The sequence below is a fragment of the Jaculus jaculus genome, chromosome 1, assembly GCF_020740685.1.
Source record: "Jaculus jaculus isolate mJacJac1 chromosome 1, mJacJac1.mat.Y.cur, whole genome shotgun sequence".
NCBI lineage: Eukaryota > Metazoa > Chordata > Mammalia > Rodentia > Dipodidae > Jaculus > Jaculus jaculus.
The window spans coordinates 178,128,518-178,243,095 of record NC_059102.1 but is presented as its reverse complement, the minus strand read 5'-3'; the positions used below and the strand labels follow the sequence as shown (position 1 = coordinate 178,243,095).

The following is a 114,578-nucleotide window of genomic DNA, read 5'->3' as shown; positions in this document are numbered from 1 at the left end:
TTATTTCAGGTTTTTAAAATGTTTAAAACCAGACATGGTGGCATATGCCTTTAATCCCAGCACTTAGAGGAGGCTGAGGTGGTAGGATCAGCATGAATTTGAGGCCATCCTAAATCTACAGAATGAGTTCTAGGTCATCCTAGGCTACAGTGACACCCTATCTCAAAAAAAAAAAAAGAGCCAGGCGTTGTGGCACATGCCTTTAATCCCAGCACTCAGGAGGCGGTGGTTAGAGGATTTTATTTTTTCCCCTCGAGGTAGGGTCTCACTGTGGTCCAGGCTGGCCTGGAATTAACTATGTAGTCTCAGGGTGGCCTTGAACTCTCAACAATCCTCCTACCTCTGCCTCCCAAGGGCTGGGATTAAAGGCATGTACCACCATGGTGGGAGGACTGTTGTGAATTCAAGGTCAACCTGAGACTACAGTGTGAATTCCAGGTCAGCCTGAGCTAGAGTGGGACCCTACCCCGAAAAAACTAAACCACAAAAAAACCCCCCCAAAAAAAACAAGATGCGTGGTGGCGCACACCTTTAATCCCAGCACTTGGGAGGCAGAGGTAGGTAGATTGCTGTGAGTTCAAGGACACCCTGAAACTACATAATGAGTTCCATGTCAGCCTGGACTAGAGTGAGACCCTATCTCGAAAAACCAAAAATAAATAAATAAATAAAAATAAAACAGTCTATGTAGGCTTTTTTTTTGTTGTTGTTGTTATTTTTCTATGTAGTTCTTCAGCACTAATATAAATGAGATAGCTTACAAGTAGAACTGAGAAAATGTTCAACCTTACCATATGCGTGAGGCCTCTGGTCAAGTGTGGACACATGAGTTAAGTGTGACCAGCTATCTGCCATTCTTTGAATAAGATAATATTGTTAAAATGAAGAAAGCAAAACTGAACAATTGTAGGATGATGATTCTAATTTTTTTTCTTACAATGCTGTGTCTTCTAAATAAAACATTTTTTGTAACTGTGTGGGGGAAAAAAAGAGCTATACTGCATGCACTCCTATGGGAGAGAGGTTATCAGGTACAATAGTGGCATGTCTGTTATGGAGGAAACCAAATGCTCACTAATTGCACTGGAAGCCTGCTCCATGGGAGGGACTACATGCCTGACACTGAAAACCTATGACTAGGGAGGTCATAAGCCAGAGGGGTATAGTATGCCTGCTGGTGTCTGGTTAAATGTACATGCTAGGCTTGCCAAACTGCTTAGTAAACACTTCTCTTAATGTTCACACTTATATTAATGCTATACTCCCTTTTGTATTAGAGAAGCTTCTCTTTTCAGAGAGTGCTCAGCACTAAAACATCTCTGTCACACCTTCCAAGGCTCAGGGTCCAATGCAGAAGATGTGGAGGAAAGAATGTAAAAGCCAAAGGATAGGACTGCTTAAAATGCAGTCTTCTAGACACAAAACAGCCTGACACTACCTATACAAGACCAATCAGGCCGGGCGTGGTGGCACACGCCTTTAATCCCAGCACTCGGGAGGCAGAGGTAGGCAGATTGCCATGAGTTTGAGGCCATCCTGAGACTACATAGTGAATTCCAGGTCAGCCTGGGCTAGAGTGAGACCCTATCTCGAAAAACAAAAAAAAACAAAAAAAGAAAAAAAAAAAAAGACCAATCATAATAGGAAGAAAAGACGATGACATAAAAATAAAAGACAGAGCCGGGCATGGTGGTGCATTCCTTTAATCCCAGCACTTGGAAGGCAGAGATAGGAGGATCACTGTGAGTTTGAGGCCAACCTGAGATTATGTAATGAACCACGGGCTACCTCAAAGAAATAAAGCACAAGAGTCTAATTGAGAGGGGGAAGGGATATGATGAAGAGTGAATTTGTGAAGGGGAAACTGAGAGAGGATTTATTGTGTATAATTATATAAGTTGTCAATAACAAAAATTACAAAAAACCTTGGGCCGGAGAGATGGCTTAGCAGTTAAGTGCTTGCCTGTGAAGCCTAAGGACCCCAGTTCAAGGCTCGATTCCCCAGGACCCATATTAGCCAGATGCACAAGGGGGCGCACGTCTGGGGTTCATCTGCAGTGGCAGGAGGCCCTGGTGCACCCATTCTTTCTCTGTCTGTCTTCCTCTCTCTGTAGCTCTCAAATAAATAAATAAATAAAAGTAAACAAAAAATGCATTAAGGGCTGGAGAGATGGCTTAGCGGTTAAGCGCTTGCCTGTGAAGCCTAAGGACCCCGGTTCGAGGCTCGGTTCCCCAGGTCCCATGTTAGCCAGATGCACAAGGGGGCGCACGCGTCTGGAGTTCGTTTGCAGAGGCTGGAAGCCCTGGCACGCCCATTCTCTCTCTCTCCCTCTGTCTTTCTCTCTGTGTCTGTCACTCTCAAATAAATAAATAAATAAATAAATTAAAAAAATTAAAAACTGCATTAAAAATTACCAAAAAAACCCTCATGGTGATCCTCCTACCTCAGCTGGCCCTAATACAATTATCTTTACAATTTATTTCATTTTTTTAAAAAAGAGCTCTATTTATTTTGCCAGTGTGTCAGGGCCTTTTGGCACTGCAGATGTTAATCTTGAGCTACCTGTTTTGGGGGGTTCAGCTTTTCATGGTTGGCTGGGTAATGGAATCCATGCCAGAAAGCACCTTTAACCACTGAGTCACTTTCCCAGTCCCCTGTGCACAACTGTATGTCTATGTGTGGCACGTTTGTGGGCACTGAGGCCAGAGGCTGATGCTGGAGTCTTCCCAGGGATGTCCTTGCCCCTGGGATCACAGCTGTGCACCACTGGGCCAGGCTTTTGCGACGATCCTAACCATCTGCCCTCGGGTTCTCATGCTTGTGCAGCAAGCACTGACTGACGTAATATAACCAGTTCACCTTCAAAAATCTACTAGACTTTGTCTTCTGGAGAGGGTCTCAGGAAGCCCATCGCTGGCCTTGCTGTGTGGCTGAGGATGACTTTGAACTCCAGATTCTCTAGCCTTTACCACCTTCCAGGTGCAGGGAGTACAGGGGCACACCACCACACCTAGCTCTTTTGGTAGCAGGTTTGGCTGTGTAGCTCAGGCTCACTTTGTTAGCTGTATGCCCAGGCTGACTTTGTAAGCTGTATGCTGACCAAGAAAATCATCGCAACAAGTAAAAGGAATGCAGCAAAAAGTGAGTGTAGAGCCATATATAAAAAGATACTGGGCATGGTAGCACATGACTTTAATCCCAGCACTTGATTTGGGAGGCAGACGTAGGAGGATGGCCATGAGTTCGAGGCCACCCTGAGACTCCATAATGAATCCCAGGTCAGCCTGGGCTAGAAAGAGACCCTACCTCGAAAAACCAAAAAGGAAAACAAAAACAAAAACAAAAAACACAAAGTGAATTCCAGGTCAGCCTGTACTAGACCAAGACATTACTGTGAAAAACCAATAAATAAATAAATAAATAAATAAATAAATAAAAATTGCCGGGCATGGTGGCGCACGCCTTTAATCCTAGCACTCAGGAGGCAGAGGTAGGAGGATCACTGTGAGTTCGAGGCCACCCTGAGACTACATACATAGTTAATTCCAGGTCAGCCTGAGCCAGAGTAAGACCCTACCTCAGAAAACCAAAAAAAAAAAAAAAAAAAAAAAAAAAAAAAAATAAATAAATACGGTATGGTGGTGCACACCTTTATTCCCAGCACTCAGGAGGCAGGGCTAAGAGGTAAGAGGATTGCTGACAGGGCCATCCTGGGACTAGAGAGTGAGTTCCAGTTCAGCCTGGACCAGAGTGAAATCCTACCTTGAAAAAACAAACAAAAAATTAAAGATGGTTAACAGTAAATTTTGTTGTATGAATTTTGCCACAATATAAAAAACTAACAAAAATGAACGTTAGACCGGGCATGGGGGGTATACACCTTGAATCCCAGCAGAGGTAGGAGGATTGATGAGAGTCCACGGCCAGCTGCACAGTGAGATAGGGCTAAAACAAGAGCCTCTGTTGTAAAAACAAAAAACAAAACAAAAAGGAAACATTAGATAAACCAGAGAAGGGCAGACACCAAAACTAGCAGAGAAGTACCCCAGAAGGATCCTGGTTGCATGTAGGTGGTGGCACCTTACAGGAACACAGTGACCACTGAGACCCTCTAGCAACCCAAACATTCATTCAAAAGAGATAGTTACCACCCAGAGATGAGGGATAGGTACAAGACCTACAGAGTTCTTAAGTTTACCCTCCCTAGAGCTCCGAGGACTGCAATTATCTGTGAGGAGAAACACCATTATTTGCTTTTGAGTCATCTCTACCTGGTACTTGAGGAAGGACTCCAGAGATGGGTGACCCAGTTTAATTCCGAGTATACATCATTTTCTGGTAGGCAACCTAGTTTCTGAAACTGATTTGTTCATTTGTAAATTGGGGAGGGGAACAATAGCCAATGCTTGGGAATGATGTAAAGATTGAAATATATGGGCTGGTGAGATGGCTCAGCGGTTAAAGGCACTTGCTTGCAAAGCCTGAGCCTGGGTTTAATTAATTCCCCAGTGCTCATATAAAGTCAAATGCACAAAGTGACACATGCATCTGCAGTTCATTTACAGCAGCAAGAGGCCCTGCAGTGCCCATACTTTCTTTAAATAAATAAATTAGTAATTTGAAGACTGGAATATATAATGAGCATCATGTATTTTTCCTATTATCTGATTGTGGTATAGTCAACTAACATTAGTTAAGATAACTACTTGCAAATTATTATTAGAAGTCCTGGATTTAGCTGGGCATGGTGGCACACACCTTTAATCACAGCACTTGGGAGGCAGAGGTAGGAGAACTGCCATGAGTTCAAGGCCACCCTGAGACTACATAGTGAATTCCAGGTGAGCCTGGGCTAGAGTGTTTCAAACCCTAACTCAACCAAAAAAAAAAAAAAAGTCCTGGATTTGGGGGCTGGAGAGACAGCTTAGTGGTTAAGGCACTGGCATGCCACACTTAAAGGCCCAGGTTCAACTCCTAAGAGCCCAAATAAAGCCTGATGTACAAAGTGGCACACGTGTCTGGAGTTTGTCTGCAGCGGTAAGATGTCCTGGTATTCATTACCCTACTGATTGCAAATGTAATTTTTTTAAACATAATGTTGACTTGAATAACAGCAATTAAAGGAATGATTTCATTGACAAGGTCTATTTTATTGTTGTTTTGTTGAGATAGGGTCTTGCTCTATCCCAGGCTGACCTGGAATTCACTATGTAGTCTCAGGGTGGCCTTGAACTCACAGTGATCCTCCTACCTCTGTCTCCCCAGTGCTGGGATTAAAGGAGAGTGCTACCATGCCCTGCTGACAAGATCTTTTGAATCCCACGACTGCTGCTTTTCTGGGGGAGCAAGTGGACAATAAGCCTTGCAGATGCTGGGTTAAACCAAGTCTGTGAAGCTTCTTTCTTGCCTGATTTTTTTAAATGTATTTTTAAATTTTTATTTATTTATTTGGGAGATAGAAATAGACAAAATGGGTGCTCCAGAGCCTTCAGTGACTGCAAACGAACTTCAGACACACACATGCACCACTTGTGCATCTGGCTTATATGGGGGGGGGGGGGGAGGAGGGAGGAATCAAACCTGGGTCCTTTGGTTTTGCAGGCACATGCCTTAACCACTAAGTAATTCCTTCAGCCCTTTTGCCTGATATTTTTTTCTTTCCCCTGAGGTAGAGTCTCATTCTAGTCCAGGCTGACTTAGAATTTACTACGTAGTCTCGGAGTGACCTTGAAATCACAGCAATCCTTCTACCTCCGCCTCCTGAATGCTGGGATTAAAGGTGTGCATCACAACGCCAGGATATGTTGCCTGATTTTAAAAAAAAATTTTGTTTATTTACTTGAGAGAGAGGGACTGAGAGACAAAGGGGGGGAGAGGGAGAGAGAGAGGGGAGGAGGGAGGGAGAGAATGGGCGCGCCAGGGCCTCCAGCCACTGCAAACGAACTCCAGACGTATGTGGCCCCTTGTGCATCTGGCTAACGTGGGTCCTGGGGAATTGAGCCTCTAACTCAGGTCCTTAGGCTTCACAGGCAAGCATGTAACTGCTAAGCCATCTCCCCAGCCCTTGCCTGATTTTTAAAAATTTTATTTGCAGGGGAGAGGAGAGAAAGAAATACGAATGGGTGCCAGGGCCTCTTGCCACTATAAACTAACTCCAGATACATGCAGCACCACTTGCATCTGGCTTTATGTAGTACTGGGGAATCAAACCCAGGTTGTTAAGCTTTGCAGGCAAGTGCCTCAGCCACTAAGCCATCTCTCCAGACCCCTGATTTATTTTTATTTATTAGAGGGGGTGTGCTGCTGCCAATGAACTCCAGATGCATGTGCTACTTCATGCACCCAGCTTTACGTGGGTACTGGGGAATTGAACTGGGTTAATTAGGATTTGCAAGTGCCTTTAACCATCAACATCTCTAGCCCTTCTGCCCCATTTCTCAGAGTATGCCACTAGGCCCTGGGAGGTAGCTAACATTCCCCAGTATCAGTGTTCAGAACCCTTGTTTCACAGACTATCATGGGCTACTACTCAATGTAATACTGTATGGGAAATCCAAACAGGAGACACTAATAAGAGGGTCAAGGCCTGGCACACCAACAGACCATGTGCTAATTGTAGCCTCCAGAGAGGCTCCAGCTTCATAACGGCTGGCCTCCCCAGGATGGCACTAACAGTGAAGACCTGGGTAGGGTCAGAAGGCTTATTCTTTATTTTATTTTATTATTTGTTTTGTTTTTTTTCAAGATAGGGTCTCACTCTAGCCCAGGCTGACCTGGAGTTCACTATGTAGTCTCAGGGTGGCCTGGAACTCACCATGATCCTCCTACCTCTGCCTCCCAAGTGCTGGGATTAAAGTTGTGCATCACCACGCCTGGTGAGAAGGCTTATTCATTAGCTCAAGCACTGGAGCCTCTCTTGGTTCAGTGGCAAGTCACAATTTCCCAGAAGTCAGAGCAGCTATAGGTGTGGGCCCTCCTTAGAGAATGATCTGGCATCACTGAGTTAACTCAAGGTATCTGAAAAGCACAGCTACTTTGGGTTGGAGCCTCAGAGGCCTAAAGAAGACGACTTCCCTGGTCTGGTATTCATGCTGGCCGCTCTGCAGCAACAGAGGAGGAACTTCAGCAGTAACTTGTCTGGACCAGTTTTGTAATGGGACAACCACCACTGATAACAGAGAAGCACACAAAATTAAGGCTGCCTACATGTTTTAAGGTGATCTTGCCACATGCAAGGAGAGTCTGCAGGCAGTGTTTAGAGAAGTAACATTTTAGTTCAGGAGCCCTGGGTAGCAGCTCAGCTGTACCACCATCAGGTATGTCAAGGTGAAGCTTGGCCAACCCCCTTCCACTGCTTTAGAAACCCCACTAATCCAGCCTTGAGGGACCCTTGCCCACCCTCAGCAATTAACAACTCTGAAGACAACATCAGTTCTTCTCAAACAGTTTAATAGCAAATAAACAAAGGAAGGTACCACACTTGGCAGATACAAAATGACTTTTTGTCCGTGTGTCTGTGCAATTAAAACAGATTTAGGTTTCATTGGGACAAAAGGAAAACACACAAAAGGGAAGGAGAGTCCCTTTAAACACATACTCCCTTGCTTCAAACTTTGCAACAACTTTTTTTTTTCTTTTTTTTTAATCCACTACACAAACTGTGATTAGGTAAGAAAAGCTACAAGGGCCCTTCTTGCCTTTTTTTAAAAAACCATTAAAGCAAAAATCCATAATTTTCTACAGAGTACAACACAAGTTCACACAAAAAGACATTTTCTTTTGCAAATCAAAACAGGAAAAAAGGAAAGCTCAAACAAGGTCAAGGAAAAGCATTTCTACGGCTGAATCACGACTGAGTTGATTGAATCCCGTTGTGGCTGCAGAACAGACTGTGCGTTTGGTCATAGTGGCAATTTTTTTCTCTTCACATTGTGAAATCACTTTACATTGTTTTCTAGTAGAAAAGGCAAAAAACTGTACAAAACCCCTAGTGTTAAATACAACGTTTGTACCAATAAAAAACTCACACAGGTTTGTCTCCAAAATGTAAAGTTTCTTTTTTTTTTCTTTTTAAATTATTCACAAAAAGCAGCTGGAAATCAGAAAGGCAGCTGCCGCTCCAGGGTCTCAAATCCATTAAAACCACTACAGAACAATTAAAACAATCAGTGAGTAAAGGAAAAGGAAACAACATCCAACGTTTGGCATTTGGTTTTATCCACAGGTTTTCCCAGAGCTCCTCTTGGAATTGAAAGCAAAATATATTGGCAAACACAGCTTCTCAATACATAGGAAGGGAAGCCTAAGCGCCCCCTCCAAGAGGGGCCCTGTGCAGTCAGACTGTGGGGCACACAGCAGGCCTTCAGGCTGTGGCTTCTGGCCTCTTTCCATCCAATTACCACCCCTTCCGGGACATTAAGCAGCCTACTGTACACGGGGTCTCTACTTGACTGCCCTTTCTTCCAAGGTGGCCTCAAGCATACTACTGGGCAACCTGCAGGATCCCAAAGCAGAAATTCTGCTGGAATCCCTTCTGCCACCAGCCCCAGTATGGCTGACGCCAGACACTGCTTCTACCCGCCTCCCACCCCACGTCCCCTGCTGCAACTCACCACCCTTCCCTGGACAATCTTGCTTCCCAGTTCTCCCTCCCACCAGCACTTGGGCCTGGGTGGGATCTGCTGCCTCTTCTTCCAAAGATCCATCTCTGTTCACTCATCTCCCTAGCCTCCTCCCCTCTATTCACATTCTCCCTCAATTCCCTGAGGCTGGATGGTGCTATGAGAGAAGAGGGTGTAAGTTCCCCTTTGGAAACCAAAGAACTGGCTGGCTAGGCACCCAGGGGACAGTAGCTATTTGGCTCTTCACCCAATTAAAAAAACAAATCCCTGCCCCTACCCCCATCCCACTAGCTAAGCAAGAGCAGAGCCATGGCAAAGAGCCAGGGTGGGTGAATGGTGCCCAGGGCTGTAAACAGTGTGAAGACTGTAGTTTTGTGCTTGTCACCTAGGAAAAGCGCTGGCAGGTAGACTGCCGCTTAGTCGCAGACGGCCTTCTCTGGGTGTTTAGGAGCATTCTCCCTCCTCCGGGTGCAAGCCTTGATGTGCTAAGCCTTTTGTCCACCCACAGCCACCTTTGGTTCTAGCTCTCTGCCTCTCAACCCCTGTAGCCTTTGGGGCAGAGTAGCCAGCCTCCTGGATGCCCCACTGAGACCTAGAGGCCACACAAGGCAACAGTCTAAGTGCACAGGCAGACACACTAAGGGCAATAGAGGAGAAAGTTGCTATTTCAAAATAAAACAGTACAATCTTGAAATAAAGAAAATCAACCCCACAACAATTTAAAACAGCTTCTTTGAAACCCCTTTAAATCAGTCAGTTTTTGCACAAACTATAGAAAACATAGAGGTGAAGGTGATATATACGAAGGTGTGAAGAAACAGCAGGAAACATGCAAAACTTTTTTTCTGGGCGTAATTTTAGTAGGAAAGGAAAAAAAAATCAAACAAAAACACAAAAACAAAAAAATTTCAAAGCATCACATTTTGCCGTGGAGACTGTAGGAATAAGCATGGAGGTGAGCTGACAGGAAGGAGCAAGAGACCCTAAGGTTTCCCCAGACGCTCCAGGGAAGAACTACCAAAGAAAAGAAAGAGGCTGGCTTGGGCCCAAACTGCAGCCTTCGGTCAAAAAGGGAGGGGGATTCAGGTGTTTTCTGCAATTGAAAACTCAAGAAAAACAAAAAATTAACACATGCAGTCTCCTCAAGCCCCACAAACTATATCAGCAAAATGTGCTCAGGAGCCTCAAAGGTTTGAGTGACATCTTTTATTTCATTTTTTCTTCAAGGTTGTCTTAAAACTAAGCACACAGAGAAACAAAGCCTAGAGACGGACTGGCCGTGTGTTCACAGAAGTACAAACACCACGCGGTATGTGCTAGTAGGGCTGCTCTGAAGACAATTACAAAGAATTGGAATCACAAAATCAAGTGGTTATCTTATGAAGTTCTAGAAAAATAGATTTTTTTTATATTCAAATGCAAGTTTAAATATTTTTCCCTTCAGCAGTCGTTCTAGCAAAACCAATTTTGGCAGCACAAAAGGGAAAAAAAAGAAAGAAAAAGAAAAAACAAAGAAAGAAACAAACATAATAAAAATACACATCAGCATCAAAGGTCAACACAAGGTCAAAGGTGAGAGTTCAAGCATCAGAGAAGCTGAAGAGACAGGGATTTGGACGATGTACTTGACGCCACATCGACATGCTTTAGGCACAACGATGAACAAACGGCAGGAATCTAGAAAAAAAAACAAACCAGAAAGAGGGAGACCCACTGAGTTACACAGAGCAATACATCCAAACAAAGAGAGAGAGAACAGGACACTCACTGTGTGTACAGCCCTGAAATGCGGAGGCGGGGCGGGGGGGGGGCAATGACAGGGAACTGTGCACATGCTAACAATGGACACGGGAAAAGTCAAAAAGGACATGGAGAACACCAAGAAAACATCCAATTGCCAGAGACGGGAAGGGAATCTAAGGCTTGGATTTCCTGCGAAGCACCCAACACATCAGAAAAGACAGCCTCTGGGGGAGCAGGGCCTAGAGCCTCTCCCTAGTTTAGACCTGAGGGGAGGGAGGGAGCAGAAGATGCTGGCTGGAGGAGGGAAGATTCTTTAGGGTGGAAGGCCAGGGTTTCCAGCTCAATCCTGTGGGGGATGGCCCTTTGTTCCCAGAAATCCAAGCCTTTAGCTTCCATGTAGGCCTGGCCACTCATGTGGAACCCAGGAGATAGTGGTCTGGCTGCTTTGAAGGCAAATCAATGGCATGATGTAATCCAAGTAAGAAACAAAACTACAGCAGAAAACACACTGTAAGTGAGACCTCCACACAACAGAAAAGGGTTGCTTAAGACTTGACTGGGAGCCTCCACTCTTGGAGCTGAGCCCTTTCACATCATGAGACTGCAGGGCAGCAGCTTCTTCGCAAAACCATCTTTGGCCCGCAGAGAAAACTGTGCTCAAGGGCAGTGCTACTGCTATGCTAATGCACTGGACTAGGGGAAGAGAGAGCAGAGGCTCTTACCGTTGGCGAGCTGCCTAAGCAGACCAGAGCAAGGACTCTGGGAATCACAAGCAGGCAAGAAGCTTGGAAAGGGTGGCTCATACCTCTGCCTCTCATGTCATGGTTTCATAAGGTCCTAGAGACCAGGATAAGTATGTGGAAAAACGGCGATACAAGGAAGGTGGAGGAGATGGGGAAGGGGGAAGGAGGAAGGGAGTGGAGTTCTGGCCAAGGAAGAAGACAGAACAGAAGGTTAGGGAGCATAGCACCGGTAGCACCCCATGGAGCACAGCTCTCTCCTCTGCCAATTCACAGCATTAATGTTAGCCTTCCCCTTGGGCAGGTTAGCTGGGCTGCAAACGGCCTCAGAAAGTCAGTAGTTCAATCATACACAGCACCCTGTGTGTACAACAATCACATTCTGGATTCTAAAAAATCCTGGCCTTTTCCAGAGATATAATTTAGGTAATAAATATTCTCCACCCCGGAGCTGTATAAAACTTCTATAAAAATAGAAATGACATTCTTGGTAGCTGGTTGGGATTCAGAACAGTGCCTGCCCAACCTAGCATTTTTTTCTTTTTTTTTTCTTTTTGTTCTTTTTTCTTTTTTATGTTTTTGCATTTATTTAAAAAAATCCCATCATGACCATGGAAGCCTTTAGAACAGTTTATCCTTTGAAACACAGGACATATTTCTCCCAGTGCGCAGAATTCAAGTGTACGTGGTTCATCTTAAAAGTATGTTTCTTAGAGGACAACAGACTCAAGTTATCACTATGAGACCAGCTGTCCCAGCTTCAATGGGATAATCCAAAACCACCAACAGGAAGATGGTCAATCCCTGTCTGTTACCCACAAGGACAGTACAAGGAGAGAGGCCCCATCTGACTTAAAAGCAAACCAACCCCAGTATTCTGATCTCTTGCTGCTAGGGGTCAGGTGAGGTTTACATTTCCAGAGACCCAGAAACCCAGTCCCTGAATGTGGCTAATAGTCATATCCTAACGGGGCTATCTCTGCCCAGTTGCACATTCCCAACAGCAGCATTTGAATCCTGGCTCTCTATTCCAAACAGCACTTCTTGGAGCAGATGGAGAGCCCAGGGGCTGCGTGGGACACAGGCTAGGGCTAGAGTGAGACCTGTAAGAGGCAGCAGGGAGCTAACTAAGCATGGTGACAAAATGAACACAGTAATACTGAGGTAAATGAACACTAAATCCATACGGAGGCTGTAAACGTCCAGTACTTTCTTCTGTCCTCAAGGGCAGAAGATGGAGCTAAGTGGCCAGAAGAGGGGCCTGCCAGATCTCTTTGGGAATACTACCTCTGGGACAACTTAATCAAGGAGACTGGCATGGATTTCTGCACCTTTTCAAGTACCACCTGCTCACTGATAACGCAGCATCTTTGCTTGAAGGGACCGTCTGATTCAGATCTGCCAAGAAGCAGAATTCTCTTCCCCCAACAAAATGGCTTTTGATCACTCTGTCTATGAGCAGTGCCCCTTTCAGCTAGAAGGTGCAAGAGCTTCTTAGATCTGGTCTACTCTAACGATAACATTGTGGTTTAGGATGGAGGTAATGCCTCTTGCTGTGGTGAACTATGAGGAATAAACCACACAATGTCTTCCATAAAGACTTTCTTAAAAGGAACTGTTGGAAACGGGCCATGGTCTAATTTGACAAAATAAACTAGAAACGACTTCTTTGGCTGCTTCTCCCAAACAGCCACCAGCCAGGCAGGGCAATGTAATACCAATGGTGGGCTGGAATGGCTAGTAATGGGCAATGTCTCCCTGTCATTTGCATGTGTCAGGCTAATTTAATGGGTACTTTATTTCCCGAGAATTGATGACTCTCTTTTAGGAAACAGGGACAGAAATCCAGGATAAGACTCAGAAACTCAGGTCTTTCCACAGGAGGCAGTGAGTTCTGGAGGAGGGTCCACCTCCACGGCCAGAGCATCAGGTGTCACATCACCCTTCCTTCCTTGCCCCTTGCTCTGCCTCTTACAGTAGTTCATCTCACCCGCCCTTGCACTCAGGAAGGGAGATTGGGTGGGAGGTCAACATTTTTCTACTCAATCCTCTCTCTTGTGATGGTTTGGGGCAAATTCTAATCATATTTTTTAACCAGTTCCCACTCCACCTGGGTGGTTTGGTGTTGGTCCTTCTCAACACACTGGTTATAAAACAGCAAACTTTTAAATAAAGGGGAAGGGAAGTTGGGGGAGAGACCAAAAAACAAAAACAAAAACAACAACAACAACAACAACAAAAAAAAAAATCTCAGGATATGGCACCTAAACTCCAAAGTAAAACACTGGAAACCAAAGCTCAAACTTGTCCTCTGTACGAAGCGAAACTCCCACAGAAGGCAGTAGCCGAGTCTTCAGGGCAAGCTGTGCCTGCGAGAGTGGCAGGGATCAGGGTCCAGGGCTGTCAACACACAGCCTTAGGGCTTTGAATCATTAAGGGTGCTCCTCCCCCACTTACCAGAAGACCCTCTCACTCCAGTCTCAGAGGGGAGCACGCTCAGTAGGGCTTGCTATCATTCTTTGAACGTTTGAGCTGCACCTTAAGCCGCTTCATGCCAATCTGAAAGCCATTCATGGACTGGATGGCAGCTTGAGCTGAGACAGGATTGTCGTAACTCACAAAACCTGTGTGTACAAGTAGAAACCTAGGTGAGGGACCTAACAAACCAAGGAGAGTCTCAAATCCCCATTATACAAGAGATGCTGTATGTGCTGAATCTCAAGTCCCAATTATTTTCAGCAGGACAAAAACTCTGGAAATGATATCATGTAAAATCAATTAATCAATTAGGTCCCTTAACAGTACCACCTGCCATTTATCAGTATTCCCATTTCCCAAGGCATTTTTATACATTATTTTCCATCTGGAGCAGTAACACAGGCAGACAACATCACCTCCAGTATAGACATGAGAAAAATGAGGCTAAAAAGAGGTCACAGGATCTGCCTAAGGCCATGTAGTATACAGGCCAAATTAAGCCCAGCTCTTTCTGTGGTCAGTCCCTGTTCTCTTTCTCAGGGACAAAATACTTAATCCCATTCTGACACTAGAAGAGAAATTAACATACCAAAACACTTGCTCAGGTTTGTCTGCTTGTCTATAAAAACCTTGGCAGACACGACATTCCCAAAGGGCATAAACATCTGCAGCAGGTCCTGGTCCCCAAACTCCTGGGGCAGGTGATAGATGAACAGGTTGGCTCCTTCTGGACCTTCAAAATACCCATTGATTGCAAGAAAATTAGTGTTTAGCGTGCTCATCACTCTCCATCAATGGTCTTTCATTCCCACTTATGTCAACCTGTCACAATCCTAACAAAGATATTCTCTGAGGAAACTAAATGGATTCTCCAAACACAAGGCAGGGAGCCTAAGTAAGGGCAAAGCCCTGAACAGATTCCTTCACTTAAGCTTAGCTATGTGCCATCTCATGGAAAGAGCTAGTCTTTACCCCTGCCAGTAGGGTGTGCAGAGATAAAGATCCTTGTGTAGAGCAGTAAAATGGGTCACAAAATGGTGTCTGGAAACTAAAGGGATGGCAAACAGACTGTTGATAGAGGCAAACATACAACCAGCAAATAACAATGGGGCATGAGAGAATTTCTCTGTGGGAGACAGAAATGTTTGACATTTAGTACAGTGGCTGTTTCACTGTAGATGCTCATAGAGGTAGACACCAAAGTGAGTAAATTTAACCATATCAAAATTCCAACTCAGTCAAAGAAATCACATTTTAGCCAGGCATGGTGGTGTCACACTCCTTTAATCCCAGCACTCAGGAGGCTAAGGTAAGAATCAGTGAGTTCCAGGTCACCCTGAGCTAGAGTGAGAAGAGGAGAGGGAACTATTACATTTAAAAAGATGTGTTTAGGCTGGCGACATGGCTTAGCAGTTAAGGCAGTTTCTTGCAAAGCCTGAGGATCTTGGTTCAATTCTCCAGAACCCACATAAGCCACACAAGGTGGCACATGCATCTGGAGTTCATTAGACCCTGGCGTGCCATTCTCTTTCTCTAAATTAAAAAAAAAAAAAAAAAAGGCCAGGCATGGTGGCACACGCCTTTAATCCCAGCAGGGAGGCAGAGGTAGGATTGCCATGAGTTTGAGGCCTCCCTGAGATTCCATAGTAAATTCCAGGGGGGGCGGGGGGGGGGGAGGCTGGAGAGATGGCTCAGCTGTTAAGGTGCTTGCCTGCAAAACCTAACAACCAGAGTTCGATTCCACAGTACCCATGTAAAGCCAGATGCACATGTATCTGGAATTTGCTTGCAGTGGCTAGAGGCCCTGGTATACCCATTCTCTCTCTACTTGAAAATAAATAATTTTTTTTAAAAAAAGAGCTGGCTGAACACCAACATTATGAACTGAATACAACTCCTGAAGCCATGCCCCAACATGAACTGTAACCTAGAACTGTAAGCTGAAATAAACTTAAATGAACTCCAGATGCGTGCACCCCCTTGTGCATCTGGCTAACGTGGGTCCTGGGGAATCGATCCTCAAACCAGGGTCCTTAGGCTTCACAGGCAAGCCCTTAACCTCTAAGCCATCTCTCCAACCCCATAATGAATTCTTGGTCAGCCTGAGCTAAAGTGAAACCCTGCCACGGAAGGAAAAAAACAAAACAAAACACCACCACCAGCAACAAAAAAGTTGTGTTTATGACTATAACACTGAACTTTTAAAAGAACATAAGCCTTATCCATCCAAACACATTCAATGCACTATTATTTAAGATTTTTGGCTGGGTCTGGTACACACCTTTAATCCCAGTATTCCAGAGGCCTAAGAAGGAGGATTTCTGTGTGTTCGAGACCACTCTTAGGCTACATATTGAATTCCAGGTCAGCCTAGGCTAGAGTGAGACCCTACCTCAAAATAACAAAAGTAAAATACACACACACACACACACACACACACACACACACACATATATATATATATATATTAGGAGCAAGTTTAATCCTAGTACCTGATCAGGAGGCAGAGGTATGATGATCACTGTGAGTTAAGAGACCAGCCTGGAACTACAGAGTTATAAGTAGTCCTGGGCTAGAGTGAGACCCTACCTCAAAAAAACAACAAAAATTTGTTTATTTTAAAGATAAAGTTGTTCTTAAACCGGGCGTGGTGGCACACGCCTTTAGTCCCAGCACTCAGGAGGCTAAGATAGGAGTTCATGAGACTACACAGTAAATTCTAGGTCAGCCTGGGCTAGAATGAGCCTCTACCTTGAAGAAAAAAAAAAAAAAGAATAGGTTCTCATGTAGCCCAGGCTGGTCCTGAACTCAAGAGAATGATCACAAAGTTCTAATCCTTCTGTCTCCATCTCTACAGCCCTAGAATTACAGGCATGCATCACCACTCTTGGCTTGTGCAGCGGTAGGGTCTGAAGCCAGGACTTTCAAGCAAGCTAGGCAAGCACTATTCCAACAGAACTACATCTCCAGACTCATTCAGTAATTTTTGTGGGGGGTGGGGGGGCGGGTGAGGATAGTGAGGGAGACAGAAAGACAGAAAGACAGAGTGAGAATGAACATGCCAGGACTTCTAGACACTCACTACACTGGGTAATAGAACTAGGGCCCTTAGGCTTTGCAGGCCAGTGGATTAACTGCTAAACCATCTCTCCAGCCAAACAGAACACCAAAAAAATTGCCCTGCATGGTGATACACACCTTGAATCCTATCATATGGAGGTCAATTGGTGGTGGTGGTGGGGGCAGGACAGAACACTGTGGCATCCTAGTTGTCACACATGTGGTAAAACAGTTGCCTCTGGGCCTGTGCACTTAACTATTTCTTTTTTTTTTTTTTTTTTGAGGTAGGGTCTCACTCTGACTCAGGCTGACCTGGAATTAACTCTGTAGTCTCAGGGTGGCCTCGAACTCACAGCGATCCTCCTACCTCTGCCTCCCGAGTGCTGGGATTAAAGGCGTGCGCCACCACGCCCGGCATACTTAACTATTTCTGTGTTTCCAGTTTCCATTATTTTTTCTTCAATATACACACTTGTCTTCCGCTTCCTCACTTAGTTGAGATCTCTTACTTCAATGTAAACTTAGAACTTTTCTTTCTCTGAGCACTTTGTATAAAATGCAGTGCCACTCACTGGTACTCATTCCCTTTCTTTCTATTACTTATTTGCAAGGAGGAGGGGGGAGAGAGAGAGAGAAAATATGTGGGTCTGTAAAACCAAGAGCTGCTGCAAACAAACTCCAGATGCATGTGCTACTTTGCACATCTGGCTTTATGTGGTACTAAAGAACTGAGCCCAGGCTGGCAGGCTTGGAAGCAAGAGCCTTTAACTGCTGAGCCATTTCCCCAGCCCTCTTTATTTTAACACACATTTATTTATTTATTACTTAGTTATTTGTGCGGAGGAAGTACGGGGAAGAGAATGGGTATGAGCATGGTCAGAGCCTCTTGCCACTGAACAAAAATTCCAGATGCACGTGTCACTTTGTACATCTGGCATTTCATAGGTAATGGGGTCTGAAACCCAAGCTGACAGACTTTGCAAGCAAATACTTTAATCACTGAACCATCTCCTCCCCAGCCCTTTTTTCTTTTCTTTTTTGTTTTCGAGGTAGGGTCTTGCTCTAGCCCAGGCTGACCTGGAATTCACTATGTAGTCTCAAAGTAGCCTCGAACTCATGGCAATCCTCCTACCTTTGCCTCTCTAGTACTGGAATTAAAGGCATGTACCACCACACCCAGCTGCACCACTTTTTGTGTCTAGATTTACATGGGCGCTAGGGAACTGAACCTGGGCTGACAAGCTTTGCAAGCATGAACCTTTAACCACAGAGCTATCTTCCCAGCCCATTTGCTTCTTTTTTTTTCTCTCCTTAATGTGCCTTCCCTCTAGTTTTTTTTTTTTAATTTTTTATTTTTTCAGAGAGGGAGGGAGGGAGGAAGGGAAGGAGGGAGGGAGGGAGAAAATGGGCACACCAGGACCTTCAGCCTGCTGCAAAGGAACCCCAGGCATGTGTGCCCCCTAGTGGTGCATGTGTGAAATTGCACACCTGTGTCACTGTGTCTGGCTATGTGGGACCTGGAGATTTGAACATGAGTTCTTAAGCTTTTCAGGCAAGTGCCTTAACCACGAAACCATTTCTCCAGCTTCCCAGTATTTCTTTATTGAGAACTGCAGTCCCATTTTAAGAGGATATGTAGAAGTTTTGATGTAAGCCACATCCAGAAGACATTACAAAAAGCACATTAGTCTTTCTCAAAACTCACTATTGGCCTTAGTTAGAAAATGGTTTAAGAGGCTCTCTTCTTAGCCTTTGCCTTGTCATTCAGTTCTAGTATGAGTGATCTGCCCACTTCTGGCCCCACTCTCCTTTGGCACTCACCTTCCTTCTGGCTTCCAGCAGCACCAATACTCTGCTGTGTCAATAAGTTCTGGTTATACAGAGTGGGGAGCGCTGCAGCAGCATATTGCTGGATACCAGAGTATGCTTGGGTGAGGGCCTCCATGGTGCTCCCAGTGCCGTTGGAAAGGCCACTGCTGCCCAGGCCACCATTTAAAGCAGCCATCCCTTGGTTGAAAGAATGGCAGGATTAACATACTGGAAAGATTAAACTGATGTTAAAGACATGTATACTTAAGAGATATCTAGGAGGAATAAATGCTAAACATTCGCTCTTTCACCTCCCTCTTACCTTTTCACTGACTGAGAATACTCATCTACCATCATATTTCTAGAAATTCATCAGGACCTGCTGGTAATATGGACTGTAAAAATTACCACACCAGGGCATGGCATTCTAGTTACAATTTTCTAGCATGTAGAAAAATGGTAACACTCACATGTGCCTGGCTTCATTTGTCTTTTTTGGTTATTCTACCACTTTATGAGGTGGAACTTATAAGGTAAATAAGGGTCTCAAGTGCATGTGATTTATAAGATGTTGCTAACACTATCAATAAAAAAGAAGCCAACATTTGCTGAGTATATTTTATGTGCCAGACAGTGAATTAAGCAATGTACCTATCAGTCCTTTAACTACATTATCATTTGCCTTAATAATTCTGGAAGGTATCTTATCTTTCCTACTTCACAGAGGAGAAAATGATGGTTGAAAGCAGGTCCAAGGTTATAGCTGGCTAAGAAATACGCTGGATTTAATTTAGGTCTGATTCAAAATCCCATGATTAGTTCTAAATTTCCTGGGCCAATCCAATTATTCTACTGGTACCGCAGGGTTAAGATGTGCCACTTGCAGGGTTAGGGAGATGCTCAATGGATAAAGCACTTGTCATGCAAGCATCCTTATCCTATGTTTGGAACCCAAGCACCCACATAACAGAGCAAGAGTCAGAGTCTGGAGAAAGCAGTTGGGAACAACATAAGACCTTGTCTCAAGGGAGGTAGAAGGTAAGCTCCACATGTGTGCTGAGGCATGCATGTACTTGCATGAGCACACATGTGCATGCCACCACACACAGATGGGCTGCTTACACAACTAATGGCCTGATGACAAATCAAGGGCTTCTACTTACCTGCCAAGGAGCTAACATTGAGGCCAGCAGTTGCTCCAGCTAATGTCTGCAGAGCTCCAAGTGAGGCTATGGGATTGACAGAGTTACTGCTGCTGGAGCTAGGTGAAGACCCTGCTATTAGAAATTCAGGAATTAAACTCAAGCCATCTATTGTCTTCTCTTGTCAAAAGGAACCAAAACATAAGATTATCATCCAACTTCTATGCTGTCATGTAGGACACAGACAAGTGGCAGTTTAAGAAAACAAAAATATGAGACTTCTCTCAGATCAGAAAATGATATTTGAGGGGCTGGAAGAGATGGCTTAGCCATTAAGATGCTTGCTTGTGAAGAGTAGGACTTAGGTTTGATTCCCCAGTGCCCACGTAAGTCAGATGCACAAGGTGGTGCATGCATCTAGAGTTCCTGGGCTAGAGGCCCTGGTGCACCTATTTTCTTTTTTCCTCTGCATCTTTCTCTCAAATGAATAAATAGTAAAAAAAAAAAAAAAAAAAAAAAAAAATTGAAAATGACATTTGAGTGTTGGAGAGATAGCTTAGTGGTTAAGGCACTTGCCTGCAAAGCCAAAGGACCTAAGTTTGATTCACCAGGACCCATATAAGCCAAATGCACAAAATAATGCATGCATCTGGAGTTCATCTGCAATGGCTAGAGGCCCTGGCATTTTTATTCTTTATCTGCCCCCCAACCTTTTCAAATAAATGAATTTTAAAAAAATTCTTTTTCAAGATGACATGTTTCTCTCCTTGGCCCTGAATTTGAACAGATGACATGCCCAAGGAACAAAATGGCAAAGTAGTCCCTATAACATGCTTACCTGAACTGGTGAGTACACTGAGGGGGCTGCTGGATGTAGTGAGAGCATTGGTACCACTTGGTGTGTTCTGAGCTGCACTCGCTGCAGCAGCCAGTGCAGCCAAGTTCTGTAACTGCATTGCATTTAATCCTGAAACATCCAAAATAAAAGATCAGCCAGTAGATAAAATGCCTTTCACTTATTCTAGTGATGACAGAAGACTAGTTCCAGAAAAGCCTTATAAATACCATGTGACATGGCTCCAAAACAGATTCAGATAGAATTCAGGAATAAACTAAATTGCTGGGAACATAACTCAGTGATGGAGGGCACACTTAGAATGTTTAAGTCCTTATGCTTAACCCTCAGCAGGAAGGGGAAGAGAGGATATCTGAAATCATTTCCTCAGACAAGAGTTAGCATAGCCCAGGTGAGCACTAATAAAGGGATGGGAGATTAGGAAGCTAAATGTGGAGCATGTGTGTGAGGTACCACGGGGCCAGGAGTCCAAAAGAACAATGTCAAAACCTATGGTACTAGACTACATCTAAATATAATGCACACTTCACAGGTGATTTGCTCTGTGCACCAGAAGGGAAAAAGCAGAAAACACAGCAGAAATCCAGGAAGGAATTATCAAGAAATAATAAGAACAATAACTGGAGAAGAAATAAAGAAAACATTGCCTCTTCAAAAGCAGAATCATCAAAAGAAGAAAAAAAAAACCACAAGGGAAAAGACTTGCAAGTAGAATCTACATACAGAAAAGGAAGGAATCTGAATTGTGCTACAGATGTTACAAATCATTTTACTAGATGACAAAGAGATTGGGGCCAAGAAGTAGAGAAAGAAAGTGACAAATAAAAACAATACAGATTACAATCTAGCAACTTTGCAAAAACAGAGCAAACTAAATCCCGTAAGGTGGGCTGGAGAGATGGCTTAGCAGTTAAGGCGTTTGCCTGCAAAGCCAAATGACCCGGGTTTGATTCCACAGGACCCACATAAGCCAGATGCACAAGGTAGCACATGTGTCTGGAGTTGGTTTGTAATGGCAGGATGCCCTGGCATATTCATTCCTTTTTCCTCTCTCTAAAATAATATAAAAACATTTTAAATCCCCTAAGGCATAGTGATCCACTATCAAAACTTCAAAGTGGTGCTCATTTCGGCAACACATATACTAAAATTGGAACAACACAAAGATTAGCATGACCCCTGTGCGAAGATGACATGCAAATTCATGAAGTGTTGCATGTATTTTTAAAAAGGAGACAAGAAAAAAAAAAACTTCAAACTGCAAAGTGTAGTCCACTGAAGACTCCCCTTTCTCAAATGCATGTGCTTATCCTTACCCCACTGCAAGAGATATAAACACAGGTAGCTATGGATCTGCTCCACTCTCTGCCTCCACTGACTTCTCTGATGGCCCTGGCACACATCTGTAAGAGCACCACTTTGTTACAAACCCATGTGTTTGTCATTTAAGTGTTTCGTATATGCCACCAGCAGGAATTCATCGCTGGTAAACTTCCTAGGTTGTGGGATCTTTAGGTTGTTGAAATTTTCTCATCTAAAGGTCCTAGATGGTCTCTGGGTCCACTCTGCCATGTACTTCCCTAGCAGGGACTGAGGAGTGAAGTACACCAGACAATTTCAGAACAATGTGGCATCAGTTCAAAATAGAATCATCTTATAGAAACAAGGCAGTTGAGTTCTGGAACATTCACCATATGAATGAGTTGAAAAAGGCTTTTTCACAAAAACTCTCAGACTTGGCAGCTGGGTCTGTCTGTTGGCCTGGTTCTGCTGCTCCTCTGCAGCAGTCAGACACTTACCTCCCATTGGGTGGAGGCTGCTCAGGGTGTTGAGGTTTCCAGAGGAGGCGGTCTGCTGAAGGAGCTGCAAATAAAGCTAGACATTACACCAAAAAACAGAACAAGAGTGAGAGTGAGGGCTGGTTCTGATCTGGGAGAACTCTACAGCACAGCAAAGCAAGAGTGCAGAGGCCCCCAGAGAGAAGAGAGTTGAAGACAGGATCCCAAGCCAACAGAAATATGCGGCTCATGACAGCACAGAACAAGAGCAACACAACTAAAGCCTCCGCCCAGAAAACAGTCTATTCACTGAGTACTGAGCTAGGCACAAGCACCTGAGTAGCAGAATGCAGCACAGCCGAAAACAAAAGTGGCACAGAGAAATAATCAACATCTAAGCATCAGGACAACTGAATGGATTAGTACCTGCACAAGAATGAATGCCATTTCTAGTTATCCTCTCTAGTTCTATCTTAGGCCAACATATCTTGTCAAACATATGGACTTCAAATTTCTCTCCACACAACTATTATTTTAAATGTCACATCTGGCCATTTCATGTGTGTTTTTAGTATTTTTTTCAGACAAGGTGTCATGAAGGCTGGCCTTGAACTCACAATTCACTGCTTCTCCCTTCTAAGTACTGGATTCACAGGTGTATACTAGCACTCCTGGATTTGTGGCATTTTGTTGAAGCTACTTCTTTGAGTTCACAATGAACCACTAATCAGATACTCCCAAGCTATAGATCTGTCTAGCCTTACTTAGCTTGTGCTCCCCAAATGCAGCTGATCATCTGATGGATCAATCCACACTAAGTTCTATATACTGTCCCAGAACAGAGAGAGAGGGCCTGTGAGCAGATGGAATGATGACATAACAACCTTCAAATCAAACTGCTGAAAACCTACCTCTATTCCATTTAAACCCAGTTAGCCATTCCTTATGTAAAACCAATATTCTTCTAGATACACTATCCAACCTGTTTCCCATTCCTATAAACATCTGATCTACTTCTTCAGCATCATGAAATCCAGAGTTCATGGATTTTTTTTTTTGGGGGGGGGGGTAAACAAGCTCCCAGAAAGAGACTTGGGGAAATGCAGATACATACAATTTCTCACCAAGAACCATTGCACTAGTCCCTGGGAACTCAGTTGATTCAAGTCCCTATGCTCCAGGAAGAAGCTCAAAATGACAATGTACTATCACTTTCACAGTCCATCACTTTTGTCTTCTTAAAGCAATATGCTCAGTCATAACTAGACTGCGCATACTGCATTTGTCACCTCTTATTTCCTCTCTAAACGAGAACAGCTCTTTTGGCAGGATGTCTAAGTGAAACTGAAAAGGAGGGCACCGCCCCTTAAAAGAGGCATTAAAAACTCTATAGAAAAGGTGTGTGTGTAGAGTTAAAAAGCTGTTGCACATTTATGATTTAATAAAGATTTTCCTTTAAAAACTCCACAAAAAGCTGGGTATGGTGGCTGTTAGTCTCAACACTCTTCAGGCAAAGGTAGGTGAATCACCGTGAGTCTGAGGCCACCCCAGACTACATAATGAATTCCAGGTCAGCCTAGGATAGAGTGAAACCTTATCTCAAAAAAAAAAAAAAAAAAAACCACAAACAAACAAACACTTTACAAAAAGCAAGTACACATCATGGAGATCATTTTCAAAGCATTATTCTGGCAGGAGACTAAAATCTCTATGAATTCTCTGAACAATTTAGTAACAAACGCACACATGTATGTGTGTGCATGTGTTTCAAGGTAAGGTCTCACTCTAGCCTAGGCTGACCTGGAACTCACTTCATAGCTCCATGTTGACCTTGAACTCACAGCAATGGTCTTATCTTAGCTTTGATGTTCCTACCCAAGCCTCTGGAATGTTGGGATTTAAAGGACTATGTCAACACACTCAGCTTTTTTTTTTTTTTTTTAAACCAAAACGATATACTAGCTAGGATAAACAGGGATTTCTTGCAGGTTTTATAAACATGGAAACCAGTAGGCAAATTAATGGCTGACAAAAATAATTTCCTCTGTTTTTAGACTTTATTTTATTATTTTTTAATCTGGCCTTGAACTCATGATCCTCCTGCCATGGCCTTCAAGATGCTAAGAGTATAGGCATGTGCTAACCATGCTCAACCAAAGATACCCTTTTCTTTGTAATTCATAAATGACAGTTATGCCAGGCACAGTGATGCATGCCTTAATCCCAGCACTTGGGAGGCAAAGGTAAGAGGATTGCCGTGAGTTCAAGGCCATCCTGAGACTACATAGTTAATTCCAAGTTTCAGCCTGGACCAGAGTGAGACTGAACTTCAAAAAAAAAAAAAAAAAAAGGACAGTGCTAAGTATCTTGCACCTGCTGCAATTCTTTATTAGACAGGGTGGCTGTTCAAGGTTGGACCTCACTCTAGCCCAAGCTGACCTGGAATTCACTCTATAGAGCCAGAGTTGCCTTGAATTAACAACAATCCTCTTACCTCTGCCTTCTGAGAACTGGGATTAAAGTCTTGCTCCACCATGGCACGTTGTTTTTTTGGTTTTTTTTTTAAGGTTTTTATTTTATTTTATTTATTTATTTGAGAAAAAGTGGGTAGGAGAGAAAGAATGGGCACACCACAGCCTCCAGCCACTGCAAATGAACTCCAAACATGTGCCATCTTGTGCATCTGGCTTATGTGAGTACTGGGACCTTTAACTTTGCAGGCAAGTGCCTTAACCACTACACCATGTCTCCAGTTCTTGCTACAATTCTTTCAGGGTTAAAATAATAATAATCCAGGGAGAGATGGCTCAATGCAGATCTCCTATACCCAGGCAAAACCAAATGGACAAAGTTGCACACACAGCTCAAGCCCAATTGCAGAGGCACGGGGCCTAGCACGGCCACACTTGTTCTTTCAAATACAATTAAAAAACAAACACAAAACCTACTGTAGCATATATCATATATTTATGATACTTGAACTGGAGCCAGACCTTCCTTTTTCACTGCATCACTTGTAAGTAATCTTTTTACAGAACATGTACCTATAATTCTCATTTAATAATATCCAAGTTAATCTTACGATCTTTCAGATTGCAGAAAGAGGCATTTATCATGACTTTTAGGGAAGACTCAATAAGGATGTTCTCCCTATTATATTCGTAGGTGTACCTTGAACTCACAGCAATCCTCCTACCTTGTCCGCCCAGTACTAGGATTCAAGGCATGTACCACCATGCCCAGCTCAATAAGTATTTTTTTAAAAAAGACTATTTATTTATTAGAGACAAAAAGAGGGAAAGGGAGAGGGAGACAGAGAAAGAAAGAAGGACAGAATGGACATGGCAGGAGCTCTAACTACTACAAATGAGCTCCAGACACATGTGCCATAATATGTGCATCTGGCTTATATGGGACCTGGAGAATTGACCCTGGGGCCTTAGGCTTTGCAGACATGTGCCTTAACTGCTAAGCCATCATTCAGCCCTCAATAAGGATTTTATTTTATTTTTTTTTGGTTTATTTTTATTTAGTATTTTAAGAGAAAGAGGAGGGATGGAGGGAAGGAGAGAGAGAATGGGCGCGCCAGGGCCTCCAGCCACTGCAAACTAACTCCAGATGCGTGCACCTCCTTGTGCATCTGGCTAACTTGAGTCCTGGGGAATTGAACCTTGAACCGGGGTCCTTAGACTTCACAGGCAAGTGCTTAACTGCCAAGCCATCTCTCTAGCCCTCAATAAAATTTTTTTTTAAATCCTTTGATTTTTATTTATTCATGTAAGAGACAGAGGGACAGAGAAATCGAATGGTGCCAGGGCTTCCAGCTACTACAAACTCCAGAGGCATGTACCACCTTGTGCATATGGCTTTCGTGGGTCCTGGGGGAATAGAACCTGGGTCCTGTGGCTTTGCAGGCAAGCACCTTAACTGCTAAGCCATCCCTCTAGCCCCCTCAATAAAATTTTAATGATACCTTCTACATCTTGTAGAAAGAGAAATGCTAGTAGTTAAGATTCTCTTAACTTTTTCTTTTAGAAGCCGAGAAAAAAGACATTTATAAATCTTAAATCATATACAGAGCCGGGCCTGGTAAAACATGCCTTTAATCCCAGCACTCGGGAGGCTGAGGTAGGAGGATCACCATGAGTTCGAGGCTACCCTGAGACTACATAGTAAATTCCAGGTCAGCCTTGGCTAGAGTGAGACCCTACCTCGAAAAACAAAACAAAACAAACAAACAAATAAATAAATAATCATATTTAGGATTTTACTTTAATTGCAGCAAAAGCGTCAAACCAAAACTAAAGATTCAGGAGCAAAGAACAACAAGAAAAGGAAATAGACTTGGGGGCTGGAGAGATGGCTTAGCAGTTAAGGTGCTTGCCTGTGAAGCCTAAAGATCCATATTCCCCAGTCCCCACATAAGCCAGATGTTCAAGATGGCACATGTGTCTGGATTTGTATGCTGTGGATTGGCATGCCTCTCCCCTCAAATAAATAAATAAATAAATAATTAAAAAAAAATAGAATATCGAGCTGGGCGTGATGGCGCATGCCTTTAATCCCAGCACTCGGGAGGCAGAGGTAGGAGGATTGCCATGAGTTCAAGGCCACTCTGAGATGACAGAGTTAATTGCAGGTCAGCCTGGACCAGAGTGAGACCCTACCTCGGAAAACCAAAAAAAAAAACACCAAAAATAAATAAATAAATAAATAAATAAATAGAATATCATTTGGGTTGGCATGGTGGTGCATACCGTTAATCACAGCACTTGGGAGGAAGAGGTAGGACAATTGCTGTAAGTTTAAGGCCACCTCCAGACTCCATAGTAAATTCTAGGTCAGCCTAGGCTAGAGTGAAACCCTACCTTGAAAAACCAGAGTTATCATTTGGAGCTAGAGATGGCTCAGTGTTTAAGGCACTTGCTTCTGACACCTGAGAACCTGGGTTTGAGTCCTCAGTACCCTTGTAAAGCCAGATACACATGTATGTGGAGTTTGCTTGCAGTGGCAAAAGGTCCTGGTGAGCTCAGACTCTGTTTCTCTCTTTCTTACTCTGTGTGCACTTAAGTTCTTTCTCTCTGCTGACAAATGAATGCATCAAAAGAGTACCTCTGGGCATGGTGGTGCACACCTTTAATCCCAACACTCAGAAGGCTGAGGTAGGAGGATCACTATGAGTTTGAAGTCACCCTGAGACTACATAATAAATTCGAGGTCAGCCTGCAGCAAGACCCTGCCTCAAAACTCCAGAGAGTATCATTTTGCCTGAGTTTTTATATAAAATCTCTACATGCCAAAAGCAGAAAAAAAAATCACGGTTAGCTAGGGACAGAAGCACAAGAAAGGGCTGGGAGCTTGCACAAACTGCAAAAAGCAAACCACAAAGACTCACTGCTAAATACTGGGGTCCAAGAGTATTCAGACCAGCAAGGTTTCCCCACACAGATGCTGCACTGATTTGTTGCATCTGCTGCTGGAGTTGCTGGGCCATTCTCTTCTGTTCTTTGTCCTTCTGAGTGTCAGCAAATTTGACCACCATAGGGGATGAACAACCCTATGAAAACACCAAAACCAAAGAGTAAAATTTCTGTTTCTCCCGAGTTGTTGGGCCTATAAGCATTTACAACCACATTTGGCTTCAAAATGCTAAAACTAAAGCAAGCATTGATTTTTCATTATAATATACATCAACTATTTACGTGTTAGGATGCTCTGCTGCTGTGCATGAGGCTTAACATTGATGGACAACTGTTCAGAACTGTCAGTAAAAGACATTTCCCTTTTCCACCTATCTGCTCCCTACCTCCATGGTTTGTGCTTGGTGCATTGCTTTGATAGCTGTCTGTGCCATGGCTCTTGCTGTAAAAGTCACAAATGCACAACCTGGTAAAAGAAGAATCAATAACTTATTCTCATTTGCTGACATAGTCATATGAACAGACATTCAATTTCATATTAGCAATACAAATGTGATCCTTATTTCTAGGGTTCATGAGCTGGTGTACATCATAGTAAACACAAAATGCTACAAAGAAAAAACAGGGAACCAGGGAACCACCAGTGGGAAAGAATGACTGAGGGAGAATGAAACACAACTTCTGGTTTGTGGAAAGGAGGGCTGGAAGGACGGCCACATGAATATGGAGTTTGTTTGCAGTGGCTGGAGAACATGGCATACCCATTCCCTGTCTGTCTCCTATCTCTTCCTGCTTTTAAATAAATACAGAAATAAAAATAGATTTTAAGTTGGGCATGGTTATGGTCTCCACCACTTGAGAGGCTGAGGTAGGAGGAAGGCCAGCCTGAGTCTAATTTCAGGTCAGCCTGGTCAAGAGAAAGACACTTCCTTGAAAAACAAAACAAATAAAATAAATGGAAGGGCTGGAGAGATGGCTTAGCGCTTAAGCGCTCGCCTGTGAAGCCTAAGGACCCCGGTTCGAGGCTCGGTTCCCCAGGTCCCACGTTAGCCAGATGCACAAGGGGGCGCACGTGTCTGGAGTTCATTTGCAGAGGCTGGAGGCCCTGGCACGCCCATTCTCTCTCTTCCTCTATCTGTCTTTCTCTCTGTGTCTGTCGCTCTCAAATAAATAAATAATTAAAAAAATAAAAATAAAAAAATAAATAAGTGGAAAAAGAAAAATGGGTCCATTTGGTGTATCTAGATTCTCAACAAGGGATTAACCATTGTTCTTCTGGAGCTTTGCCTTCTCTCCTTCTCTTAAACGTTGAATAAATTTTTGATTTGCTTTAAAAAACAAACAAACAAACAAAAAAACAGCTGCTCATGGCGGTCCATGCCTTCAACCCTGGCATTTGGAAGGAAGAAACAGGAGGATTGCTGTGACATCAAAGCCAGCCTAGGACTAGAGAGTGAACTCCAGGTTAGCCTGGGCTAGAGTAAGACCCTATCTTGAAAAAACAAAACAAAACAACAAAAAACAGGGCTGGAGAGAGATGACTTAGAAGTTAAGGTGCTTGCCTGCAAAGCCAGAGAAGCCAGGTTCGATTCCCCAGTACCCATGTAAGCCAGACACAGAAAAAACAATAAAAAGAAGCTGGGTGTGATAGTGCATGCCTTTAATCCCAACACTCAGGAGGCAAAGGTAGGAGAACTGCCATGAGTTTGAGGCCACCCTGAGACTACACAGTGAATTCCAGGTCAGCCTGGGCTAGAGCAAGACACTACCTTGAAAAACCAAGAAAGAAGGGAAAAGAAAAATTCTTGTCAATCACTAAAAGAGAGCACTTCCCCACCTCCAGGTAGGGTCTCATGGGGTCACACTGTAGCCCATGCTGATCCTAGAACTTACTCTGTATACAATCTCATGCTGGCCTCAAACTTACAGTGATTCTCTTACCTCTGCCTCCCATGTGCTGGAATTAAAGGCATGTGTCAGGCTGGAGAGATGGCTTAGTGGTTAAGGTACTTGCCTGGGAAGCCTAAGGACTTAGGTTTGACTCTCCAGGTACCACATAAACCAGACTCACAAAGAAACACAAGTGAGCAAGCTCGCACATGTGCACAAGGGGGTCATGCACCTGGAGTTTGACTGCAGTGGTAAGAGCCCCTGGTGCACCAATTTTCTCCCTCCCACCCTTGCATTAAAAAAAAAATGGCTTTTTTTTTTTTTTGAAGTAGGGTCTCACTCTAGTCCAGGCTGACCTGGAATTTACTATGTAGTTTCAGGGTAGCCTCGAACTCACAACAATCCTCCTACCTCTGCTCCCAAGTGCTAGGATTAAAGCTGTGTGCCACCACTTCCGACTAAGAAAGTGTTTTTAAAAAACATTTTATTTGAGAGATGGGGGTGTATATATACAGAGAATGGGCATGCCAGAGTCTCTAGCCACTGCAAACAAACTCCAGATACATGTGCCAATTTGTGCATCTGGCTTATTGGGTTCTAGGAATTAAACGTAGGTCCTTAGGCTTTGCGGCAAGTGCCTTAACTGCTAAACCATCTCTCCAGCCCCTAAGAGAACCTTGTGATATATGATAGTGAGAAGCAGAGTGAGTCTCCTTAGTGGGACTGGAAGAGTACAAAAGGAATCAATTGTAGGAAACATAAGAGCACAGCAATAAGCAGCAGGACTAACCTCTTCATCGATTTGGTGGGGGGGGGGGGTGCTAGAGATCTTCTTTCCACTGGTACAATTAAATAAAACACTGCAAATATTTAAGTATCTTTTTGTTTGTTTGTTTTTGAGGTAGGGTATCACTGGAGCTGAGGCTGACCTGGAATTCACACCAACCCTCCTACCTCTGCCTCCCGAGTGCTGGGATGAAAAGACATGTGCCACCACACCCAGCTACAAGGATCTTTAAAACATGTACAACTGCAGGGCTGGGGAGATAGCTCAGAGGTTAAAGGCACTTTTACTTTAACTTGCCGGCCTGGGGTCGATTTATCAGCCACCACGTAAACCTGGATGGGCATCTGTTTGCAGCACAGACCCTGTCCATACTCAATACACATAGACAAGGAAATAAATAAATAAAAATAAATTTTTCTTTAAGCTGTAAAAATGCACCACCTCGGCTCAAGCCATCAGGTCCCCGTAGTATCCGGCATTCTTCAATCTGTCCAAATGAAGAAAACATGACTCGGATGTCATTTTCAGTGCACTTCTTGGAAATCATACCAATAAAGAGCTTCCTGTCTTCCACTGCTAAAAGAGTAAAATACAAAAGGCTGATTGATCATTATCATTAGAGACAACATAGCACAAAACTGGTAGGCCAAGTCTCGAATCCTGGCTCTGTGCCTCATACCATATTTCACATATTCCAAGACACACACCCTACAGTTTTGTATCTCTTTTTACAACATAATTCCCACAAATTTCACTTGGAAAAGTGGAGTTTAAGCATTGTACAAAGTATATTAGTCATACCATAATACAAACATTTTGGTAAGATATAAGTTTTTTTACTCCTATTAAGTCACCTGTGTCTGATTAATAAAGATAATGAGGTTTGCTTCAAAGGTTTAGTATAGGTATTAAATGCAAAACTCTCAGCATCTTGTCTTGTATTTAATCGATTTGCATTCTCTAGCAATGATAGAAATAAAAGGGGCTGGAGAGACAGCTTAGTAGTTAATGTGCTTGCCTGTGAAGCCTAAGAACTCAGGTTCCACTTTCTATAACCCACATAAGCCAGATGAACAAAGTGATACATGCATTTGTAGTTCATTTGCAGTGGCTGGAGGTCCTGGTGTGCCCATTCTATCTGCCCCCCCTCCCTGCCTACCATAATTTTTTTAAAAAGAAATAAAAGGTTTTCCAGGGCTAGAGAGATGGCTCAGTGATTAAGGTGCTTGCCTGCAAAGCCTAAGAACCCAAGTTTGATCCTCAAGTACCTACATAAAGCCAGATGTACAAGGAGGCATATGCGTCTGAAGTTCACTTATACTGTTTAGAGGCCCTGGTATGCCCATTATCTATTTGCGGCCCCCAATAAGGAAATAAAAATAATAAAATATTGGTCTGGACAGATGGCTTAGTGGTTAAGCACTTGCCTGTGAAGCCTAAAGACCCTGGTTCGAGGCTCGATTTCCCAGGACCCATGTTAGCCAGATGTACAAGGGGAGCAAGCATCTGGAGTTCATTTGCAGTGGCTGGAGGCCCTTGCGTGCCTATTCTATCTGCCTCTTTCTGTGTCTGTCACTCTCAAATAAATAAAAATTATACTAACTGAGGTAACCCTCTCATATGTGGATCCTAGCTACAGATGATTGGGCTTCTGTGCGAGAATGAAAAAACTCAGTAGCAGAGGCCAATAAGCTAAAAAGGAGATATAAAGGGAAGAGAAAGGAAGGGAGGAGGGTACTTAATAGGCTGGTATTGTATATATGTAAATAGAATAGATTAATGGGGGTGAAAAGGCCCAAAGTGGGGTCAGGGGAAGAGACTGAGTAAAGGAAAGGTGGAGCAAGGGCTAATCAAAATCTAAGAGGATACAAATAAATCATATGGAATCCTCCTGTTTTGGACAATGGAACACTCAGGAGCCACAGATCATTACTAGAATATTTTCAGTGCCAGAGATGGGATACCTCCAGTGAGCTGTGTTGGCCAAGGAGGTCCCTGATGCCCCCAAAACATTATAGGCCATTGCCAAGGCCCTTCGTTTCCCACCAGGGATAGATGGTAAGACCCTATTGCTGAAGACTCCACATACTTGGGCTGCAAGACCACTGAGAAATTCTGCTGGAACTGAGCTGATAACCTCCTCCATCTACACCAGCTGACAGAAAGCTGGAAGAAGCCATTCTACATGTAGTCCAAAGGAAGAAAGAGACACCACCAGTGAAGATACTCAAAAGTGGACACCACAAGCCTTTAATTGGCCAGCCAGGCCAAATGAGCTAATGGGTGCAATAGTGGCACGTCTGTCATGGTGGAAGCCAACTGCCCTCCGATTGGATTGGAGGCCCGCTCTATGGGAGGGAATACATCCCTGATACTGAAAACTTAAAACAGGGATAGTCATGAGCCCTAGGGGTGTATCATCTGCTGATGTCTGGAAAAATGTATATACTATGCTTATCAAACTGCCCAGTAAGTACTTCTCTTAATATTTATACCTTTGAATTAATGCTACTCTCACTTTGGGTAGAGAATCTTCTCTTTTTAGATGGCAGTGATCTTGGGACGACTCAGAATGTATCATAGTGCTGGAAAGAAGTGACTGGAGTACTGAATAACATCTTGATCACACCTTCCAAGGCTCAGGGTCTAATGTGGAAGAGGTGGCAGAAAGAATATAAGAGCCAAAGGAAGGGTAGGACTCCTAACAATGTGCTCCCTCCAGACATAAAATGGCCTGGATATCCATGACCTCATAGTGCCTGACACTGCCTACACAAGACCATCATAAGAGAAGGAAAAGATCATGACATCAAAATAAAAAGAGAGACTGATTGAGATGGGGAGGAGATATGATGGAGAATGGAATTTCAAAGGGAAAAGTGGGGGGAGGGAGGGTATTACCATGGGATATTTTTTATAGTCATGGAAAATGTTAATAAAAATTGAGAAAAAAAACATATAAATTTAAAAAAATAAAATAAAATATAAAAAATAAATAGAGGGCTGGAGAGATGGCTTAGCGGTTAAGGTATCTGCATGCAAGCCAAGGGACTCAGGTTCAATTTCCCAGAACCCAGGAGGTGAAACAGATGCACAATGAGGCGCACGCATCTGGAATTTGTTTGCAGTAGCTGGAGCCCTGGTGTGCTCTCTGTCTCTCTCTCACACTCTCTCAAATACATAAAAATTTAAAAAAATAAATAGGGCTGGAGAGAAGGCTTAGCAGTTAAAGCGCTTGTCTTGAAGCCTGAGGATCCCTGTTTGACTCTCCAGGTCCCATGTAAACCAGACGAACAAGGTGATACCTACTTTTGGGATTCAATGACAGTGGCTGAAGGCCATAATGAACCAATTCTCTCCCCTCTCCATAAAGAAAAGGCCAGTCTGTAGGCTTTGCCTCAAAAAAAATAAAATAAACAAATGGAGGGCTGGAGAGATGGCTTAGAGGTTAGGATGCATGCTTGCCTGTGAAGCCTAAGGATATACATTTTGATTCCCCAGTAATATGTAAGCCAGATGCACAAGGTGACACATGTGTCTGGAGTTCATTTGGAATGGTCGGAGGCCCTGGCACACCCATCCCATTTTCTCTCATTTCTCTCTTATATACATATATATTTAATACATATTTTAAAAGAAAATGATTTTACAACTGATATAACAGAATGTACTTCATTGAGAACTCTCTACTTTCTTTTTCTGGCTTATTTTTTTTCTAAACTGTGAAGGACATTTTGGTCATTTTTGTTTCCAGCTCAAACTCTAAGACTTCAAAGTTAACATTCTACCCTGTAACCGTGTATTGGCACACCAAAAGCTTTTGGCATGATTCTGCTATACTTTGTCCAAATCTTTTCATAATGTGTTTGTATTGTTTTTTGAGGTTGGCTCTCTTGCTCTAGTCCAGGCTGACCTAGAATTCACTATGTAGTCTTAGATTGGCCTTGAGCTCACAGTGGGCCTCCTACCTTTGCTTCATGAGTGCTAGGATTAAAGGTATGCATCACCACCTAGTTTGTCCAAATCTTTATGAACCAGATCTATCCAGTTTCATGTGGATTCTACTGGAATCTACAATTTCACTTGGAGAGATGAAGTAGTCTTCAGGGATCACACCAAGCATGGCTGTCTTGGGACCCTTTGCTTATTTCACCCTCACCCCTCCCCAAGTTGGTTTAGGTCAAATTCCCCTCTGAGCAATAACATGACAGGCTTGCCACTGACTTTTATGTCCAAATCATAAAAAAGCCACACTTGTGCTTTCTGTGCTTTTCAGTTGTGGGATTGGAACAAAGACAATTAAAATTTCCTTGACTGCTAGGATATTCTGCTCCTTCAAGGCCTGAGAAAATCTCCAAGTTCCAGAATAACCTGGTAATACTTGAGGACCTAAACTCATGCAGCTTCTTGTAGGCTTCACAATCTTGGCATGGAGTGAACCATGGTCATGTCCATGCTGAATGACAGCTCAGGAAACTATTTTCTCAAGTACTATGCACTCCTTCCTGATATTTTCACCGCCCCCCCCCCCCACCATGCACCTTAATTCTATCCAAAGAAATTGTATTTATCAAAAAAAAAAAAAAAAGAAATTATATTTATCAAGGACATTCTAACTCAAGACAGAGTATAATAGCCCAGGTCATCCTCTCTAACTTGCTATACAGCCAAAGATGACTCTGAACTCCTGATCCTGCCGCTTCTATGTCCAGGGAGTGTGCAACCATTCCTGGCTAGTTCATCCTCAAGTGGTCTTTTAATGCTTCCCTGTTAACTCTTATCAGGCTTTGTGATAGTTAACTCTAGGGTGTCAACTTGACAGGATTCAGAATCACTATGGAAACAAATTTCTGTGCAGTTTGTGAGGAATTGCATTTATCTATCACTCTCTTCTCCATGACTGTGGACTGGGTTGTGACTAGCTGCTTAGTGCAAGAGAGAGGTTACAAGTGCTACAGGCAGCAGAACTGAAGGACAACGACTGCCTCAAGCTCTCTGCAGTCATAAGACCCCATCAACAGTCACAGATATGGAGCTTCAAGATTTGGAGTTTGCCCGGCTGCTTTGGTGTGATCTTTCCTTGCAATTCCCCCACCCATCTTTTATTCATTCATTTATTTATTTATTTATTTATTTATTTATTTATTTATTTATTTGAGAGCGACAGACACAGAGAGAAAGACAGAGGGAGAGAGAGAGAATGGGCGCGCCAGGGCTTCCAGCCTCTGCAAACTAACTCCAGACACGTGCGCCCCCTTGTGCATCTGGCTAATGTGGGACCTGGAGAACCGAGCCTCGAACCGGGGTCCTTAGGCTTCACAGGCAAGCACTTAACCACTAAGCCATCTCTCCAGCCCCCATCCATCTTTTTAAATTGGGAATGCTGGGCTGGGGAGATGGCTCAGCACTTAAAGACATTTGCTAGTGCAAAAGCCTGCTATCTCTGGTTCAATTTCCCATTACCCATATAAAGCTGGATGCATAAAATGGCACATGTACCCAGAGTTCATTTGCAGTGGCAAGAGGTCCTGGTGCACCAATACTCACTCATTCTGTCTCGTCCTCTCTCTGTTTGCAAATAAATACTAGAAATGATTACTCTTTGCCATTGTATATATTGTAAGCAGTAACTTGTTTTCTTGATGTGATAGGAGTTTAAGAGACAGACAGACAGACACAAACACACACACACACAGTAGTTACACTTGAACAAAGTTGAAACTATTTAAGACTATTGCTAAATTATTTTATTTCTTTATTTATTTTGGTTTTTTTTTGAGGTACGGTCTCACTCTAGCCAAGGTTGACCTGGAATTCACTATACACAGTCTATAGTCACAGACTATACATATTCTCTGGGTGGCCTCAAACTCACAGTGATCCTCCTACCTCTGCTGGGATTAAAGGCATGCGCCACCACGCCCAGCAACTACTACTGCTCAATTTGAAGTTGAACAGAATGCATTTTGATGGCCAAGAGCCTATGGGGACAAAGGGTAGAAGGATTATGGCTATGAAGTGGTATATTTTGAATATCAAGATGACCATGGTAAAACTTGTGATGGTTAATCTAGATTGTCAGGTATCCTGCCAAAGCAATGAGAAAGGTAACTAATATATTCACTTCTTTCCTTCTTCTTTTCTTTCTTTCTCTCTCTATTTTATTTTATTGTTTTGTTTTTGCTTTTTGAGGTAGGGTCCCACTTTAGCCCAGACTGACCTGGAATTCAATTTGTAGTCTCAGGGTAGCCTCGAATTCACAGTAACGCTCCTACCTCTGCCTCTAAAGTGCTGAAATTAAAGGCATGTACCACCACCCACAGCTGGCTGGCTGGCTTGCTTTGTTTCTTCTTCTTCTTTTTTTTTTTAAGGTAGGTTCTCACTCTAGCCCAGGCTGACCTGGAATTCAATAATCCACCTACTTCTACCTACCGAGTGCTGGGATTAAAGGCATGTACCAATACGCCTGGCTCATTTCTTTAAAAAAAAAAAAAAACATTCATTTTTTCTTTTCACAATTTTTATTAACATTTTACATGATTATAAAAAATATCCCATGGTAATTCCCTCCCTCCCCACCCACACGTTCCCCTTTGAAATTCCATTCATCATATTACCTCCCCATCTCAATCATTGTACTTACATATATACAATACCAACCTATTAAGTACCCTCCTCCCTTCTTTTCTCTTCCCTGTATATCTCCTTTTTAACTTACTGGCCTCTGCTACTAAGTACTTTCCTTCTCACGCAGAAGCCCAATCATCTGTAGCTAGGATCCACATATTAGAGAGAACATGTGGCGCTTGGATTTCTGGGCCTGGGTTACCTCACTTAATATAATACTTTCCAGATCCATCCATTTTTCTGCAAATTTCATAACTTCATTTTTCTTTACCGCTGAGTAGAACTCCATTGTATAAATGTGCCACATCTTCATTATCCACTCATCAGTTGAGGGACATTTAGGCTGGTTCCATTTCCCAGCTATTATAAATTGCTGGCTCATTTCTTTCTCCCTCCCCCCTTGTTTCTAAAGTTTATTAAAAAAAATCAAAGAACAAAAAACTTTATATAAAAATATGTCAGTTTTAGGGTCCATATTGTTGTCCATACACACACACAAAAAAAATCAAAATAATATGTAAGTACAATGATTGTGACGGGGAGGTAATATGATGGAGAATGGAATTTCAAAGGGGAAAGGGTGGGGGAGGGAGGGAGGGAATTACCATGGGATATTTTTTATAATCATGGAAAATACTAATAAAAATTAAAAAAAAAATCAAAATACAGTATCTTCCTGTTAAACCTGTAACGTGCAGCCACAGTGGTAGCCAGGCCAATTCATATGGTTCACCATAATGGGATGGATACAGTACTTGTGTCACACTCACTTCTTCTTCTTCTTTTTTTTAATAGCTAAGGATTTATTTTTATTTATTTATTTGAGACAGAGAGGGGGAGATAGAATGGACGAGCCAGGGCATCCAGTCACTGCAAACAAACTCTAGATGCAAGTGCCACCTGTGTATCTGGCTTATGTGGGTCCTGGGGAATCAAACCTGGGCCGTTTGACTTTATAGGCAGTGCTTTAATGGCTAAGCCATGTCTCCAGCCCTCACACTCATTTCTTAAAGTTAATTATTTGTGAACAGAGTGGGCAAGGAAGTATTTCCGTCACTAAAAACCAACTCTAGATGCAAGCGCCATTTTGTGCATCTTGCTTTACATGGGTATTAGGAAACTGAACCCAAACCAGCAGGCTTGGCAAGCAAGCCATCTCTCCCAGCCCCACTTATTCTTTTTTCCTTTTAATATTTTATATGAGAGAGTGACAGAGAAAAGGCAGACAGAGTGACAGATGGGTATGCCAGAGCTTCCTGCAACTGCAAATTAGCTCCAGACGCATGTGTCACCTTGGCTTATGGGGTAAGTGGGGAATCAAGCCTGGGTCCTTATGCTTCACAGGCAAGCTCCTTAACCACTAAGCCATCTCTCCAGTCCTCTTTTTGTTTCTTTGAGGCAGAGTCTCACTCAAGCCCAAGTTGAGTTAGAATTCACTCTATAGCTTGGATTTGCCTCAAACTTATGGTAATTCTCTCATCACAGCCTCCAATGTGCTGAGATAACAGGTCTAAACAACCATGTCCAGGGTAGACACACTTATTTTTAAAGGAAAAAAAATGTAGGATCTTATAGTACAATTAAATAAATACAAATATTATATTAACAGTAAACTGAGAAAAATCTTAAGTAAAAAAGACTTGATATACTTGCTTACCATTGTTCTTTTCACTGTCAGCAGGCTTCATCTGAATAGGATGATGCATCTAAAGAGGAAACCCCACAGGTATTATCTCCATATGGTGATGACATTCAAAAATAAAATGAAGTCTCAAAAAGACATACCAAAACTAGAGCCTTAAGAATTCTCTATAAATGTCATCATTCCCCACAAAATAGGAGGACAGAAAACGTGAGTCATGAAGTTGCAGAGAAATAGAGCAATTTTCAGCCTATCTTCTTTAAGATGCTCCCTTTACAAAATCCTTCTTTTGATAGTCTGTCCTTTAACCTACAGCAGATAACTTTCCACCGAAATGTCTCCCAGTATGTACCTTACACGTATAAACATATTCCATGTATAAAATAGGAACACTTGCTTACAAAGCCTGCTGCCCTAGGTTCAATTCACCTGCACCCACATAAATCCATGCACAAAAAGTAGTATGATGGCAAGAGACCCTGGCCTGAGTGTGTGCACACACAAATAAAACATTTTTGTTTATAGGAACTTTCTTACCCCTGGGAGGACCTTCATGTTGTGAAGAGCATTCTGAGCTTCTAATGCAGCTTTGCGGGTGTAAAACGTAACAAAACAGCACCCTGCAATAAAAAAGCTTACAAAATTACATTAGTGTCTGTATAACAGACAAGTCTTAGAGCATTTACACCCCTATAGTAAAGCACAACTCCAAAAGAGTTTATTAGAACTGAAAATGGGAGGAACAACTTGGGGAAAAGGTGTTACTTTTTTTGTCATTTTTTCAAGGTAGAGTTTCATTCTAGCCCAGGCAAAGATGGAATTTACTATGTAGTCTTAGGGTGGCCTTGAACTCTTGGCAATCCTCCTACCTCTGCCTCCCAAGTGCTAGGATTAAAGGTGCACACCACCATACCCGATGGTGTTACGTTTTAACTATTGTACTGTTTTAGTTCCCTGCAAGTTATTTATTCACATGTATATTTTAAGCATTTTTTTCGTTATTTTATACTCTTTGTCATTGATCTATATATGGACTGAACTCAGAGCTTTGAACAAGCCAGCTAGGCAAGTGCTTTATCTCTAAGCTATAGGCCCCCAGCTTCCTCCTGGTCAAATTAAAAGTGTTCTGGGCTGAAGAGTTGGTTCAGTAGTTAAAGTCACTTGCCTGCAAAGCATGAAGGCCTGGGTATGATTTCTCAGTATTCACACAAAGCCAGATGCAAAAAGTGGTCCATGCATATTGAGGTCACTTGCAGCGGCAGGAGACCATAGTGTAACCATTCTCATCCCCTCTCTTTGCTTGCAAATGAACAATTAATTTATTTTAAAAGGGTTCCTGTAACACATCTGAAAAAAGTGTTTCTTTTTCTTCTTTGAGAATGGGTCTCATATAGCCCAGGTTTATCTTAAACTTAGAATGAAGACAAAGCTGTCTTGGATCTCCTGCTCCTACTTACAGCAATCACCCAAAAATTGGGATTATAGGCATGAACCACCATACCCAGCTAAGGTACTTCTTATACAAAGGTTGGGTATCATTCTAAAGCCCAATCTATCAGAAACTGTAGATAATATGTTGGTCAACAAAACCTAGCAACAAACAAGATAGACAAGGTCTCTTATGCTGGAAACTTGCAGTTTTCCTGGGAACTCCTTTTCTCTCTGCTCTCTCATGACTAACTACTTATACATCATAGCCAGTTTCTACCATATGCTTCAAAGAGAATTACCACTTATTAAATAATAAAATGAGAAAAGAAAGAACTTAATATCTTTTTTTAAACTGTCAGTTCTCACGACATCTAATTTAAGCTTCTAACAGCAAGCACGTGGTGCTGACTGAAATGTGTAGATTATGTGTTTTTTGGATTTTTTTTGTTTCATTTTTTTTAATGGTTTTTTTTGAGGTAGGGTCTCACTCTAGCCCAGGCTGACCTGGAATCACTATGTAGTCTCAGGGTGGCCTCGAAATCACGGCGATCCTCTTACCTCTGCCTCCCAAGTGCTGGGATTGAAGACGTGCACCACCACGCCCAGCTTTGTTTCATTTTTTAAATTTTTTTTGGTTATTTTTATTTATTTACTTGAGACAGACAGAGAAAGAGGCAGTTGGGGGGGGGGGAGTTTGCAGGGCCTCCAGCCACTGCAAACTAACTCCAGACGCGTGCGCCCCCTTGTGCATCTGGCTAAGTGGGTCCTGGGGAATTGAGCCTCGAACCGGGGTCCTTAGGCTTCACAGGCAAGCACATAGCTGCTAAGCCATCTTCCCAGCCTTTTATTTTTATTTATTTATTTGAGAGTGACAGAAAGACAGATGGGGGGTTGGGGAGCAAATAGATAAGAGAATGGGCATGTCAGGGCCTCTAGCCACTGCAAACGAACTCCAGACGCATGCGCCACCTTGTGCATCTGGCTTACATGGGTCCTGAGGAATCGAGCCTCAAACCAGGGTCCTTAGGCTTCACAGGCAAGCTCTTAACCACTAAGCCATCTCTCCAGCCCTGTATATGTGTGTGTGTGGGGGGGGGGGGAGCAGAGTTGTTTGTATTAGGTAGGGTCTCATTCTAGCCCCAATGACCTGGAATTCATTTCATAGTCTCAGGGTGGCCTCAAATTCAGAATGATCCTACCTCTGCCTCTTGAGTACTAGGATTAAAGGCGTGTGCCACCACACCTGGCTGTAGTTAATGTTTTTCATTAATGTTATATGGGAAGACATAGTAAACAATTTTTAAAAAGTCCTTTTCCACTGATAAACCATCCTGTAAGGTCTTTGTAAGACCAACAAGATATCTATGAGTACACAGAGTAAGTATCTCTATTATTTATTTATTTATTTTATTTATTTATTTTTGGTTTTTCGACACATGGTTTCACTCTAGCCCAGGCTGACCTGCAATTCATTCTGTAGTCTCAAGGTGCCCTTGAACTCACGTCAATCCTCCTACCTTTGCCTCCTGAGAGCTGGGATTAAAGGTATGTGCCACCACCCCTGGCTTCTATGCTTTTTCATTCCATTTCAAGGCCAAATGAGACTCTGACATAGCTGCTTTAAATCTTGGAACTCTCACAAAGGATTGTTTAGGCTCATTTACAAATCATCCTCATAAGGTCACCTTAACATTTTATTTTGAAGCCACTATGACTGGATTCTGAGATACAGCAGTACATAAATATAAAAATTTCCTTTATATGGTCATAGGAGCATCTTGATAATGAGACAGAATGTATGTGGGAGAAATTAAATATAAAAACCTTGCTGGGCGTAGTGGTTCATGCCTTTAATCCCAGTGCTCAGGAGGCAGAGGTTAAGAGTATGGTTGTAAATTCAAGACCAGCCTGGGATTAGAGTGAGTTCCAGGTTATCCTGGGCTAGAGTGAAACCATATCTCAGGAATAAAAAGTCAAACCAAAAAAATAACAAACATAATTCTTTTTAAAATGTATCTTTGTTAAAAAAATAATTTTTATTTTTTTCCAGAGAGATAGAGAGAATATGAATGAATGGACACACAGGGGCCTTCAGATGCTGCAAACGAACTCCAGATGCATGAGCTACCTTTAGCATCTGACTTACGTGGCCCCTGGGGGAAATCAAACCTAGGTCCTTTGGCTTCACAGAAAAATACCTTACCTGCTAGGCCATCACTCCAGCACAAGAAACGTAAATTTTTTGTGCCATATAAAAACTCAAACCTTAGGTGGTGGGAGGGCTAATCAAAATCTAAGATACAAATAAATCATATGGAATCCTCCTGTTTTGGACAATGGAACACTCAAGAGCCATAGATCGTTGTTAGAATATTTTCAATGCCAGGGATGAGATACCTCCAGTGAGCTGTTGGCCAGGGAGGTCCCTGATGCCCCAAAACATTATAGGCCATTGCCGAGGCCCTTGGTTTCCCACCAGGAATAGATGGTAAGACCCTATTGCTGAAGACTCCACATACTTGGGCTGCAAGGACACTGAGAAATCCTGCTAGAACTGAGCTGATAACCTCCTCCATCTAGACCTGCTGACAGAAAGCTGGAAGAAGCCATTCTACATGTAGTTCAATGGGAGAAAGAGATACCACCAGTGAACATACTCAACAGTGGACACTGCAAGCCTTTAATTGGCCAGCCAGGCCAAATGAGCCAATGGGTGCAATAGTGGCACATCTGTCATTGTGGAAACCAACTACCCTCCAATTGGACTGGAAGCCCACTTCATGGGGAGAAATACATCCCTGATACTGAAAACTTAAAACAGGGGTAGTCATGAGCCCTAGGGGTATATCATCTGTATACATAGTATGTATATACTATGCTTACCAAACTGCCCAGTAAGCCCTTTTCTTAATATTTATACCCTTATATTTACACTACTCTCACTTTGGGTAGAGAATCTTCTCTTTTCAGATGGCAGTGACCTTGGGATGACTCAGAAGGTATCATAGTGCTGGAAAGAAGTGACTGGAATACTGAGTAACATCTCAACCACACCTTCCAAGGCTCAGGGTCTAATGTGGAAGAGGTGGCGGAAAGAATGTAAGAGCCAAAGGAAGGGTAGGACTCCTTACAACGTGCTCCCTCCAGACATAAAATGGCCTGGACATCCATGACCTCATAGTGCCTGACACTACCTACACAAGACCATCCTAAGAGGAGGAAAAGATCATGACATCAAAATAAGAGAGACTGATTGAGATGGGGAGGGGATATGATGGAGAATGGAATTTCAAAGGGGAAAGTGGGGGGGGGGGTATTACCATGGGATATTTTTTATAATCATGGAAAATGTTAATAAAAATTGAGGAAAAAAATCCCCTCAAACCTTCACCTTTGCTCTGAGGAGGGTTTTGGCTCCTGTCCCTTAGGACGTTGATTTCGTAGACAGCACCGTACTGCTCGAAAAGTTCTCTCAAGTCCTTCTCAGACCAGGTTCTTGGAACCTGGCCCACAAACATCTTGATAGCATCAAGATCTGGTTGATCGGGGTGGTCCAGGGTGCCGTTCATTTTCTTTGAGCTGTGGGAGATCAAATGAAATTTATATTGCTTACCAGCAGTAGTTCTTTTCTCTAAAGATTTTGAACTACTTTCTGAAAACAAAGGAGGAGAAATTCTACTTCATTCATTACTGCCAAGTAATTTACCTGAATTCCCTGTCCTGACCACTCTATCAATATGGAACTAAAGTCACCATTCTCCTGAGAACATTCTACGTTTTAACTAAGCAATTAATAATGTCACTTATTCCTTGTTTAGTATGAGAATTCTCAAAACTTACAATGTAAACTTCCCCAAACAACTCAAGTTTTAATAATATTTTTAAAATGTTAACAAAACCTTTGAAAATGCCCATGAAATAACAAAGGACAAGTGATTACAGGTAAGATTCAAGATTCTTCGAAGAGGCCAGGCATGGAGGTGCAGGCCTTTAATCCCAGCACTGGGCTGAGGTAGGAGGATTGCTGTGAGTTTGAAGCCACCCTGAGACTACAGAGTGAATTCCAGGTCAGCCTGAGCAGGAGTGAGACCCTATTTCAACAACCACTCCCCTACTCCCACAAAAAAAAATTCTTCTAAGTATATAATGCCAAGTACAACTTTACAATACCATGTAATTTCCAAAATCTAAGCTAAGAACTGTCCAGAATCCTGACCTCAGCAGGTGGCCTGTCATATATAATCCTGGTGCTCATAAATTAGTTGTACTTCTGAAATTTTCCACAATGATTGTGATGTGTGTTGCTGCTCTCAACCTAGTTCTTTACTAAAATTCTCTAATAGGCTGTGGGTTCAAGGCCATCCTGAGACTACACAGTGAATTCCAGATCACCTGGGCTAGATGGAGTGAGGACCTACCTTGTGGGGGAGGAGAGAGAGAAGCAAGCAAAGAAGGGAGAGAGAGAATGGGCATGTCAAGGCCTCTTGCAGCTGCAAATAAACCCATTGTGCATCTAGCTTTACATGGGCATTGAGGGTTGAAACCAGGGGCAACAGGCTTTGTAAGCCAGCACCTTTATCCACTGAGCCAGCTTCTGTGCTCCAGTCATACCTCAATACCATTTTAACACCCTTGCCAATGTAAGAACCTTGGGGAGGGGGGGAGGGATTCTTGTGCTATAAATGAGCACATGCAGAATGTACCATCCATTTTCAAAGTACTTTAAATTCCAGCACTCAGGAGGCAGCGGTAGATGGATTGCCATGAGTTCAAGGCCACCCTGAGCTACAGTGAGACCCTACCTTGGAAAACCAAAAAGAGTCCCTGCCCCAAATGGAGTAGACAAGGCAAGAGCCTCTAAAAAAGTTGTCCTCTTCCCTTTACCTATGCACAATGACACATGTGTACACCCGCACTTACGAACTCATCCACACACATTTGGTTTTTGTTTGTTTGTTTGTTTGTTTTTGTTTTTTGAGGTAAGGTTTCACTCTAGCCCAGGCTGAACTGGAGTCTCAGGGTAACCTCAAACTAATAGCAATCCTCCTACCTTTGCCTCCCGTAGTGCTGGGATTAAAAGTGTGCACCACATCCCGCCACATATAACTATTTTTTAAAATGACATACAGGGTTGAGGAGATGGTTCAGTGGTTAAAGCCATTTGCTTGCAAAGCCTGTAGGTCCTGGTTCAAATCCCCCATACTCATGTAAAGGCAGATGTACAAACTAGCACATTAGTCTACAATTTGTTTGCAGTGGCAGGAGACCCTAGCATATGCCCATTCACTCACTCTTTCAATCATTCATTCTCTCTCATCCAAATATATTAAATTGAAATAAAAAATGGCATATAGGAGCCAGACATGGTGTGCACATCTTTAATCCCCAGCACTTGGGAGGCAATGGTAGGAGGATTGCCCTAAGTTCAAGGACACTGTGAGACTACACAGTACATAGTGAATTCCAGGTCAGCCTGGGCTAGAGGGAAACCATACCTCAAGATAATAAATAAATAAATAAATGAATAAATAAAAACACATGCAGGGCTGCAGGGATGGTTTAATGGTTAAGGTGCTTGCCTGCACAGCCAAAGAACTCAGCTTTGATTCCCAAAGACCCTACATATAAGCCAGATGCTCATGGTGGTGCATGTGTCTGGAGTTCACTTGCAGTGGCTGAGGCCCTGCTGTGCCCCTTCTACCTGCCACTTCCTTTCTCTCTCTCCCCCTCTCTCAAATAAATAAATACATTTTTTTAAAAAATGACATGCAGACCAACACTTGTCCCTGTATTTATGAAGAGAGTTCTCCATATTTTTCCAAATTAACTAGTCAGGGACATCCAAGGACTCAAATTACTAAATTTCTACTTGTTTTATATATGTATGTGTTTGTATGCATGTGTATATAACCATATTAACATCAGCTGACTATATCCCTCTCTTCTAAGTACTCATAGTTCTTAAAGGCAGAGATGTTTTTATTTCTACTCATTAATTCATTTGTTCTTTCCCCTTCCCTTGGCAGTGCTGAGATAGAACCCAGAGTCTCAGCCATGTCAGGCAAGTACTTTACAACTCAACTATATCCACAGCCCTCCTGTTCATTCTTACAGCCAAACCTGCAATAACGTCTGGTTCAATGTTAGCACTCAGACTGGGTGTGGTGGCGCAAGCCTTTAGTCCTAACAGTTGCGAGGCAGAAGTGGGATCACTGTGAGTTTGAGGCTAGCCTGGCACTACAGAGTGAGACCCAACCTCAAAAAACAAACAAAAAAGTCCTATGACTAGTCGAAACAATGGAAGTCATTCCCCATAATCTGCCCCTATTAGCTTTCATTTTCAGTTGTGTTTTGTTTGTTTTTTGGTCTTTCTTTCCTTCTTTCTTTTCTTTGTTGTTGTCTCACTCTAGCGCAACCTGGCCTGAAATTCACTCTGCATTCTCAGGGTGGCCTCAAACTCACGGCGAGCCTCCTACTTCTTCCTCCAAGTGCTGGGACTAAAGGTGTGCATCACTGTGCCTGGCTGTTTTTTGTTTTTGTTCGAGGTAGGGTCTTGCTCTGGCTCAGGCTGACATGGAATTCACTATTTAGACTCAGGCTGGCCTCCAACTCACAATCTTCCTAACTCTGCCTCCCAAGTGTTGGGATTAAAGACATTTGCCAATACACCAGTCTTATTTTGTATTTTTCACTTATTTATAAAAGAGGGAGAAAGGGAGGGAGAGAATAGGCACTCTAGGACCTCTAGTCACTGAAAACAAATAATTCATGTGCCACCATGTGTACCTGGCTTATGTGGGCATGGGGGAATGAAACCTAGTCCTTAGGCTTCACATGCAAGTGCCTTAAATACAAACCATCTCTCCAACACTCATTTTCAGTTTCAATAGCATCTTACTAAAATGTTGCTAATATTTTATCATATTCCTATTCTACAGGATAATAATGGAAGCACAATGGTACACAGGATGTTTCAAAAATAAGTTGATGGCTATTTCTGAGGAAGTAGGGATATATCCATTTATATTACATTTTGAGGCAAACTGCTCCAGCTTGTTCATATCATCTGATTTACTAAAGAAAGAGCAGAAATGCATGCAAAACAGGCCTAGAAAAAGGGGTCAGAGTTACTTACCAGGTGTTCTCTAGTGAGAGTAAGAAAAACTCTATGCTGCAAGGAATTAATTTCCATTTAGATAAAGAAAGATGCCTTTGTCACTCAGTATTAGAAAAAGATATCAATACAGGCTTTGTTTTTTTTTTTTTGAGGTAGGCTCTCACTCTAGCCCAGGCTGACCTGGAATTCACTATGTATGTAGTCTCAGGGTAGCCTTGTAATCAAGGTGATCCTCATACCTCTGCTTTGTGAGTGCTGGGATTAAAGGTGTGTGTGACCATACCCAGCTTAAATAAAGGTTTTAAAGTCACTATCCAACAATAGCACAGCTAACCATCTGGTTTTGAAGTTTCCCAGTCTATTTAATTTTCTCAAACTTTAAAGAATAGAAGAAAAAAATTCCCAAGCTCTTCATATGGTGACAAATCAAACCGTATCACTGTGGGTACATAGCTTGATAGAAGGCAGAGCAAGGAGTTGGAGAGATGGCTTAGCAGTTAAGGTGCTTCCCTACAAAGCCAAAGGAACCAGGTTCAATATCCTAGGACCCACTTAAGCCAATGTACAAGGTGGCTCATGTGTCTGGAGTTTGTTTGCAGTGGCTGACGGCCCTGGCACACTCAATCTCTTTCTCTCTCACTCACAAATAAAAATTTATAAAGAAGGCAGAACAAGACCCACACTGGGGACACTGACCGTTAACAAGTAGGCTAGAACTAGAACACTCTGCAAATACTTAATTCTGTGAAAGATGTGGTTAATGTGGTTTTACTTTATTTGGAGATTTAAGTTGAATGAACTAGGCAACTGGGAAAAGTGCTGTATGGCATAGAAAGTGATGACAAAATGGTAAGGGCTGAGAAGACAGAGACGAGGAGAATGAGGTAACATTAAAAGGGGAGAAAATGGACTTTAAAAGAATGAAGAAGAGGGCTGAAGATATCTCAGTGGTTAAGGCGACCGCTTGCAATGCCTAATGACCCCAATACCCTCGTAAAGTCAGATGCACAAGGTGGCATATGTTTCTGGAGGTCGTTTGCAATGGCTGGGGGTCCCAGTGTGCCCTTTTTTCTTCCTTCCCTCCCTTCCTCCCCTACCTCTCCCCTCCCTTTCTTTCCTTCCCTCCCTCTCCTCTCCTCTCATTACAAATAAATAAATAAAAATATATTATTTTAAAAGCTCACAAAGCTAAAGACCCACATACACCAGATGCACATGAACTAACAGAGAGGATGATCCTGTTAGTTCAAGGCCAACCTGGGACTAAAAAGTGTGTGGGCTGGACAGGTGGTTCAGTGGTTAATGCACTTGCCTGCAGAGCCTAATGACCAGAATCTAACTCCGCAGTAAAGCCAGATACACACAGTGGCACATGCATCTGTACAGTGTCTTCAGGGACTGAAGGCCATGGTGCACGAATTCTCTTCTATCTCTCTTTGCTTGCAAATGAATAAATAAATTTAGCACACGCCTTTAATCCCAGCACTTGGGAGGCAGAGGTAGGAGGAGCACTATGAGCTCAAGGCCAGCCTGAGACTACATAATAAATTCCAGGTCAGCCTGGGCTAGAGTGAAACCCTACTTCTACCTTAAAAAAAGAAGAGAAAAAGAAAAAGAAAATGAAAGGGGGGGCACTGGATGGATGGCTCAGTGATTACAGTGTTTGCCTGCAAAGCCAAGGGACCCAGGCTCAATTTCCTAGGACCCACGTCAGCCAGATGCACAAGGATGTGCACGTGTTTGGATCTTGTCTGCAGTGGCTGGAGGCCCTGGAGTGCTCATTTCTCTCCCTCTCTCTGTCAAATAAATAAGTAAAATAAAATATCTAAAAAAGAAAAATGGTACATGCATCTGGTGTAGGGGCAAGAGAGCCTACCATGTCTACAGACAACACACAAAAGACACCTGCCAAAATTTGTTATGTGTACACCTGAAATGCCAGGATATAAGAGCATCTTGAGTTTCAAGCCAACCTGGGCTCCATAGGACCATATCTCAAAAAAAACAAACAACAACAAGAAAAAAAAACCTGGTAGTAAAAGTATGAAATAAAGGTGGGTTGAGACCTACTAGGGCATAAAAGAGTTTTTTACATAGGTTCTGGGAAACCTAGTTTTTATTTTTGGATTATTTTTTTCAAGGCAGGGTCTCACTCTAGCTCAGGCTGGTCTGGAATTCACTAGTCTCAGGCTGGCCTTGAACTTAATGGCTATCCTCCTAACTCTGCCTCCCAAGTGCTAGGATTAAAGGTGCATGCCACCACGCCCAGCTTGGGGAACCTATTTTGTTTTCAGGCCCTTCTAGGCATCTCCACAAACCTGAAAACTGCCATGTGTATGTGCATGTGTGTGTCTGTTTTTAGATGGATGTCCAATAGACCGCTTCTGGAATCCAGTCATGGAGTTCAGAAACTATAAGATATATAGATCTAAGAAGTAGAAAAGCACATAACCAAGTTTTATCTACGGGCGAGCAAAGGCATAAAACCTAAGACACAATTCTTGGAGACTATTATATGCTAACGTGAAACCAATGTACAATCAAGAACTCTGATGACAGACGAGAACATGAACTGGGGTGACCAGGATCCCTGGTGTGTCCAGAGCTCCTTGACTACATTTCTGAAGTAAAAAAAAAATTGAAAAGATTACTCATTACTAGATCATTCTTTTTTTTAATCTTGGTTTTTCTTTACTTTCTTTTTTTAATATTTTATTTATTTATTTGAGAGAGGGAGGGAAGGAGGGAGGGAGGGAGGGAGGGAGGGAGGGAGGGAGGATGGGCACATCAGGGCTTCCAGCCACTGCAAATGAACTCCAGACACATGTGTCCCCTTCCTTGTTCATCTGGTTTACTTGGGTCCTGGAGAATTAAACCAGGATCCTTTGGCTTTGCAAGTAAATGCCTTAACTGCTAAACAATCTCTCCAGCCCTAGATCACTTTAGTGACCCACCACTGATTTAGCCTCCTGATTTCAGTAATACTTCATGAGGTCTTGAAACTACTTCAGTTTTCATCCCCAGCACCCACATAAAAAGATGGGGTGGCCACTTGCATGGTGGTGCATGCCTTTAATCCCAGCACTTGGGAGGCTAAGGTAGGAGGGTCGCTGTGAGTTCAAGCCCATCCTGAGACTAAGTAGTGAATTCCACGTCAGACTGGGCTATTCTGAAACCCTACTTGGAAAACCAAAACAAACAAAAAAAGATGATGTGGCAATGCACATCTGTAACCCGTCTGTGAGGTATACAACGGGAGAATCACTGGGCTTGCTGTTGAGGTAGATGCTTTATGCATAGGAATGATAGAAGGTATCCAACTCTGAGGGAACAGACACATGTATACAACATACATAACATTACCTACCACATATTCTACACCCTCCACGTGTGTGCGTGCGCGCGCGCACACATAACATCACATACCACACATTCTACACCCCCCACATGTGTGCTCACACATGCACACAACACACATAACATCACATACCACACATTCTATACCCCCACATGCGCATGTACAGATGCACACATAACATCACATATCTCACATTCTACATCCCCACATGTGCACACACACATGCACATATAACATGCCACACATTCTACACCCCCCACATGTGCACACACACATACATGCACACAACACACACATAAAATCACATGCCACAATTCTACACCCCCCATATGCACGCATGCACACACCCACACCCACATAACATCACATACCACACGTTCTACACCCCCACATGCATACATGCACAGCACACACATAACATCACATAGCACACATTCTACACCCCCCACATGCATGCATGTGCACACACACACAAATAAAATCACAAACCACACATTTCCACAACACCATATGCACACGCGTGCATGCACATACACAGTGTAGAAGTAATGCTTCAGGAAAGACTAAAAGGTGCTAAGAATCCAAGTTGTGGCAAGCATACCTATTTTCAAAAACATTCTCTAGGGTTGGGAATGTGGCTCAGTGGTAGAAGCTTGTCTAGTGTGGACCAAGAAAGGTCCTGAAAAGTCAGGCATGGTGGTGAAGGCCTTTAATCCCAGCACTCGAGAGGCAGAGATATGAAGGTTGCAGTGAGTTCGAGGCTAGTCTGACACTAAAGAGTGAATTCCAGGTCAGCCCAGGCTACAATGAGACCCTAACTCGGTAAAGAAAATGAAAAAAAAGGAAGGAAGGTCGTTGGGCCCTGGGTTCTGCCACCATTACCCCTCGCCACAAAACTTTTTCCTTTTCAGGTCCATCCTGTGTTTGTAGTCTTTTGGTGTACTCTCCTTTTTCTTTTTCCTTTTTTTAAAATTATTTATTTGCAAGGAGAGTGGGAAGGGAAAGGAGTGCACAAGAGCAAGCTCTCCAGGGCCTCTAGATGTTGCAAACAAACTCCAAATACATGTGCCACTTTGTGCATCTGGGCTTATGTGGGTATTGGGGAATAGAAGCTTGGTCATTAGAGTTTCCTGGCAAGCATATTAAGCATCAAGCCATTTCTCCAGCCCTAATGTATCGTTCTTATGAATGTGGACCCGAGGACTTACAAGTAGGAAGTGCACTTGCATGCAAAGCCTGACAGCCCAGGTTTGATTCTCCAGTACTGATGTAAGGCATATGTACAAAGTGGTGTATGCATCTGGAGTTTGTTTGCAGTGGCAACATGCCTAGGTGTGTACATTCTTACTCTACTTGCCAATAAAAAAAAAATTTTTTTTTTTCAATTTATCGGGCTGGAGAGATGGCTTAGCAGTTAAGACACTTGTCTGCGCAGCCTAAGGACCCATGTTCAACTCTACAGGTCCCATGTAAGCCAGATGCAAGCATGTAAGCTCGCTCATATATCTGGACTTTGATTGCAGTGGCTGGAGGCCCTGGCACACCAATTCTCATTCTCTCTCTCTCATTAAATAAGTAAGAATTATCTGGTGCTGGGGAGATTGCTTATTGGTTAAGGTGTTCACCTGCAATGCCTAACAACCCAAGTTTGATTTCCCAGTGCCCACGTAAAGCCAGATCCCCAAGGTGGCACATGCATTTGGAGTTCATTTACAGTTGCTAGAGGCTCTGGTGCTTCCATTCTGTCTCGCTCTCTGTTTACAAATAAGTAAATAATTTTAGAAGTGTTCAAAATAGAATTATCTGAACTTTAAAATTTTTTTAAATGGTCCAGACTTCATGAAACACTGATTAATTCAGCCTCTTAAAAGATAAGGAAACTAGGCTGTGGAACATAGCTCAGTTGGTAGAATGTTTGCCTAACGTGTACAAAGCCCTGGATTTAATCCTCAACACTGCATAAACTAAAGCCACAACTCTTTGGTGCTAGTACTCAGAAAATACGGTCAGGAGAGCACAACTTCAAGGTCAGCCTTGCAAACATATGTAGATGGAGGCAGAATGTTTGCCTAGTAGGCAGAAGTCCCTAAGTCCAATCCCTAGTATGGGAGAAGAGGGAAGGAAAAAGGAGGAAAAAAAATCTAAAAGAGGCTAGAAAAATAATGTATCCAAAGGTTTAAATTCCTGGCAGTGGCAAAGAATAAAAAACTGCTACACAGTCTGGAGAGATGGCTTAGTGGTTAAGGCACTTGCCTGTGAAGCATAAGGACCCAGGTTCGATTCCCAGTACCCAGATGTAAGCCAGATGCACAGAGTGGTGCATGCATCTGGAGTTTGTTTGCAATGGTTAGAGGCCCTTGTGCACCCATTCTCTCTAAGTAAATGAGGGAGGAAAAAAAAAGCTTCAGGAGCCAAGGTGGTGGTGCATGCCTTTAATCCCAACAGAGGTAGAGAGAGGATCATGATGAGTTTGAGGCCACGGTTAAACTAGGTAATGAATTCCAGGTCATCCTGAGCTCTAGTAGGACCCTACCTTGGAGAAAGAAAGAAAGAAAAAACACAGGGCTAGAAAGATGGCTTAACGGTTAAGACACCTGACTGTGAAGCCTAAGGACCCAGGTTCGATTCTCCAGGTCCCACATAAGCCAGATGCACAAGGTGGCACATACATCTGGAGTTAGTTTACAGTGGCTGTAGGCCTTGGCGTGCCCATTCTCTCTCATCCTCTCTCTCTCTTTCTTTCTGTCTCTAGTAAATAAAATAAATAAATATTTACAAATCAACAACAACAAAAAAAACCCTGCTACAATGTAAAGATAATTTGAACCACAAATTCCTATTCCTAATCATACAATCCTGGGACAAAGGCATACTTTTATTTTTGTACTGGGTCTTGATAGCAGTATTTATTGTAAATTCATCTGTTAACCACTGTTACAACAGAATTTTGGTAGTAAAAAACTGTAATACAGACCAGGATACATTGCAACAGAACAAGAGTGCTAACCTGCAGACCCTCAAACTATTCCACAAATTGTCTGTGATTATTCACATCTATCCAGGGGAGACTGATTTGCACATAGAAGGCAGACCTCAAAAAGGCTTGAACTAACACCTATTCTCCAGGGCATAGTCTATGATTTGCCACTATTTTTGCTTTTTTCAAGACACGGTCTCATTCTAGCTCAGGCTGACCTGGAATTCACTCTACATAGTATACAGTCATAGACTATACATAGTTTCAGGGTGGCCTAGAACTCACAGTGATCCTCCTACCTCTGCCTCCCATATGCTGAGATTAAAGGCGTGCGCCACCACGGCCGGCCTTGATTTATTCTTAAGCTTTCAATAACTTAAAGCTCGTTTGCTTGAGATCCCAAGATCTGTATAAGCCTGGTTAAAGTGAGCAAAATCAAGATCTGGAAATGGATCCAGATTTCAAGTTCCCTGAAGTCCTAACTCAGGGCCATGCTAACATTTCAGCTGTGTACCATTCAGTTTCTGTGCAGTATTACAAGCTAATAAGGTTTCTCGTTCCTGCACTCACAATTTAGTTAAGCAAATTGCCAATTAAGATTCATCTAATTTTAGTGCATTTAGTGATTCAGTGGTAGAATTCTTGCCTCCCAAGACACATCTAATTTTGTTTTTTTTTTAGGGGAAGACAATCTGATGTTCCCAAAATGTTATGTTCAGCCCCGTTTTCATTTAGACAGGGTGGGGGATGCTGTGCATGGCAAGAGAAAATGCAACATGCAAAACTACCTGCCAGCCTCCTTCTGTGGCAGAAACTTAAAAATATGAAAACTAAAAGTAAAAGTAAATAGGGGCCAAGGAAGCTCAATTGGCAGAATGTTTGCCTAGTATGCATTAAGCCCTGGGTTCCATTCCTAGCACTGCACCAAACTGGATATGGTGGCACAAACCTACAGCTCCAGTACTTGAGAAGTAAAAGCAAAAGAATCTCAAGTTTAAAGTAATTCTCAGCTACATATTAAGTTAGAAGCCAGCCTGGCTTCAAGACCCTGCCGCAAATAAATGAAACAAAAACATTAATAAACAAAATACTAAATTCCCCAAAGATTATTTGCAACTGTATGTCCAACAACCCAAAGCAATAATGCTACAGTAAAAAAAAAAAAAAAAAACATTTTGGGGAAAAAAATTTTTGGAATCTGTCACCTGGGAAAATATTGCATAACTTGAATTATTTGGACCCAGCACTATAGATCTGACATTGTTGATCATGGACCAAGTGTACCTTTAGTTACTGCCTAGAGGAAATTAATCGTTATGAGACTGAATTAAGCTAAACAGAAAAATAATAGCATGAGAATTTAGATTGGGTTTTCTGCCCGTTATTCCCCCCATAGGGTTTCATTCTAGCCTATGCTGACTTGAAACTCACTCTAGCCCCAGGCTGGCCTAGAACTCACAGCAATCCTACCTCAGCCTCCTGAGTGCTGGGATTAAAGGTTATGAGCCACCATGTGAAGCTTTTTCTCCCTCTTTTAAGGAAGGGAACCAATTTCATCAAATAACAGTAATAACAGCCCAGTTTCTCTATTTATGATAAAAAAAAATTAGGTAACAAAAATACTTACACAGGACTGGAATTCAAAGAGCAATGATCCACCATCATTTCTGGAAGGAAATCCAACTTAAACGCAGCCATCACCTCACTTTCCCCTTCAGAGCCAATGATATTAACTTGCTGCACTTGTCTGATCCACAAATACACACAGCTTTAGTTTCCTGGGCCCCACAAAAAACACAAAGTGGAAACGGAGCTCAGGGAAACCAGCAGTAAGTGCCACAGAAAGAGGCAGGTCTGGGGAAGGGACAGGGGCAGGGACAGGGAGTACTGGAATAAAATGGGGATGTGACCATGTGAAGGGAAGCTCAGCCAGACACACAATGAAAGTGCTGATGCACTAGGCTTGTTTTGTGTGATTTTCCCTGGCGAAGCAGTACTAAGTGCACTGTCAGATAAATAGTGTGTCAGATTCATGAAGATAGCAGTGGCCAACAGAGCAGAAGAAACTCCAAACTCCTCCCTGTAAATCAGTTTCTGAGGTTCCCCCCCCCCCAAAGCTAAAATTACCTGAAGGGGAGGAAAAAAGCAAACCAAAACAATGAAAAGCAACTTAAAAAAAAACTCACCTCATGTAGTCTGAAAATGTTATCAAAGAACAGGGTTGTTGGCTTTGGATTTAAACTTAATTTCCATGTACCAAAGATACAATAAGTACAGCTCCTAGGTCCAAACTAATCTCAGAACAGTCACAAAAGAAGAAATAGTAAATTTACCAGAAGGCCTGAGACAAGCTGGCTGAAGAATTGTCTGCCAAAATCCTGCTGATCACATACAACTACTTCCACAGGACTGACCCTGCTTTCTTAAAGTGCTAAGGGTAAAGGTGCTATCAAATGGTCCCTTATCAGAAAGGCCTTTTAAAAGCCTTGCTCCAGTATCATTCACTAGGTAGCACAGACAAAATTTCTTTACTGTAACTCTGAATCTAACTTGATTTATCAGAAAATTAAAAAGCAGTAATAGTTGGTCCTTATCTTGATGTAATACTAGGTAGGAATAATGCCTTCTCAGTTTTCTGTTGAATTTTCTTAAAAAAAAAAAAAAAAAAAAGCCACCACAATGAAAAAATTCAGCTTATCAAGGACAAAAACTCAAAATAAGGAGAGAGGAATCGAAGCCAACTTTCTTCATTCTGTTTTTCTTCCTTTAAACTATTACTAAGGGCTGGAGGTGCAGATCAGTGTTAGAAACCTAGCTATCATGTACAGGACCATGGGTTCCATCTTGGGAATCACAGGGGAAATACTTTCCTAAACCCAACACTGATGATGTCTGCATAAAAATTCTACTATGGGGCTGGAGAGATGGCTTAGCGGTTAAGCGCTTGCCTGTGAAGCCTAAGGACCCCGGTTCGAGGCTCGGTTCCCCAGGTCCCACGTTAGCCAGATGCACAAGGGGGCACACGCGTCTGGAGTTCGTTTGCAGAGGCTGGAAGCCCTGGAGCGCCCATTCTCTCTCTCCCCCTCTATCTGTCTTTCTCTCTGTGTCTGTCGCTCTCAAATAAATAAATTTAAAAAAAAATTAAAAAAAATTCTACTATGGGTGAGCCATAAAAATGGATATACTTAGCACTCAAGACAGATGTGCTCTCCCATTCTCAGTATAGCTCTACCATCTCTCCAAACAACAAATGGTGGCATTTTACTATTTAGGCAATGATTCTAAAACTTATATCTGAATGCTCCCAAATCTCACAGGCTTCAATTCCATTTTTATCATAAGAATTGTTGCCTTACTAAAAAGATTTCACATCACCTAATAAAAAGAACTTTGAAGCCGGGTGTGGTGGTACACACCTTTAATCTCAGTGCTGGGTAGGTAGAGGTAGGAGGATCACTAAAAGTTCGAGGGAAGCCTGAGACTACAGAGTATGTTCCAGGTCAGCCTGGGCTAGAAAAAAATTTTTTTAAAAACTTCAAACAGTTATGAAGCTGGGTGTGGGGGCACATGCCTTTAACCCACTGAGGCTGAGGTAAGAAGATCTTTGTGCCTGGGCTACAAAGTGAGTTCCAGGATAGCCTGGGCTGAAGTGAGATACTGTCTCAAAAATTAATTCCCCCCCAACACACACACACACACACACACACACACACAGTTACACGGAGTCCATAAAGGAGCAAAATTCCCAGGCATGACAGCACATGCCTGTAATCTCTGCACTTGGGTGGTAGAGGCAGGATGATCAAGATCAGCCTCAATTACACAAGTTTAGGACCAGCCTGGACTATAGGAAGCCCTATCTCAGAGAAGTAAATGAATGAATAAACATATAGAAGAAAGAAAGGGCAGGGGAGACAGACAACATGTGATGTTGCAGACTTAAAAAAGTTCTACTCTGGGGTTGGAGAGATGGCTTAGTAGTCAAGCACTTGCCTGTGAAGCCTAAGAACCCTGGTTCAAGGCTCGATTCCCCAAGAACCACGTTAGCCAGATGCACAAGGGTGCACATTTGCAGTGGATGGAAGCCCTGGTGTGCCCATTCTCTCTCTCTCTCTCTGCCTCTGTCACTCTCAAATAAATAAATAAAAATAAACAAAAAAAATTTTTTTTAAGTTCTAATCCATAAAACAATGACTAACACCTATCTACACCTAGCACAGAAATCCTCTCTCCAAAGTCTACATATAATCATCTAAAATACAGTAGAGTCCAATTTGTTTTCTTCATTTTATCAGACTTAAGCTTGACCAATGTACTTTGGAGATACAAAGTAGCAGCTCTTTTCCACCTTATTAAAGAAAGCATATATAAGCTACAAGTGAGAGGAGACTGCAACTAACACACAGGACAGTCCATCCAGTGCTGTTAGACTGCAGATGGTAACCCTACCTGGGACTGGATTAAATTACTGGTAGGCATGTCCCAGTTTCTCCCAAGCACACCGTAGCTGATGACATTCTTTTTCTTATAGAAAGCTATCTGGACCAAGGAGTTAATTGCGAGTCAAAAAAACCAACTTGGTGTTTTAAGAATCCTAGAAGTAGGGGGCTGGAGAGATGGCTGGAGAGATGGCTTAGCAGTTAAGCACTTGCCTATTAAGCCTAAGTACCTCAGTTCGAGGCTTGATTCCCCAAGACCCAAGTAAGCCACATGCACAAGGTGGCACAAGCCTCTGGAGCTCGTCTGTTGGACCCTAGTGTGCCCATTCTCTACCTGTGTCACAACAACAACAGCAACAAAAATCCCTGAGGTAGGAAGACTGCTGTGAGTTTGACACTACCCTGAGACTACATAGTAAAATCCAGGTCAGCCTGGGCAAATGTGAGACACTACCTCAAAAACAAAACAAAAAAAGAACCCTTTAAGCCAGGTATGGTGGTGGCTCAAACCTTTAGTCCCAGCACTCAGGAGGCTGAACATAAGAGGATCTAGGTGAGTTAGAGGCCAATGTGGGACTGGAGTTCCAGGTCAGCCTTCAAAAAGGAAACCCTTTAAGCCTGGTGTGGTGGCACACAACTTTAATCCCAGCACTGGGGAAGCAGAAAGCAGAACTGCTGTAAACTCCGAGTTAGCCTGGGCAAGAGTGAGACCTTACCTTGAAAGGAAGAAAAAAAAAAAGGAATCAATAGAGGCTTGAGAGTTGGCTCAGCAGTTAAAGGTACTTGTTTGTAAAGCCTGACGGTCCAGGTTCAATTTCTAGTAGTCCCATAAAGCCCAATACAAGATTTGTACCTGGTGTTCATTTGCTGTGGCAAGAGACCCTGGCATGCCAACTCTCTCTTCCCCATACCTCCCAACTCTCTCTCAAGTAAATCAATAGATATAAATAAAAAATTTTTTTTAAATGAATCAACAAATGTTAAGAAATTCTACTCTTGTTTCTATAATTCATTAAAAATACATAAATTCTGGGGCTGAAGAGATGACTTAGCAATTAGAGCACTTGCCTGCAAAGCCTATGGACCCAAATTTGATTCTCTAGTAACCCCGTAAGTCAAATGCACAAGTGGCACATACATCTGGAGTTCATTTGCACGGGCTAGAGGCCCTGGCATATACATTCTCTTTCAATCTATTTCTCCCTCTCAAATAAATAAAGTATTTGAAACAAACTAATTCTGGGTTTGGTGAGACAGTGCAGCTGTTAGAGGTACTGCCTGCAAAGCCTGATGGCCTGGTTCAATTTGCCACTACCCATGTAAAGCCAGATGCACAAAATGGCACATGAGTCTGGAGTTCATTTGCACTGGCTAAGAAACATGGTTTCAAAATTTTAAACCCATTTTTCTTTAAAAAAAAAAAAAATCTTCAGAAGTCTAATTAATGTGTATTTTTTTTCTTTTCTTTTTTATTTTTAAGCAGGAACACTCAAGAGCCTAAGGTAGTAGGAATGCTAAGTGAGTTTCAGGTCAGCCTAGGCTAAAGACTCTGCCTCAAAATAAATAAATGATATTAAAATAATTTTCTGGTCTGGAGAGAAGACTTAGTGGTTAAGATGCTTGCCTGCAAAGCCAAAGGACCAAGGTTCAAGTCCCCAGTACCCCTGTAAGCCAGATGCACAAGGGGGCACATGCATCCAGTTCATTTGCAGTGGCTGGAGGCCCTAGAGCGCACATTCTCATTCTCTCTCCCCCCACCCTTTCTGTCAAATAAACAAATAAAATATATATATTTAAAAAAAAAAACTGTATGATGGTTAGGCATGGAGGCACATGTTTTAGATCAGCACTCCCGAGGCAGAGGTAGATGCATCACTATGAGGTCAAGGCCAGCCTAAGATTACATAGTGAGTTCCAAGTCAGCCTGGGCTAGAGTGAGACCCTACCCCATCTGGCTAGAGATTCATGGCCCAGGTTCAAATCCCCAGTACCCATGAAAAAGGCAGATACACAGTGACACAGGCATCTGGAGTTCATTTGCAGCAGGAGGCACTTCAGCTCATACAAACTGTCTGCCACTATCTGTCTCTCTCAAGGAAAAAAAAAATTAAGAGAAGGTATTACATGAAGAAGTGTGTCTCTTTAAGCTGGTTACAAGTTATCTCAGAACAATTAAGTTCAACATGTTTTGGGGAAAGAAAGCAGAGAAATTAATCAAGTCATTCAGTTTTATATGAAATTATAAAAACAAAAAAATTAAGGAAGATGAAAACTTCAGAATTAAAATGTTTAAGTGTTTAAAAGTATTTTAATTACATATAAATTCATTAGAAATAAGAAGACAGGCCTGGCATGGTGGTACAGGCCTTTAATCTCAGCACTCTGGAGACATAGAGGTAGGAGGATCCACTATGAGTTTGAAGCTACCCTGAAACTACATAGTGATTTCCATGTCAGCCTGGACTCCAGTGAGACCCTACCTTGAAAAACCAGAGAGGAGAGAAGAGGGAAGGGAAGCGGGAAGGGAAAACAGAAGGGAAGAGAAAAAGGAAAAGGGAAGGGAAGGGAAAGGAAGAGAAGAGGAAAGAGGAGAAGGGGGAAGGAGAGAAGGGGTAGGGAGAGGAGGGGAGGGGAAGGGGGAGGGTGGAAGACAGACTGGTTATAACCATATAAACTTTAATTTCCTCTGACTCAATCCTATTCACATGTACTTTTCACTCTGAATTTACCTTCCTGAGTTCCTCCTCGTGTCTGTCTTATGTTTTCCTTTCCTTAAGTATTTCCTTATGTTATTTCCCAGGTAGGGTCTTGCTCTAGCTCAGGCTGACCCGGACAGGCCTTGAACTCCTGACGATCCTCTTACCTCTGCCTCCTGAGTGATTAAAAGCATGTGCCAGCATGCCTAGACTCCTGCCTTTTTAAAAAAATATTTTATTTTTACTTATTTTTTTTGACAGAGAAAGAGGGAGAGAGTATGAGAGAATGGGTGTGCCAGGGCCTCCAGCCACTGGAAATGAACTCCAGACGCATGCACCCCCTTGTGCATCTGGCTACCTTGGGTCCTGGGGAATCTAACCTGGATCCTTTGGATTTGCAGGCAAACGTCTTAACTGCAAAGCCATTCCTCTAGCCCCTGCCTCTTTCTTATAGGCAATAAAACTAATTTTGACAAGGAAAGAGCAAGCAGCTATGACATTAAGAATCCAATCATTAAGCGATCAACATGGGCAAGAAAAAGATTTCCAAGCCGGGTGTGGTGGCGCACACCTTTAATCCCAGCACTCAGGTGGCAGAGGTAGGAGGATCACTGTAAATGTGAGGCCACCCTGAGACTACATAGTTAATTCCAGATCAGCCTAAACCAGAGCCAAACCCTACCTTGAAAAACAAAAAAAAGAAAAAGATTTCCAGAGAATGGTGGATCTTGGGTTAATTATAGAAGTAGAATACACTTAATAAAAAATAATATAAGGCTGGGGCTGGAGAGATGGCTTGGTGGTTAAGTGCTTGCCTATGAAGCCAAAGGACCCCGGTTTGAGGCTCGATTCCCCAGGAGCCATGTTAGCCAGATGCACAAGGGGGCGCACGCATCTGGAGTTTGCTTGCAGTGGCTAGAAGCCCTGGCGTGCCCATTCTCTCCCTCCCTTACCCCCCCCCCCCCGCCTCTTTCTCTCTCTGTCACTCTCAAATAAATAAAAATGAACAAAAAACAATTTAAAAAAATAATATAAGGCTGGATTAGTAGTAACAACAACAGCATATGTAGTCAAAGAGTAAGGGAGCAAAAGAAAAAGTCTCAGTGGCAAGTGCAAGTAGCTATGCGACTGAAGTAACTACAGTGCAATGACAGGTGAACAGATTTCATATCCCTCCCCCAGTAATCTGTTTGGAAGGGCAGTAACATGAAGCATGTTTATATGGGAACAAGAGCGAAGAGAATGATCCTGAACTATGAAAGAATACCTCTCATTAAAACTTAAGAGGAAAAAAAAAAAACAAGAAAACACTCATAGGCTCAGACAAGTAATTAGGTGACTAAAAAGGATATGTATGGACAGCCAGGTGTGGTGGTGCACACATTTAATCCCAGTACTTGGGAGGCAGAAGTAGGAGGCTAGCCTGAGACTACATAGTGAGATTCAACAGGCGAGCGGGGGGGGGGGGGGGGGGGCGGGGGGAGCAGGGCGTGGTGGCACACGCCTTTGATCCCAGCACTCAGGAGGCAGAGGTTGGAGGATTTCCATGAGCCTGGGCTGGAATAAGACCCTGCTTTGAAAAAGAAAACACAGGGATGGATAAATGGCTTAATGGTTAAGGCACTTGGCTGCAAAGCCTCAGGATCTAGGTTTGATTCCCCAGTATCCACATACACAGGTGGCATATGCATCTGGAGTTTGTTTGGAGTTGGCTAAAGGCCCTGGTGTGCCAGTCCTCTCCCGCCTCTCTACCCCCTCTCATAACTAAGTAAACAAACAAAATTAAAAAAAAAACAGGATATGGAAAATAAGTAACTGACACTCATTTGAAACTGACTAAAGTTAAGTTTTTAACTTAAAACTTTTATAGGAGCCGGGTTTGGTGGCATTTTAACTCCAACACTCCAGAGCCAGAAGTAGGAGGATCACCAGGAGTTCGAGGCCACCCTGAGACTACATAGTGAATTCAAAGTCAGCTTGGGCCAGAGTGAGACCCTACATCGAAAAAAACAAAACAAAAAAATTATGGGGGCTAGGTAAATGGTTTAGCAACTAAGGCTCTTTCTTGCCTGTAAGGCCCAAGGAGCCAGGTTAGACTCCCCAGGACCCATGTAAAGCCAGATGCACAAAGTGGCACATGCATCTGGAGTTGACCTAATAGTTTTGGCCAAATTGTAACCACTCTTTCAGTTAGGAAATACTTTTGATTCCCAAACCAGTTCTTGAATTTCTGTGTGCTCTTAGGTGGCGGCAATATACTGTGAATTCATACTTTTATGCTACAGTGCTGTTTTTAAAAAGTCACTAATTTGAACAAATTCTGGACTAGGAAGGTAACAGCATCTGTGTGAAATCCAGTAAATTCCAACTCCATTTTTGTTCCTTCTTGGTCCCAACAATAGGTGGGATGAAAGAGAAAATTAACTGGATGCCTGTATGTAGTGTATTGCTCCTGCCCCTATATCAGTTTGCCCCAGTTGTATCAGCTAATCTTAGAAATAGCTAAAGGAGAAAGAGTTGGAAAGTGAATTCCACCTTCCTTGAACAGGCATCTAGCAAATTATTATAGTTCATAGTGTAGTAAAGAAGCCATCATCTTTCTGAATGCAAATTTTTTATACCTGCCCTGCAGGCCTCATGCAAGGTTAAAATTAGATGGCCATGGAGCACATCCATCCAGCAGTTAGCCCATACCTGTAGCTTTACAACTCCCTCTCTGGACTATGTCTTCACTCTAAAAAAACAAAAAAAAAAAAGGGGGGGGGGGAGAAAAGTAAGTGGGCCATGCATACTCTCCTGAAGATTCCAGACACACGTAGTCTTTCCAAAGGAAGTCCTTTGAGCCAGGCGAGGTGGTGCACACCTTTAATCCCAGCCACTCGGGAGGCAGAAGTAGGAGGATCGCCATGAGTTTGAGGCAACCCTGAGACTCTATAGTGAATTCCAGGTCAGCCTGGGCTACAATGAGACCCTACCTCGAAAAACCAAAAAATGAAAATAAAAAATAAAAGCAAAGGAAGTCCTTTATCACCATAGCAGATTAAAAGCATAATAAAAGCAGGGCGAAGTGGCACACACTTTTAATCCCAGCATTAGGGAGGCAGAGGTAGGAGGATCACCATGAATTCAAGGCCACCCTGAGACTAGATAGTGAATTCCAGGTCAGCCTGGGCTAGATTGAGACCTACCTCAAAAAAACAAAAAAGTAATAAAAGTTGGGCGTAGTGGTGCATGCCTTTAATCCCAGCACTTGGGAGGCAGAGGTAGGAGGAAGGCCATGAGTTTTAAGGCCAGCCTGAGACTACATAGTGAATTCCAAGTCAGCCTGGGCTGCAGTGAAACCCTACCTTGAAAAACAAAAACAAACTAATAATGATCATGAAGCCGGGAATGGGGCTGAAGGGATAGATGGATGGATGAATGGATGGCCAGGAATGGTGGTGCACACCTTTATTCCCACAGCTTTTAGGTGGCTAGTGGGAGGATCACCGTGAGTTCCAGGTTAGTGTGGGCTAGATTAAGTCTCCACCTTGAAGAGACAAAAAAAAAAAAAAAAAAAAAAAAAAATTACAAATAAAAATGACTCCTTTCTATTTTTAAGCATGCAATATATATGAATTGCATTTAACATCTCAAAGTTAATTTTAAAACACCATCAACATAAAAGTTGGAGGATTAGGGAGAAACAGATGGTTCAGTGATTGGAAGTACTTGCTGTGCAAACCTGACCACTGGAGTTTGATTCTCAGCACCAATGTAATGCTATGACCACATGCATGTGCCCACGCGCACGCACACACATATATATAATAAACAAACTGGGCATGGTAGTGCATGCCTTTAATCCCAAAATTTGGGAGGCTGAGGTAGGAGGGTTACTGTGAGTTCAAGGACTGCCTGAGACTACATAATGAATTCTAGGTCAACCTGAGCTAGAGTGAGACCCTATCTCGAAAAACAAAACAAAGCTGGGCGTGGTGGCGCATGCCTTTAATCCCAGCACTCGGGAGGCAGAGGTAGGAGGATCACCGTGAGTTTGAGGCCACCCTGAGACACCATAGTGAATTCCAGGTCAGCCTGGGCTAGAGTGATTCCCTACCTCAAAAAACCAAAAAAAAAAAAAAAAAAAAAAAAAAAAAAAAGAAAAGAAAAGAAAAGGAAAGAAAGAAAGAAAGAAAGAAAGAAAAATCGGGCTGGAGAGATGGCTTAGCGGTTAAGTGTTTGCCTGTGAAGCCTAAGGACACCGGTTCGAGGCTCGGTTCCCCAGGTCCCACATTAGCCAGATGCACAAGGGGGCGCACGTGTCTGGAGTTCGTTTGCAGAGGCCGGAAGCCCTGGCGCGCCCATTCTCTCTCTCTTCCTCTATTTGTCTTTCTCTCTGTGTCTGTCACTCTCAAATAAATAAATAAAAAATTAAAAAAATATTTTAAAAAATATTTAAAAAAATTAAAAAAAAAAGAAAAAGAAAAAAATCAATTAAGCAGTCTGGGGAGGTGGCTTAGTTATTAACAATGCTTGTTTACAAAAACCTGTCATCCTGGGATTCAATTCTCCAGCACCCCAGTAAAGCCAGATACACAAGGAGTCCAGAGTTTGCATCAGTCCTGGTATGTATATACTCACTCAATCAGCCACTCCCAGTCTGTTTGTCTGCTCACAAATAAATTTTAAATGATTCTTCTTTTTTTTAAAGAGATAAAAAGAGAGCCGGGTGTGGTGGCTCATGCCTTTAATCCCAGCACTTGGGAAGGCAAGAGGTAGGAGGATCGCTGTAAGTTCGAGGCCACCCTGAGACCACATAGTGAATTCCAGGTCAGCCTGGGCTAGAGTGAGACCCTACCTCAAAAAAATAAAATAAAATAAAATAAAATAAAATAAAATAAAATAAAATAAAATAAAATAAAAAAGAGATAAAAAGAGAGAGGGAGAGGGAAGGAAAGAGAGGGAGAGAGAGGAAGTGAATGGGCGTGCCAGGACATCCAGCCACTGCAAACAAACTCCAGATACATGTGCCACCTTGTGCATCTATCTAGCTTACGTGGGTCCTGGGGAATCAAACCTAGGTTCTTTGGCCTTGTAATCAAACGTCTTAACTGCTAAATCACCTCTCTCTCCAGCCCTTAAAAGGACACTTATTACCCCAACATAGCCTTCCTGAACAGGTAGGTGTTAGGCAAGAAACTCTTCAAAGGCAAGAGGCGGGCGTGGTGGCGCACGCCTTTAATCCCAGCACTTGGGAGGCATAGGTAGGAAAATCGCAGTGAGTTTGAGGTCACTCTGAGACTCCATAGTGAATTCCAGGTCAGCCTGGGCTAGAGCAAGACCCTACCTAGAAAAATCAAAAATAAATAAATAAATAAAGGCAACCAAGTTCCTGCTTTTGTAAATGTGTCTTGGTGGCCTGAGGATGATGGTGAACCACTGAAACCAAAATAATCAGAGGATGGGGAAGTTAATTGAAGGTCAAAGTAAAGAAAGAAACCGCAAAACCAATTCACCCTATTTTTAAAACATATTGGACAATCTTACAAATAAAAACTGATTCTATAACAATCTCAAGTCTTACAAACTCCCATTTATGACTCCTTCCAGCTGTACTTCTGTCAAAGTCATCAAGGACAATGCCTACACTATAAAGTGTAGTAATCGGGAAGATAAAGCTAGACCCAGATTATTATATGGAGGCTAACCTTCCCAGAAGAGACTTCTTAACTAGCACAAATCAGTTTTTACTGTTCTCCCCCACTCCCGCTTGAAGTGCTAGGGATTGGCATCCTATATCCTAAGCAAGCACCATCCCTTCTATAATTTAGCTTGTTCACTACGTTACCCAGACTGGCTTCCAACTTGCAACCATTCTGTTTCAGCCTCTGAGTAGCTAGGATTAACAGACGCGCTACCATCCTTGGCTAAGTATTTCCTTTCCTTTTTTAAAAATTATTTTATTTTGGGCTGGAGAGATGGCTTAGCGGTTAAGCGCTTGTCTGTGAAGCCTAAGGACCCCGGTTCAAGGCTCGGTTCTCCAGGTCCCATGTTAGCCAGATGCACAAGGGGGCACACACGTCTGGAGTTCGTTTGCAGAGGCTGGAAGCCCTGGCTCACCCATTCTCTCTCTCTCCTTCTATCTCTTTCTCTCTGTGTCTGTCGCTCTCAAATAACTGACCTAGAATTCACTATGTAGTCTCAGGGTGGCCTTGAACTCATGTTGATCCTCCTACCTCTGCTTCCCTAGTGCTAGGATTAAAGGTATGTACCACTATGCCCAACTATTTATTTATTTTATTATTTGAGAGAGAGAGGCAGGCAAATAGAATGAGTATACCAAAGCCTCTAAGCAAATAGCAAAGCCTCACTACAAATGAACTCTAAACCCATGCGCTATCTTGTGCATTGGGCTTTATGTGGGTACTAGAGAACTGAACCTGGGTCCTTTGGCTTTGCTAGTGAGTGACTTACCGCTAAGCCATTCCTTCAGGTCAGTATTTACTTTTTTCATAGGGACCTAATTATCTTCCAATAAAGTTACACCTCCAATTAGTATAAAGCAAATTCTCTACTCAACACTGAAATACATACTTGGGCCAGGCGTGGTTAGGAGGATGAGTTCAAGGCCACCTTGAGACTACATAGTGATTTCCAGGTCAGTGAGCTAGAATAAGACAGAAAGAAGGAGGGAGGGAGGGAGGGAGGGAGGGGGGGAGGGAGGGAAGCAAGGAAGAAAGGAAAGGAAAGGAAAGGAAAGGAAAGGAAAGGAAAGGAAAGGAAAGGAAAGGAAAGGAAAGGAAAGGAAAGGAAAGGAAAGGAAAGGAAAGGAAAGGACAGGACAGGACAGGACAGGACAGGACAGGACAGGACAGGACAGGACAGGACAGGACAGGACAGGACAGGACAGGACAGGACAGGACAGGACAGGACAGGAAAGGACAGGAAAGGACAGGAAAGGACAGGAAAGGACAGGAAAGGACAGGAAAGGACAGGAAAGGACAGGACAGGACAGCCAAACCAAAAATAAATAAATAAATAAATAAAAGCACATACTTGGGCCTAACCTATACTGTAAAAGTGGGAAGCAGGAGCTGAGTGTGATGGTTCACATCTATAATCCCAGGACTCAGGAAGCTGATGTAGTAGGATCACTGAGTTTGAGGCCATCCAGGGCTACAGTGAGATATTGCCATAAACAAACAAATGTATGAGTAGCTGAATAAATGAGAGGAACAGGGCTTGCTAGCTCACACCTGTTATTCCAGCACTGAAAAGGTTGAGGCAGAAGGATTACCACAAGGTCAACACCACCTTGGGGTTCTGACGAAATGGCTTAATGGTTAAAGGCACTTGCTTGCTCCCACATAACCTACAACACCATGGGGAATACCAGTAACCCTACTGAGGAGGACACCCAGAGGAATGGGGACAGGGGAGAGGGATAAGATGGTACCAATACATGATGTATCCATACTAAGTATGTTCTTAATATAGACGGATGGATGGATGGATGGATGGATGGATGGATGGATGGATGGATGGGAAGGAAAGAAGCTTCCATTTCTCCTTCTAGACTTAAAAAAAAAAAGGCACTTGCTTGCAAAGCACTCTGGCCCAGGTTTGATTCCTCAACGATATGGTGTATCAAAATACAAAACTAAACAAAAGGCTATTGTGAGGAAAGGGGGGGATGTTTAATAGTGGGCATCTGCACAAACATACTTGTACTTCTGTCTCCCCTCACCCAGAGCCACACTGAAATTGTTGTTACCTTGGTCAAAAGCAGCACAGTAAGTAACCCTCCCTTGCCCAATTAAGGGTTTTTAATTTAGAGATGGAAAGATGGCTCACTGGTTAAGGGGCTTGCCTGCAAAGCCTGAAGCCCCAAAATTGATTCCCCAGTACCCACATGATGCCAGATTTACAAGATGGTGAAGCATCTGGAGATCACTACAGTGGCTGGAGGCCCTGGCACTTCCATCCTCTTTCTCCCCCCCCCCCGGGGGGGATAAATAATTAAAATTTATTTATTTTGCTTATCAAGATAAGGTCACACTCTACTCCAGACTAATCTTAAACTCTTGGCGATCCTCCTACCTCTGCCTCTCAAATGCTGAGACTAAAAGCACATGCCACAATGCCTGGCTAATTTGATTTTGAAAGAACTATATATGGGCCATTGGTTTGTTTTGGTTTTTCAAGGTAGGGCTTCACTCTGTCCCAGGCTGACCTGGAATTCATAGTCTCAGGCTGGCCTTGAGCTCACAGTGATCCTCCTACCTCTGCCTCCAGAGTGCTGGGAGGCATGTGCCACTACGCCCAGCCCAAAATACATATTTTTTTTAATTTTTATTTATTTATTTTATTTGAGAGCGACAGACACAGAGAGAAAGACAGATAGAGGGAGAGAGAGAGAATGGGCGCGCCAGGGCTTCCAGCCTCTGCAAACGAACTCCAGACGCGTGCGCCCCCTTGTGCATCTGGCAAACGTGGGACCTGGGGAACCGAGCCTCGAACCGGGGTCCTTAGGCTTCACAGGCAAGCGCTTAACCGCTAAGCCATCTCTCCAGCCCTACATATTTTTTTAAAAGTAACAAATACATGCCAGACGTAGTGGCACATGCATTTAATCCCAGCACTCGGGAGACAGAGGTAGGAGGATCACCGTGAGTTCGAGCCACCCTGACACTACACAGTGAATTCCAGGTCAGTCTGAGCTAGAGTGAGACCCTACCTCAAAAAACAACACAACACAATACAAAACAAAAATTTCCAGGGCTTGGGAAAACAACTTAGTGGGCAAAAATGCTTGCTGCACAATCACCAGTCTCTGAAGGCCTGATCTGCTTGTGTTTGACTCCCCAGCACCCACATAACAGCTGTCTGTGGCCATACAAACCTGTAACCCCAGTCAGCAAAATGACAGCTCTAGGCACACACACACTACACTACACATGTGTGCACACGGAAAAAAATATCTTGTCCTACGTGCCTCCTTAATCTTGTTATTTCTTCCTGAATTGCTCTCAAACTAATTCTCAAATCCCATTAGTAATATTTCCTCTTGGGCTGGAGAGATGGCTCAACAGTTAAAGGCACCTAATGGCCCTGGGTTCGATTCCCCAGTACGCACATACAGCCAGCTGCACAAAGTGGCACATATAACTGGAGCTCGTGTGCAGTGGCAAGAGGTCCTGGTACACACATACTCTTTCTCGTTTTCTGTCTACCTGTCTTCCCCACATACAACTACCTACTCACTTGAATTGTGTCATGAGGAGGAGGAGAGGGGTGAAGAAAGGAAGAAAAGAACCTTATTCTATACTTCTTCCTATTTCCTTCCCATAACAGCACTATTAGTATTAGGTAAAAGAAACACTTAGATGCAACAGTTCTCTGGGAAGAACTATTAATGCTTCTACATATTCTAGTTTAAAGACTGGGCACAGTGTCTCACATCTTTAATACCAACACTTGGGACACTGAGGTAGGAAGATCATCAAATCTGAAGCCAGCTTGGGCTAGACTGGGACCCTGCCTAAACTTAACAGAAAAAACAAAATCCAGTTTGTGTTCAAAGTTCCAGGTGTGGAAACGGAAGCCCTAATGACAGAGAGGCTCAGACATGATTATACACAAAACACCTAATCTAAACCCAAGCACTCCATCATCTGACTTTTCCATAGTATTCATATATCAGCCACTCTTATTTGACCTGTTATAAGGCCACCAATTCCTCTTTCACTTCACTGTCCTGTCAGAAGGGTAAATCTAATGAGTCACCACTATCTCCAAGTGCATTTTGATTCAGCCCACTTATGAAGCTCAACAGGACTGCACCATATGTTAGGACCATGTAGGCAGAATGTGACTTTTTTTTTTTTTTTCTAAAACACTGACAGAATTGATTTCAAAATTACCCTATAATTCTGATGCTTCTGATTAGTTATTATTATATACAACCTTCTGGAAATGGCTTTATAATTATTTTTCAGAATGCTCAAAAGATTTTCTTTCTCTTTCCTTCCTCCTTCCTTTTTTGAGCTTCCATCCTCCTGCCTCAACCTCCCATGTGCCAAGACTATAGAAATCCATAGCAGGTTCATGCCAGGGCTCAAACCCAGGGTTTCAAACATGCTAAGTAAGTAATCTACATCCCCAGCCTCTTTTTCTTTTCTTCTTTTGTTTTTGCAAGGCTGGCCTCAATCTTTCGGTCCTCTTACTTAAGTCTTCCAAAATCTGCAAAGACTTTTACAGATATGTGTGACTGGATACAGCTTCAAAGGAAATTCTTCACTATTTTTCATTCCTACTTTCAAAACGGTTTTGTTTTTGCTCACTTTTTAATTTTTATTTCATTACTAATACTTTTTTTGTTGTTGTTTTTGAGGTAGGGTCTCACTCTAGCCCAAGCTGAACTGAAATTCACTATGTAGTCTCAGGGTGGCCTTGAACTCAAGAGTGATCCACCTACCTCTGCCTCCCGTATGGGGTTAAAGGCATGCGCTACCACACCCAGCGAATTTTTTATTTTTTAGAGAGCAAACGACAGAAATGAGGAGAGAACTGGCATGCCAGGGTCTCAGATACTGAAAGTGCACTCCAGACACTTGTGCCACCTAGGGGGCATATGCGATCTTGCACTTGCCTCACCTTTGTGCATCCGGCTAATGTGAGATCTGTAAAGTCAAACATGGGTCCTTAGGCTTCACAGGCAAGTGCCTTAACTGCTAATCCATCTCTCCAGCCCCACTTTTGATTTTTAAAAATTATATGTGGCAGCCAGGCATGGGTGCTTATGCCTTTAATCCCAGCAACTGGGAGACAGAAGTAGAAGGATCACCATGAGATCAAGGCCACCCTGAGACTACATAGTGAATTCCAGGTCAGCCTGGGCTAGCATGAAACCCTACCTTGAAAAACCAAAATAAAAATAAAAAAATAATAATAATACCAATATATTTTTTTAAATTATTATTTGTGGGCTGGAGTGATGGCTTAGTAGTTAAGGCGCTTGCCTGCAAACCCTGAGGACTCATGTTCGACTCTCCAGGTCCAACGAAACCCAGACATACAATGTGATGCAAGTGTGCAAGCTCACACATGTACACAAGATGGTGTACATGTCTGGACTCTGATTACAATGGCTGGAGGTGCTGGTGTGCCAACTCTCTCTAATAAAAAATAATTTTGGGCTGGAGAGATGGCAGTTAAGGCGCATGCCTGTGAAGCCTAAGTACCCAGGTTCGATTCTCCAGGTCCTACATAAGTAAGCCAGATGCACATGGTGACACATGCATCTGGAGTTCATTTGCAGTGGCTAGAATCCCTGGTGCGCCCATTCTCTATCCCCCCATGTCTCTAATAAATAAATAAATAATTTTGAACCTGGCATGGCAATGCATGCATTTAATCCCAGCACTCAGGAGGCAGAGGCAGGAGGACTGCTGTGACTTCAAGGTCAGCATGACAGACTACACAGTGAATTCCGGATCAGGCTGGGCTAGAGCTTACTTAGAAAAAAAATAATTTTAAGGGTGTGGATTAGTACGCAAGAACCTCTTGTCACAGCAAATGAACATCAGATATCTATGCCATTTTTTGTGTCCAGCTTATTGGGGTTTCTTGGAAATTGAACCTGGGCTTGCAAGGTTTGCAAGCAAGGGCCTTTAACTGCTGAGCCATCTTCCTAGCCCTCCTTTTTCTAGATCAGCCTTGGCTAGAGTGAAAACCTACCTCAAAAAAAAAAGGGGGGGGCTGGAGAGATGGCTTAGCAGTTAAGTGCTTGCCTATGAAGCCTAAGAACCCCGGTTCCAGGCTCAATTCCCCAGGACCCATGTTAGCCAGATGCACAAGGGGTCACACGCATCTGGAGTTTGTTTGCAGTGGCTGGAGGCCCTTGTATGCCCATTCTCTTTCTCTCTTCCTTTCTGTCAGTTGCTCTCAAATAAATAAAAATAAAAACATTTAAAATTTTATTTTGAGTTGGAGAGATGGCTTAGCGGTTAAGCACTTGCCTGTGAACAGTTAGAGGCTCGATTCCCCAGAACACACATAAGCCAGATGCACAAGGGGGCGTATGTGTATGGAGTTCATGTGCAGTGGCTGGAGGCCCTGGCACACACATTCTTTCTCTCTCTGCCTCTTTCTCTGTTTGTCTGTTGCTCTCAAATAAATAAATAAAAATAAACAAAAAATAATAAAACTTATTTTAAAATATGTAAAGGGGAAATCATAAGAACACTTTGTAGTAACAAAACATAGAAATATACCGCCCACTGATTTAAATAGTATACCTACAAAACAGAACATTCTAGAGCTATTAAAATGACACATGCATCTGGAGTTCATTTGCACTATCAGAAAGTCATTCTCTCTCTTTTAGTTTTTCCTCAGCTCACAAATAAAATTTTTTAAAGCAATTGGCACCAGGTGTGGTGGCACAGACCTTTAATCCCAGCACTTGCAGAGGTAGGAGGACTGGCATGAGTTCAAGGCCACTCTGAGAGTACATACTGAATTCCAAGTCAGCCTAAAGTGAAGCTCTACCTTGAAAAACCAAATAAAGTAACCAAAAAAAAAAATAAATAAATAAAAGCAACTGGCTTATACAGGAACAAATTTCTGGAAAGATAAAGAAAGAAATACATCTGCCTGGTTGAAAAATTTTTACAGAATTCTTGAAACTATGAAGCAAGAAATTAAAAAAAATCCTAATTCATGTTCTTTTCTAAACTAGTATTTGAATTTGTTTAGTTTTATTTTCCCCCTGCTTTGCCTGGAATGTTTTTGCGCAAATAACCACTGTCCAAGTGAACAAGTAGCTTATCAGATGTGAGCAGGTAATTATAGCACATCATTTGACATTGTAACATCAACTAACAAGGTCCAGGCAGCATGGACTACAAATTTTATTTATGGCTGCTCTATGTACAAAGTTTGGGGTTATTTTCAATCACTCAGCTATTTATCTATATGTACATTTTCTTCAATCAACTTTTCCTACTAAACCAGAGTGTAATATTAGCTGAATCCCAGTAAGGAAAGTAAGGCACGAGGTAAGATAATATATCAAAACAAGTTCTATAAATACAATATTTGGTTTAGTATCTTAAAAAGGAATCAAAATAACTTTAGAAAAATTCTATCATCCTGCAATATACTTGATAATGACGGAAACAGAAGCCAAGGATATTGAATCTTATTTCTCACATTTCATCTTGTCACCTACTACCTAATCTCAAAGGGAGGTTTAGATCCAAATGTAGGCTTTATCAATTCAGAATATCCCTTGCTACTTCCTTTATTCCCCCCCACACACACACACTGCCCAGCATTACCAGGTGTGGTACACACTTGCTTAATCTCAGCACTTGGGAAGCAGAAGTAGGAGGACTGCCATGAGTTCAAGGCCAATCTTAGAGTACATAGTGAATTCCAGGTCAGCCTAGGCTAGAGCCAGACCCTACCTTGAAAAACAAAACAAAACAAAAAGCTACAGATGATTGGGCTTCTGCGTGAGAATGAAAATACTTAGTAGCAGAGGCCAGTAAGGTAAAAAGGAGACATAAAGGGTAGAGAAAGGAAGGGAGGAGGATACTTAATAGGTTGATATTGTATATATGTAATTACAATGATTGTAATGGGGAGGTAATATGATGGAGAATGGAATTTCAAATGGGAAAGTGTGGGGGTGGGGAGGGAGGGAATTACCATGGGATATATTTTATAATCATGGAAAATGTTAATAAAAATTTAAAAAAAAACCACCAATATCCTCTTACTTTGTTCATTCGCCTTTTAGACAGATATGTTCAATACAGAAAACATACGCCTAGGATAAACTTATATTAACTCTAAAACCCTTGACCAAGCAGCCAAGAACCCTGCCTGTACCATCTGCCACAACCTCACCCCCAAACACACTGGCACTCAAACAAGATGCTTCCATATGGTCTTATCTCAGGATGTTTATCCTGTTCTGTTGAAAAGCAGGAAACTTGATTCACTCTTTCTGTTCTCACTGAATTCTACAGAACCAGAAATGGATTCTCTGTGCAAGCATACCCAGAGATAGGTTATTTATTTGTTTGCTTGTTTATTTACTTATGAGAGACAGAATGAACACACCAGGGCCTCTAGCCACTGCAAAGGAACTCCAAATGCATGTATCACCATGTGCATCTGGGTTCTGGGCAATTAAACTTGGGTCCAGAGGCTTCACAAGCAAGTGTCTTAACCACTAAGCCACAGAGACATGTTTCATAATGTCAGAAAGTACAAAAATTGTATCTCTCTTTAGTTACAGGACATATTTACACTATACAATGAGTTCTAGGCCAGCCTAAACTACACTGAACAACGGTAGCTGAAAACTCAGTAAGTACCAAACATCTGCTTCTACCAGTCAGTAAGTATAGCTTGATTTACATCCAAGGATACACAGCCTAAAAAAGAATTCTATAATAATATTTATATATTATTACCTTTTGTTAAAAAAAAGTTTCAAGCATATTTATTTGAGAGAGGACAGAGAGAAATGGGCACATCAGGACTGTCTGCCATGGCAAACCAACTACAGACGTTTGCACCAATTTGTGCATCTGGCTTTATGTGGGTACTGGGGAATGAAACCCAGGCCTTTGGGCTTTGCAAAAAAAGGACCTTTAACCATTGAATCACCTTTCCAGCCCCAAGTCTTGATTTCCTGATTCTCTAGCTTTTGCATATTTTTCCACCAGATAATTTTATGTTCCTTATACCTTGGTTCCTAACTAGAGTTGGAAAAAAGAAATATATATATATATAATTTATACAATATATATATTTATTTAATTTATATAATATATATAAAAATATATAATATATATAAAAATTTATATATATATCAATGGATAGAAAGATGGCTGACCTTGAACACCCATGTTCTTCCTACCTTAGCCTCAACCTCAGAGTACTGGGATTAAAGATGTGTGCCATGATGCCTGCTTATATATTATTACATTTTTGGACAATAAGTTTGATTATAGTGACTTTATCACTTTTCAGTTGGGATCCTAAAAGCTTCCCACATTGAAAAACTCTCTTGTATGATCTACAACACCCCCTTTAAATCACTCCTTAAAAAATAACCTTCCAGAATAAAAAGAAGGTTGGGTGTGTGGCGCATGCCTTTAATCCTAGCACAGGTAGGAGGATTGCCATGAGTTCAAGGACACCCTGAGACTACATTGTGAATTCCAGGTCAGCCACAAAGCAAGACCCTACCTCAAAAAAAAAAAAAAAAAAAAAGAGAGAGAGAGAAAGATCTCAAATGACAGCATCTCCACAGGATTTGTAGTGCAGCAACAAAAGATAAACAAAGGCCTAGGAAGATGGCTCAGCAGTTTAAGGCAATTGCTTGCAAAGCCCGCCAGGCAGGGTTCAATTGCTCAGGCACACACATAAAGCCACATAAGCAATGAATCACAGTGTCAAGAAATCATGGAATAACTATTCAGAATTGATGGGTGGATAGACGACAGACATTAAAAACTCCCAAAAAGCTGAGTATTAAAAAGTGTGTGGGGGGCTGGAGAGATGGCTTAGCGGTTAAGCGCTTGCCTGTGAAGCCTAAGGACCCCAGTTCGAGGCTCGGTTCCCCAGGTCCCACGTTAGCCAGATGCACAAGGGGGCACGTGCGTCTGGAGTTCGTTTGCAGATGCTGGAAGCTCTGGCGCACTCATTCTCTCTCTCCCCCTCTGTCTTTCTCTCTGTGTCTGTCGCTCTCAAATAAATAAATAAATAAATTTTTTTAAAAAGTGTGTGTGTGTAATGTAGGTGCTGGGCGTGGTGGCGCACACCTTTAATCCCAGCACTCCGGAGGCAGAGACAGGAGGATTGCTATGAGTTCAAAGCCACCCTGAGACTACATAGTGAATTCCAGGCCAGCCTGGACTACAGTAAGACCCTATCTCAGAAAACAAAAACGAAACAACTATACACACACACACACACACACACACACACACACACACACACACCCCTAAGGAGATGATTCAGGGTTAAAGGCCCTTACTTGCAAAGCCTACAGGTCTGGGTTTGATTCCCCAGCAGCCAAGTAAAGCTAGATGCATCAAGTAGTGCATGCACATAGCAGCAAGAGGCCTTGGTGTGTTGACTGTCCATTCTCTTTCTCGTTTTATTTTGATTTTTTTCAAGACAGAGTAAGACAGATAGAACTGGCACTCCAGGGCCTCAGCCACCGCAATAAAACGGCTGCTGTTTGTGCTACCTTGTGGGCATATGTGACTCTGTGCTTTGCCTTCCTTTTTGTGTCTGCCTTACATGGAACCTGGAGAGACAGAACATGGGTCCTTAGGCTCTGCAGGCAAGCACCTTAGCTGCTAAGCCACCTCTCCAGCCCTCTTTCTCTGTTTGTTTTTCAAGGTAGGTTCTCACTCTGGCCCAGGCTGACCTGGAATTAACTATGTAGACCAAGGGTGGCCCCGAACTCATGGTGATCCACCTACCTCTGCCTCCAGACTGAGATTAAAGGCATGCACCAACACACCCAGCCCACATCTCTCTCTCTCTCTTTTTTTAAAATATTTTTTGTTCATTATTTATTTATTTATTTATTTGAAAGTGACAGAGAGAGAGGGAGAGAAAGAGACAGAGAGGGAATGGGCACGCCAGGGCTTCCAGCCACTGCAAATGAACTCCAGACGCGTGCACCCCCTTGTGCATCTGGCTAACGTGGGTCCTGGGGAAACGAGCCTCAAACCGGGGTCCTTAGGCTTCACAGGCAAGCGCTTAACCGCTAAGCCATCTCTCCAGCCCCCACTTCTCTCTTTTTAATAAATACATAAAAAATATTTAAAGGTCTGTGAATCAAAAATGGAAATGTGAGGGCTGGAGAGATGGCTTGGCAGTTAAGGCATTCACCTACAAAGACAAAGGACCCAGGTTCCATTCCCCAGAACCCACATAAGCCAGATGTATAAGGATGTGCATGCATCTGGGGTTCATTTGCAGTAGCTGGAGACCCTGGTGCGTCCATTCTTTCATTCTTTTTTCCTTTTTTTGGTTTTTTTCGAGGTTGGGTCTCACTCTAGCCCAGGCTAACCTGGAATTCACTATGGAGTCTCAGGGTGGCCTCAAACTCATGGCAATCTTCCTACCTCTGCCTCCCAAGTGCTGGGATTAAAGGCATGAGTCACCACACCTGGCTCCATTCTCCCATTCTATCTGCCTCTTTCTCTCTCTCCCTCTCTCAAATAATTAAATAAATAATTTTTAAAAAGGAAATTTGAGATTATGTAAAATATATATTAGGAGGAAGGGGCAGAAACAGGTTAAGAAGACAGTGACTGGCTAATCAATCAACCTCCAGCTGACTGTTAACATCCAGATAAGTTTATCATGTTTTTCTTTTTTTTTTTTTTTTTTTTTTTTAAAATTTTTATTTATTTATTTGAGAGCGACAGACACAGAGAGAAGGACAGAGAGAGAATGGGTGCGCCAGGGCTTCCAGCCTCTGCAAACGAACTCCAGACGCGTGCGCCCCCTTGTGCATCTGGCTAACGTGGGACCTGGGGAACCGAGCCTCGAACCGGGGTCCTTAGGCTTCACAGGCAAGCGCTTAACCGCTAAGCCATCTCTCCAGCCCTATCATGTTTTTCTTTAGGGAATATTTAAATAGTTATCCTAATAGCATTTTCCTTATTTCCTTAACAATGTTTATTACCCTCATCATACTAAAATTGATTTGTAGATCATCAAAGTGGACACAATAGAAAAATATGAACTCGTAAAATGATTTTAAAATGTTTTAAAAGGTTAAGAACAAAGAGAAAGCTGTAACAAAAATGTGATAACCTAGCCAGGTGTGGTGGCTCATGCCTTTCATCCCAGCACTTGGGAGGCAGAAGTAGGAGGATGGCCATGAGTTCAAGAACACCCTGAGACTATATAGAGAATTCTGGGTCAGCCTGGGTGATAGACCCTACCTCGAAAAACCAAACCAAACCAAACAAATCAAAACAACAACAAAATTGTGAGGTTGACATGTAAAATCAAAGAGCTGCTATTGAGTTTAATCTTTTAAAGTGAGAGAGGCAGACAGAATTGGCATGCCAGGGCCTCAGCCAGTGAAATCAAACTCCAGGCGCCTGCGGCACCTACTAGGCATGTGCAACTGTGCAACTGCCTCACCTTTGTGCGTCTGGCTAACATGGGATCTGAAGTCCCACATGGGTCCTCTTAGGCTTCACAAGCAGGTGCCTTAACCACTAAGCCATCTCTCCAGCCCTTAACTTTTTTTAATGTGGGTGCATGATTCAAACCTGGGTTGATATGCTTTGCAATAATGTGCTTTTAACTGTTGAACCATTTCCATAGCTATAATTTTAATCTTTAATGATAGCACCTACATAGGATATACAGTGATTCAGTTCTATGAGAAAACCTTAGCAGGTCTGTAAAATGAGGTGGGCACTAAGAATTGCCAAGAAGATACAAACAATATGTTGTTATATTCACCAGTTTTAGAAAGTTATGAGGTATGCTGGGCCCATGATACAGACTCTGCACCAGGTCCTAGACCCTAAACTAACACATCTGAAGCCAACCATTAGCAAGCTACAGAACAAATCCTCAGTGGTCCAGAGCCAGAGTACATGCAGTGACCAGCTACACAGAACTCAGTGCTCACACCACCCAGCTAGACAGGAACTGCCTCGAGTGAAGCTACTTCTCCAGCATTTAAAGCCTTTAATCTCTTTATAACTACAGTTATAAATATGCACAGAGAACGGTCTCATCCTGACTCAGCTGACAAGTTCTAGTCTCAACTCTGCATACTTAAGATTCATGAGAAAGTGGGGGAAGGGAGTAAAATGAACAAATAAAACAAAGAAAAAGACCTAACTTTAGATTTTGTTAATCAAGAGTAAGGAATTCATCTATTTAACTAGAAAATCTCAGTGCAAACCCAATAAAAAAAATTTTTTAATGTGTAGCCCAGGCTGGCCTCGAACTCCTGATCCTCCTACCTCTGCCTCTTCATCAATATCCTGCGTGTGCCACCCCAACTGGCCCAATAAAGTATTTTTTAAAAATACATTAACGGGCTGGAGAGATGGCTTAGAGGTTAAGCACTTGCCTGTAAAGCCTAAGGACCCCGGTTCGAGGCTCGGTTCCCCAGGTCCCACGTTAGCCAGATGCACAAGGGGGCGCATGCGTCTGGAGTTCGTTTGCAGAGGCTGGAAGCCCTGGCGCGCCCATTCTCTCTCTCTCCCTCTATCTGTCTTTCTCTCTGTGTCTGTCACTCTCAAATAAATAAATAAATAAAACATTAAAAAAAAGCTAAAAAAATAAAAAAATAAAAATAAAAATAAAAATACATTAACATAGCCGGGTGTGGTAGTGCACATGCTCAGGAGTCAGAGGGAAGAGGATCGCTGTCAATCAAGGCTACCCTGAGGCTACATAGTAAATAGGTTAGCCTGGGCATTTAAGGAAACCCTACCTCAAAAAAACCAAAAAAGGCTGGAGAGACGGCTTAGTGGTTAAGGCACCTACCTGAAAAGCCAAAAGACCCAGGTTCAATCCCTAGGATCCACAGAGACAAAATGACACAAACACACAATATTGCACATGTACACAAAGGGGCTCACACATCTGGAGTTCAATTGCAGTGGCTAGAGGCCCTGGTGCACCAATTTTCTCACTTGTTCACTCTTACTCTCACTCATAAGAATAAAAAATAACACACACATTAACAAATGCAGTATTTTTTTCAAAACAGCCTAAAATCTATCAGGTTACCTCCTATTCCTTAATTAGGCACAACACCAAAAGACACTGCAACATGTCTGTTAGGCAAAATTTTACAGAGACAAAGCACTATATATCCAAACTCACACAGCACAGGTAGTCTACAAAGTTCAAGACAAGCAGACATTCCCCACAGTTCCTTTTCCAGCAAAAGGTCCAAATCAATGTAAATTAAATGTTTTATCTGAACCTTTTCTCTACTAAGATTCTTTACCAGGTAATTTATACAGTTCCACCCCAAGAGTTTATCTTTATGTCTTGTTTAAAAGACAAAACAAGAAAAACTCTTCTTCAATGAGATGTGTTACTAAAGTAACTAATTTTAAGATCATTTCTAACACTAAATTTATAGGTATGCCACTCTTTCCCCAAGATGTTATTTTGTTAAGATAATATAAATCTCTTCAATCCATTCCTGAAACTCTCATTTTCTACAATTTATAACTGACAAACCTAAACAAAAACATTTAAAAAAAAAAAAAAGGTCACCTCTTTTACCTGACATCCTTAGTCCTCCACAGAAATGTAGAGACAGACAGATGGGCACATGTAAGAGCACAATTTTAAACCGGGGAGCCCGGGCTGAATCTAAGTAGGTCTGGGGCGGTGTGGTGCACAGGACAGCACAGGGCCCGGCTGGTAAGCTGCCCTGCTGTTGCTGTACAAACACAGAAAGCTGAAGATTGGAACAGCAGCTCCATCCGTACAGTTGGCTGTGCTCTGAGGAGGAGCAGGGAACTGAACAGCCTCACCCATAAATGGCTGCTGAAAGGGGCCATTAGCAAAAGCCTAGTTATCTAACACATGCATTCTGTTCACATGCTCCAGACAGAGAGCAGAAACACATAGGCTGGTACTTGAAGAAAGGTTTGCGAATCTACTTCAACCAAGAAATCTTACCCCAAAAAAAGAAATAAAGAAGAGAAAAAGAAATCTCCCAGTAATTCCAGCCATTTACACAAAGATTTCTCAACTAGCAGGAAAAGGAAAGGACACTGAAAACATTTACTACATCAGGGCTGGAGAGATGGTTCAGCAGTTAAGGCAATTGCCTGCAAAGTCAATGGACCCAGGTTCAATTCCCCATGACTCACGTAAGCCAGATGCGCAAGGTGGCACATGCATCTAAAGTTCCTCTGCAGTGGCTGAAGGTCTTGGTGAGCCCATTATTTCTCTATCTGCCTCTTTCTCAATCTTTCTCAAATAAAAAATTTTAAAACATACCCCTGAGATTTAAAAAAATAAATTTACTAGATCAGTTTCAGACAAGACCAACAATAGCTGTGAGGCTCAATTTATCTTTTAAAAAAAAAATTTATCTATTTGAGGGGGGGGAGGGAGAGGAAGAGGCAGATACAGAGAACGATTGGGCACGCCACGGCCTGCAATCACTGCAATCAAACTCCAGACATATGTGCCACCTTGTGCATCTGCTTATGTGGGTATCGGGGAAATCTAGCCTGGGTCCTTAGAGTTCATAGGCAAGTGCCTTAAACTCTAAGCCATCTCTCTTGCCCCCAATTTATCTTTTCTGTTTGTTTTTAGGGCAGTTTCTTACTCTAGTGTAGGCTGACCTAGAACTTACTATGTAACCTAGGCTGGGCTCAAATTCAGTTGACTGTATCACAGAAAATTCACCTAAAATATCTTCAATGTGAGGGTTACGAAGTATAGCAATTATGTTCCCACTTATTTGTGAGGAGGAAAGGAGTTTTTGAAGGAGGGTTTCACTCTAACATACGCTAACATAGAATTCCCTATGTAGTCTCAGGCTGACCTCAAACTCACAGCAATCCTCCTACCTCTGCCTAACAAGTGCTGGGTTTAAAGGTATGCACCACCACACCTGACATTCTGTGATTCTTGATTAGGAAACATTGCTCCATCAACCACCTTGCAAAAGGAGCTACTGAAGCCGGGCATGGTGGTACATGCCTTTAATCCCAGCACTTGCGAGACAGAGATAGGAAGACTGTCATGAGTTCCCTGAAACTAAGTGAATTCCAGGTCAGCCTGGGCTAGCAAGCAAGACCCTATCTGAAGGGGGAGGGGCAGGGAGAGGAGCTATTGAGAAAAGATAATGTCAAGGCTTCTCCATCAAAAATGTATCTGGTGTGAAGGTAGACAAGACCAAAAATTCATGTGTCATAAACACACAAGTATCCTATAGCTTCCTCATAATAGACTCTCCCTAAAATAAAAAAGTCAAATCTTTTTTCGAAACATTTTTACCTTTTCCCAATTTTTAAAAAAATTATTTATTTATTTGAGAGAGTGTCAGAGATAAAGAGAATAGGTGCACCAGGGGCTCCAGACACTAAAAAAATGAACCCCAGATGCATGTGCCACCTTGTGCATCTGGCATACGTGGGTCCTCGGGAATTTAACCTGGGTCCTTTGGCTTTGCAGTCAAGCACCATAACCACGAAGCCATCCCTTCAGCCCTCAAAATCTTATTTTAATATTTTTATTTAAAACGGGGCATGGTAGTGCATGCCTTTAATCCCAACACTCGGGAGGTAGAGGAAGGAGGATCACTGTGAGTTATAAGCCACCCTGAGACTACCTAGTGAATTTCTGGTCAGCCTGTGCAAGAGCAAGTCCCTACCTTGAAGAAAAAAAAAATTATTTGAGAGAGAAAAAGGGTGCAACCAAGGCTTCTAGCCACTGCAAATGAACTTCAGACACACGTGCCACTTTCTGCATTGACTTTATGTGGGGACTGAGAAATCAAACCTAAGCCAGGCTTTGCAAGCAAGTGCATTAAAGTTAACTCTAAGCTATCTTCCTAGCCCAAAAGCCAAGTTGTTAAGATATAAATGACCTACTAAAAATATATACTTAATACATTTTATCAACAAATTAACCTTTGGGGTTAAAGATGAGTAAGTATATTTTGCATGCCTGACTTTTACATGAGTTTGGGGATCTGAGCTCAGACCCACATGCTTTCACAGCAAGCACTTTACCAACTGAACCATCTCTCCAACCCAAGTATTTTTGTTGTTGTTGTTGTTTTTTGTTTTGGTTTGTTTGAGGTAGGGTCTCACTCTGGGCCAGGCTGACCTGGAACTCACTGGGAAGTCTCAGGCTAGCCTCAAACTCACACGGATCCTCCTACCTCTCCCTCCCAAGTGTCTTTAGGAGACAGGTGTGGTGGCACATGCCTTTAGTCCTACACTTGGGAAGCAGAGGTGTGAGTATAGCTGTGAGTTCAAGACCATCATGAGACTACATAGCAAATTCCAGGTCAGCCTGACCTAGAGCGAGACCTTACCTCAACAACAACAACAAAAAAATTAGGGCTGGAGAGACGGATTAGCAGTTAAGGCGCTTGCCTGCAAAGCCAAAGGACCCTGGTTCAATTCCCTAGAACCCACATAAGCTGGATGCAATTGGTGACATATGGATCTGGAGTTCATTTACAATGGCTGGATACCCTGGCATGCCCATTCTCTCTCTTTTCCTCTCTCCCCTTCTCCCAAATAAATATTTAAAATGATTTAATCATGTGTGTATGTGTGTGCATGCACACTGGGCCACTATAAATGAATATCTGTCCAGCTTTACATAGGTACCTGGGAATTGAACTGAACCTGAAAGGCTTTGCAAGCAAGTGCCTTTAACCACTGACCCATTTCCCCAGGCCCTCAACACAGTGTTTTGGACTTTTTGTTCCTTGCTTACACATGTGTATTATGTATGTATGTGAAGGCCAGAACTATGTTTTAGTCTCAGGAATGTGGTACACAGATCTCTCATTGGCCTGGAACTCACCAATGAGGCTGTACAAGCTATCCAGCTAGCACAGTGGATCCTCCCTGGCTCCACCTCACCAGGATGATCACAAACAAGTACCACCACACCCAGCATTTTAGATGGGTACTAAGGATAGAACTTAGGTCCTTACGCTAGCAAGTAAAGTAGTTCTCTTCCTAGCCCATGTTATAGCAATTTTGATTTCTCAAATAATAGCCTGCTGTTGATATGCTACTTTCTGTACAAAGCAGCTTTAATCACTATGTAATCCTTTCTTAAAATCACTAGGTGAAGTAAAAATAAAAGACAACCACTTCATGCACGAGGAGTGATTTACAGTGATAATCTTAACATCAAAATGGTGCCCAGTATAGTGGTGCACACCTTTAATCCCAGCACCTGGGGAAGCAGAAGTAAAAGGATTGCTATGAGTTCAAAGCCACCCTGAGACTACATAATAAATTCCAGGTCCAGGTCAGCCTGGGCTTGAATATGACCCTACCTTGGAGGAAAAAAATCAAAATGACTGTAAGTTCTTATAGCATGCTCTTTGGACAAGTCTTCTCTTGCCTGTGGACCTATTTCATCAAGTAAAAATGGAACTAGGGCTGGACAGATGACTTTCCAGTTAAGGCTTTTCACCTCAACTGACAGGATGGCACATTCGGATAATGCTACCACTTGGGGAAACTAAGGCGGGAGGATCAGCATGGGCTATCAAGTCTAGAGCTAACGCGAGCTGTCTAACCAAAAACACAAAATAAAACAAAACAAAATCCTAGCCATTGTAGAAAACAAATTTTTAATTTGTATTTATTTCCAAGCATAAAAATAAAGAATGAGGGCTAGAGAGGTGGCTTAGCGGTTAAGTGCTTGCCTGTGAAGCCTAAGGACCCCGGGTTGGAGACTCGATTCCCCAGGACCCAAGTTAGCCGGATGCACAAGGGGGCACATGCGTCTGGAGTTCATTTGCAATGGCTGAAGACCCTGGTGTGCCCATTCTCTCCCTCTCTCTCTGCCCCTTTCTCTGTCATTCTCAAATAAATAAAGATAAACAAAAAGTTTTGGAAAAATAATAAAAAATAAAGAAAGAGCCAGGTGTGGTGGCTCACGCCTTTAATCCCAGCACTAGGGAGGCAGAGGTAGAAGGATCACCATGAGTTCAAGCCCACCCTGAGACTACATAGTGAATTCCAGGTCAGCCTGGGCTAGAGTGAGAACCTACCTCAAAAAGCTTAAAAAATAAAAATAAAAAATAATGAATGGGCATGTCAGGACTTCTTGCCACTGCAAACTCCAGATGCATGTAGCAGTTTGTACATCTGGCTTTATGTGAGTACTGGAGAATCGAATAAAGACTGTCAGCATTTGCAAGCATTCACCTTTAAACCACTGAGTCAATTCTCCAGCCCCCAAAACAATTTTTTAAAACCCATTACTGAATCATTTAAGCCTAAAATTTTAGGTTGTCATGGCAACCTAAGTCAGCACACAGCACATATTGCGTATGAAACACATATTTAGAAACTTTGCTAGTAAATTCAAAATATGACATATGTGTAATGTGGGCAACATTATTCTGAGAACTTTTAAAAAGTTCCAAGTTTTATTTTACAATTTCAAAGATGATTTTATAATGTCAACTACAAATAAGGTGTAATCTCAAGGAAGAGGTAAAAAGTATATAGAAGCAGAGACAAAAAGTCAAAAAGAAAACTCACACTTGGAGCTGGAGATGGCTTAGCGGTTAAGCACTTGCCTGTGTAGCCTAAGGACCCCAGTTCAAGGCTCAATTCCCCAGGACCCACATAAGCCAGATGCACAAGGTGGCGCATGCATCTGGAGTTCGTTTGCAGTGACTGGAGGCCTTGGCGTGCCCATTCTCTCTCTCTCCCCCCCCCCCATAAAAATAAACAAAAAAAATTTTTTTTAAACTCACCCTATCTGAAAACAAAATTGACCATGGCTCTCTCTTACTGTGAATCAACCTATAAATGGAAGCTTGAAAACAAAATTTCTAAGGTAGAGGCACTGGCACGCCCATTCTTATTCTCTATTTGCCTCTCTCTCAAATAAATAAATAGATAATAAAAAGAATTCTAGGGCCAGGTGAGGTGGTGCACACCTTTAATCCCAGCATTCTGGAGGCAGAGGTAGGAAGGAGAATCACAGTGAATTTGAGGCCACCCTGAGACTACATAGTGAATCCCAGGTCAGCCTGAGCTAGAGTGAAACCCCACCTTGAAAAAAACAAAAAAATCTAGGTGCCAGAAAGATGGCTTAGCAATTAAGGTACTTGGCTGGGAAGCCTAAGGACCCAGATTTGATTCTCCAGGTCCCACGTAAGCCAGATGCACAAAGGTGACACCTGTGTCAAGAGCTCTTTTGCAGTGGCTAGAGGACCTGGTGAGCCCATTCTCATTTACTCCCCCTTTCTCAGTCTCAAAATAAATTTAAGGGGGGAGGGAGGGTATTACCATGGGATATTTTTTATAATCATGGAAAATATTAATAAAAGCTGTGAAAAGAAAAAAAGTGATCTTAAAAAAATAAATAAATAAATTTAAAAATTAAAACACACACACACAATTTCTAGGAAGGGAGCCAGGCATAGTTGCACGTGCCTCTAATCCTAGCACTGAGGAGAAAGAGGTAGGAGAATCACTGTGAGTTTGAGGCCAAGCCTGGGACTACAGAGTGAGTTCCAGGTCATCCTGGGCTAAAGTGAGACTCTACCTCAATTAAAAAAAAAAAATCTAGGGGCTGGAGAGATGGCTTAGCAGTTAAGGCACTTCCTGCAAAGCCACAGGACCCAGGTTCAATTAACCAGGATCCATGTAAGACAGGTGCACAAGGTGGCGCAAGTGTCTGGAGTTCGTTTGCAGTGGCTGAAGGCCCTGGCATGCCCCTTCTCTCTAGATCTGCCTTTCTCCCTCCCTAACAAATAAAATAAACTTTTAAAAAAAAACTTCTAAGGAGGACATACATATATCCAGACAGCATTTGGAGCCGGGCATGGTGGCGCACACCTTTAATCCAAGCATTCCAGAAGCAGAGGTAGGAGGATTGTCACAAATTCTAGGCCACTCTGACACTACATAGTGATTCCAGGTCAACAAAAAAAGAAAGCATTGGGTATACTCTTTATAATGTGGGCCAAGTCAAATCAAAGAGATAAACTTTGGCAAAGGTGGCACTGATTCAATGGTAGCTAGAAAGAATGTCTTTGTTTTGTTTTGTTTTTCAAACTAGAGTCCCAGGCTGACCTGTAATTAACTATGTAGTCCCATGGTAGCCCTGAACTCATGGAGATCCTCCTACCTCTGCCTCATGAGTGCTGGGATTGAAAGTGTACAATAATGGCTGGACACAGTGGCACAGCCTTGGCTAGAGCAAGACCTTACCTCGAGACCAAAAGAAAAGCTGGGTGTGGTATTGCATGCCTTTAATCCCAGCACTTGGAAGACTAAGGTAGGAGAATCACTATGAGCTCAAGGCCATAGTAAGACTTCATAGTAAATTACAAGTCAGCCAAGGCTAGAGTGAGACCCTACATTAAAAAAAGAGGGGGAGGAAGGAGGTTGTAAGGATGGATCAGTTGTTAAAGGGGACTGCAAAGCCTACGAGCCCAAGTTCAATTCCCTAGGCACCCACATAAACACAAAATGTGGTACAAGCACCTGACATTTGTTTGCAGAGGCAAAAGAAAAGAACCTGCTGCTGAGTTATCTCTCTAGCTCACAGATTTTTTGATTTATTTTTACTTGTTTTCTCTAGGTAGGGTCTCACTCTAGTTTAGGCTGATCTGGAATTCACTATGTAGTTTCAGGGAGACCTCACAATCACAGCAATCCTCTAACCTCTGTCTCCTGACTGCTGGTATTAAAAGTGTGTGCCACTATGCCTGGCTCAGCTCACAAATTTTAAAAGTTCAAAAAAAATTAAGGGACTTTAGCTCATAATCATCTCTTATAAAGTACTTTCAGATCAATATAGCATTTACCACCAACTATGTGGGAGGAAGACACGTTAATCCCAGCACTCCACAGGCAATGACAGGAGAAAAGCCAAGTAAGTTCCAAGCCAGTCTAAAGACCCTGCCTCAGAAAGGAAGTAAGGAAGGAAGAAAAGAAAAGAAAAGAAAAGAAAGAGGGAGGGGGCAGTCAAGGTGTGGTGGCACATGCCATTAATCCCAGAGGTAGAAGGATGACTATGAGTTGAGGCCACCCTGAGACTACAATAGTGAATTCCAGGTCAGCCTAGACTAGAGTGAAGCCCTACCTCAAAAAATCAAAAAGGAAAAAGAAAAGGAAAGGAAGGAGGAAAGGAGCAAGCCTTATATTTGGCCAGCCAGGTCAAATGACCCAACAGGTGCAATATTGGCACATCTGTCATGGTGGAAACCAACTGCCCCCTAACTGGACTGGAGGCCCGCTCCATGAGAGGGAATACAACCCTGATACTGAAAACTTAAAACAGGGGTAGTCAAGAGCCCTAGGGGTGTATCATCTGCTGCTGTCTGGCTAAATGTATATACTATGCTTATCAAACTGCCCAGGAAGCACTTCTCTTAATGTTCATACCCTTATATTAATGCTACTCTCAATTTGAGTAGGGAATCTTCTCTTTTCAGATGGCAGTGACCTTGAATGACTCAGAAGGCATCATGGTGCTGGAAAGAAGTGAGTGCTCAGTACTGTAATACTCTTATCACACCTTCCAAGGCTCAAAGTTTAATGCGAAAGAGGTGGCAGAAAGAGCTAAAGGAAGGGTAGGATTCCTTAAAACGTGCTCCCCCCAGACACAAAATACCCTGGATATCCATGACCTCACAGTGTCTGACACTACCACACAAGACCATCATAATAGGAGGAAAAAATCATGACATCAAAATAAAAGAGACTGATTGAGATGGGGAGGGGATATGATGGAGAATGGAGTTTCAAAGGGGAAAGTGCGGGGGGGGGGGTATTACCATGGGATATTTTCTATAATCAAAGAAGTTGTTAATAAAAATTTGAAAAAATTTTAAAAAAAAGGAGGGAGGGAGGGAGAAGAAGGGGAAGGGAGAAGACGGGAGAAGGGGGAGACAGGCAAGCAAGCTGAAATCCTGTTTTTACCTCTATGTGAACTTAAGTGTGACATTTTACTCTTCTCATTTGCAAAGTGAAAGAATCAGAAAACTTCCAGAGGCTTCTAACATCTTAAGCCTATGGTTTACTTCCGCTCCCTCCTTTGCCACCCACCACCTTCCCACTACTGCTCCATATTATAATTAGGAAGCTTTTTTAAGCTTCTAATTAATGGAACACAGAAATTAAAACCTTAAACTTTCTTTTCTATTTCTGCCTCATTGCAAACGTACAACAGTTTTTTATCAGTAGTTAATGTCACACAGTTCTTGATAGTGGCTTTTCTTTGAAGCCCAGTGACAGTTACAAAGTGACAAGTTGTAAGCAAGGAAGTTGTTACCATGGGAACTCACTAGGATTCCTGGGGGTGGACCCAGCAAACTTCTCATTTTTTTCTTTTGTGAAAGCATTTATTTTTTCTTTTCTTCTTCTTCTTTTTGTTTTGAAAGCTTTTTTTTTTTTTTTTGATGCTTTGGATTTGACAATTCCAAATGTTGGTCTCCCTTCCTTCAGCAAGCTGCTTTCAAGTAGTATTAAAGGGGCTGGAGAGGTGACTTAGTGGTTAAGGTGTTTACCTGCAAAGCCTACAAAGGAACCAGGTTTGATTCCCCAGGACCCATGTACATCAGATGCACAAGATGGCACATGCATCTGGAGTTCATCCGCAGTGGCTGGGGGACCTGGTGTGCCCATTCTCTCTCTTTCTCTCCCTTTTACTGTCTCTCAAATAAATAAATAAAAATATTTTTAAAGGCTGGAGAGATGGCTTAGCGGTTAAGCGCTTGCCTGTGAAGCCTGAGGACCCCGGTTCAAGGCTTGCCTCCCCAGGACCCACGTTAGCCAGATGAACAAGGGGGTGCACATGTCTGGAGTTAGTTTGCAGTGGCTGGAGGCCCTGGCGTGCCCATTCTCTCTGTCTGCCTCTTTATCCCTCTGTCTGTCGGTCTCAGAGAAATAAACAAACAAAAAAAAAATTGAAAAAAAAATAAAAAAATTACTAGTCAGGCCAGGAGTGGTGATACACACCTTTAATCCTAGCACTCAGGAGGCAGAGGTAGGAGGACTGCCATGAGTTCGAGGCCACCCCAAGACTCCATAGTGAATTCCAGGTCAGCCTGAGCTAGAGTGAGACCCAACCTTGAAAAAAAATAAATAATACACACACACACACACACACACACACACACACACACATACATACATACATACTAGTAGTCAGGTATGGTGGCACACACCTTTACTTTAATCCCAGCACTCAGGAGACAGAGGTAGGAGGATTGTTGAGAGTTCGAGGCCACCCTGAAACTACATAGTGAATTCTACATCAGCCTGGGCTAGAATGGGATCCTACTTCAATAAATTAAAACACAAATGAAGTTTCAATGACTAACATATGTTATACCTGTGAAAATCTATGTACATTATAGAGCTCTTTGGCATTTATATGAGACAGCAAAATTCTTCAAAATCCCAGCTGTTTCTCCTTCTCCACATGATTGTTATTAATATTTCTGGCTGCTAGGTTTAATGATACAGACCTATAATCCTAGTGCTTGGAAGGCAGAGGCAGGAAGAGCATTTCAAGATCAACCACTCCTATATACAGAATTTGAGGCTAGCCAGGGCTACATGAAATTAGATAGCTAATTTTATTTATTTTATTTTTGCCAGACATAATGATGCACATCATTAATCCTAGCACTCAGGAGGCAGAGGTAGCAGAATCATGTTGAGTTCAAGGCCACCTTGAGACAACATACTGAATTCCAAGTGAGCCTGGGCTAAAGTGAAACCCTAACTTGAATAAGAAATTTTTTTAAATGTTTCTTTATTTATTTCAGAGAGAGACAAATAGGCAGGTAGAGAGAAAGAGAAAATGGGTGTGCCAGGGCCACTAACCTCTGCAAACCAACTCCAGATGCATGCACCCCCTTGTGCATCTGGCTTACATGGGTCCTGGGGAATTGAACTAGGATTCTCATAGGCTTTGCGGGCAAGTGCCTTAACCACTAAGCCATCTCTCCATCCTGAGAAATTTTTTTTTTAATAAGACAAATAACTATACTGGAACAGAGAAGCTTAAGTGGAAATTCTAAAAGTGCCTACCAAATTGTTATGTGGAGACAAATATAAACTACTACTCTCAACTGTGTGCTGCCTCTTAGTTCCTAGGAAACCCTTTTTGTTTTGTTCTGTTTTTCATCTGTTTGTTTTGGTAGTATTGGGAATACAATTTAGGGCTTTCTATATGCTAGGCAAGTGTTCTATCACTGATTAACAACCCCAAGCCTTTATGGTTTTGAGACAATATCTCACAAAGTTTCCCAAGCAAGCCTTGAACTTGCGATTGTCCTGCCCAAGCCTCCCAGGTTGCTGTGATTAAGGCAAGCACAACTAAACCAAGCCTATCAAAAAGTATCTTTAAAAAGTATCATTTAGCATTTACAAATGCAATTTGCAGAAATCTTGCAAATCTCTTTACTGAACTAATACGTGTTATAGATGGAGCCATAAAACTAAAAACAAAAGTTTAGAGGAGAAGCCAGGTGTGGTGGCATGTGCCTTTAATCCCAGCACTGGGGAGGCAGAGGTGGGAGGATTGCCATGAGAGGCCATCTTGAGACTACATAGTGAATTCCAGGTCAGCCTGAGCTAGAGTGAGACCCTACCATGGGGGAAGTGGGGGGATTAGGGGAGTAATTGTACCAAAATTAAATATATTTTTTAAATACTTTATTTTTATTTATTATTTGAGAGAGAGAGCATGGGCACATCAGGGACTCTGGCCAGTGCAAATGTACTTCAGATGCATGTGCCACTATGTACATCTGGTTTATGTGGGTACATGGGATTCAAACTGGGTCCTTAGGCTTCATAAGCAACATGCATAACCGCTAAGCCATCTCTCCAGCCTGAAGCTTTTATTTTTAAAATTTGTGTATGTACATGTGTGCATGGAGTATGCAATCCATGGCTTATATGTGGAGAGCAAAGGAATTCTCTATACTCCAACTTCTTTGAGATAAGGGCTCTTGCTGTAAACCAGCCTGGTCTGGAAGCTTTAAATTCTACTGGCTCTGCTTCCACTGTAGAAGGTGAGATGGAATAACAGACACATGTTTCACTTCAAGGGTGTCTAGCTTTAGGTGGCTTGATTACTGAACCTGGATCAGCAGACTTCAAGTGTTTTTAGCCACTGAGCCATCTCATCAGCCCCTTGAGCATTTTGTTTTGTTTTTTTTAAAGAAAAATAGGCCCCTGGGGGAAATCAAACCTAAGTCCTTTGGCTTCACAGACAAATACCTTAACTGCTAGGCCATCACTCCAGCACAACAAACCTAATTCTTTGTGCCATAAAACAATTCAAACCTTAGGTGGAGGATACAAATAAATCATATGGAATCCTCCTGTTTTGGACAATGGAACACTCAGGAGCCATAGATCATTGTTAGAAAATTTTAAGTGCCAGGGATGGGATACCTCCAGTGAGCTGTTGGCCAGGGAGGTCCCTGATGCCCCCAAAACATTATAGGCCATTGCCAAGGCCCTTGGTTTCCTACCAGGTAAGACCCTATTGCTGAAGATTCCACATACTTGGGCTGCAAGGCCACTGAAAAATCCTGCTGGAACTGAGCTGATAACCTCCTCCATCTACACCAGCTGACAGAAAGCTGGAAGAAGCGATTCTACATGTAGTTCAAGGGGAGAAAGAGATACCACCAGTGAACATACTTAACAGTGGACACTGCAAGCCATATAATTGGCCAGCCAGGCCAAATGAGCCAACGGGTGCAATAGTGGCATGTCTGTCATTGTGGAAACCAACTGCCCTCTAATTGGACTGGAGGCCCGCTCCATGGGGAGAAATATATCCCTGATACTGAAAACTTAAAACAGAGGTAATCATGAGCCCTAGGGGTGTATCATCTGCTGATGTCTGGAAAAATGTATATACTATGCTTATCCAACTGCCCAGGAAACACTTCTCTTAATATTTATACCCTTATATTAACGCTACTCTCACTTTGGGTAGGGAATCTTCTCTTTTCAGATGGCAGTGACCTTGGGATGACTCAGAAGGCATCATGGTGCTGGGAAGAAGTGAGTGCTCAGTACTGTAATATCTCTATTACACCTTCCAAGGCTCAAAGTCTAATGCGAAAGAGGTGGCAGAAAGAATGTAAGAGCCAAAGGAAAGGTAGGACTCCTTACAACGTGCTCCCTCCAGACACAAAATGGCCTGGATATTCATGACCTCACAGTGCCTGACACTACCTACACAAGACCATCATAAGAGGAGGAAAAGATCATGACATCAAAATAACAGACAGACTGAGATGGGGAGGGGATATGATAGAGAATGGAATTTCAAGGAGAAAGTGTGGGGGGGTATTACCATGGGATATTCTTTATAATCATGGAAATGTTGATAAAAATTGATAAATAATTTTTTTTTGTTTTTTCAAGATAGGGTTTTCACTCTAGCCCAGGCTGACCTAGAATTTACTGTGTAGTCTTAACGTGGAGTTAATCCTCCTACCTCTGCCTCCCGAGTGCTGGGATTAAAGGTGTATGCCACCATGCCTGGCTTTGAAAGATTTATAAAATACTATTTTTTTTATTTATTTGAGACAGAGAAAGAGGCGCGGGGGGGGGGGGGGAACGACACCAGAGCCACTAGCTGCTGCAAATGAACTCCAGATGCATATGCCACTTTGTACATCTGGCTTTACACGGGTACTGGAAAATCCAACTGGAGTTATTAGCTTTTGCAAGCAAGCACTTTAACCTCTGAGCCATTTCTTCAGCTACCCCACCCCCAATTTGAGCTTTTTTATGGTACTTTTCTAGCTTTCACGTTACTGGGATGAGACCTAATTAGCTGGTATTCTAACTAGATTATTGCTGTGAAATCAAATGCTGTTTTTATTGATGTTCATTTGTAACTTTGCTGTGGCTTAAATGAGATCTATAGAAAAGATTTCATTGTGTTCCTGGAAGCCTACAAATAAGCAAAATGTTTTCTCTGGAATTCTTTATCCTTTTTTACTCTTTATTGCTTTATTTTTCTGAACAAGTCATACCCACAGATCAAATTTATAAATGAACCTGAGTGCTGGGATCAAAGACATGCACGCATGCACACGTGTGTGTGTGTGTGTGTGTGTGTGTCTGTGTGTTTGTGTCTCTATATGTGTGTGTATGTGTCTGTGTGTTTGTGTCTCTATGTGTGTGTATGTGTGTGTTTCTTTTAGTTTTTCAAGGTAGAATCTCATTCTAACCCATACTGACCTGGAATTCAACTCTAGTTTCAGACTGGCCTTGAATTTACATCTATCCTCCTACCTTCCCACGTTGGCCACCTGAGTGGTGGGATTAAAGGCATGTGCCATCATCTATAACACCTATAACTTCAGTAAAGCATTTACAAGTTTTCTGCCAGTTGCACTTATAAATGTGTCCAGAAGCTATTAACAGAAAAGGCATACAATAAAAATAGCAAGTTTATAATAAACAGTATCTTTCCATGATTATTCTCATGAACTTGAAAAGTGAAGCAAAAAGGAAAGCCCAGAGGATACTTTTGCTATATTAGTTTAAGATCAGACAATCTAGCAACAAAAAGGAGTGATTTGGGCAAGAGGATATGTGAGGACAAACTCCTAAGTTTTTTTTTCCATTTTTAATACTGGTTTATAATTTCTTTGATTTTATTTGAAAAACCATGCCTTGACCCAGAAGAATAAAAGAAAATACAGACTACCAGGTGTGTATCAGTTTCACTTTTTCTTCTGAGCTACAGAAAACAGCCAAAACCCAGAGTTGTCTATCAAGGAGCTTTGTGACTTTGTTCCGATGTTATAAATATGATGTGTCAAGATTACAGAGCTTTGGGCTGGGAAAATGACTGAGAGATTAAAGGTGCTTGCTTGCAAAGCCTCCTAGTCTGGGTTTCAGTTCCCCAGTACCCATGTAAAGCCTGATGCACAAAGTGCCTTGTGTGTATGGAGTTAGTATGTAGTGGCATGCCCATATTCATACGCTCGCCTCTCTCCTAAACAAATGAGTAAAAATATTTTTAAATATTACAGGGGGGTTGGAGAGATGGCTAAGCAGTTAAGGCACTTGCCTGCAAAAGTCTAATGACTGGCGAGTACCCACCTAAATCCAGATGCACAAAGTGGCACATGCATCTGGAGTTCATTTGCAGTAGCTAGAGTCCCTGACACACCTATTCTCTCTCTGTGCGCTTGCAAATAAATAAATTTTAAAAAGGGGGAGGGCCGGGGAAATGGCTTAGTGGTTAAGGCATCTGTCTGGGAAGCCTAAGGACACAAATTAAATCCCCCAAGACCCACATAAGCCAGATGCACAAGGGGCGCGTGCACCTGGAGTTCTTTGCAGCAGCTGGAGGCCCTGGCCCATCCATTCTCTTTCTCTCTGCCTCTTCCTCTCTCTTTCTCTCTCTCTCGCAAATAAATAAATAAGTAAAATATTTTTTTAAAAAAGATTAAAAGATAACAGGGCTCTGGAGAGATGGCTTATGGTTAAGGTGCGCACGCCTGCAAAGCCTAAGGATCCAGGTTTGATACTTCAGGTCCCACATAAGCCAGATGCACATGGTTTTGCCTATGTCTGGAGTTCATTTGCAGTGGCCATGGCCAGAAGTCCTGGCATGCCCATTCTCTCCCTCTTGAATAAGTAAATAAAAAAAAATAAATCTTTTTTTAAAAAAATTACAAACTGGGCAAGGCATGGTGACACGTGGCTTTTTTTTTTTCCTTCGCTTTTCGAAGTAAGGTCTCACCCTTCACCCTTCAGGCTGACCTGGAATTCACTATGAAGTCTCAGGGTGGCTTCGAACTTCTGGTGATACTACCTCTGCCTCCCAAATACTGGGATTAAAGGTATGCACCATCACACCCGTTTTAGCACATGCCTTTGATCTCAGCACTTGGCAAGCAGTGTTAGGAAAAGCACCATGAGCTTGGGGCCACCCTGAGACTACACAGTGAGTTCCAGGTCAGACTGGGCTAGTGAAACCCTACCTCGAAAAATAAATAAATAGATTACAAACCAGGCATGGTGGTGCATGCCTTAATCCCAGCACTTTCGAGGCAGAGGTTAAGAGGACTGCCTGGAGTTGAGGCCACTCAAGAATACATAGTAAATTCCAGGTCAGCCTGAGCTAGACTGGGACCCTTCCAGGAAAAATAAAAACAAAACAAAAAATTTACAGAGGTTTATGAGGTTTGTTTTTTTAATTTTTTTGTTCATTCTTTATTTATTTATTTGAGAGCGACAGACACAGAGAGAAAGACAGATAGAGGGAGAGAGAGAGAATGGGCGCGCCAGGGATTCCAGCCACTGCAAACGAACTCCAGATGCATGCGCCCCCTTGCGCATCTGGCTAACGTGGGACCTGGGGAACCGAGCCTTGAACCGGGATCCTTAGGCTTCACAGGCAAGCGTTTAACCGCTAAGCCATCTCTCCAGCCCGTTTATGAGGTTTTTATGTTATGGCACAAACATTAACCAACACAGTATCTTTCAACGGAAAATTGCTTGCACTTATCCTTGGCATCTGGAGTTCATTTGCAGTAGCTAGAGTCCCTGACACACCTATTCTCTCTCTCTCTGTGCTTGCAAAGAAATAAATTTTAAAAAGGGGGAGGGCTAGGGAAATGGCTTAGTGGTTAAGGCATATGTTTAATATATTCTATCTGCAGAAAACAATTACTTAAATTCATAGAATTTCCATTTTAAGTTTTCTTATTCTTCAAAGTCATTAATAATGAACTGTTTCAAATATAGGGTACAGGGTTGATTCAAGTGCAGTGGCATTTACAACTGATTGATCAAATATAAGATGCCATTCTCCTGACCGGGCATGATGGCCCACTCCTTTACTCCCAGCACTCATGAGGCAGAGGTAGGAGGATTGCTGTGAGATTGAGGCCACCCTGAGACTACATAGTGAACTCCAGGTCAGCCTGGGCTACAGTGAGACTCTTATCTCAAAAAAAAAAAAGGAAAACACACCATTCTCCCAGATAATGCAAATATTTACTCTGATCAACACCAAAGTTTGAGTAAGCAGTATGACTGCACTACTTCTCTGTATAGCATTCAGATCAATATTCATATACTACATGGAGGAATATTTATACACATTTGTGCAATCATGGTTTAGCCTGCTATTAAACACCTTATAGCTTTTTCTTTTCTTTTTTTTTTTTATAAAATTCCATCTCCATTTATTACCTTTAGGTGATAGGATTGTGAGTATTCTAAATCTTTTTTTTTATACAATTTATATAACAGAGAGAAAGACAGATAGAGGGAGAGAGAGAGAATGGGTGCGCCAGGGTTTCCAGCCTCTGCAAACGAACTCCAGACGCGTGTGCCCCCTTGTGCATCTGGCTAACATGGGACCTGGGGAACCGAGCCTTGAACCGGGGTCCTTAGGCTTCACAGGCAAGCGCTTAACCGCTAAGCCATCTCTCCAGCCCTCTTTTCTTTTTTTTCCAGGCAAGCCCAACAGACTGGCCTTTTTTTAAATTTTCTTAATGTGAGAGAGTCAGAGGGCAGGGAGTAGACTGGCGTGCCGAGGCCTCCAGTTACTGCAATCAAACTCCAGACACGAGCCGAGGATGGTGGCACACGCCTTTAATCCCAGCCCTCGGGAGGCAGAGGTAGGAGGATTGCCAAGAGTTCAAGGCCACCCTGACACTACATAGTTAATTCCAGGTCAGCCTGGACCAGAGTGAGACCCTACCTTGAAAAAAAAAAAATTCCAGACATGTGTGACCTTGCACACTTGTATCAGTGTGCACCTGGCTTACATGAGACCTGGACAGTCAAACATGAGTCCTTATACTTCACAGGCAAGTACCTTAACCACTAAGCCATCTCTCCAGCTCACTGTAGCTCTATGTTATAAATTCATTCCGTCCTCTTTTTTTGTTTTATTTTATTTTATTTGAGAATGACTGAGAGAGAAAGAGGGAGGGAGGGAGGGAGGGAGGGAGGAAGGAAGAGAGAGAGAGAGAGAGAGAGAGAGAGAGAATGGGCGTGCCAGGGCCTCCAGCCACAGAAAACGAACTCCAGATGCGTGTGCCCCCTACTGCATCTGGCTTACATGGGTCCTGGGGAAGCAAGCCTCGAACCGAGGTCCTTAGGCTTCACAGGCAAGCGCTTAACTACTATGCCATTTCTCCAGCCCCTCTTCCTCTTTTTTTTAACCAATTCACATTTCTTTCTTTTTTTCTGAGGTAGGGTCTCACTCTGGCACAGGCTGATCTGGAATTCACTCTGTAGTCTCAGGGTGGCCTCGAAATCAAGGCGATCCTCCTACCTCTGCCTCACAAATGCTGGGATTAAAGGCGTGTGCCACCACGCTAGTGCAACTCACATTTCAAAGCAACTGACTCTTGTTTCTTTTTTGGGGGGGAGGGGGTTGTGAGGTAGGTTCTCACTCTGACCCAGCTGACCTGGAACTTTTACTCTGTAGGCCCAGGCTGTTCTCATACTCACAGCAATCCTCCTGCTTCTGCTTCCCAAGTGCTCAGACTAAAGGCATGTGCCACTCCATCTAGCCTTCTAGTTTTTTTAAATTGCTATGCATTAGGGATTATTTATTTATTTTTTGGCTCATTAAGGTAGGATTTCAATCTAGCTCAGGTTGACCCGGGATTCACTATGTAGTCTCAGGGTGGCCCGAACTCCTGGTGATCCTACCTCTGCCTCCTCCTGAGTGCCAAGATTAAAGGCATGTACCTTCACACCTGGCTCACTTTTTTTTATTGTTTTATTTCAAGGTAGGGTCTCACTCTAGCCCAGGCTGACCAGGAACTCACTCTGTAATTCCAGGCTAGCCTCAAACAAAAAGCCTTCTTCCTATCTCTACCTCCCCAGTGCTGGGATTAAAAGCATGTCCCACCACACCTGTCTTAATCATAGGACTTTTGAAGTCTACTTAAAAGAAACCAAATGACTGCAGGATGAAAAGCAATCAAATTAGAAACACAAAATTATCTTTTTCAGAGCTTCCCTCTCTCCCTCATTAACATTTCTCAACAAAGAGAAAAACACCACTTCGATGTTCCTGTTAGAGATAATTCACAAAGATACTAACTGGGCTCAGGCTAGACAAATTTCATCAACTGGGCTCTCAGCACCCAACCATTTGCTTATAGTCTGAACTGAGGACTGAAGAGATGTCTCAGTAGTTAAAATGCTTGCCTGCAAACTGGGCGTGGTGGCACATGCCTTTAATCCCAACACTTGGGAGGCAGAGGTGTGAAGACTACTGAGAGTTCGAGGCCAGCCTGAGATGACATAGTGAATTCCAGGTCAGCCTAAGCTAGAGTGAGACTCGGGGGGGGGGGGGGGATGCATGCCTGTAAAGCCTAGGGACCTGAGTTTGATTCCCCCAGTACCCATGTGAAGCCACATACACAAGGAGGTGGCTCATGAGTTTGAAGTTCATTTGTAGTGGCTAAAGGCCATGGCACACCCATTCTCTCTTCCCTCTGTCTCTCTCTGTCTACCTCTCTCAAATGAATAAATACAATGTTTAAAAAAATAAAAAATTGCAAGGCGTGGTGGCACATGCCTTTCATACCAGCACACAGAGGTAGAAGGACTGCTGTGAGTTTGAGGACACCCTGAAACTATATCATGAATTCCAGGTCAGCCTGGGCTAGAGCAAGATGGTACCTTGGAAAAGAAAAAAATCACAGACACCCACAGTCTCCTACCCTCCCTCCCCCACCCAGGGCTGAGGAAACAGGAAGTTTACAAATTCAAGGTCATTAATCCCTTCACTGCCTGGCAAAGTAAAAGACAGTGTAAACTGGTCGAGTGGTGAATGCCTTTAATCCCAGCACTTTGGATGCTGAGGTTAATAGGATCATAGTGAGTTTGAGGCCAGCCAAAGACTACATAGTGAATTCCAGGCCTGGACTAGGGTGATACCCTTCCTTAAAAATTAAAAAAAAAAAAAAAAAAAGGCTGGAAGAATGGCTTAGCAGTTAAATAGCTTGCCTGCAAAACCAAAAGACCCAGCTTCGATTCCCCAAGACTAATGTTAAACCATATGTACAAGGTGGCACATGCACCTGGAATTTATAAGCAGTAGCTGGAGGCCCTTGTGCGCCCATTCTCTTTCTCTCCTACCATCCCTCTCTCAGTATCAAATACAGAGGATTATTTTGAAAAAAAAAAAAAGAGGCAGTGTAGGCTAGGCTACAGAGACCATGTATCAAAAAATAAAAAAATCATGGAAGTTGTTAATAAAAATTTGAAATAAAGGGAAGGGGATATAATGGAGAGTGGAGTTTCAAAGGGGAAAATGTGGGGAAGGAGGGAATTACCATGGGATATTGTTTACAATTGTAGAAGTTGTCAATAAAAAATAAGAATTAAAAAATAAATACCTCAGGAAAAAAACTTGAAATAAAAAAATAGATCATGGTGATGGAAAGAAATAACTGCAGTGCTCAGTACTGCAATATCTGTATCACACCTTCCAAAGCGGAAGAGGTGGCAGAAAGAATGTAAGAGCCAAAGGAAGAGCAGGACTCCATACAACATGCTCCCTCCAGACACAAAAATGGCCTGGATATCCATAACCTCATAGTGCCTGACACTACCTGCATAAGACCATCAGAAGAGGAGGAAAAGATCAAGACATCAAAAGTAAAAGAGAGACTGATTGAGATGGGGTGGGGGTATGATGGAGAGTGGAGTTTCAAAGGGGTAAGTGGGAGGAGGGTATAAACCATGGGGTATTTTTTATAATCATGGAAGTTGTTAATTTAAAAAAACTTAAAAATTTAAAAAAGAAAAATTTAAAATTAAAAAGAAAGTGCTTCCTTGGCAAGCATGAAAACGAGTATGATGTCTTAAACTCATCAAAAAATGTGGGTGTTCAGCTGAGCGTGGTGGCACACACCTTTAATGAAAGCACTTGGGAGGCAGAGGTAGGAGGATCACCAAGAATTCGAGGCCACCCTGGGCTAGAGCTAGACACTATTTTGAAAAAAGAAGGTTGAAAGGCTGGAGAGATGCCTCAGCACTTAAAAGCACTTGGCTTCAAAGCCTAACAGCCTGTGTTCAATTTGCCAGTATCCACGTAAAGCCATATGCACAGTGGCACGTGTATCTGGAGTTCATATGCAGTGGCAAAAGACCCTGGTGCTCCCATTCTTCCTATTTATCTGTATGTATATATATAAATCCCCCCTTGCAAATAAAAAGGGGGTGCTGGAGAGAGGGTTTAGCTGTTAAGGTGCTTGCCCACGAAACCTAAGGACCCATATTCTACTATCCAGATCCCAGATAAGACAAACACAAAGGAGAGGCAAGTGCAAGGTCACACATGCCCACTAGGTGACGCCAGCGTCTGACGGTCCATTGCAGTGGCTGAGGCTCTCTCTAAAATTTGAAAAAATAAAGCCAGGCTTGGTGGTGCATGTCTTTAATCTCAGCACTCAGGAGGCAGAGGTAGGAGGATTGCCATGAGTTCAAGGCCACCCTGCAATATATTACAAAGTGAATTCCAGGTCAGGCTGGGATAGGGTGAGACCCTATCTTGAAAAATTAAAACAACAAAAACAGCAAATAAAATAAGAAACAAGAAAAATTGGGGCTGGAAGACTTAGCAGTTAAGGTGTTTGCCTGCAAAGCCAAAGGACCCAGGCTCCACTCACCAGTACCCACATAAGCCAGATGCACAAGGGGGTGCATACATCTGGAGTTCTTTAGCTGTGGCTGGAGGCCCTGGCACACTCATTCGTTCATTCTCTCTCCCCTCCCTTCCCCCTGCCTATTTCTTACTCTCTCAAATAAAGAAAAATAGAATGTTTTTTAAAAATGAAGGAGAGAGGAAAGCTGGTTATCACAAAGAAAAAAATGTGGAGGGGAAGCCAAGAATAAATCAAAGGTTCCCCACCCAACCCCAAAACACACACACAAACACATGAATGTTGGGGGACAGGACTGGAGGGATGCTTGGTGGGCTAAGGCACCTGCCTGCAAAGCCTAAGGACCCATGTTCGATGCCCCAGTACCCATGTAAGCCAGATGCACATGGTGGAACATACATCTGGAGTTCATTTGCAGTGGCTGGACGCCCTGACACACCCATCCCCCCAAATAACTTTTTTTGGGGGACCTAACAAAATGACAAATTGTCTACCGTGTGGGTACTGGAAACCTCACCAGCCCCAGACACCAACAGGATTGACAAACTGAAAGCTCTGTCTCAATTCTGTGGGAAGTGGTGCATGGCCATTCTTAGTTGGAGAGACTGGCATGCTAACTAGTTATGTGACCCCCACCCCCTTGCTGTCAGCATCCCAAAACTTTAAAAAAGAAAGAAAACAGGGCTGGAGAGATGGTTTGGCGGTTAAGGCTCTTGCCTGTGAAGCCAAAGGACCCAGGTTCAATAAAAAAGAATAAAAGAAAGCTGCCTTTAGTACTGTGACACTTGCCTAAATACTTGTGAGCTTACCTAGCATGCTTAAGGTTGAAGCTCTAACACCACAAAAGAAGCAGACAGAAAAAGAGGAACCCTTCTACACTGTTGGTGAGAATGCAATCTTGTCCAGCCATTGTGGAAATCAGTGTAGAGGTTCCTGAGACGGCTAAAAATAGAGCAACCATATGACCCAGCTATAGCACTCCTCGGCATATATCCTAAGGACTCATCTCACTACGTTAGAGATACTTGCTCAATCATGTTTATTGCCACTCTATTCATAATAGCTAGGAAATGTAACCTGCCTAGATGTCCCTCAACTGATGAGTGGATATTGAAGATGTGGCACATTTACACAATGGAGTTCTACTCAACGACAAAGAAAAATGAAGTTACGAAATTTTCAGGAAAATGGATGGATCTGGAAAGGATTATACTAAGTGAGGTAACCCAGGCCCAGAAAACCATAAGTTGCATGTTCTCTCTCATATGTGGATCCTAGCTACAAATAACTGGACTTGTGTGAGCAGGAAGAAAACTCAGTAGCAGAGGCCAGTAAGCTAGAAAGGCGATATAAAGGGAATAGGAAGGGGGGGACTAATAGGATGATACTCTATATATGTAAGTAGAAGAACAGATTAATGGGGGTAAAAAGGCCTAAGTGAGGTCAGGGGAAGAGAATGAGTACGGAAAGGTGGAAGGAGGCTAATCAAAATCTAAGAGGATATAAATAAATCATATGAAAACCTACTTTTTTGGACAATGGAACACACAGGAGCCATAGATTGTTGCTAGAAAAATTTCAGTGCCAGGGATAGGATACCTTCCAGTGAATTGTTGGCCAAGGAGGTCCCTGACACCCCCAAAACATTACAGGCCATTGGCAAGGCCCTTGGTTTCCCACCAGGAATAGATGGTAAGACCCTATTGCTGAAGACTGCACGTACTTGGGCTGTAAGGTCACTGAGAAATCCTGCTGGAGCTGAGCTGAAAACCTCCTTCATATAGACCAGCTGACAGAAAGCTGGAAAAAGCCATGCTGCATGCAGTTCAATGGGAGAGAAAGAAATTACCAGTGAAGATAGGCAGCAGTGGACACTGCAAGCCTTAATTAATTTGGCTAGCCAGGCCAAGTGAGCCAAAAGGTGCACTAGTGGCACATCTGTTATGGGGGAAACCAACTGCCCTCTAATTTGACTGGAGGCCCACTCCATGGCAGGGAATATATATCCCTGATACTGAAAATCTATAATAGGAGCCAGGCATGGTGGCGCATGCCTTTAATCCCAGCATTTGGGAGGCAGAGGTTGGAGGATCACCGTGAGTTCAAGGCCACCCTAAGACTACATAGTAAATTACAGGTCAGCCTGGGCTACAATGAGACCCTACCTCTAAAAACCCAAAACAATCTTCAATAGAGATAGTCATGAGCCCTAGGAGCGTAATGTCTGGGGCTGTCTGGCTAAATGTATATACTATGCTCACCAAACTGCCCAGTAAGCACTTATCTTCATACCCATATATTAGTGCTACTCTCACTTTTGGTTAGAGGACCTTCTCGTCTCATATGGCAGCTACCTTGGGATGGCTCAGAAAGCACCATGCTGCTAAGAAGTGACAGAGGAGTGCTCAGCACTGAAATATCTCAATCACACCTTCCAAGGCTCAAGGTCCATTGCAGAAGAGGTGGTGGAAAGAAAGTTAGAGCCAAGAGAAGGGTAGGACTCCTTACAACGAGCTCCTCCAGACACAAAATGGCCTGGATATTCATGACCTCACAGTGCCTGACACTACCTACACAAGATCATCATAATAGGAGGAAAAGATCATGACATCAAAATAAAAGAGAGACTGATTGAGATGGAAAGGGGATATGATGGAGAATGGAGTTTAAAAAGGGAAAGTGGAGAAAGGGAGGGCATTGCCATGGGATATTGTTTACAATCATGGAAGTTGTTAATAAAAATTTTAAAAAAGAATTAAATTGTTTCCTTAAACCCAGCTAATGCATCTGAAATGTTTTACTAAATATGGCATTCTTCCCCCTCCCATTTTATTTATTTTTTTATATTTACATGTATTTTTTTGGGTTTTGTCTTGTTTTGTTTTTTGTTTTTCCAAGTAGGATCTTGCTATAGCCCAGGCTGACCTGGAATTCACTCTGCAGTCTCGGGACGGCCTGGAACTCACATTGATCTTCCTGCCTCTGCCTCCCACAAGTGCTAGGATTAAAGGCTTGTGCCTCCATACCCAGCTGCAATCAACTTTGAATCTGCTAGAAATTCAGCTTAGTGATCCAGAGGATCTTCAAGCATTCTAGCACTTTGGAGGTTGAAGCAGGTTTGTGCAAACTGAGCTACATAATGAGTTCCAGGTCAGTTCCAGTAAAACTCTTCCTCAAAAATCAAAGGACTGAAAAAAAAAAAAAAAAAAATCAAAGGACTGGGGATGTAGTATTTTAAGCCTTACATGCCTCATGCCTTGATGAGACCCTAGGGTCACTTTCTCAGGATCTCAAAAAAATACAGAGGCTGAAGAGATGGCTCAGCAGTTAAGGCAGTTTGTGTGCAAAGCCTGATGACCTAAGTTCAATTCCCCAATACCCACATAAAGCCAAATGCACATGACATGTACATCTGGAGTTCATCTGCAATGGGCAGAGGTCCTGACAAGCCTATTTTGTCTCTCTTCTCACTCTCCTTGTAAATAAATATTTTTAGAAAAAGGGGGGAACTGGAGAGACCCAGGTTCAATTCCCCAGGATCCATGTAAGCCTGATGTACAAGGTGACACATGCATCTGGAGTTCATTTACAGTGGTTGAAGGCCCTGGTATGACCATTCTCTCTATCTCAACGTCGAAGGACCCAGCTTTGATTTCCCATGACCCACATAAGCCAGATATAGTATGTCTGGAGTTCGTTTACAGTGGTTGAAGGACCTGGTGTGACCATTCTCCCTCCCCCCACCAAATAAAAAAATAAATATATTAAAAAAAAAAAAAACAAGAAAGAAAGGGGGGCTGGAGAGTTAGCCAAAGGACCCAGGTTTGATTCCACAGTACCCACACAAAGTCAGATGTGCTAGGTGGCACATGCATCTGGAGTTCATTTGCAGGGAGGGGTTAGAGGTCCAGGCGCACCCATTCTCTCTGTGTCTACCTTTCTTTCAAATACATGGGAGGTGGAGGCAGGCAGGAAAATCAGATACCTGTAACTTGGTAGCAAAAAAAAAAAGTTGGGCATGATGGTGCACGCCTTTAATCCCAGCACTCAGGAGGCAGAGGTACGAGGATGGGTATGAGTTTGAGGCCACCCTGTGAATATATAGTGAATTCCAGGTCAGGCTGGACCAAAGTGAGACCCTACCTCGAGAAAGAAAGGAAGGAAGAAAGGAAGGAAGAAAGGGAGGGAGGGAGAAGGAAGGGAAAGAACAAGGAAAGGAAAGGAAAAGGAAGGGGAAGGAAAAGGAAAGGAAAGGGAAAAGGGAAAGTCGAGAGGAAAGGGGAGGGGGAGGGGGATGGGAAGGGAAGGGAAGGGAAAGGATAAAGCAAGCAAACTATAGCTGGAGAGATGGCTCAGCAGTTAAAGGCACTTGCTTCCAAGCCTGATGGCCTGGATTTGATTCCCAGTACCCATGTAAAGCCAGTTGCACAAAGTGGTGCATGCATGTTTGTTTGCACTGGCATACTCACTCTTTCTGTGTGTGCCTTTTTCTCTTTATCTAATAAATAAAATATTTTTAAAAAGAAACAAAACGGGCTGGAGAGATGGCTTAGCGGTTAAGTGCTTGCCTGGGAAGCCTAAGGACCCCAGTTCGAGGCTCAATTCCCCAGGTCCCACATTAGCCAGATGCAGAAGGGGGAGCATGCATGTGGAGTTCGTTTGCAGTGGCTGAAGGCCCTGGTGCTCCCATTCTCTCTCTCTATCTGACACTTTCTGTTGCTCTCAAATAAATAAATAAAGAGAGAAGAAAAAAAAAAAAAAGAAAGAAAACAAATTTGGCATGGTGGTGCCTGCCTTCAATCCCAGCATTGTGGAGGCTGAAGTAGGACTGATGCTATTTTGAGGCCAGCCTGAGCATAGTGAAACCAGGTCAGCCTAGGCTACAAGACCCCTACCTCAAAAAAGAAAAATAAGGTTGGCCGGGTATGGTGGCATGTGCCTTAAATCCCAGCACTCAGGAGGCCGAGGTAGGAGAATCACTGTGAGTTCTAGTCCAAGTCAGCCTGGACTGGAGTGAAACCCTACCTCTAAAAACAATAAAAAATAAAAATAAGGCTGGAGAGCTGGCTTAGTATTTAGGGAGTTTGCTTGCAAAGCCAAATGATCCTGGTTTGATTCTCCAGGACCCAGGAGGCACACACATCTGGAGTTCATTTGCAGGGCTGGAGACCCTGGCGCGCCCATTTCTCTCCCTCTCCCTTCTCCTCCCCCTCCCCCTCCCTCCCTCCCTCTCTCTCAAAGAAGCAATTAAATATTACAAAAAAAAAAAATGAGAAACCAGCATGGTGGTGCATACCTTTAATCCCAGAACCTCGTAGACAGAGGTGGGAGGATTGCCTGAACTAGATGAGCAAGACCCTACCTCAAAACAACTGAAAAAGAAAAAAATGCAGGGGGCCAGAGAGATGGCTCAGCAGTTAAGGCACTTGCCTGCAAAGTCTAATGACATGGTTTCTATTCTGCAGCACCCAATAAGCCAGATGCTCAAAGTGGCACATGCATCTGTAGTTTGTGTGCAACGGCTGGTGGCCATGGTGTGCCCATTCTGTCTGTCTCTTCTCTCTCCCCCTACTTGAAAATAAAAATTTTGTAAAAATATTTTTTAAATGCAGGCACATTAGCAAGACTATAAAGTTAACCTCAGTCCACAGATATAGAGGATATAGAGGGCACATGCCTCTGCTGGAGTTCCTTTGCATTAGCTAGAGGCCCTATGGGCCCATTTCTCTCTCTCATTCTCAAAAAAAAGGGGGGGGGGGGCGGGGAGAGAAACCAGATGTGGTAGGGGATGCCTTTAATTCCACCTCTCAGGAGGCAGAGGTAGGAGGATCTCCATGAGTTTGAGGCCACCCTAAGACTACAAATTGATTTTCATGTCAACCTGAGCTAGACAGAGTTGGGGGGGGGGAGGGGAGCGCAGCGGCTAGATGATCACAGGTATGCTGATACAAGCCTTTAATCCCAAACTCTTGGAAGGCAGAGGTAGGACTGCTGTGAGTTCAGGGCCAGCCTGGGACTACAAAGTGAATTCCAGGTTAGGCTAGAGTTCTTTCCTGTCTTCCTCTTTTGGTCCAGCATATGTTTAAAAGAGGAACATCTCTGATTCTGGATTGGAATAGCCACAGGCCTTTCTCATAGAGGCAGAAACTATTAAATACAGAGCACGGTTTAAAAATGTGTTTGGAGCCGGGTGTGGTGGCGCCACCACGCCTTTAATCCCAAGGTTCAGGAGGAAGAGGCAGGACGATCACCATGAGTTCGAGGCCACCCAGAGACTAGAGAGTGAATTCCAGGTCAGCCTGGACCACAGTGAGACCCTACCTCAAAAATAAAATAAAATAAAATAAAGTAAAATAAAATAAAATAAAAGCAAAAAAGTAAAAAAAAAAAACAATAAAATGTTTTTGGGGGCTGGAGAGGTTGCATAATGGTTACAGCACTTGCCTGCTAAACCTAAGGACCCAGGTTCAATTCCCCAGTATCCATGGTATGCCAGATGCACAAGGTGGCACATGTGTCTGGAGTCCATTTCCAGTGGCTAGAGGCCCTGGAGTGCCCATTCTCTGTGTGTCTCTTTCTCTCTCTAATAAGTAAATAAATTATTTTTTAAAAAATAAAATGTAAAATGTAAAATATAAAATAAAACCATGTCTACCACCTACTACTAAATCTTAAAAAAAAATCACAGCCAGTCATGGTATGGCACACATGAAATCCTAGCCCTTGGAAGACAGAGAAGAAACAGAAAGAGTTTAAGGCCAGCCTGAGCTGGAAAATCCTGTTTCCAAAAACAAAAAACTACATAACTGATCAGGATAAACTTTTTAAAAAATATTTTGTTCATTTTTATTCATTTATTTGAGTGTGACAGAGAGAGAGAGAGAGAGAGAAGAAGGCAGAGAGCGAGAGAGAGAGAACGGGCGCGCCAGGGCTTCTTCCAGCCACTGCAGACGAAATCCAGACGCGTGCGCCCCCTTGTGCATCTGGCTAATGTGGGTCCTGGGGAATCGAGCCTCGAACCGGGGTCCTTAGGCTTCACAGGCAAGCGCTTAACCGCTAAGCCATCTCTCCAGCCCAGGATAAACTTCTTTTAATAAATAACAAACACACCTAAAGCATACAGAAGTAGATATAACAGGCATAGTGGCTCAAAACTATAATCCTAGCACTTGGGAGGTTGAGGTAGGAGTTCAAGGCCAGCCTGGGCTACAGAGTGAGTTCCAGGTCAGCCTGGGCTGGAGTAGGGAGGGGGGGACAGAAAGAAACATATACAGAAAAAGAAGGAGAGAGAAAAAAGGAGAAAGGGAGACAGAGGGAGAGAGGAAAGAAAATAGGCACAGTGGCTCAGACTATCATGGGGGAAGTTGAGGCAGGGCTGGAGCATGTTCAAAACACCTCTTTCATTTTCTGTTTCCTTCCTTCCTTCCCTCCTTACTCCAGCCCAGGGTGACCCAGAACTCACTCTATAGCTCCAGATTTACCTCGAACTCACAGCAATCCTACCACCTCAGCTTCCCTCAAAGTGCTGGAATTAAAGGTATGTGCCACCATTCCATCCCAGCACATCTCAGAGAGCAATTTGTACAATCAATGCACATAAATAATATTTCATTCTGTTCTGTTTTTCCATATAAAGCAAACAACCAAACCTCTGCTAGGAAACTGTTTTAAAAACAACTGCTGCTGAGAGTGGGGGAACACACCTTTAATCCCAACACTTGGGAGACAGATGGAGGAGAATCACAGTGAGTTTGAGGCCACCCTGAGACTACATAGTGAATTCAAGGGTCAGCCTGGGCTACAGTGAGACCATATCTCGAAAAACCAAAAATAATAAAAAGCAAACACCTGCTGAGGCTCCAGATATGGCTCAGCAGTTAAGGCTCTTGCCTACAAAGCCTAAGGACCAGATTTAATTACCCAGTACCCATATAAAGCCAGATGCACAGTGACACGTGCACTTAGGGTTTGAATGCAGCAGCTGGAGGCCCTAGCACAACCCTTCTCTCTCTGCTTGCAAATAAATGAAAAAGAAATATTTTTTGCTTTTGTTTTTCAAGTTAAGGTCTCACTCTAGCCCAGGCTGACCTGGAATTCACTATGTAGTCTCAGGGTGACCTCGAACTCATGGTGATCCTCCTACCTCTGCCTCCTGAGTGCTGGGATTAAAGGCGTGTGCCACCATCCCCATCTGCGAAAAAAATTTTTGTTCATTGTAGGGTTTCACAGTAACCCAGGCTGATGTGGAACTCACTATGCAGTCTCAGGGTGGCCTCGAGCTCAGTGCAACCCTCTTATCTCTACCTGCAGGGAATGCTAGGATTAAAGGCATGCACCACCATGCCCACTTGAAAGTTTATTTATTTATTTATTTATTTGGTTTGTCTTTTTGTTTTCTCAGGTAAGGTCTTGTTCTAGCTCAGGAATTCACTATGTAGTCTCAGGGTGGCCTCGAACTCACAGCAATCCTTCTACCTCTGAGATTAAAGGCATGTGCCACCACTCCTGGCCCTGATTTTTTTTTTTTAATAAGAAACACCTGCTATGTGTGTAACCTTGGACAAGTTGACTTCTTTTGTTTTTGTTTTTATCTTTTTTGGTTTCTTTATTTTGGTTTTGTTTTTCAAGGTAGGGTCTCACCTTAGCCCAGGCTGACCTGGAATTCACTATGTGGTGTCAGGCTAGCCTTGAACTCATAGTGATTCTCCTAGCTAGGCCTCCAGAATGCTGGGATTAAAGGTGTGCACCACCACACTCTGCAAGTTTACTTCTTCAGGGCCTATTTCCTCTGAAAAGTTAAGGCACCAGAAAAGATACTGTATTTATAAGTCCCTCCTGCTAATGGATCTAAAATGCAAAGAGTAAGAACGAATGTTTGGAGAGAAATGAAGACCAATCCCCCCAAGGGGGAAGGGTGCCGCAGGCCATTCTTCAGGGAAACAGGTGGCTGACAGTCAGGAAGGATCCACTAGGGGAACCATAAGCTTGGTAGTTAAAGCAACAGCTGAAAAAGCTCCCAGCTTGCTTTACAGAAAGCACTGCTTGAATCTTGCCTGTCATGATCAGAAACCAAAGCAAAGCTAGAATGTAAAAACTGACGTGCTGAATTCCAGGTCAGCCTGGGCTAGAGTGAGACCCTATCTTGAAAAAATTAATTAATTAATTAATTAAGTTAAATAAAACCTGACATGGTGAGAAAAATCACCGTAGCAGCAGCCTGTGCAACGTAACTGTATGATCTTCCAAGTAGAGTCATTAATGCTACGAGAAAAAACTCGTAAGAGATTCCACAGGAAGGCACCTTCCTTCTCACCAAGGATTTAAAGAGAACCTGAAGCTGAGCAAGCTGAGCTACACAGTGGCAGGGTTTGAAAATGCGATTAAAGCCTCACCAAATTCACAAAGATAGCGAAAAGACCTTTTAAAGATGACGTTCCATTATGGAGTGGATGTCTGTAACCTCTAACACTACCGACATTATAAAGTACTCCGTGCTCTTTAAAACTGTTCAACAGTCTTTGGAGTCGAGAGTCATAAAACGTACAGCAGTTACTGCAGACGAGTAGCAACGATTCCATTTTGCTAAAACAGGCTCCGATCAAAATCCCACATTCATCTCAACTACGGGAACGGATTTTAAACCAGCGAGAAGCACCTCAGTGCATATGCAATGGAGAATTGAAACATCCAGCCCCGATGACCCACAACCAAGACACCGCTGACTTAAAATCCAAAGCAGCGAAGCAAGCTTTAATGTGCTCTCTGCGCTCCCGGGGGCAAGATCCCAGCCCTGCTACTAGGCCATGACACCGTGAACACCTGCGGGGGGAGGACAAGGCGCTGGCGAGCTTGGGGCGACAACTGCGGGGGAGGGGGACCCCGGAGAAGCGCTGCCCTCCAAGGGCAGGGACCCTGGCACCCCCCAAGGGTGGACAGCAAGACACGTGGGATACAGGGTCCGGGAAGAGGTGTCTCGGCAGGTACCCCGGGGTCCGGCCCGACGGAGGCTGCCCCAGGGCAGGGAGCGAAGCCCGGGGAGGGCAGGAGAAGGGGGTCGGGAGAGAGGGGCCAAGCCACGAGGAGGGCGGGTCTCCCCGGGGCACGCGTCCCGAGAACGCCACAGGACGGACCCGGGGTGCCCAGGACGCGGACACGCGGGAAGAGACCGCGGGCGCTGCCCCCGGGGCGCGGGGGAGGCAGGGAGGCCGCGCCCGAAGGGCCCTGTGACCTGCCGCCGCCCGGACCGGACCCGCCCCGCGGCGCCTCCCTCTAGCCTCCTCTCCCTCCCTCCGTCCCGCGGCCCGTTATCCCGCAGCCTCCTCCGCACTCACCAGCGGCTGCACCTGAGCCCGCCGCTGCCTCAGCCGCTGCCTGCGCCTCCGCGGCCGCCGCTGCCGCCGCCGCCTCGCTACTGAGGCCGAGTCCCGGGGGAGCCTCCGCGTCCCGCCGCCGTCGCCGCCGCCGCCGCCGCCGCTGCCGCCAGAGCAGAACACCCCAAAATGGCGGCACTTCCGGCACCTACCACCGGCGGGGAGGGCCGAGGAGGGGAGGGCCGGGGGGAACGTACCACCGCGGCGCCGCCCGCCGCGCCGAGCCCGGCGCTGCGCAGCGCAAGGGGGCGGGCCGAGCGGCGACGCCGCAGCGCCCCCTCGGGGTGGGGAGCGGAAGCGCAGCCGCGCCGAAATCCCAGGGGCCGCGGGCGGAGCCCTCAGCCTGGGAGCCGCTGGGGCGCTTCTCTTTGTCTCCGAGCGGTACCGGGAAGAGCTAGGCCTGGAATCCGACTTCTGGACTCTGTGCAGCGCGCACAAAGAGCAGCTCTGGGTGACCCTAGCGGTTAAGCAACGCTACCTGGCACGGAGAGCGCACACAGAATAAATATTGGATGAATGAATGAGTGACTGGTGCTTGGCTATTAGTGGACACAGGGCACACCCTCCTCTTTGCAGCAGCCTTCTCTCTCAATGTGAGTGTGTTGAAAGCTTAGAGTTACAGGACGGTCTTCTAGCAGGGTGTTGAGCGGTGTGCACGCAAAATTCCTGGAGCACTTGGAAGGTCTTTTAAAGAGTCTATTAACATACTGCCTGGCCGGAGCCCACTTTTCTTAGAGGAAAAAAAAAAATAGCAATAACAAAAAAGTTTAAAGCCAACCGGGAGTGGTGGTGCAGGCCTTCAATCCCAGATCGGGAGGCAGAGGTAGGAGGATTGACGTGAGTTCGGGACCACTCTGAGACTACAGAGTGAATTTCAGGTCTGCCTGGGCTAGAGTGAGACCCTACCTTGAAAAACCAAAATAAAAAAATAAATAAAAAGTTTAAAGCATATCCTACCCAGGGTGTAGATGGAACGTACACAATACGTTTTGTTTTATATACCATAGATTGTAGACCCTATAAGACAATGAAACACAAATTGAAAACTTAGTTCTGTGGGGAGAGGGAGGGAATAACCATTAAATATTGCTTACAATCATAGAAGTTGTCAATAAAAAAAAATTAATTAAAAATACTGAGTTCTCGGGAGGCAGAGGTAGGAGGATCGCCAAGAGTTCGAGGCCACCCTGAGACTACATAGTGAATTTCAGGTCAGCCTGAGCCAGAGTGAGACCCTACCTCGAAAAACCAAAAAAAAAAATACTGAGTTCTGGGACATTCCAGCTTCATCAATTTAAAAATAACTCATGGACTTACAAATGATTTCTGGCTTTCTTAAGCAAATAATTTTTATTCCCACAAATCCTGATTATATCTTATTTTACTGATCAAGTGCGCACACACGCAAGCGCGAACACACACACACACACACACACACACAAAGTGGTCTCCCAAACAGAAGGCTCAAGAGTTTTTCCCATGTGCAGTAAGCACCCCTCTACGGATTGGGAGGAACAAATAACTCACCAGTTTTTCTGGTACTATATAAAGCAGAATAATTAGCCCCTAAAATCTACTTTATCCTATTTCCTAATTGTACTCTGTAGCATTATACACATTCATGATTCTGATAACTGAGCTTACTCTTGAATTTGTCTGATGTGTAATTTACTTAAAGCATCCTCTATTTATACACCATTGAAGGTTAAAGAATTAAAGCCTGGCATAATGCTCATGTCTATAATCTCAGCACTCCAGAGGCTGAGGTGGGAGGATTGGCATGGTTCACTTCTATCACAGATTGACCTAAATATCACCACGTTTCTGCTTGTTTAGTTGTGTTTTTTATGTTTTGGTTTTTTTCCAATTAGGGTCTCCATCTAGCCCAAGCTGACCAGGAATTCACTATGCACTCTCAGGTTGGCATCAAATTTACTGTGAGCTCCTACCTCTGTCTCCCAAATGCTGGGATTAAAGGCATGTAGTACCATGCCTGGCTTTTTTTTTTTTTTTTTTTTTTTTTTTGTTTTCTGGGGTAGGGTCTCACTCTAGCTCAGGCTGATCTGGAAATCACTATGTAGTCTTAGGGTAGCCTCGAACTTACGGTGAACCTGCTACCTCTGCCTCCTGAGTGCCGGGATTAAAGGCATGTGCCACCACACTCTGCTAATTACCCTACTTTTAAAACATAT

General features: G+C 43.1%; 1 protein-coding gene and 1 non-coding gene across 7 annotated transcripts; one reads left to right on the top strand and one right to left on the bottom strand.

Moving 5' to 3' along the window:
- Positions 1-7,433: 7,433 nt before the first annotated feature.
- Positions 7,434-112,412, bottom strand: Celf1 (CUGBP Elav-like family member 1). Of its 6 annotated transcripts, none has more exons than XM_045142389.1 (15): positions 112,348-112,412; positions 55,105-55,255; positions 43,417-43,604; positions 39,132-39,214; positions 38,610-38,658; positions 30,767-30,901; positions 28,035-28,114; positions 27,624-27,785; positions 22,250-22,313; positions 20,433-20,561; positions 19,616-19,729; positions 18,465-18,650; positions 14,173-14,316; positions 13,563-13,729; positions 7,434-10,299 (listed from the first exon to the last, which is right to left on the bottom strand). In XM_045142389.1, exons 2-14 carry the CDS (start codon positions 55,173-55,175, stop codon positions 13,602-13,604), a joined length of 1,533 nt encoding a protein of 510 aa, XP_044998324.1. In that variant the 5' UTR covers positions 55,176-55,255; positions 112,348-112,412; the 3' UTR covers positions 7,434-10,299; positions 13,563-13,601. The 6 variants fall into 6 exon arrangements, with proteins under 6 accessions (XP_044998324.1, XP_044998322.1, XP_004657304.2 ...); XM_045142387.1 differs by having other exon boundaries at positions 22,250-22,325; positions 112,348-112,405; XM_004657247.2 differs by having other exon boundaries at positions 19,616-19,726; positions 112,348-112,405.
- Positions 21,571-21,674, top strand: LOC123458269. Its single transcript, XR_006635562.1, has one exon. It is a non-coding gene; the product is annotated as a U6 spliceosomal RNA (small nuclear RNA).
- Positions 112,413-114,578: the final 2,166 nt, after the last annotated feature.

What these genes read in the sequence shown, in the direction of transcription:
- Celf1 (XM_045142387.1), bottom strand. Translation starts at nt 55,175, where the DNA reads ATGGCTGCGTTTAAGTTGGATTTCCTTCCAGAAATGATGGTGGATCAT. An exon ending in AAACCCTCCTCAGAGCAAAG is followed by an intron (nt 39,215 to 43,416) that starts GTGAAGGTTTGA and finishes TTTTTATTGCAG; the next exon opens with GGTGCTGTTTTGTTACGTTT. An exon ending in AAACCTGAGCAAGTGTTTTG is followed by an intron (nt 13,730 to 14,172) that starts GTATGTTAATTT and finishes TTGTACACACAG; the next exon opens with GTTTTGTGAGTTACGACAAT.